At 42.8% G+C, this 144,179-nt stretch overlaps 1 protein-coding gene across 1 annotated transcript; it reads right to left on the reverse strand.

Moving 5' to 3' along the window:
- Positions 1–19,348: 19,348 nt before the first annotated feature.
- On the reverse strand, positions 19,349–112,698 carry RNF180 (ring finger protein 180). Its single transcript, XM_060235923.1, has 7 exons — positions 112,594–112,698; positions 108,170–108,298; positions 99,785–99,880; positions 98,275–99,201; positions 53,154–53,379; positions 44,604–44,729; positions 19,349–19,576 (listed from the first exon to the last, which is right to left on the reverse strand). The coding sequence occupies exons 2-7, from the start codon at positions 108,296–108,298 to the stop codon at positions 19,377–19,379; spliced, it is 1,704 nt and encodes a 567-aa protein (XP_060091906.1). The 5' UTR covers positions 112,594–112,698; the 3' UTR covers positions 19,349–19,376.
- Positions 112,699–144,179: the final 31,481 nt, after the last annotated feature.

Below are 144,179 nucleotides of genomic sequence, written 5' to 3' on the forward strand. Positions count from 1 at the left end.
CGGCCAGACAGAATACCTGGCTATGTAATTGGGATGCAGATCCCTCAGCTAGAGCAAAAGTGGCTGCAGTTCCTTTTAAAGGGGCCTCGCTCTTTGGGGAAGGCCTAGACAGATATCTTATAGAGGACAGAAATAAGAAAAAAGTCCTGCCCTCCAAGAGACGTGATAACAGAACGAGGCAGAGGTTCCAGTCCTTTTGTGGAAATAGGAGAGACTCAAGACAAACCTCCTTCAAACAAAGTGGCAACCAAAGGCCAGAGACGGCAGAGCTTCCTTCGGTGGGAAACAAAGTCAACCAATCAAAGGACAGAAGAAGTCTACCTCAGCATGACTGGGCGGGTTCATTGGACCTCAGTTGGGTAGGGGGACGGTTTCAAAGATTTTCCCACGTGTGGCATCAAACAGTTTCAGACAGATGGGTTTTGGACACAGTTACCAATGGTTACTCCCTAGAATTTTATTCGCCTCCACGACACCGTTTCCTGGAAGTACAGAGATCTCAATCCCTCGAGAAACATCGTACATTGCTGATGGCCATCGACCATCTGGTTCAGATAGGAGCCATCGAATCGGTCCCGGTGACAGAAAAATTTCAAGGCACATATTCAGTCTTCTTTGTAGTCCCCAAAAAGAACGGAGACGTTCAGACTATACTGGATTTGAAGTGGATGAACAAGTCGGTAGTTACAAAGAAGTTTCGAATGCAGACTCTGAGGTCCATACTACTGGCTGTTCAAAGGGGAGACTTCATGGCCTCCATAGATCTGTCGGAGGCCTACCTATATATCCCTATCACCAAGGGACACCGCAGGTTTCTTTGCTTCTCCTACGACGGGCATCATTACCAGTACAGAGCTCTGCCTTTTGGCTTAAAGTCTTCACCAAGAGTGTTCACGGAAGTCTTGGTCACACTCGTGGCGGTCCTCCAGTTACAAGGGGTTTCTCTGTTTCCGTATCTGGACAACATTCTGTTCAAGGCCCCGTTGGCGGAGCTGACAAAACAAGACCTAGATTTGACCATAAAAACCCTCAGATTGCACAGGTTCGTGATAAAAGTTCAGAAGAGCTGGCTTCAACCTTCTCAGTCTCTGACATACCTAGGGGTTCAGATCAACTCCAGCTTGGACAGGGTTTTTCTGACCCCAGAAAGACAGTCAAAGATCTTGCAGCTGATTTTGGAAGTCCAGCAACGGAAGCGAGTCAAGCTGATGCTACTGGCAAAGTTGTTGGGAATGAAGGTTTCGTGCCAGGACATAGTTCAGTGGGCACAGTTCCACACAAGGCCACTCCAGAAATTCCTTTTACCCTTCCAGAAGTAGATAAGTACCAGAAGCCCGATTTCATTGACATTACCAGCCAATCTGTTGAAAAATCTCGAGTGGTGGCAGACTCCCAATCGTTTTTCCTTGGGACAGGAATTGCAGGAACCCAAAAGGGTGGTGTTGACCACGGATGCAAGCCTTTTTGGCTGTAGAGCGCACATGGCCGGAGCGGTAACACAGGGTCAGTGGAACATCCAAGAGGCTGAAGAAAGTATAAATCTTCTGGAATTGAGAGCCATACGACTGGCCATGCTTCAGATGGAAAAAAGACTTGACAGGGACCCATGTCCTGATCCAAACAGACAACATGACGGCAAAGGCCTATGTGAATCGTCAAGGAGGCACCAGGTACCAGAAGCTTCAGGTCGAAGCTCAGGTCCTGTTCAGATGGGCGGAAGTCCATCTTTGATCCATCAGAGCCATCCATGTGGCAGGAAAGGACAATGTGGTAGTGGACTGGCTGAGTCGGCAATCACTGGACCAGTCGGAATGGTCTCTTCATCGCGAGACGTTTCGAGAGATCTGCCAAAGATTCGGGACACCAGGAGTGGATCTCTTTGCTTAGGATGACAATCACCAAGTGCCTCAGTATTTCTCAAGAACAAGAAGCAGAGGGGCGATGGCGGTTGACGCTCTGAACTCAGACTGGCCGAGAACTCTATTATACGCTTTTCCTCCATTCCAGATCATCCAGAGATTTCTGCAGAGGGTCCGGGAGCAGAAAGCGGCAGTGATTGTGGTGGCCCCCTTTTGGCCCAGGAGAGCCTGGTTCCAGGAACTTCAAAGTCTGTCGATATTGGAACCATGGCGAATTCTGTTGAGGGGGAATCTACTAGTGCAAGGCAAACTGCATCATCCACGACCAGAAATGCTGCAGCTCACTGCTTGGAGATTGAGCGGCAGCAGTTGATTAGTCTGGGTTATTCTACTAAGGTGGTAGACACCATGTTGTCTTCGAGGAAGAGCTCCACTAACAGGAGCTATAATGTTACCTGGCAGGTTTTTCATACCTGGTGTGCAAATAAGGGGCAAGACCCTTTACATGCCTCAGTTGCTGTCATACTGTCTTTTCTGCAGGAGGGGCTAGAAAAAGGCCTTAGCACTAGCACGCTGCATAGACAAGTGGCAGCCATAGCAGCGGTTAGAGGGTCTAGGAAGGGCAAGTCTATTTCCACACACCGGCATATCAGGAGGTTCCTAAAGGGGGTGACCTAGGTTAATCCACCGCAGGTGCATAGGTTCCCATCTTGGAATCTAAACATGGTGCTGAAGGCACTATGTGGCAAGCCTTCTGAGCCTATGGCATCGTGTAGCCTTAAGTTGCTGACCTTTAAGGTGGCGTTCTTAGTGGGCATCACCTCGGCGCGCAGAGTGTCGGAGCTTCAGGCTCTTTCGATTCATAAGGATCTCTGCGTTTTCCATCAGGACAAAGTAGTGCTTTGCACCGATCCTGCATTCATTCTGAAGGTAAATTCACGCTTTCATAGGGCAGAGGACATTGTGCTTCCTTCTTTCTGCCCTAATCCAGTCCATGAGACAGAGAAGTTGTGGCACTGTTTGGATGTCCGTAGAGCCCTTAGTTTCTATTTGGACAGGACTAAGGGGTTCCGTCAATCTGACTCTTTGTTTGACTCCTTTAGGGTTTCAAACAATGGATGCAAGGTGTCAGCCTCCACCATTAGTAGGTGGATTAGGGGGTGCATCTGTGAGGCCTACAAGGCAAAAGGTTTGGAGCCCCCAGTGGGAGTGACGGCTCATTCCCTCAGGGGAACAGCCACTTCAGTGGCCTATAGGGCTTTTCCTTCTCTGGAGGTAGTGTGTAAGGCGGCAACTTGGAAGTCGGTTCACTCCTTCACTAAGCACTATAGGATTGATAAGGCGGCCTCGGCTGAGGCTGTGTTTGGTAGGAAGGTGCTCCAACACGTGGTCTTGGGACAAAGCTGAAGTGCCCACCCAGGGACTCGGCTTTTTTATGTCCCAAGCGTGAGGACTGGCCCACTCCTGGGACCACTGGAGAACGGAAGATTCTATTCACTTACCGTGAAGTCTTCCTTCTCTGTGGTCCCGGAGTGGTCCAGTCCTACCCACCCAGTTGTGTTGGGCGGGGGGGATCAGCTTTGTCCTGGGACTGCGGAGTTGGAGGTGGGCACTGTGTTGGTTACTGGGTCCCTCACTAGAGCCCCTTGAGTAAGGGTTCAGGATAAACTCTGGAGGGAGGGGACTGTTTTTGTTTTCCCGAGAGATGTTCTCTCCTATTGTTCTGGGAGTTATTATTAGGGAGGTTTGATAGCTGACAGAAGAACTGACTTCTGAGGATCAAGCACCTCCCCTTCAGGTCAAGTTTGTTAAGCCCTGCAATAGAAGAGGAGGAGCTGTGATCCCCAAGAGTGAGGACTGGACCACTCCGGGACCACAGAGAAGGAAGACTTCACGGTAAGTGAATAGAATCTTCCGTTCTTCCTCAGCCTCCGGGAGCCGCACAATGTGTGAAAGAGCTGCATGTGGCTCCTGAGCCACAGTTTGGCCACTCCTGGTCTGTACACTTGCTGCCTTTAGAATGCCTGGTAACTGTGGGGAAGGTTTATAGTCCAAGATAAACCTGACTCCCCCAAAATCGCAGGAGGCTGTGTGGGTCCCCTCAGTTGACAGAAGCCACTTTCACAGCCTGTTCCCCAGAATGTAAGTGACAGTACAGAAGACAAAGGCCACATGGGCTGCCTTAAATGGGAAAACTGCTGGTACATGACAGCATGAGTAGGCACATGGATATATGGGAGGAGACATTCCTTTGTGCTAAGAAAATGAGAAAGCCACACATGCATTAGTCAATGCTGTCAATGCAAAGTACTGTTAGGGTGGCTTTGTGTTGGTTATCTTTGTGACAGCAGGAATTTGCCAGGATGGAATATTTATTCTCCAGTGGTGACCCAGGTAATTATATCTCCCTTGCAGAGGCAGCTCACACGCTCTCTTGTTCAATTTGTCATTTGTCCAGCCCCATTGACTTTTGATGATAGGTATATTAAAATAGTTTTTCAGCTTCTTCAGCCCCAGAGTCCAATTTAGAATTCAGTTCCTAAAGAAAGTACTTTTGAATTCAACAATCAATTGACTCAGTTCTCAATCAGAGGCTTCAAAGCATGAAATTTAAACTGAGCTGTAATCTGTGAAAACAATATTTATTACTGAGGTCACTGTTTAAAAAGGGTATACCTATACCTCTTCGATCAGACAATGTGTTTCATCTTTATCAACCAGCTGCACTGACTAGATTACATTTTATTGGCAACTGCCATTTCCATTTACTTCCTACTTAAGTTCATCTCTCAAACATAATACAGTCTCCACTGGGAAGAAAAATGACAGTCGCATAAGAGTTCCACATGTAATTGCAATGCAGTGAAAATTGCACTATGCATGTGTGTGCATGTGTGTACTACTTCACATTATCACTTTTATGGATTTCACATTAATTTGGAAACTCACACAAGAGAAAGTACAAAGATCAGCAAAAAGTTTAGCTTTAAAATCCTGGAAGTCCTGAAATAACAGCCTGCATGTTTGTTTGTTTTTTAAAAAACGTTAAAATCTTTTAAAAACTTGCTGAAGGTGGCCTATATTCAGCTTGCTTGGAGGAACTAAAATAAGAATCTTCAAAAATGCAGATGGCATCTTAAATTTTATTCATGTTGGGCCAGCTTCACGGTTAACATTTGGAAAACAACTACATGTTGGAAATATGTATGTTTTGTATGTTCTTTGCAATGTTCTAAAGTTCCAGTCATTATAAGGTTAACACTGTGCTTGATCCCCTGTTGTCTGCATGACCTGAGAAGAAGATACTGACTGCTGTCAATCAAGGTCTAGAAGTGAGAAAACCTGTTTTGTCTGTTTGGTCAGTTAGTCAGGTGACTTCTTTTGTTCAGGCAGAGAGGTCAAGGAGGAAGTAGTCTCCATTAAGCACATGATCTTCTAGTGTGAGGATGTAGTTCTATAGTGTTTTTTCCTTTCCCTATAGAAATAAATATGTTTTTGCTTTTTCATGTTAAATGTCTCAGTGATCCATCGTACTGTTTGAGATAAAGAAATAGATTTTCAAACAGAATTCCCTAACACTACGGGGTTGAAGATCAGAATTCTGGGGATGTACAGAAATCCCTTCTAACTAAATTCCTGACTTCGTCTCCATCCCTCCATGCCATCTCCTGACTCAACCAAGGGACAAACAAACATTATTAGTTGTTGCCAACTGGATGTTCAGGACATCTTTTTCATAACCTTCCAATGTAAGAATCAATAGAACCTGATATAATCTGAGGAGTCAGCCTGCACTTGAATATAAGCTAGATAAAGGTGGGCCGAGAGTATTTTGAAAACCTTAGGCACAAAATTGTAACAGTATGTCATAATGGATTTATTATAAAATGATAACAGAATGTACATGGCATTGAAAGGCTGCAAACAAAAGTTTCTAAAAATGGCAAAACTTATACATTCTCTCAAAACAAAAGCAAACCAGAATTCAAGACATTTTTGTTATATCAGTGAACTCCAATAAGCTGAGTTTTTTTTTTAAACTACAAATAAAAGATACCCAATTCCATTTAAAGCTTCTAAGGGATTGAGTAAGGATTGGCTGTCAAGCTTGTCCTTTAAACAGTTAGATAAAATGTGGAAGACTGACAATCACAATAGACATTCAAATCACATTTTGAAACAACATAAATGTGAGCAAGAATTAATGCATTGACTCAAGCCACTTCATACATCCTTTGGGTGAGAATGGACGAAATTCCTCCTAAAATATTTCACAACTGTCAAGCAATTAGCTCAGCATGTAAATAAGGAAAGAATTTGAAGTTTCCATTACTGGGTATGGCTGGGTTGGTGTACTCTACCCATGTATCTTTGTCCTTTTTTCAGTTCCCCAAATTCACGCTAGGATAGTCTGAGTGTAATGATGAAAATACTCCTTCCATTTTCTTTCAGTTCTTGGAGGTACTGACTTAGGTTTACAATGGGCTTAAAGGAATACATCCACTCATTTCAATAACCCACAGAAATTATTTACAAGGCAACAAAGCTCCTTTCACAAGTTAGAAAGAAATACTGTGGACTTTGAATACAGAGAAATCAAGTTTAATGAGGGGAATAACTTGCAAAAATTGAGCAGTCATGATATTAAGTAATGTCACTACTCAGCACTAGAATGCCCACATTAAAAACTACTGTTTCTGAGAACCAAGTACACAGAGAAAATGTTGAGGCATACAAAATGTTATCACTCACAAAGACAGTGGTAGTCCAGAACAGGTCAAAGGAAATTTGTAATCAGATCCTAGTCTTAATTATAAGTTAAAAAGTTTGAGTTAGAAACAAAAGATTGTTTTCTCTTCTGGCTTGGGACCAGAGAGGATCTGTTAAGCTAACAGAGAGATTTCGCAGCTGGGTCAAGATGAAGAGGAATGAGGTCTGAGGTTCTGGGAACATATTCAAATAACAAAAGAGATGAAAGATCTCTTGACAGGAGGTGCATTGGAGGCTGAGGAGTGAATCTGACACATTTTGCATGCCAAGCAGTTGCTCTACTGCTAAGCCATGGCCCCTCCCCTTGTTGCTTTCTGGATCTAAAGAAGTGCACATATCTTCAATTTAATAATGCAGCATTAGTTGCCACAAAACTGTTGGTAATTCTATAGGCCTGGAATGCTGTACTTGATACTAATGATAGCTAATACAGTTGTCATCCAGAAGCATGGGGGGAGGCGCAGAGACTGAGGCAAATTATGACATGGTATCTGCAACATTCTAGGAATTTCCACAATCTCTATGGTAAAACCCACAGAAATTAGGGAAAATCCTAGAGGGTCACAGACAATACTCCCTCTAAGCTGTAGAGTCTTGTGAGCAAAAATTCTACTTTGTGAGCTACTGGCATTAAAGTTGTGAGCTACTGCATAAATTAGTTTGGGGCCATTTTTCCTGAGTTAAGACAAAAATGTGTGAATCGGTGGCTAAAAAAACTGTGAGCTAGCTCACATTCAGCTTACAGAGAATACTGGTCACAGACATTGTAACATCCCCCCTCCCTCTGTTTTTACTCCTGCTGCTTCATTGAATTAGGGTGGTGGACTGGAGTGCAATAGCAGGGGGTAAAGCTAGTGGCAGAAATCCTAGAATTGGAGCACGTAACATTTAGATGAAGGGATACTTTACAAAAGTGTAGTGTCATACAGGATTTTTTGGGAAAGTTTTGGTGCCCTCTCTTCCTTTCATTGTTTTTCACTCTCCCTCTCTTCTCATGTTGTTGCTTCTTACTTACTGAACAGAGTCAGAAGAATACTGAATTCACAGATATCAGTAGCTAACATCATAGACATAATTTAATTTTAGGAGCTTAAAAAATTATATTGAGTTTCCCATATCATATGTTTGCTTTTCTTATCAAAGCCTTTGTAATTCCGTCCTGGCTTTTAATTACGGTAACTTAGTTTAAATAATTTAATTTAGATATTTATGCTCTACTCCTTCCCCCTAAGAACAGTCAAAGCAACATATGTAGCCCTATGAGGTAGGTTAATCTGAGAGAGTGACTGGCCCAAGGTTACACCTAGGGAGCTTCTGTTCTAGAGTGGTGTTTTAACCCTGGGTGTCCCAGATCCCAGTTTGTAATTCTAAGCACTACTTATCACTAAGTTTCAGTAAACTACTGACAATGAAAATAATTCTGTCAAGTTAATTGCTGAGAAATATAATAACGTTCCTAAAACACAAATAATTTGTTCTACAGATGGATACTGAATCAGGTTGCCTGGAATGCAGTGTATTGTGGATTGAACAAAGAAAATGATTGATTTTTAAATCCCTTTTCATATAAAGGCTGTGAATCAATCAAACATTGTTTAAATGTAGGTCAAGCATATATGAACTGGGATTTCCACCAAGTTATTATTATAGGTTGACCGAGATTATAAAAAGTTTTTAAAGGTCTGCCATTTTCAGTACTTCATTGAATGCATATGGCAATGTAATACTATTATATCAGAAAGCACTAAATCTAATTTATTATTAGAATTAATTAGTGACAAATATAGCTGTATTTGAGTAATTTCCATTAGTTGTGATTCACATTTTAACATGAAATTCAATTCATAATTTTATTTTTACTACACAAAAATTAGGACTTTACAATACAGTACATTCAAACAGCAGTCTACCCATTGGTCACAGTGGCATTCCAACGTGGAAACTTCCTGTTCTGTCCATTGTGATCACCCTTGTATTCTCCACTACACCAGAAACCATATCCATCAAAGAACTTACGGGATAGGAGTGGGCAAAATATAGGTTTCTTTGCAAAGTATCATTGTTTTGTAAGGGGCTCCCATTAATTCCTTCAGTACAATTCATTGTGCGCAATTTACTTCTATAGAAGAAAGTAAACAAAGCAGAGGAAGTTGTGATAGTAGTAAAATTGGCCTTCTCAGGTAGACATGGATGTTGACAGAGTTTTATAAACACAATAAAATACATCTAGCTTTTAAAGTACATTCAAATTGCAACTCAAATTGCAACCCCACACTAGACGTTTAATCTTGATTCAGCCCTGTCGCCAAACTGAATTTCTACACTAGAATCACAGAACCGATTCTATGATTCTAGTGTAGAAATTCAGTTTGGGGATAGGGTTGAACCAGGATTAAAGGTCTAGTCCGGAATTGGTCTTAGACCCAAACTAGACATTACTTTTTACATGAATTTGCCATGGGGATTTGCAGTCATGCTGCAAGTTGCAGTGGTGACTTCTGTGTGAAAAGTGGTGACTTGTGGCGGCCACAAGTATAGCCACCTTCAAGAGGGGTTTAGATAAAAATATGGAGCACAGGTCCATCAGTGGCTATTAGCCACAGTGTATGTGTGTATATAAAAATTTTTGCCACTGTGTGACACAGAGTGTTGGACTTGATGGGCCGTTGGCCTGATTCAACATGGCTTCTCTTATGTTCTTAAAGCACTGACAGGTCTACTTCTGATTGGGGCAATTGTGGGTGGGGAGGAGGGGCTCCTTCCTCCCTTACACTCTGTTTTTAGCAACTGAAATGCTCTAAAGGCTCTGGGGGTAAGCATTATTCACCCTACAAGGATTAAGTGCAAACACAACCTGATGGAGTGAATTACACCTTCCCCCATAGCCCCTAGGCCATTTCTGTTGCTGAAAATGGTGTAGGGGGGGAGGTAGGAGCCTCTCCTCCCCCTATGTCACAGTTCATTCAGAGTCAGTCTCTTCTGTGCATTTTACATAGGAGTTGCCACTGCAGTATGGCAGCACGTCCCTGTGGCAACCTCATGTAAAAGTGTAACATCTTAGTGGTCACAGATTCTGTGTGTGTCATTCTGCTGCTGCAGAAATCACAATTAAGTTTTCTCTGATTTTAACGTAGCAGGGACACTCATTTATTTTTGAATGCATCTTAAAAAAACCCCTTAAAATACAAAGCAATAAATATATTGAATATTTATTGAGTTGTTACAATTTTATTATATGTTACAATTTTATTATACAACTATCATTCCAACATAATGGTGAATTCTACCATTATAAAATTATTAATATGCTCACAATATTATAATCTTCCTGATTAATTTAAGCAGAGGCATAAATAGAATTGCTTCACATAATATCAGATTATCTGGGCTAGCACAGACGTCAGTAAATTGTTCCATCAAAATGACCTGAGTGGCCCCAGGAATGCAGATGAATGGATGAGGTGATTCTGGCCCAGTTCATCCACAGGGTAAAATTATTTACTTCGGCTCACCACTTGCATGAATGTTGCAGCTTACGAATGTTCTGCCATGAGAAGCCTCATGCCATTAGAGGAAAACTTTCTCCATCACAGCAATGCTATGCTCAGTGGAAGGAAGCTATAGGAACCAACTCTACAAAATTAATGAAGAAATGCTCCCATTTGGAGAAAGCTTCAAGGTTGGTCTTTCAATTAATACAGAAAGATTGTTTTTTTTTTAAAAAAAAACTTCTAAGACCAAAGATGAGCAAATAACAGTGCCATGGTAAGGAGAGCTAACCTTTTAAACTCAATGGTCATAGAGCTCACTAGATTATTTCTCCTTTCTCTAGAGGCTCAAGTTTCTGCACACACTGCTGGGTGAAAATGGAGAAACTCTGACAGAGAGAAAGAAGAAAGCCTTAATGCCTATTTTGTCTGTTATTTCCTGAAAGAAGAGTACAGGCTCCTCTAGAAATGGTAGTAGGGAAGGCATGGCATATGGGCAGCTGGTTGACATGGACAGAGAGGTTATTGAGAAGTACCTGGCTGCACTGAATGAATACAAATCCCCTGGGCTAGATGGTATGCACTCAATAGTGCTCAAAGAACGTCCTAGAGAGCTTGCAGAGCCTTTGTCCATCATCTTTCAGACATCTTGGAGGATTAGAGATATGCCACAAGACAGGGTAGATGTTATTCTAATTCATCTGAATGGAGGGAGGTGTCCCATGGGGTGCCACAGGGCTCAGTTCTGGGCCCGATACTTTTCAATAATTTTATCAATGATCTGGATGTGGAGGGGCTACTCATTAAATTCACAGATGACACAAAATTGGGAAAAGTAAACACACCAGAAGATAAAGATAGGATTCAATGAGATTTGAACATGTTGGAAAAGTGGGCAGAAGTAAACAAGATGCATATTGGATGGGGGGAGGCATACGCTTCTGGGTAGCAGTATGTGTGAACAAGAACAAGTAAGGGTGGACCATAAGGTAAGCCAGTATGATGCAGTGACAAAAAAGGCTAATCTGATCTTTGAATGTATCAACAGAAGCATGCCATCCAAACTGCAAGAGGTCAAAGTCCCAATGTACACTGAGTCAGGCCACACCTGGAGTATTCTGTGCAGTTCTGGAGGCCTCACTTCAAGAAGGATGAGGACAGAATGGAGTTGGTGCAGAGGAGAGAGACAAGGATGATCAGGGGCCTGGAACCAAGCCCTACAAGGAAAGGCTGAGGGACTTGGGAATGTTCAATCTGGGGAAGAGGAGGTTGAGGGGGCACACAGGACCAGTACGTGGGAGTCGGCAAAGTATGCGGATGCCTGGGGTGCCACTTTGCCTCAGGGGGGCAGGGATGGGCACCCCCTCTCTGGCCTTGCTCACGCCATCCCCACTCACGCTGTATCTTGCCCGACCCTCTCCGGCTTCAGAGGGAGCCAGGAAGAGGCAAGAAAGAAGGAGGTGGCCTCTTCCCAGCTTCCTTTGAAGCAGGGGAGGGCCAGACAAGGAGTGGGCACAGGCTGCACATTCTTTCTTTGAGAACCCGCGGCTCAGCATGCTCCTGCCTGCCCCTCTGCTGCTTCAAAGGAAGCCGAGAAGAGGCAACGTCCTTCTTTCTTGTGAAGAAAGAGGGAGACAGCCTTGTTTCTGGGTTCCTCTGAAGTGGCAGAGGGCCAGGCAAGGGGTGGGGGTGTGCCGAGCCACGCGTTCTCAAAGAAAGAATGTACGGCCTGTGCTGTCCCTTTGCCTGGCCCTCTGCCGCTTCAGAGGGACCCAGAAATGAGGCCACCTCCCTCTTTCTTCACAAGAAAGAAGAACATGGCCTCTTCCCGCCTCCCTTTAAAGTGGGAGAAAGGCAGGTTGAGCGATTGTGTGAAGCACACGTGACAGTAACACTGCAAAGGGGCGGAGGCACGCTGTTTGGCCTGGGACACTGGAACCCCTAGTGCTGTGCCTGGAGGCACACAATTACTCTCTTTAAGTATTTGTAGAGCTGTCACTTAGAGGAGGGCAGGGAGCTGTTCCCGTGGGCAGCAGAGGATAGGACCCACAACAATGGGTCTAAATTAAGGTTGGAAGATACCAGCAGGATATTAAGAAAAACTTTTTCACAGTAAGAGTTGTTCAACAGTGGATTCAGCTACTGTGGGAGGCTCTCCTTCACTGGCAGTCTTTAAGTAGAGGCTGGATGAACACTTGTCTGGGATGCTCTAGGCTGATTCTGCATTGAGCAGGGGGTTGGACTAGATGGCCTGTATGGCCCCTTTCATCTCTATGATTCTATGATAAAGCCCCTTGCAGGGATCACCACAAATCGGCTGTGACTTGACAGCACTTTATACACAAAAAATGTATACAAAAGTAATCGTGCATTTAGTAAAATTTGTTTACTTGGAATAAATAGTATTTACCCATTCTAAAAAAACACAGACCCACTCAAGAAATTTGTTTGAAAAGAAATCAGATTTTTATAACTCATAGCTTAAAGTGCAATACTTAAACAATGTTATCTCAGAATTTAGCATTTTTTGTATGCTCCAGACATAAGAACATATAAAATACATACACAAGTTAGGAAAGGCACAAACAGGCATAAGAAAAGGCCTGCATGGTTAACAAACAAAGTAATGGAAGCTGTAAAAGGTAAGAAGGACTCCTTTAAGTGGTGGAAAACCAGTCCAAGTGAGATTAGTAAAAGGGAACACAGGCTGTGGCAAATCAAATGCAAGACTGTGATCAGGCAGGCAAAAAGGGACTATGAGGAGCATATTACAAAAAACATAAAGACCAACAATAAAAATTTCTTCAAATATATTAGAAGTAGGAAACCAGGCAGGGAGGCAGTGGGGCCCTTGGATGACCATGGGGTAAAAGGATTACTGAAGGAGGATAGGGAAATGGCTGAGAAGCTGAATGCATTTTTTGCCTCCGTCTTCACTGTGGAAGATGAGAACTTTTTGCCCACCCCAGAACCACTAATTTTGGAAGGGGTGTTGAAAGACCTGAGTCAGATTGAGGTGACAAAAGAGGAGGTCCTACAACTGATAGACAAATTAAAAACTAATAAGTCACCGGGTCCGGATGGCATACATCCGAGAGTTCTGAAAGAACTCAAAGTTGAACTTGTGGATCTTTTGACAAAAATCTGTAATCTTTCATTGAAATCTGCCTCCGTTCCTGAGGACTGGAAGGTAGCAAATGTCACCCTCATCTTTAAAAAGGGTTCCAGAGGAGATCCGGGAAATTACAGGCCAGTCAGTCTGACTTCAATACCGGGAAAGTTGGTAGAAACCATTATCAAGGACAGAATGAGTAGGCACATTGATGAACACGGGTTATTGAGGAAGACTCAGCATGGGTTCTGTAAGGGAAGATCTTGCCTCACTAAACTGTTACATTTCTTTGAGGGGGTGAACAAACATGTGGACAAAGGAGACCAGATAGATGTTGTTTACCTTAACTTCCAGAAAGCATTTGATAAAGTTCCTCATCAAAGGCTCCTTAGAAAGCTTGAGAGTCATGGAGTAAAAGGACAGGTCCTCTTGTGGATCAAAAACTGGCTGAGTAATAGGAAGCAGAGAGTGAGTATAAATGGGCAGTCTTCGCAATGGAGGACGGTAAGCAGTGGGGTGCCGCAGGGCTCGGTACTGGGTCCCATGCTCTTTAACTTGTTCATAAATGACTTAGAGTTGGGAGTGAGCAGTGAAGTGGCCAAGTTTGCGGATGACACTAAATTGTTCAGGGTGGTGAGAACCAGAGAGGATTGTGAGGAACTCCAAAGGGACCTGTTGAGGCTGGGTGAGTGGGCGTCAACGTGGCAGATGCAGTTCAGTGTGGCCAAGTGCAAAGTAATGCACATTGGGGCCAAGAATCCCAGCTACGAATACAAGTTGATGGGGTGTGAACTGGCAGAGACTGACCAAGAGAAAGATCTTGGGGTCGTGGTAGATAACTCACTGAAAATGTCAAGACAGTGTGCGTTTGCAATAAAAAATGCCAATGCCATGCTGGGAATTATTAGGAAGGGAATTGAAAACAAATCAGCCAGTATCATAATGCCCCTGTATAAATCGATGGTGCGGTCTCATTTGGAGTACTGTGTGCAGTTCTGGTCGCCGCACCTCAAAAAGGATATTATAGCATTGGAGAAAGTCCAGAAAAGGGCAACTAGAATGATTAAAGGGCTGGAACACTTTCCCTATGAAGAAAGGTTGAAACGCTTGGGATTCTTTAGCTTGGAGAAACGTCGACTGCGGGGTGACATGATAGAGGTTTACAAGATAATGCATGGGATGGAGAAAGTAGAGAAAGAGGTACTTTTCTCCCTTTCTCACAATACAAGAACTCGTGGGCATTTGATGAAATTGCTAAGCAGACAGGTTAAAACGGATAAAAGGAAGTACTTCTTCACCCAAAGGGTGATTAACATGTGGAATTCACTGCCACAGGAGGTGGTGGTGGCCACAAGCATGGCCACCTTCAAGTGGGGTTTAGATAAAAATATGGAGCACAGGTCCATCAGTGGCTATTAGCCACAGTGTGTGTGTGTGTGTATGTATATATATATATATATAAAAAATTTTTGGCCACTGTGTGACACAGAGTGTTGGACTGGATGGGCCATTGGCCTGATCCAACATGGCTTCTCTTACGTTCTTATGTTAACATAAGAGAAGCTATGTTGGAACAGGTGAATGACCTCAACATTGTGTCACAAAATGGCCCAAACCCAGGCAAAATTGGCAAAATTTGGAGCAAATAAAGCAGCTGTAGCAATATCTTTGATCTGTAATTTGTGTTCTTTACCAAATCTGTAGTAGCACCTTGTAAAATCACACCTACCATACCAAGGACAAAATGAGCTGGTGAGTGTTCATTTAATTTTATGCGAAGTGTATCTTTTAAGACTAGGATTGCCAATCCCCAGGTGGGGGCAGGGGATCCCCCGGTTTGGAGACCCTCCCCCCGCTTCAGGGTCGTCAGAAAGCGGGGGGAGGGGAGGGAAATGTCTGCTGGGAACTCTGTTATTCCCTATGGCGATTTAAGCATAGCCACCTTCAAGAGGGTTTTAGATAAAAATATGGAGCAGAGGTCCATCAGTGGCTATTAGCCACAGTGTGTGTGTGTGTGTGTGTGTGCGTGTGTGTGTGTGTGTATATATATATATATATATATATATATAAAAATTTGCCACTGTGTAACACAGAGTGTTGGACTGGATGGGCCACTGGCCTGATCTAACATCTTCGTTCGCGAAGTCAAGCCGAGAGAGCGAGAGAGAGGTGGATCTGTAACTGGTTGACAGATCACACCCAAAGAGTGCTTGTGAATGGATCCTCATCCTCTTGGAGATGAGTGACAAGTGGAGTGCCTCAAGGATCTGTCCTGCGACCTGTTTTGTTCAACATCTTTATAAATGATTTGGATGAAGGAATAGAGGGAATGCTTATTAAATTTGCCGATGATACTAAATTGGGAGGGGTTGCAAATATAGTGGAAGACAGAAACAGGATACAGGATGACCTTGACAGGCTGGAAAACTGGACTAAAGCCAATAGAATGAATTTTAACACGGATAAATGTAAAGTTCTGCATTTAGGCAGGAAAAATCCAATGCATGGTTATAGGATGGGGGAGACTTGTCTTAGCAGTAGTATGTGCGAAAAGGATCTAGAGGTCTTAGTGGATCATATGCTGAGAATATGAGTCAACAGTGTGATGCGATGGCTAAAAAGGCAAATGCAATTTTGGGCTGTATCAGCAGAAGTATAGTGTCCAGATCACTTGATGTGATGGTATCGCTTTACTCTGCTCTGGTAAGACCTCACCTGGAGTATTGTGTTCAGTTTTGGGCACCACATTTTAAGAAGGATATAGACAAGCTGGAACAGGTCCAGAGGAGGGCGACGAAGATAGTGAGGGGTCTGGAGACTATGTCCTATGAGGAAAGGTTGAGGGAGCTGGGGATGTTTAGCCTGGAGAGGAGGCAGCTGAGAGGCAATATGATCATCATCTTCAAGTACTTGAAGAGCTGTCACGGTGTGGAATTGTTTTCTGTGGCCCCAGAAGGTAGGACCAGAACCAATAGGTTGAAATTAAATTAAATTAAAAGAGTTTCCAGCTCAACATTAGGAAGAACTTCCTGACAGTTCGAACGATTGCTCAGTGGAACAGGCTTCCTCGGGAGGTGGTGGGCTCTCCTTCCTTGTTGGTTTTTGAACAGAGGCTAGATGTCCATCTGACATCAATGAAGATCCTGTGAATTTAGCGGGAAGTGTTTGTGAGTTTCCTGCATTGTGCAGGGGGTTGGACTAGATGACCCTGGAGATCCCTTCTGTGATTCAAGTTAACAAATGAATTCATTACATCTATAATAATTACAGACCTAGTCCTATAGATTGCTGCACAAGTAAAACAGTCAAATTGATTGAAGCCAAGATTCCATTCTATCCTGGAAGCTTGGGAAGGACAGAAAAAAAGAATTAATGAAACATGAATGGACAAAATATGTGGTCCAGAATGTTGACCTGTATAGTGGTGGATCTTTGATGGCTAGCCCACATGTGGATTGAGGAAATGCTGTAGTGGCCTCTATAAAGAGAAGTGAACAGAAACCTTTTTTCAGTTAGTCATAATCACCGGTGTCCTGCAGAGTGAGAATTTAAAACACAGTTTGGCCCCCTCCTGTCATGTTGGAGCAAGAGTCCAAACCCACTGAATTTTAGACTGCTATGAATTTTAAGCTCTCCATGTTGTCCATTCAAATGTAAAAAAGAATGCTTTAATATCTACATGGCTGTCAACTTTGTGAGCTACAAAAGAGAGTACTGGCTGGTCCAATACCCCTCCTTTAAAGGGAATGTCCGGCTGTATGATGTCCTTATATAGTTCTCATCTACTCTGTTTACACTTCCTGATGTCAGCCCACTAGATTGTGGAGCAGTTTATTGTCCACTGCATAAACTGAGATGAATCCCTATTAGTACACATCTCACTATGCTGCTCTCAGAGCTTTCAACTGCAAGGGGAAAACTGGGTGAACATGGTCTTGGTAGTTCTCCTCACTCCAGCATGATGTCAATAACTTCTGTTACCCATGGAACCATCCTCCCTGCCTTGGCAACTCAGATGTGGTCCACCTCCTGGCTAATTCTGGTGGCTGGGGTCCTTCCCTTACAGTTGCCCTGGCAACCAAAGCTGCGTTATCTCTTTGCTTGGCTCCTAGCGCCCAACAAGGTCCTTTTTATATCATTTTATACTAACATGATGAAAAATATATTTTGGGTATTCATAGGTTGTGGGATTCCACAAGTGGATATACTTTGAAATTTCATTACAAACAAACAGTAATTATACCCTTATAATAGATTTAAATTATAAAATTTTGCTTGTTTGTTTGGAACAATGATTAAAAATAGCTGGACAAGTAAAGTATTACTTGCTATAATTTCTTTATAGTTTTTCCATTTTTTAAAAAAAGCTCCCATGTGCAAGTACAATTTGGATGAAAATGTATTTTATTTTCCTCTTAATGCTGAGCCAGGAACAGCTGAATAATCAATTTGAAATGGAGGGAAAAAATAATCTAAGCCCTAGGTGAGAAAAACTGATTTTAAGTATGCTAAAAATGTTGAAGATCATACTAATTAAAAATTGTTAGCTTTGGTTCAGGGCAGAGGTTTCTGCAAAAATGGCAAAGTTCTGGACTTGGGAGCCTATCTATACCTATCATATGACTTACACATATGAATATAATTAAAATACTTGGATTGACGATGATTAGGAAGCCTAATAATGATCTACTCATCTTACAACATTTTTCATTGGTATATATTGTGGTGGTGTGTATTGGAAGGAGCTCGGCCATGTATCTCTGCTATATTTTCAGTTTATTTTTGTATGTCAGTACTTCTAAGGTTAATTCATCCATGCATGTAGATTACTTGATTTATCAACACTTGATGACTCAGCTGACTGTGAACAGACTCCACTGAAAAGTTTTGTAGCTGAGGCAATGCAAGAAATAAGGACTGGGTACCTGCTCTGAGATTGCTCATTCACACATGCAATTTGTCAGAATTCTGCATTTATGAATCTGAGCTAAATGGACTTTACAATAAAAGGCAAGTAGCTTTACTCTGTAGTGCTGGCAAAGGACCCATCATTGGGCAGATTCACACATGCAAATAAATCACTTAATATCTAATGTCACCATTTGATGACTCATTGCTAGGGATGGGCACAAACTGGGGAAATGATGGTCCATGTCAGTTCATACGGTTGCCCAAACCACTTGATAGTTCATTTGGTTCAGGAGGTATAAAATTCACTGGTAGTCTCCAGTAGGCTCCCCTCCACCTGGCCTCCAAGTTTGGCAAAGACTGGACTTGGAATGTCTGAATTATAGCCCCCCAAAGCAGGTGCCCCCAGGAAAGCTCAGCTTCAGCTCTCATGACAAGTAATTCTTCTCTCTTCATGCTGCGAAATGAAAGCAGTTAAGTCAAGGTTTCTGCTCCCATAGAGCAGAATGGGAGCTCCATGATTGGCTCCTAGAGCTGCCAATCAAGATATGGACAACTGCTATGGGTATTTCTAGGGCTCCCAGAAACCCATCCTCAGTTTTGCACAGGAATTGGTTGTATCAGTGCCAGGCTGCCTGGAAAAACGAACCACAAAAACAAAACAAATGAATCACCAAGGGCCAAACTGATTTGGAACAAACCATGAATCAGCCCAATTTGTACATGAATAATGATTTGTGGATCAGTTTATGACCATCTCTACTCATTGAACATATATGTGAATTGCCTCCACTGAAAAACACTGTGCTTGAGGTGATATGAAAGAGTTGTGTGTGGTCTTTGATTCGTAATGGCTGATTCATGCATTTGAGGGTGAAGCCATTTACTGATGAATATGACTCTGTTTTATGTGCAGTTTACCAATAACAAAAAGAAAGTGTGGATCAGCAAACTATTTGCCACCTTATCATAAAACAGCTATCATAAAAAAGTAATCTGACAATTCTTTTCTACATACAAGTGATTCTTCACATAACAGTTTGAACAAAGTTCCAATACACAGCCTACTTACAACAGAAAAGTCAAGTGATTAGAAAAGTGGACTCTGAGTTATACTTGCTATATAGTCCAGTCAATTTTACACAGCAAGCCTCAAATCTCATGAATTCTTTCTGTCTGGGTACATTTGTTGTCTTGCAAGAAGAGTGAGATTTTAAAAAAGAAAAAAAATGCAAGACCTTAAAAGGGAAAGAAAAAATAGCAGAGAAAACAAAAGACAATGAATCCAATGACCCAGTTGACAGAATAAATGTAGATTATCACCATGTCCATGTCAAACCGCCATCCTCGGATATCATCCTCAAAGTCCATATAATCCATCCTGTGTGCAGCATGAGGGAAATGCCTTCGTGTAAAGGAATCTGTGCTCCTCTGAAAGCCTGCAGAAGCAATTTCACAGCGTGGTCAGAATTCTGTTTAAAAGACAGCAGTTTTGTTCATATCTTTATTAATCTCATTGTTTTAGCTGCCTGGAAAAAGGAACAAAAGAGGAAAGCAGTATGCACGTAATAAGATGGTGTGCAGGTAGTCAGCTACATAATGAGTGCCATATGCCTGTATGAAAGCCATTACAGTTTATCTAGTGACATGTATGAGGATTACAAACTGTGCTACAGCACTGATATTTGAGAAGCACAAAGTCCACGTCCTTCTGATGGGAATTGTGCTGAGTCTCAGAAAGCACAAAACCATGGATTCAGCGAAGCTTTTAGTCTATGTGGGCAGATGGAGGCAGAGTGCTGTCAGGCCAGAAGAGAGAAGAGAGAAAACGAACAACTATCCAGTCCCCATTCTCTACTACAGGGCTTAGTTTCCCTCTCTGCTTTATCTCATGCAGGGCAGAATTAATTTTGTGTCACTCTCAGCTCACCTCTTTCCCAGGTTTGGAGAGTGTGACTGCATCTAGCTGAGTGAGGGATCCCTGGAGGAGTCCCATCCGTGAGTATGCCTTCTCAGTTATCCTAGTTTAAGATCACCTACCCCATCATAAAAACTCTTTCCAGTAGCCAGGTCTTTTATTGTTCATGCTACTGTTCATTAAATTGGTGTGGCGGTGGAAAGTGCCGTCAAGTCACAGCTGATTTACGGCAATCCTATGGGGTTTTCAAGGCAAGAGACATTCAGTGGTAGTTTGCCATTGCTTGCCTCTGCATCATGACCCTGGTACAAGTACAGTAAATTATGGGATGATAATTCCCTGTCTTTACCTTCCTTCTGATTTAAAATGTGACCTTTCTTGTAATACACGGTAAAAAAAAAGAATTCCAAGGTAAAATGTTTTGCACTGCAGATATAATCAACTTATATTTGGATCATACTTTACTCTGAAGGGTGGGGATGGGATAAAACATACTCCAAACAAACATAAAGCAAGCTGTAACACCTAAAATGCAAAATAAAAAGTCCCTGTGCAGTTCAATTAAAATACCAGTTAACGTTATACCCAAACACTCTTTTCTACTTTGAGAATGAAAAATTGTCAGTTATCTGCAGATGCTAAATGCTAACTCTAAAATTTATGCAAAATAGATTTATGTTTGTCTGTCTCAATTTGACTGTCAAACCAGTTTCACAATAAACATTCACCCAAAATAGAGAGAGAATTCTGCATTATCAGTATCTCTTCTACTGTTGGATTTATCTATAAAAATTTAATTGAAAAAGAAAGCCCACAGCCCAAATTTACATCAATTTTCAAAAGTTTTAAAGCAATCTTTGAAAAAGAAAGCCCACAGCCCAAGAAAAACTGAAAAAGAAAACCCACAGTCCAAATTTACATCAACTTTCAAAAGTTTTTAAAGCATTCTTTTAGTCTCTTTTAGCCTTCAAAACATTGCTCCAGAATGAACACCTGGTTTTTATTTTATCTGATTCTCATGTTAGAAATAAATGTGTAACTGCCAAAGCTCTGCCACTGGGGTGAAAACTATTTGCTTTCCACACCTAAATCTTCAGTATGCAGCATGCTCTCCAGAGGACCCTAATCAAGTTGGCTACATGCGATTCACTTGTATTTATTTCCACTCTTATAGCAAATATAACACAATATGCCACAGGGCCACTTTTGCATCAACAACTTTGAATCATCTTGTAATCACTAATCATAGCATAATTATGCAAACATTTAGTGACATTAGTTGTGACTAGCTAAGTCACTTCAGTTGAGAAGATTTAGATGAATAGATGTAATGCCTGATTTTATCTCTATGTGATTTACTTTAAGCAAATCTGCATTAGATTTACCATGGATTAGACTTTGTAATGTAATCATTTTACATTCAAGAATAGATGTTTTATTACTGTAATTGTTCTTGCTGCGGAAATTCATAGAAATATATCTCATGCTGCATTATCAAAACATTTGACCCAGTTTTGCCCACCTGAGCCCCACGGATGGCCCCCACTGAGTAAATCCAATGATAAATCAAAAGACTGAGATGTATCCCATGAGCAAAACTTCTACAAATTCATTTACGCATCAAAAGCACGGGGGTCTTACTTTAACCTAAGATACCATATAAGCAGTAAAGAAGTTGTATAGACTTCCATACTGATTTTGCTGCATGCTTACTTTTCCTGTTGTTTATTCAGTCCAAGTGCAGGTTGGAGACATCAAGGAAGCTGGGGTTAGTGTTTAACAAGATTAAATTCATTCTAGTAACCAACTTCTTGCAAAGCTGGATCCTAAACTGTGGAGCAAAATGAATGTTTAACCAAAAGTAAAACAAGCAAAGTAATTATTTAGGGAATATTAGAATGTCATGCATGTATTGAAAAATCTTTATAAATGATTTGGATGAAGGAATGCTTATTAAATTTGCAGATGATACTAAATAGGGAGTGTAGCAAATACAGAAGAAGACAAAGTCAAGATACACGATGGTCTTGACAGGCTGGAAAACTGGGCTAAAACAAATAACAGGGATAAATGTAAAGTTCTGCATTTAGATAGGAAAAATTATTAGCGTAATTATAGGATGAGGGAGACTTGTCTGGGCAAAAGTTAGTTTGGGCAAAAAGGATTTAGTGGACCATACACTGAATATGTCAGCAGTGTGATGCGGTAGCTAAAAAGGCAAATGCAATTTGGGGCAGCAGAAGTATAGTGTCCAGAACACGCAAAGTGATAGTATTGCTTTAAAAAGGTAAAGGTAAGCACCAGTTGTTTCCAACTCTGAGGTGATGTTGCATCATGACATTTTCATGGCAGACTTTTTACGGGATGGTTTGACATTGCCTTCCCCAGTCATCTACACCTTACCCCCAACAAGTTGGGTACTCATTTTACTGACCTTGAAAGGATGGAAGGCTGAGTCTACCTTGAGCCGGCTACCTGAACCCAGCTTGCACTGGAATCGAACTCAGGTCATGAGCAAATCTTGGACTGCAGTACTGCAGCTTACCACTCTCTGCCATGGGGATCCTTGAAGAGTATTGCTTACGCTGCTCACCTAGAGTACTGTGTTCAGTTTTGGGCATCACCATTTAAGAAGGGTATAGAAAAGCTGGAACATGTCCAGAGGAGAGCAACAAAGATGGTGAGGAGACTGGAGACCAAGTCCTGTGAGGAAAGGTTGAAGGAACTGGATATGTTTATTCTGGAGAAGAGATGACTGAGAGGTGATATGATCATCATCTTCCAGTACTTGGGAAAGGAAAGATCCCCTGTGCAAGCATCAGTCGTTTCCAACTCTGGGGTGACTCTGCTTTCACAATGATTTTACAGCAGAATTTTTTACAGGGTGGTTTGGCATTGCCTTCTCCAGTCATCTACACTTTCCCCCCAGCAAGCTGGGTACTCATTTTATCGACCTCAGAAGGATGGAAGGCGGAGTCAACCTCGAGCTGGCTACATGAAAACTCAGCTTCCACTGGGGATCGAACTCTGTCATGAGCAGAGCTTAGGACTGCAGTACTGCAGCTTTAACACTCTGTGCTATGGGGCAGTACTTGTGGGGCTATCATATGATGCAGAGTTGGTTGGTGTTGCCCTAGAAAATTGGACCAGAGGCAACAGGTTGAAATTAAATCAAAAGAGTTTTCAGCTAAACATTAGTAAGAACTCCCTGACAGAATGGTTCCTCAGTGGAACAGGTGAGGTGGTGGGCTCTCCTTCTTTGGATGATTTTAAGACAGAGGCTAGTTAGCCATCTGACAGTAATGCTGATTCTGTGAACTTAGGCAGATAATGAGAGGTACATGTGATTTTCCTCCAAGTGGAGGTACTTGTGATTATGATGATGATGATGATGATGATGATGATATTGGATTTATATCTCGCCCTCCACTCTGAAGAGTCTCAGAGCGGCTCACAATCTCCTTTACCTTCCTCCCCCACAACAGTCACCCTGTGAGGTGGGTGGGGCTGGAGAGGGCTCTCACAGCAGCTGCCCTTTCAAGGACAACCTCTGCCAGAGCTATGGCTGACCCAAGGCCATTCCAGCAGCTGTAAATGGAGGAGTGAGGAATCAAACCCAGTTCTCCCAGATAAGAGTCCTCACACTTAACCACTACACCAAACTGGCTCTCTTTGTGGTTTTCTTGCTTTGTGCAGGGGGTTGGACTAGATGACCCTGGAGGTCACTTCCAACTCTATGATTCTATGAAAATTCTAACATTTGGAAGAGAAAGGGGCAGGAGATTTTGGGGATGGAGCTTGGGGAGGGATCTCAGCAGGATATAATGCCATACAGTTTACCCTCCAAAGCAGCCATTTTCTTCAAGGGAACTGATCCTAGCTGTCTGCAGATCAATTGTAATAGTAAGAGATTTCCAGGTGCCACCTGGAGATTGGCAGCCCTAACAACAATCTAAAACTAATCATCTAAAACAAATCTTCAGTTTTGTTAGTATTAGGGATTGGTATGAATCAGCTCATGAACCTAAATTCACAATGAAAACTGAAAACTGTTGAGTGGGTTGTGAGCCAAAGTCTGTGCAATCTCATCTTCCATGGCCCTCCACATGGTTTTTGGAGGCGCGGACAGTTTGTGGTGGTGTCCATGACAGACACACTGGTGCAGATCAGTTACAGTTGTCAAAGCAACAGGAGGTGGTGGACTTCTACAGACATGGAAACACCAATAAGTGCCCCTACACAGCTTGACAGGCAATGGTGCCTGCCAGTAAGAGAGATCCCATTCAGCTCTATGGGAGCAGAATTATATATAAACCCCTAGTTCACATGCAGCCATTTCTTCCATCAGCAGCAGGTATGCCATGCAGCAGTTAAAGAAAGAGAGTGAAGGGAACTGGAAATCATTCCTCAGGGTGAACAGCAGGGTTGGGGGTATTTGGTGTGTTACTGAGGGTTCTGAGGCACCTGTCCTTCTGCTCATGCTTCATTGATTCCTTGGCTGAAGATCCTCCCACTGGGCTTTGTAACTAGCACTTTCCTAGAGCCACCTGCTTGAGGAGGCTGTAACTCAGCTCCTAAATCCAATCCTCACTACACTTGGAGGACAGGTAGAGGAGAGTCAAGCTGGTGACTTGTTGTGAGTTTGGCATCTATAGCCTGCAAGGGAGCTGTTCTACTATATCAGAAACCTCACAAAATGAACCAGTTTGGTAAACAGGAAGATTCAAGAAGGTTTGTGCTTCGTTCGGCCCCTCAAACTGAAACAAACCTCAATTGTGCCTGTTTGTCCCTATCTCTAGTTAGTATAATGCCTACCATATATCCTTTGCTTTTGATCTTTCAAGGGATGCATGTATCTTTTGGCGTTAGAAAGACATATGATCAATTACTTTTTAAACATATTTTACAAAATGGAGGTTGCCATGTTTTTCATCCCAGAAAGCTAAGGTGCAATTTGACACCAGCTTCACCTTATCTAATCAAGTCTAGCTGCATATCCCATACAAGATGCAGCCAAGAGGTCACAACATCATGACCTGAAACATCTTCTCCCCCTCCCCCCATTCTAGCCTGATGTAAAGCTCTGAAAGACTTGAAAGTTTACACACTATTTCATGATATCTGGGTTGGCCATATAAAATATATTACATGGCTTGTTTTGAATTTTTCTTTGGACTAACATGGCTACCTGGAACCATTGCAAGTATGACAGAGCCAGAAACAATTTTATTGTTTATTTATATTTCTATTCCACCCTTTCTGCAATTAATTTCAGTTACTGAATGATGTCCTCCAGCTTGAATTGAGCTTAAGTGGACTGATACTCTGCTAGACAAAGAGAAGAGAGAGGTCTGCGGATCACAATTTGTGACAAGCATTTTGCTCTACGAGTAGGATTGCCAGGCCCCTCCTGGTCACTGATGGAAAACATGGTTTTCTCCTAGTCTCCCTCCTGGTCACTGGCAGGGGGTGGGGGTAGGGTTGCTAGCTCTAGGTTGGGGAATGCCTAGAGATCTGGCGATGGAGCCTGGGGAGGGCAGAGACATCAGTGGGGTACAATGTCATAAGAGTCTATCCTCCAAAGCATCCATTTTCTCCAGGGGAATTGATGTCTATAGTCTGGAGATGCACTGCAATTCTGGGGTATCCCCAGGTCCCTCCTGGAGGCTGGCATTCTTAGCACTGAATTCCTTAGTTTACAGATATGTTTTTGTTTAAACTAACAATCTATATTCTTTTAGTTTGCAACTTCTTAGTTATTGTTTTGTTTTAGCCTTTGAAGATATGGCAGTGTCTGTCTGTCTATCTATCTGTCTATCTATCATCTACACACAAATTTCCAATAAACAGATTAAACAAATATAAGGGGGGAAATCTAAATATGGGATTCTCCTTATCTGGTGTGAGCAGGCCAGGCCTCAAACTGATCATTCATCTTCTTCGCTTGCCCAAAGGAAACTTCTGATAAACTACAAAGCTTTACATTTCAACAGTGATAGAGGCTAACACTTTTTTGTCTTTTCAGGAAAAGGAGAAGCACAGGAGGAAAGAGTAGCATGACCCATTATTATCACACTTGTAAGGTATATTTTCTAGCATAAGCTTAATAGGTGCAAAATGATTGCTGGACATCTAGCTTTCAGAACAGAACGTTTTGACCCGTTGATGAGAGTTCATTTTAAAAAAATCTATAAAAACAGAAAAAGGTATGTTTTTCTTAAATGGCTTTTAAGAGCTCCTTGTCACTTGAATACAGAGAGAAGCCTCTCTTCATGTTTCCTCAACTATTTCTTCCTAAAGAGGTCCCCCAAGGTCTCTACAAATCACACCATCTTCACAGGCATGATGAGTGCCTCTTTTGATGTTTCAGGAAAACTGAAAATGTGTTCTATTTATATGACTGGTAAAGTAAGTTCTGGTTGTCTGTGTGCATGTGAAACAAGCATCAAGAATGGCAATGTATAGCTACCAAGGATTCATTCTGTTTGAGAGTCATAAAATAGAGAAGACATTTTATCTTTTACTGCACTAACTGGTTGCTAAAATTCTAGTTTGTGAGCTACTGGCATTAAAGTTATGAGCTACTACATAAATTAGTTTGCTTTGGGGCCATTTTCCCTGAGTTAAGACAAACATGTTTGAGCTATAAGTTAAAACTTGTGAGCTAGCTCACACTAACTCAGCTTAGAGGGAACATTCCCTTGAACTGTTTCATTGCCTTCCACTGGTTTTTCTAAAATTTAGGAAAGGAACTCCCTTTCCTAAAGGATAACTATCCATTAGACAGCACCACTTCCAAAGTGAGGCAATGAGGGGTGCCAACAACTGGGTCACAGAAGGCAGATGTTGTCTGATTGTGCTCTTTAAATCTGTAAAGGTAATGCAAATGTATCAATGTGAACTGCTCTAGTGACTGCAGCCTTAAGGTCTCTAAAGGCAGTTTCTAACCACACCATACCAGGTGCACTCTTCAGAGCTAACTCCCCATTTGACTGGTAGAAAAATTCTTCTCTGACTAAATGATCTAGCCCCTTCTTTGGCATGAATGGGAGTCTTTGTTTAACTACCCACTTGTCCTTGCCAACTTTCCTAAGTTCTTCTGTCTGTGTTAAACTGCTCTGTTAGGGCTGAATTCTGAATGAATTCTCTTCCTCAGCATTCAGCTCTAAAGTCTCTCTTTGCTCAGCTGATGCTAACCAATCAGATCTCTTGGAACAAACTGTCACTCAAGGCTCCCTGACTCTGTGAAGAATGAACCCTTCACAGTCCATTACCTATTTGTACAGCACTCCTAAGCTTTTAAAAAGTGCAGTCTATCACACATGTATGTATCTGAAGAAGTGTGCACGCACACAAAAGCTTATACACAGAATTAAACTTTATTGGTCTTAAAGGTGCCACTGGACTCAAACTTTGTTCTAATTTAAAAGTCAGAGGTGGACAGGGAAAGAGAGATTTTGAAACTCTTATATGTGGTCGTATAGAGAAAATGACCAGAAGAAAAGGGATGCCCCTGCCAGTGGCTGGCGAGTCTAGCAATTTTAGAAGACAGAAAAGCCACAGTGTCCCTATATTCCCTCCATCCCCTAAGTGAATCAATGTGCTCCTTTCAGCTGCTCTGTGAGTTCTAATGTTCTTCGGTATGTTCTACCTTCCCCAAATACTGCTTGCTTAGATTAGGCAGTGTAGTCAATAAAAACAATGGCCTTCACTCAGGAATTCCACAGATGTATAGTAAGCAGGGCTTACTATAGTAAGCAGATGTATAGTAAGCAGGAACTCCTTTGCACATTAGGCCACACACCCCTGATGTAGCCAATCCTCCAAGAGCTTACAGGACTCATAGTACAAGGCCTATTGTAAGCTCCAGGAGGATTGGCTACATCAGGGGTATGTGGCCTAAAATGCAAAGGAGTTCCTGCTACAAAAAAGCCCTGATAGTAAGAAACTGATGAACATACTTTCTCTGATACGTAATCACTCTCTGCAGTCAGGTTCTGCATAAGGACTTGAACATGTCTAATGTAATTCCAGTGAAGTTTGAAAGATGTTGCTAGAAATCAGAGGCTCATAAATATTTATTAATCTTATATCAGGCAAGTTACTGGCATTGGGGAAATGTGTATTTTAACAAAGATATTAGGATATATCACATTGTGACTTATTTTCTATTTGCTCTTTGAATAGTATTAAAGCATATCCTGTGATGAAATTAAACAAAATAGTTTGCTCCAGATATTGGTGACACTTTGTCTTTCCAAAATAATACTAAGATAATAAGAAAAATGTTTACAGTAGGATTTGATTTCCTGGCAATTGAACACCAACCAATTTACTGTGATGCTAAATGAGAAGCAAGTCTTGTATGGGCATGTACACAGACACATATATGCAACCCATTAACTTTAAGTATATTTAGTGCTGATGAATTTGTAGAACCACTTTTCATACTGTAATAAGCTAACTGACAGCTATATATAGCAATCCCAAGCATTGGTGTACTGATGTGACCTATGTAACACAAAGACAGATTATCTTCTCTGAAATATGTGCCTCCCCTTTGTAGATAATGTAAGCTAAAATGCCCTCAAAACGAGGTTGGGGAATTGTCAGGTGGGCACCTGGCTTAATCAGGATCTTTTACCTGTGTATACAGGATTCCACGTCCAGAAATTAATGCTTAAAAATATTAGGGACTCTAATTAAGTAAAACAATTAAAATTTATTCAAGAAAAATATAGGCTTTCATACAAGATAAAATACTCATAAAGTCATACATACAGTCCTAAGAAAAACAGATAGAGAGATAGGGGAACACGTGGGTAGACGAACAGGGTGATATTTACCGATCGTAATCTTCAAGGAAGGCTCCAATGGCGACGAGCGAGGAAGTGGGAGAGGGGACCCGAAACTTGGCCTTAGAATCAGGGATGGATCTAGACAGCGGAATTAGGATACTGCTAGATGCACACCTGTGGGTAGCTAGTCCACAGGTTATAAGAACTACCTTGAGCCCTTAGGGGATGGGAGGTACGAGGGAGGAGGAAGGTGGTCAGTTGGTGCATGACCTCCCCAAAAGGGGAGGCTTCGCAGTGACCATAAGGGCTGGACTACTACGATAGCAAATAGGAGGTTCATTGGTGTCACCTAACTGGGTGCCCATTCTTGACCAATGGACTTGCTTGGATCCTGGATACCTGAGTGAACTTTCAGGTTGAAATGGACCAGGGTGAGGCTCCAAAATAACAGTTGGGAGAAGAATTACTGGGTGGGGAGATTACTGGGTGGGGAGATGCTTAAGACTAATAAACTTATCTAGAAGGGTGACAATAGAGAGTCAAATCATTGCCTAGGTAACACCCGGTTTACACAAGGGAACTTGGCTCTGGCTGAAGATGGTCTTCCTCTTCTTCTGTTTTCTCCTTGGCACCAGAGTTTGTCTTGAGTTCCATTAGACAAAGGCGGTTGGACGATTAGCCACTCCTGGGGTGTGTAGATTGCTTGCAGGCACAGGTGACATCTGGTGAGTACGTGAGCTGTCTGCTTCGCTGGAATGGAGTCAGGCCTGGTAGGAAGATGGCTGAATGTGGTGTTAGTTCTCCACAGTGGATTCTATGGTCAGTGCTTCAAAACCGTTCGCCTGGATAGCTCCTGGCGGCGCAGTCTCCTCCGCTTCATGGCCGGGGTGGACGTCCTACAGAACTATGGGAAGCCATCAGTTCTCTTGTTGGGCACTCTTGTACCGGCCTTGAGCGCCTTCGTAGCGTAATGGCTGCTAGTACTGCATAAGTCCCTTTCGCCCCTGGATAGGTTTACCCACACTCTCTGGCCTGACGTGTGTGAGTCACTTCCCCAGGTGCTCTGGCAATCCAGTTGGTGATTATGATGTTCTGTAAGGGGTTTTTCCTCACAATAATCCCAGGGACTTCTGGTAGATTTATTTTTTGCTCTTCAACATTTTTACATGTGTTAACAGAATTTATATGGTTCCACTTGTCACTATATACAGGACTACAGTTACTCCTGGTTGAATAAAGCCCTGAGTGAAAGGCAAGTCTAGTACATTCCAGGTATTAGTGTTAGTAAGGCTTGCCAGCTCTGGACAGGGGAATTCCTGGATATTTGGGGGAGGGGTTTAGGAAGTGCAGGACTTGGGAAAGAGAGGGACTTCCGTGGGATAATACTGCAGAGTCAACTCTCCAAAAGAAAATGGCCTCTGTCATCTAAAGAGCAGCTGGAATTCCAAGAGACAGATTTAAACAGTCTCCCCTTTACAATATCCTGTTGCCCTATTTTCAAACGCAAAGTATTTATATGTACTTATCAAGGAAGTGTACATGTGCTTTTGTTCAGTGTGCATAGATATCTTCTTAACTACAGGTTTAAGAGAATAACAACAACAACACAACAACAATTTTTATTTATATCCCGCCCTCCCCGCCGGAGCAGGCTCAGGGCGGCTAACAACATGATTCATACATTGATTATACAAAATTGAATAAAACTACATTAACAGTTTAATTAAAATTCTGATTAAATTTCTAAAATTAATAAAATGTACTAGTGCTATGTTTACTTTTATGATGGCGGTTTTCTTGACAATTTCCTTCTTCGTCAGCGAAGGCCAATCGGAAGAGGATGGTCTTGCAGGCCCTGCGGAACTGTTCAAGTTCCCGCAGGGCCCGCATTTCCTCTGGAAGTTGGTTCCATAGGCTTGGAGCCATAGAAGAGAAAGCCCGGTTACGGGTGCTTTGCAGCTTCACTCTTTCGGTCCGGGAATGGTCAACAGGTTTTTCCCGGCTGACCTCAGTGCTCTCTGGGGTTCATATGGGGAGAGACGGTCCCTAAGGTAGGCAGGTCCTCGACCATATAGGGCTTTAAAGGTAATAACCAGCACTTTGTAACGAACTTGGTATACAACTGGCAGCCAGTGCAGTTCGCGTAGCCCAGGCTGTATGTGCTCCCACTTAGGGAGCCCCAACAGCAGTCTAGCCACCGCGTTCTGCACCAGCTGCAGTTTCCGGGTTCGGTACAGAGGCAGCCCCATGTAGAGGGCATTACAGTAATCCAGTCTCAAGGTGACCATTGCATGAATCACCGTTGCCAGATCTTGACGCTCTAAGAAGGGAGCCAGCTGTTTTGCCCACCTTAGATGGAAGAAGGCTGACTTGGCAGTGGCTGCGATCTGGGCCTCCATTGATAGTGAAGGCTCCAGTAAAACTCCCCGGCTCCTGACCCGGCATGCCTCTTTCAGCGGTGCCCTGTCGAAGACTGGGAGAGGTATTTCCCCTCCCCGAGCGCCCCAACCTAGGCAAAGGACTTCTGTCTTCGCTGGATTCATGATCATAGTTCTCTGTCCATGTTTTGAATCTCCTGGCCTTTGAGCCCCGTATAGGACTTCGTTGGCGAGAGAGCTTCTCAGCTGCTAGCCCTGCCGTGGGTGGGAGGGCGGGGGGAGGGTAAGAGAGCGAGGGGGGAGGGGGCAAGAGGGGAGCAAGAAGGAAGAACCAGAGAGAAGGGGGGGGTGTGGAAACGGAGACCGAGATGCTCACCGGGACCTACGCCCCGGGGCCAATCCACTCCTCCGCTCACTCACACCCCCATAACCGTCTCCCTCCGCAGCAACCCCACTCACTCCACTCACCCCTCTCCCTCCTTGTTGTGCCAGTCCACGCCCCAGTCCTTTCGAGTGTTGGGTCGATTTATCTTGGCCGCTCGCCTATGGCCGCATATAGAGTTCATTTTCTATGTGTATAACATCCTGGCCCTGAAGAAAATGGGTGGTTTTCTGGTTGTTAAAAACTTTTTCATAAATTAGAATGTACCAGAAAGAGAAGAATTTTAATTAGTCTTCTACACTAGTAATTTATTTTTCTATAAGCCTGTGAGATGCTATTTTGTACCATGGGATTAAAAAAAAATATTAATTGTTTTAATATTCATGGTTTATTGCATGTTGTACTTTTTTACAGTGGAAAAAATTAGTAGGTATGTTTGCAAACTCTCTGAAGAAAGGTATCCTATTGCCTACTCAGAATGTTCTAAAAGTCTGGAAAGGTGAGAAAAGAAACATAATGCATCATGTTTAAAACATGGCCCACAGAACTCTTGGGGAGAGTAACCTAAAAGGCTTTAGAGATGTTATAAATATTTTATCAGTCCTAAGAGACACAATTTAGAAAGAAAACCTCGCAAGTAGTTTACAGACATTGAAACAAAATTAGGGTGGTAACACAAGTGAGGTTTTTGCAAGAGAGAGAGGGGGGGTGAGAGAGAGAGAGCACAATCTTATACATGTTCTTTTCTTTTTAAAAATCTCTCTGTGATGTTATTGTCCTGGAAACCATTTTCTGTTGTTCAAATAACTCTTGGAACACAAACAACTTGTATGATGCTTTGAGTTTGTTGACTCAAATTAAGAGAGTGGGAAAGGGAGAATGCGGTTGTTGCAAATTATGGTTAGTAAGAATATAGTCAATACAGAAATTACATTTGAAATGGATGATTATCCACAGAAAATAAGAAAAATAATCTATACATATGAACTATTATAAATTTGATACTCTTAAAGGTAAAAGGGCAGACAATACCAAAAGCCACTGAAAGCACTTTGGTGGGGAGGATCAAAATTTAAAACACACTGGAAAAATGGGTAGAAATACAACACACGAATACAACTTTTATATTAATTGCTTTATGCTTTTGTAATGAGTTGTTGTCCATGCTGAAAGTAGTTTTGCAAGCACAAGAAATAGTGTTATGAGGAAAAGAAGCAGACTTAATTTAAAAGGTTAAGTGCAACATATAAAACTGCAGAGACAATTAACATTTGGGAAATTTTCTATGGATAAACATGATGCTTTACCATTTTAAGAGGAAGAAGAAACTGGATGTATATCCCCTCCTTCACTACCCAAGAGGTCTCAGAGTTGCTTACATCTCCTTTCCCTTCCTCTCCCCACAAAAGACACCCTGTGAGGTAGGTGGAGCTGAGAGAGCTCTGACAGAAACTGCTCTTGAGAGGAACAGATCTGTGAGAACTTGTGTCTGACTCAAGGTCACAGCAGCAGGTGCATGTGGAACAGTGGAGAAATCAAACCCAGTTCTCCCAGATAAGAGTCCATGCACTTAACCACTACACCAACATTTGATTAGCTAAGTTAAGAGGATTCAATCCATGAAACAGAAGGGTTAATTACTCTTTAAGGTTATTTCCAGAAGTATAGCCAAATGTGAAACTCTTCAATTTTCAGGGGATTGGAGCTGATCACTCATAGGGTCCTCTCAAAACAATGATATTGTTATGTTATTTTTTTTCAATATTAAAATAGTAGATTTGCAGCACAATCGGGGGGGGGGCGGAAAGTCTTTTGGGAGCAGACGAGCCGCTACGTGGGAGCAGGAAGGGTTTGCACTGACATATGACTGGCGCCGCCACAGTAGAGGGGACTTACGTGGGCGGGGGGCCACCCGAGCGCCGCTCCACCCAAGGGCAGCAGCGCCTGCGGGCTGCGCCTGAGCATGGGCAGAAGTGAGGTGGAGCATGGCATTCAGGCAGAGGAGGGGTGGAGTTGGGGGCGTGGCCAGGCTTAGGCGGCTTCCTGAGCAGTTTGGCCAATGACACGCCCCCGAGAGGTGCAACGTTACGCCTGCAAAAACAGCGGCGTGTCCCATAGGCACTCATAGAAACCAAAAACAAAGGTCACGTCCACTGCTGTGGAAGCTCGCAAACTCCTTAGGGACCAGCGTGATTGCCTTGCCAATCCCCCTGCGCCTCGGACTGATGAGCCCCCTCCCCAGCATCCAATCGCAGTCTCCCCCCTCCTAGAAATACTCCCGCTCTGGCCTTGCTCAACTCAATTGTTAGGAAGAGGAGCGCATGGCGGGAAGCTCTTCAGGCGAGCTCCTGGCCATACAGACTTAGAGTGAGGGACAGGCAGGCACATTGGTGGCAGGTTTTGCACTGCGTGGCTGCTTTGACAGTATCTTTGACTTGCGAGGGGGAGAGAGAAGTTTCTCCCCTGGGGCTAACTGCTCTTGTTGCCAGGTCTCCACAAGTTCCGGGCTCCCAGAGCCTCTGCATGTGTGCGAGGACTGACGCCCATGGCTGGGTAAGTTCCACTGTCTCCCCCCGGCCTCCCCCTCCCCTTGCTCTCGATTGCTCGGTGTACAAGCGTCTCTGGCACTTGAACCAGGCAGTGGCCTCCGGCAGGGGGCATTTGCTGACCCCGCTCCCTTGTGTTGCCGCCTGCTCCCTTCCCTTGGTCTGCCCTCTGCCATGTTCCTAACCCCTGGCAGGGCACAGGGTGTGTGTGTGTGGCAGCTGCCCCGTTGCGGGGAGGCGGGTCAGAGATTGTCCCTTTAAGAGAGCACCCGGCTGAAATGCAGCCTGCTCTTTCAGCTGCCGCCCCTGCAGGCGCTCTTGATCTCTGTCTTCATTTTGCAGGTGGGACTCCAACACAGAGGCTTCCGCATGTGTTGCTCCACTGCCCCCCATTCCCTCAGCTGTTTCTGCCCACCGCTCTGGCTGGAGCCCCGCCCACGCTGAGACTGTCCAGCGCGCGCCAGGGAGACTGTTGCACTCTGTTCTGGAAAAATAAAGTCTGAGCTGTGCCCTCTGTTGTCTCTCCTGCTTGGCATCTGCTGCACGTTCCCTGGGCAACCCCCCCGTCAGTGGCCTCTCCAAGGGAATGCCTGGGAGGGTGGGCAGACTTGGTGGGGGGGATGGTCTATGAGCTGCCATGCTGCCCCACGTGTGGCTGGACAGGGGAGGGGGAGTGCCACTCCTCAGCCTGCCCAGGCTGACAGCCTACCCGACACCACATGGCTGTTGTGCACAGGGCACTAAGGAAGGGGGGGTGATGAAGTGGACTCAGAGTTCTGCGGCTGATGCACTCGCACTCTGAGTTCTGCGGCCCGCGGGGGAGGTGTTCCGTGCACATGACAGGAGGCGTCAGGGCAACACAGGGGGTCTATGGGTGGGGGGATGTCTGTTGCTGGGCTGCTCACTCCCAGACACACATTCCAGCTGCTATCTATTGATGGCTTCACCGTGGTCCTGTGCGGGCCTGTCTCGCCTCCCCCCACCCCGCCTCACCACCAAGCCAGGCTTCTCATGTGCGCATGCCCAGCCTCACTCCTATTCCCTTCCTGTGTTGGTGGGACGTCTCTCCTTTGCCTTTGATGGTCTGCTCATCATTGGCTCTGTTCTCTGCTTGGGGGCGAGTTGGGGATGGCTATCAGCCTCTCTGGGGCCGCCTCTCCCCATCCCTGACTGTCATGAGCTGCAGTGCATGTGCCAGGACTGGCCAATGGGGGTGGGTGGGCTGGCCCTCCCCATCGGCTGCCTCTGCCTCCCTTGCATGGCCTATGCCACCCCCCCCCCCCCCATTGGCCAGTCCTGGCACATGCGCTGCAGCTCATGTCAGTCAGGGATGGGGAGAGGCGGTGTTGCCATGGCGACCGTCTCTCTCACGGGAAGCTACGACTCTCCTCTCCCATGCTCCAGTGTGCCGAAATCCTCAGGAAGTCTACTAGCGCTGTGGCAGCTACACCATGGCCGGCCGCCACATGTCTGGATTGGACTGCCCATACCTGAGTAAGGGCCACTTGCAGATACAATTAAGAGCTTTGGTTTGAGACTGGATCCAGCTTTATTGCTGGTGAAACAAGTGAATACAGCTGCATAAAGGACACTCTTTCAGTTTCACTCAGCTCAGAAGATGGCCCCTACCTTGATTTAACTGATCTGGCCACATGGATCCATGCTATAATTAAAGGCATGATACTGTAATTTATTTATTTATTTTATTCCACTTATATCCCGCCCTCCCCACCGAGGCGGGCCCAGGGTGGCTCACACAGACATGCATATGTATGATTCAACATGGTAGTACAGCATTAAAACCATAAAATATAGAGTAAAAATAAACATAAAATACATGAAAATGTTTCTGTGCCATGATCTTACATTTCCAATTTTATAGTTCTCTGTATAGCAGATCTTGTTATCCTCTCTGCAGCTGCTATACAGCAGATTGTTGTTGGTGGTTCATATGTTGCTTTAAACTGTAGTAGCCAGCAGCCTAGTTCACAAACGCCTGGTGCCGTCTTAAAGGCCCTGCGGAACTGTATGAGCTCTCACAGGGCCCTGACCTCTTCCGGCAACTCATTTCACTAGTGTGGGGCCACTACAGAGAAGGTTCTGAGCCTGGCCTCCTTATGACCGGGGACTGTAAGTAGATTTTGTGATCCTGACTGAAGTGCTCTCTGTGGAACATGTGGGGAAAGGCAGTCCCTCAGGTATGCAGGCCCCGGGCCATATAGGGCCTTAAAGGTAAGAACCAACACCTTGAAATGAACAATAGGCAACCAGCGCAGCGCTTTCAGCACAGGTTGAATGTGTTCCCGCACAGGAAGGCCCATTAACAACCTGGCTGCTGTGTTCTGCACCAACTGAAGCTTTTGGGTTCAAGACAAGGGCAGCCCCATGTAGAGGGCATTGCAGTAATCCAATCTTGAGGTGACCGTGGCATGGATCACTGTTGCCAAGTCGCTGAGTTTGAGGTAGGGGACCAACTGCCTTATCAGTCGTAGATGATAGAAGGCTGATCTGGCAGTTGCCACCTGGGCCTCCATATTTAAAGAGGAATCCAGGAGCACCCCTAAGCTTTTGACCTTGGGCACCGGTGTAAGTGGTGCCCCGTCCAAGGTTGGTAGTGAGACCTCAGTTCCCAGACCGCCATGACTTAGGTACAGGACCTCTGCCTTCATCAGATTCAACTTCAGTTGACTCAGCCTGAGCCCCCCTGCCACAACTTGAAGTGCCATGGTCAGATCTTCCATGGAGGAGTTGGACTGGCTGACCATCAGTAGATAAAGCTGGGTGTCATCTGCATATTGATGACATCCCAGTCCAAACCTCTGGGTGATCAGGGCAAGGGGGCACATGTAGATGTTGAACAACATCGGGGATAGAGCTGCCGCTTGTGGCACACCACAGACAAGTGGGTGCTGACGGAACAGTTCCTCCCCTATCGCCACCTTTTGTCCTCGACCCTGAAGTAAAGAGGAGAGTCACTGTAAGGCTAGTGTCAGCAAGGCGGCAGGTCAGCAACTGATGATTGACTATGTCAAATGCGGCCGATAGATCTAGAAGCATCAGTACTGCTGAGCCAACTCTATCCAGTTGCCTCTGGAGGTCATCCATGAGAGCGACCAGAACCATACCCGAAAAGGGTTCAGTATGGAAGCGTCATTCAGAAAGCTCTGTAACTGCACCGCGACCGCCCTCTCGATAATCTTGCCCAAAAAAGGCAAGTTTGACACCAGCCGTTAATTTGCCAATATGGCCGGGTCCAGAGATGGTTTCTTTAAGAGGGGGCAGGCAATTGCCTCTTTAAGAGGCTGAGGGAAGGTCCCTTCAGATAGGGACCGATTTACAATTTCCCTCTGGGGGACCCGAAGTTCATCCTGGCTAGCCTTTAGAAGAAGAAGAAGAAGAAGAAGAAGAAGAAGAAGAAGAAGAAGAAGAAGAAGAAGAAGAAGAAGATATTGGATTTATATCCTGCCCTCCACTCCAAAGAGTCTCAGAGCGGCTCACAATCTCCTTTACCTTCCTCCCCCACAACAGATACCCTGTGAGGTGGGTGGGGCTGGAGAGGGCTCTCACAGCAGCTGCCCTTTCAAGGACAACCTCTGCCAGAGCTATGGCTGACCCAAGGCCATGCTAGCAGGTACAAGTGGAGGAGTGGGGAAGCCAGGATGGACATGGGTCCAGACTACAAGTAGTCAGATGTACAGTAGAGAGCGTACTGTCAACTTCCTCCAGGCTGAGTGAAGTAATAAAAAAACTGACTAGAAGACATACATGGAGCCTCAAGTTCCTTTACTGTCTCAAGAGTGGCCGGGAGGTCGCGGTGGAGTGACAAGATCTTATTTGCAAAAAAACCTCACAAAAGCCTCACAGCCTATGTCCAATTTCTTAACATTTTCATTACCCTGTGGAAGGGTAGTTAGTGACCAAATTGTTCTGAACAACTGTGCTGGGCGTGAGTTCGCAGATGCAATTATGGCCGTAAGATGGACTCTCTTAGCAGCCTTGACTGCCATCTCATAGGTTCTCATAAACAACCTATAGGATGTTCTTGTCACTTTGTCATGGGCATGCCACCATTGTCTCTCTAGCCGTCTCAGCCCCTGTTTCATCAGCCGTAGCTCTGGGGTATACCACGAAGCCAGCTTTGAGCAGGGGCGGAGCGGGAGCCTGGGAGCAATCTCATCAATGGCCATAGAAAGCCGGTTATGCCAGGTCTCCACCAGCTCATTGAGAGAATCGCCAGGGGGCCAAGAGTCTTGCAAAGCCATCTGAAGCGGCATGGGGTTGGAGTGGAACATTCACACGGGCCTTCAGGGCATAATGGTCTGACCATGGCATTGCATCAGTAGTGATACGGTCCACTGACACTCATGCCGCAAAGACCAAATCCAGCATGTGCTCAGCCTGGTGCATGGGAGTTACATATTGAGAGAGTCCCAGTGCCACCATGGATGACAGTAGGTCTGTTGCCTGAGTGGAGCATGTGTCATCGGCATGGACGTTGAAATTACCCAAGACCAACAGCCTTGGGTGTTCCAACGCCCAGCCTGCCACTGCCTCCACCAGGGACGGTATGACACTGGACAGTGCATTGGGTGGTCGGTACACCAACCAGATAGCCAAACTCTCTCCTGCCTCACACACTATGCCGGCACATTCAATGCCAGTGATCTGTGTAGACGGGAGCGCCCAGAAGGAGTAAACCTCCTGGATGAATACTGCCACCCCTCCCCCCCGCCCGCTAGTCCGTGATTGGTGGAAGATCGAAAACCCAGGCAGAGCCAGCTGTGAGAGAGTAACCATCTCCCCATCTTGCACCCAGGTCTCGGTCATGCAAGCCAGGTCTATATTATGTTCTAACAGAAAGTCCCAAAGGACTGAGGTCTTATTATTAATGGACCTGACATTGCACAGAACCAATGTTGGAGGCGGGTACTTCAGCTTGACCCCACTGTCTGCAACCATTGGGATGGGATGCAGGGTGGAAGGAGGCCAAGCCTTCTGATATCTCAGGCTCCTTCCCTTAAGTCTATGCCTGTTCCAACCGCTGTACTTTCCCCTCCCCGGGAGCACCGGAATCCTCAGCTCGCTCATCACCTCCTATTGTTGGTCTCCGCAATCGCCTCAGACCAACTGAGGTGTGATGTTAATAGCAGTGCAGAAAGGTACAGAGAAACCCTAAACTATACCTGAATATGCCTCCAATTTTCTAATAACAATACCTCACCAACCAGTTTAGTCTAGCCCAGTATTCCAGTTTATCTTACATACCAAATTTATAAACCTTTAATGTTATAACTGATCAATTTCCAATTAGTACTATCAATTTACTCCCAATTTAATCAGCAACTTCTAACTTCTAACATTTAATTTAGTAGCCAATGTTTCTCTGGGCGGGGGGGAAGGAGGGGGGAGGGGAGAGGAGGACAAGGAAAGGTGGAAATGAGGTCTATTTACTATCTACTAAATTAATTAAAAATTAAGTTCATTAAACAATCACCATTGCTAATTAATTAAACTTAATCAGATCAATAATACTACAGATAAACCTGGATCAAATTCCTACAGTTAAATTTAGCAGCCAGTACAATCTCCTTACATATTAATTCTGGGTGGACTTCATTTAGTAAACTTCATTATCCTATGCAATTTAATTTAACATTTCATTATCTTATACATTTAATTTAATACACTAAAATTAGATTGCAGTAACAATTCATCCTGTTAGCAGCAATTTGTTAAAGAAAGGAGGCTGATTTTACAACCCCAGCCTCGTGGTGAATGATTGAATAAAAAGCTGGGTTAAAACGTCCAGAGTATTCCAAGGTGCAAGTTGTAAAGTGCAAAAGATGCAAAAGTATAAAGTGCAAGGTGCAGTCTGGGTGCAAAATGCAGTTTTTGTGAAGGTTGGAACAGTTTAAAAAGTCCAGCTACAGTTCTTCCAACACGGAGCAGGTCCCACCATTCTCATTCGCCTCCACACAGCCCAGTATAGTCCTACTACCAGCTGGACAATTTGTTGGCTTCGTGCAGCCCTCAGGGAGCTCTGGGGGAGCAGAAACTCTCCCTGAGCCCCCCTCGCTGCTCCACTGGGTCTGCAACAGCAACTACCGCTGCCACCAGCTGCAGAAGGAGCCCAGCTCATGAAATGGCCACAGCAGGGCCGGGCTGTGTCGTCATTGTGGGGAACCTACCAAGGCTGGCAGTTCTATACAGCCGCAGCACCTCTTCTGCAGCTCGGATATATCCGTAATCTATGCCGGATATATCTGTAATCTAATGCAGCCTACATGGGTCTACCCTCAAAGACAACTAAAAAACTCTTACTGGTACAGAATGCCACAGCTCAGCTACTATTGCACAGAAGCAGGACATGCATATTATGCCCAATCTGCAGACACTCCCTTGGTTACTGAGCAGCTACCAGGATCAGCTACCCAAACTTGTGGTTGGGTATGTGTTTTTGTGAGTCACCAATCACTTGTTGAGGCTTATTTGTATTTATTCTCTGCATCCTCCTGGACTGAATCCTCCTGTACCAAATTGAGACCTAGGCTTCCTGTCTCATTACCAACGTGGGTATCTCCATCCCTACTATCACTCTGTATATCACACCTAATCCAATCACACCTACTACTGCCATTTGGCGTCTGAAATCATTTTTATAAAGTTTGTTTCTCCAGTGCTTCATGTTACATTTTACGGCACACAAGGCCCAGCCCAACAAAGTGACACTTATGTCAAATCCAGCCCTTTTCAGAATTCGGCATCTCTGGGTTAGAGTTTCAGACTAGGACATGGGGAACTCAGGTTCAAACTTCCACTCTGCCATGGGAACTTGCTGGATGACCTTGGGCTGGTTACAGACTTGGAGCTAACCTACCTCAAAGAGGATTACCAGGATAAAATTGAGGAGAGGAGAATGATGGAAGTCACTCTGGAAGTCATTGCAGAGAAAGGTGAGGTATAAATTAAGTAACTAAAAATAGCTACACCTCTTAACTTGTGTTGCTGCTCCAAATGTGACCAGGTAAAAAAACAATTTTTTGATGAGATGGTTAGACACTGTTATTGATGCAACGGACATGAATTTGAGCAAGCTTAGGAGGATGGTGGAAGATAGAAGGACCTGGCATGATGTGATCCATGGAATCACGAAGAGTTGGACTCAACTGTGCAGCTGAACAACAACAAAAACCAATTAGGAGATCCACTCAAATTTCCCAGCATCTCTTCTGTTTTGGCCCTCAGCTTTCTAGGGAGGTTATAGAGAATTCTTCTTTATGAGTTTTCAAGTAAGGTTAAACAGACATCTTGTCAGAATGGTTTAGGTATGAAATACATAGGTAGAGAACAAGGAACTGAACAATAATCCTTTGGGTTCCTTGAACTGCACTTTTCAAAGTGAAATTTAGCAAACAATAATACAATTTATGGTCTGTGTTGTATTTTATGCCAATTATATGACAGAAATATCAGATCAGCACAACAGAATAGCATATACTGAAATAGGAGAAAAATAATCTTTCCTCATAGTAAATTTTGCCTTGAGCAGTATTACAAAATGTCACAGGCCAAGGAACATTTCTTATTGCTTTCAGTGTTAAAAGAATGGCCTCAACTGACTCTGTTTTAAAGCAGCTCTTTGAGGGACACTTTCGTGTCAGTGTGCTTTTCAGCTTTGAATACAGAGCCCTCAAAAAGATCTTCAGTGTGAGACAGCAGTTGACCACTGCAGAATAATTCTGAATATTCCCAAATCAACAGCAGACTTTGCTACATAGGATGTATCCTAAGTCAAGGCAAGATGTTGCCTTCCAGAGAGCTGGGATGTTCACAGATGTTCGCTGAAGTCCTTGTTGCGTTTCTGCCCTAAATTTCATTCACTGTATATTGTTCCAAGAGTGAGGGTCCCCTTAAGGGTCTAGAAAGAGAGGGTGCATAGCTCTTCCACCTCTGCGAAAGATACATTAGCTGTACTGCTAGGTTGCTGATGGCTGTCGGAGGAGTTTGCACAAACCGGCTGGTAACAGACGGCCGGTTTGGGGCAGCTTGCAGCCACCTCAAACAAAGCCGGCCTGAAGAAGAGTGCCCCAGAGCTTCCAGATGGCGCTGCAGGAAGGGGTGGGCCTTGGGTGGCCGGGGAGCATCTGGAACGCTCCTGGGTCCCGCTCACATCTCCCTGGGTGCTCTCCAGGTGCCGCCTGGCTTTCCAGATGGCTGGGAGGCACCTCAGAGGCGCTGCAGCGAAAAGGTACCACTTTGAAAGTGGTACCTTTTCAAGCCGGCTCCCGGCCAGCCTGGGATGGGACCAGGGTGGGATGGGGACGGCAGGCAGATGTGCGCGTGTGGATGTGCTTTTTTGGTCCGCCTGCCTCCCGTCCCCTGGGTGACTTTAAACGCCCATCTGTTCTCACCCACAGTGTCCCACTTGATCCAGCCTTCCCCCACTAGAATGCCCAGCAGGCAGGCAGGCCAGGATAAGTGTTAAGCTATGGTCCATGATAAAGATGAATGTTAAAAATATGGACAGTGTTTGCAGCTATGAAGACATCTTGTAGACATATAACTCTGATAGAAGCAACTAATATGACCATGGCAAGGCAGAGGTCATCCTACTAATGGATAGTGCAGAGAAATGGTGGAGGTGATCTACGTGGATGGTTTTCGAATGGACACTTTGGAACCCTTTCTAGGTTCTCTGTAGCATCAGAAATTATTGCCATCTTTTCTGAAACTCTTCTTGTAAAAGAACAGAGATCATTGCACATCTAAATTATGAAATATTCATTGTCTAGCATCTAGGGACGATGGAAGAATACTGACAGCACAATATACTGTGAGGGCTGGAATGCAGAAATCACTTTTGGCAGAAAAGTGATGTCAGATTGAAGTATTGACTCAAAGGTCACTAGCTTATTTTGCAGTGTTGAACAAGAGACATCTGAGTGCAAAGATTTTCAAAGTAATTTTGAGAGAAGTGGGGAAAACCTCTATGCAGTGAATGGGGATGGGATTCAACCTGGAGGTTCAATTTAAAAACATTTTGACTTAGGGAAAAGACATGGAGTTAGCTGTGTTGTAGGTAGAGTGTGTAGGTAGAGAATATATACCAGTTCCTCTGATACAGGGCTGGAGCTTCAGACTTGAGATTGCCTTGTGAATTTGGCACAATGGCTTTCTCTCATACACAACAGGCAGATAATGTGGGTGTCAAGGAGTCACAGCTTTCTTGCACAACCACTTAAAATTTAAAACTGGCCTGCTTTTCTATAAGCTTAGCAAGGGTAGAGAAGGGGTGAGGAGTTGCATTTTGCTTGTGTGAAGAACTCATCCGTGCGACTGCACAAAGACAGCAAAGAATAACTGATTTTTGTTGAAGGGAAGATAGTTGTCCTTTTAAAATTAACATGGTTGTTTATTATCACAGATATTTTTGGTAAGCTCATTTGAACTGTTTATTCGTAAACTGTATTTTCCAAATACAGGATCCAAGGCTACAGAACTTAAAAATCTGAAGCGACACAAGAAATCAGAGACACAGTAGCAACACAGTAGCAACAGATGGAAGGGGAGGAGGAGGAAGAATTGGTTTTATACCCTACTCTTCACTACTTGAAGGAGTTTTGGAGTGGCTCACAATCACCTTCCCTTCCTCTCCTTACAGCAGATCCTCTGTGCGGTAGGTGGGCTGAGAGAGCTCTAAGAGAACTGTGACTGACCCAAGGTCACCCAGCTGGCTACATGTAGAGTGGTGGGGAATCAAACCTGGTTCTCCAGATTAGTGCCCACCGTTCTTAACTACTACACCAAATTGGCTCTCCAATGAGATGTATAGATAATAGGGCTGCCTGGTGCAACTGGAAAACCTAATTTATGTTTAATGTAAGTGATGCTGTGGAAGAGCATGCAGCTGATACACCCCCAGTCCATTTCTTCCCTGGATTCCCTCCACTTGCTAGAGTAAGTGGGACATTGTCCTATAATAGATGAAGGAGAAGAGGATGGACAAACTAAAGAAGAAATTAGCAGGAGTCACAGCATCTGCAGAGCATTCTCCTGAATTAATGTTAAATTTAAGTTCTCTGGATTGCAAGCTTTGGGGGTGTTCTGCAAGCTGTTGCAGAAAGTGCATCAAAGAAGGATCTGCAAGAATTGAAATGAAAGAAACTATGGGTTAAAATTGTAAGTTCCTGTCTTTTCAGTCTTCACATTCTTTCATCCATTGAATTGACATTGGGAAGACTAAATCTTCAATAAAGTATTTCTTCCTTTTCTTGAACCCATCATCAGGTGGGTTACAAAATTACTTTAGAAAACACACAAATACTTCAAAGAAAATGTGTCCTCAATATGAGTAGTAGCTAATCAGGCCAGCGCAAATTTGAAAACACTGGACTCTAAGTTCTCTGAAATGCAAGGGCAAACAAATCAGCTATACTTTTCTTACCTTCGATAACTCTCAGAGCTTTCTTGCAGCTGGGGAGGGGCCAGTTTGCTAAACTTGATTCTTGAAAATTTTCCTTTAATTTCATATATTCCATAGGAAAATGAGCTTTTGTGGAATTGTTCAGTTCTGTGATGCAAGGGAAGAAAAAAATTGCAATTGTTAAAAATATTCAGATTTCTTTAAGTTATGAAGACTTGAAGAGAAAGATTTCCTAGGAAACATTTTAATACATGAAATTAAGACTGAAGAAATGAATTTTACTTTTGGAGGGTTGGTGTGACAGACAGGAGGCTGTCTTGCCACTGAAGGGGGAAAGAACCACTTAACTGTTTCATTGCTGAGCCTATGGGAGTGCTGTTCCAGCATACAATCACCTTTCAGAAGGGACAGAATGCTGAAGGGAAACACAGAGACAGTGTAGATCAGTTCTGCCTCAAGTAGAGTGCAGGTGATAGTGTGGGGTCTGCCTCAGCCAAACGGCAGATGGTTTGAAGGGTAGCTCTGACTGGTAATGTGGCAAAGTGGTTTAGCATTCCCACTGGTAGAGGATAGAGTACCCAGTTGTTAGGTCTGTCTCTGGTAATGAGCTGACCTCATACTATTTAGTCTGGGAAAAGGCAGGGTGGTGTGGGTGGAATGCTGTGTGTGTGTGTGAAAGGATCCAACCTAGTGGCTAGTCAGTGAAAGCCAATTCAAACTTGAAAACATTTAAGAGAATTAAAGCTACACTCTGAAGACATAACTATCTTAAATTTATGTGTTTCAGCCAGGTTTATCCTTTGACTATTTGTATACCTGCACTGTTGCTCTATTCTTTAAAATCAACCTGTAAATAAATCTTTGTTATTTACATACATTTCCTGCCACAGTGATCTCCATGTTCATCTTGCTCACCCCAAAATGCATATCATGGCAGCAGACCCCCAAGCCTTTAAACCCCTTGTAGGTGAGGGTAAAGTTCACAGTTCCAGACAAATCTAGTTCATCAGGCTGTGTGCATCCCTCTGGTTCCAAGAAAGGGCCTGTCACATTGGGACTGTGCAAAACCGTCACTTTTAGTTTTACAAAATTTTTAGCAGAGTATAGGTAGGAGTGGGGAAGGCAAGTCTCGCCCAGGCAGGCATTAGAAATGCTAATTGCTCCCTGGATGGAGACAATGAAATGGTCAGCTCATCCCTCTAGATCTGAGAGATTTAAAATGCTAGAACTTCCCTTCCTGGAGACTTTACAGAGGTTTCTTTGACACCCTCCCCTCCCCCAGGGGTGGACATACAGAAATAATAAAACTCCTTGGCACACAGGAGAGGGTCTCTTTTTGCTTATTCCATCTAGGCAGAAGGAGCTTTCACAACATAGGTTCCTGCAAGTGGCAGCTATTACCGTTTGGGGGTCTACAAGCCTGGACAAAGACTCCGAGGTAATGGAAATTTTAAAATCACTGTAATATCTAAATTAAAGAATAAACTCAGCTGGGGCATGTACAAAGTGTTGTAAGGCTTTTCTTTTAAATAAATGTTTTATAATTTTTAATTGTTCTCTGCTCCATCAACCCAACATGCTATTTAAATGGGTAGGAAAAGGGGAGGCAATAAGTTGGCATCTCCCAGTGGTGAGCAAGTGCAGTAAGCTGTCACTGTGGTGACCAGACACAAGGTAGTAGGAGACACAAGAATGAGATGAGGTCTCAAAATGGCACCACAGGGAAGGGGAACTGGGAGCCCTGGCCCCTACAAAGACCAAGTGGTAGCAGTGGGTGAACTGAAAGAGGGAGAGAAAAGCCCCTTCAAGGGCTGGGAAAGCTGGGTGTGTGGCACATGGCTTGTGGAGACTTAGATGATTACTGGTGCCCAGTTGCCTCAGAAGAGAAGATGGAACAGAGCCTGTAAATCAGTGGGGCTGGTCTGCCACAAAGACCAATAACAAAGAATCACAAATCCAGCCCATATAATAATATACCTAGGTTTTTGATTTGTGGTTTTTGAACGGTTTTCTATGTTGCATGGAAACTCACACTTAAAATGTAAGAGTTTCAAACCCATTTTGTGATACAGTATGGATGCTTACAATTTCAAGACTTCTGGTGCAATTCTGTGCAAGCTTACCTAGGAGTAAATCTCATGGAATTTACAGTAAGTGTGCATAAGAGGAACTACATAATACCATTTACTTGCATGCAACTCTTTGGTCATGCCTCAGTTATCCATTTGCCCTGTTGCCCATGATAGCAATCCAGTGCATTTTATTTATTTATGGCTTTATGTTAACTGGAGGTACAGAGCAATGTTTTGACAACAATGGGATTTAAGCAGCTGTATAATGGACTGAAATCCAGGGGGGAAAGCCTATGGAAAATTATAGTCTGTGCAATTCAAGGTACACAGTGAAGGAGCCCTCATCACAAACATTATGTGGTTGCATCCCATGGTTGTTTTCAGTTTATTACCTTCTGGAGTTTGCTGCTCTTCTACAATACATGGCCAAATCTTTTCTCTCTCTGCCAAAATAGGCTTTAGGGGGACTGGAAAAGCTGGGCCTTCTCCACAAATAATGGACTCACTACACTGTGGTTCTTGTCATAGGGCAGGCAGTGATAAGTTGAGCTGTCTGTTAAGAGATCTATGATTTTTGTTTCTGACTTACCCCTGGTCTATTATTCACCAAATCTGACTATGAAGAAGCTCCTGTGAAGTTTGTATTCATATTTCTCTACTGCATCATGTTCTTTCAAGTAGGAAGCTGGAGGTGGTGGACATGTGTAATTTCAAATTTTTAGCATCTAATAAGCAAAACAGCTGCATGCACTGGATGTCTTTGATGTTACGCAACAACATAATTAGGAGTATATGTATTTTTTAAAAGTACTATTAAGAATCACCAAAGAAATAGCCTTCAACAAGATCCTGATGGTTGCTGGATTAAGAAAAATAAACTGTAGCATGAGAACTGCAATTCCTGAACTCAAAATCCTAACTGCTACAATCCTGTGCAAGTTTACCTGGAAGTAAGTTCCACCGGGAATAAGTCCCACTGAACACAATGGGAGTTACTTCTAAGTCAACATGCATAGGATAACTGAGAAGCAGAGGAACTTACAGTATAATTCTATACAGAGTTACTCCAGTTTAAGCCCACTGGTTTCAGCTGACTTAAACTGGAGTACCTCTACATACCATGGCACTGTTAATATACCAGGTGAAATCATTAATGTAGAAAGCTGTCAAAACTATGCTTGAATAGTATCCAGATCAATCTCTGAAATAATTTTCTTAACATCTTTCAAAGGACTGTAGAACTCTGCTGAGAGAAAGTAATTATGCACCTTTTAGATTAACCCGATGCAATCCTTTTATTCCTAATTTATTGATTTTACAACCTATTACATTATAAATACTCTTCTTGGATGATTTGGCATGTGCAAGACAAACAGATAATTTTCTTTTTTGTATAATGCATGTAACAAGAGAATCAGTTTTCAGAGGATGAATAAGATACATTTCCCTGGCTGCTTATAGGTAGGATACTCTACATACACAATTACAGTTTAAAGCACTGTATTTACTTCTGGAAGCTGGAAGCAATCATTTATGTTCCCTGGAACATAAGAAAATACCAATTTTCTATCCTTTTTTTTAAAAAAAAATCATATGATAAAATATTGCCACTTATAAACAAATAAAAGAAGGTGAATTTAGTCTGAATTTATTTGTACTACTAGTTTAAGCATAAATTAATATCAAGCATATCTGGATTTACTTGGGGGAAAGTGTAATGCTGCAGAGTATGATTCTGTCTTCTTTTTAATTTCCCATCCTTGCTGCCACAAAGTTATTTCAACAGCTGCCTTCTAATTAAGAACATGAGAACATAAGAAGAGCCTTGCTGAATCAGCCCAGTGGTCCATCTAGTCCAGTTTCATGTTTCACAGTAGCCAACCAGTTAGTCTGAGAGGCCAGCAATAGGGCATAGAAGCTGAGGCATTCCCCTGATATTGCTTCCTGGCACTGGTACTCAGAGACTTACTGTCTCTGAATTTGAGGTTCCCTTTAGACACAACGGCTAGTAGCCACTGACAGACCTATCCTCCATGATTTGTCTAATCCTCTTTTAAAGCTATCTAAGCTGTGGCCATCACTGCATTCTCTGGCAGCAAATTCCACAGTTTAACCACTCATTCAATAAAGGAGCATTTCCTTTTATTCATTCCAAATCTACTGCCCATCAACTTCACTGGATGACCCCAAGTTCTAGTACTTTGGGAGAGGAATATGTGCATATTATTATAAGCGGAAACTTGACTCTCATCTTCTTTAACTTTTTTTGTCTCCGCTGCTTTTTTTCCTCTCTTAACTTAAATATGCTGTGGTTTCTTTTCAAGATCTACGTAGCATCCCATTTGTGTGCTTTCATTTGCTTCTACAACCTGGTTCTTATCTGCAGCCTTAAAATTATTGCTGCTAATTTATTTATCCTCATCACTCTAGTGAAAATACCATCACTATTTTTAATGGGTCTTCTCTTGGCATATACATCTCTAGAGCAGGGGTGGCCAACCGTAGCTCTCCAGAAGTTTTTGCCTACAACTCCCATCAGCCCCAGCCATTGGCCATGCTGGCTGGGGCTGATGGGAGTTGTAGGCAAAAAACATCTGGCGAACTACTGTTGGCCACCCCTGCTCTAGAGCATTCTGCTATATATTTGGTACTATTGATCTTTGTCTTAATTTTCTCTGTAATCTTAATTTTCAGGGATCTGTTCCTGACTGACAACAAGGTGAAAACTGAACGAATATAGTAGTGTCTCTGTTGTTGGATCACTCTCTCTTTTTCTATCTGTGAGAGTTTTTCAGGGCTCTGCCCTTTACGGCTGCTACTACTATGTGGAATGCTGCACAGCAGCCACACCTGAATGACAAGCCTGAGCTGCAGCAGCCACAGAGTCGAGACCTGTGGTTGAGGCTCTGCTCACATCATGTTTTATACAAGAGAGTAGATCTCAGAGCAAACAAAGAAGGGCCTATTTTTTGGGGACGCCACAGCTGTGGAATTTTTCCTCAAGGGGGACCTGTCAGGCCAACTACACTTGTGGTTTTAAGAAAACTGTTTTCAGATCAAGATTTTTACAATGCCGTTTTCGGATAGATGGTTAGCTATTGATGAGTGTTGTATAGCTTTTAAAATGTTGCTGTTTAGTTTTTAACTTCCACGGTTGTTGGGCAAATGCAATTTAATATTTTTATGAATGGATTTCTGCTGTAAATGGCATTGATTTAACACTTTCTGAAACCTGGAAAGAGAGCCTAGGAATTTTAAAAAATGAATTGAGACTGGTCATGCAACTGGGCTGTGTCTATAGGTTACTATAACTATCTGGGGCTGTGATGACACATGCTAAATAATGCAGTTTCAATCCACTTTCAGTGCACTTTCAAACTGGATTTTGCCAGTACACACAATAAAATCCAATTGGCATGTGCACTGAAAGTTGACTGAAACAGCATTATTTAGCATGTGTAATCTCCGTAGGGTTGCCAAGTCCAATTCAAGAAACATCTGGGGACTTTGGGGGTGGAGCCAGGATACTTTGGGGGTGGGGCCAGAAGACATTGGGGGCAGAGCCAAGAGCAAGGATGTGAGAAGCATAATTGAACTCTGGCCATCACATTTAAAGGGACAGCACACCTTTTTAAATACCTTCCTTCCATAGGAAATAATGAAGGATAGGGGCACCTTCTTTTGGGGCTCATAGAACTGGACCCCCTGGTCCAATCTTTTTGAAACTTGGGAGGTACTTTGGGGAGAGGCACTAGATGCTATACTGAAAATTTGGTGCCTCTACCTCAAAAAAACAGCCCCCCCCAGAGCCCCTGATACCCGTGGATCTATTCCCCATCATTCCCTATGGGAATCGTTCACGGAGGTGCATGGTGGCTGTGGGGGCGGGGCTTCCCCGCCAGCCAGCTGGCTGGGAGAGGGGGGAAGCCTGTAAAACTGGGGGATCCCCCGCTGGGACCTGGGGATTGGGAAGCCTAGATCTCAGTCTGGGTATATTTTGCTATTGGCAAAGTTTGCTTTTGGTCTGCTTTTGTTTGTTTCACTTGTTATATATTAATCTTTTCAGCATTCAACATCATTTTTATGTGGATGAATTATCTCCCCTCATTTTAATCCCTTAGTTCAGCACCAACTAGAATTCAACCATTGTAAGACAGAATAGTCTAAACACTTAAATGATTCTTTTTTTGTGTGGTTATTTTTTCTGGTCATGCTTTTGTATTACACTCTTGATTTTGCATGTAGCCTAGGTTTCATCTTTGACTCTTTCCCCCAGCAGACTGCTTCTGTCAATACATATTCTCACTTTTATTTTTTCAGTATGGCTGAACTCATATACAAAAATAATTTGCTGCATGGCCCATGGATGATAGCAGTATAATAAAATGTCAAAAAGCACATATTGAATATTATCCTAAAAAACTTTTAAAAATTATCCTAAGCAGAAGTTGACCCAGTTCAGATAACACTCTCCCTTGATTCCTTTCCAATGCATGATGGGACAGTGAGAGGCTGCTTTCCCTTCCTGCCTATCACAAAGCCCCTGTCCTATCCCTGAGCTACTGCACAGTCATGTGTAGAGATAATGTTTGAACAGTCTGTGTACAAAATCCAGTAAAGATAAACAAATATTATACAGTCAACCCCTTGTTTTTCTCTAAGACATCTGTTGTGCTTTTCAGGCCTATGTATGTTGGATTTTATGCATGCATGTTTTGTTCAAATGTTATTCCCATGTGTGGATTCTAGCATGATCTTGTTCCCACCCCATGTGTAGGGAGAGAAAACTGAAGGACAGCACTGTATAAATCAGTCTAATATAGAGAAAAGCTATCTCAGACCTGAAAGCAGATACATAACATCATTACTGAACCTCATCACCTCATTACTGAACCCCAGTACAATTATACAAGTTTCTGCCGCCATTTTGGTAAAACTAGCTATTTAATTAGTTACAAACATATCTTTCTCATGCACATGCCAGTTATTAATCCTATTTAGGAAAGTGTTCAAGTGAATATCTCTAAAAATGTGATATATTTGACTGCACAATAATGAGCAAAATCTTCCATTTCCATTGACTCACAAATGAACATTCTCTGATTCTTTCCAGTACTCATTCATCTACTGTAGCAGATTTTATAGTCTGAGAACATAAAACAGGAAAGGCTTTTCAATAACAGGATCACTAAATTCAGTCAGCTTATGTTGTACTTGCAATTTAATTTTAAACATTTTGGAATCGGATCCAGAGAAAATGTTGATGGTTTGCGTCTACTATATTGGCTTGTATGGCTAATTTTCCAAGGGGTGGATGCTTAGTTATGCGTGAAGGCTCATCAGTTTGGCTCACATTCCACTTGCTGGTTGTGAGCAGGGATCCATTTGGTAAGCAGTTCAAAATGTGTTTGAGAAAATATAGATGTATCCAGTTTCTACAATTATCCTGTTTGCTTACATGATCAAATGGCTTTCTTACAACAACTTCTTCCCATGTGCAAGTAACCACTTGCCTCCCTGCAGACCCTCTCCCCGAATATTTTTCTCTTAATAAAATTCACTTCTGGTTAGGGTTGCCAGGCCACTGGTCCAGCCAGTGGATCCTTGGGTCTGTGGGGCTCCAAACCGCTGCCATGAAGCTATCCAGCAGGAGAAACCCAGCCCACAACAGGGACGTCATCACACAACATCCTTGATGCAATGATGTCACTGGGAAGTGATGTCATCGCACTGGGGATGTTGTGCAATGATGCTCTGGTTTTTGGGCAAAATCTATGGTTTTGTAGCTAAAAAATAAGATAGGAAGGAGTGATGGTATAGCAAGACAATCAGAGAACATAAAGAACTGTTGCTAGTGTTATAAATAAAGAACCAGATTGCTAACCCAGCCTAAATACAGAATTAATCCTGATGTGTAACAGTCTTCTTACTTAATTAATTATGGCGTCTTCTTAATTAATTAATTCTGTATTTCAGCTGAGTTATAAAGTGAAGGGAGGACTGGATACATAGATAGCAGATTACAGACTGCAATACTGTTCCTCTTGGCATCCCATTGAATGTTTTCAGATTATCTGTAGAGGATTTTTAATTGAAACAGAGAATATAATATCCCAGGGTCTTTATCATGGACTTAATGGACCACTAGAACACTGGCATGGACTCTGAGTATCTTAGCCTACAATCAATTGTTTTTTGTTGTTCCATGCCACTTTGGAAATTATGTAGTCAGTAGCAGTCTGGTTCTTTATTTGTAGTTTAAAAACCATAGAGTTTCACTGAAAACCTAGAGCATTGACTGCAGCATCAGCAACGTGATGAGAATAAACATTTATCACTATATTAACTCTTTAATGTCTTAATACATAAAATGCTTATATACTAACTTTTAATTGAGCCTGGCCATTTACTTAAAAAGGAAATACAAATGTTTTCAAATATTTATCTTGAAAGGCCAATGAGAATCAATAAAATATTTTTTAAAGTTTCTATTGTATACCTGGTTGAAAATAGACTTGGGCAATTATAGTGCGACACAGGGGACATGGAGTGCTGGTTGGGTTATCTTTGGCAAGTATGCGCAGGCAAGGTTCACAGAAGATATGGTGGCAGGGGTAGCACATGTGAGGATTATAATAAACATCCAGGCATACTGCACAGAGGTAGCTTTCTTTGTCTCTTCTGCGTTCATGCTCTTCTTCTGTTTTCAGGTTATCATTCATAGTCTACAAGGAAACAAACACCGAAGATGCATTAAAATAATTTCCATACATTATGCAGGAGATACAATAAATTTGTATAATATCATCCAAGTGAATTATGAAAGTATGCTCTGAGGTTAACATATAATTCTCATAAGAATTTTAAAAAAATGCTTTTTTTTATCCCTTAAGGATAATACAGCTTGTGTACTTTATGTGAAAAATTCAAATAATCCCACTCTAGAGGAAGGTGTAAATCAAAGTGGGTAACAGCATTCACAATCTTTGCCTGCTGTCCATTATTATTAAATAGTGGGGAGTGTATTTCACTGGTGAATAAACCTTCCAGTTCATCTTACATCCCCTCCAACAGTTCAACTCACCAAATAAACTGCAGTTATAGCTCTTCTCATATTAAAAGTCTGATTTAGTTGCATAGGCATTCTGGCAGTAGCCAATGAGGGGGTGGCATGGCTTGTGTAAGATACGTAGAAAAACACAGCACTGAGGGGGAAAGTATGAAATTAAATTGGACCAGAGGAAGGAAGCTCCAGCAAAACTGTTTGAAAGCCAAAGAAGTGAACCTTCCAATAAGACCAGAGATACCTTTGAGGCTTTTGTGCTGAGGTTTGTTATTCAGTATAGTATCATATTATTTTAGGCTTCTAGAAAATGTATGCTTAAAATTAATGCCAGACAAAGGGGTCAAGGGCTTTATAGTAATAATTATTAAGTCAATAATTCACTTGCACTTCCACCCACATTTGGCTCCTTCCAAAAATACGAATCAGAACTACGAATTGCAAAAAGCGATATCTTCCTCTCAGGCTTTTCTGCTTCAGCTCAGGAAAGATAAATTTTTCCTGGGGAAAACAAGAAAATAGGTACGGTATCTTCTTTACTGAAATTTAAAGCGAACACTGTCTATTTATGTTACCAAAAATGATCGATAGGCACTGGGAACATAAAGGGTTAGAATACTGAGGTAATTTTCAATATAAATGAAAGGGCCTAGTCCAGGAGTGGCCAACGGTAGCTCTCCAGATGTTTTTGCCTACAACTCCCATCAGCCCCAGCCATTGGCCATACTGGCTGGGGCTGATGGGAGCTGTAGGCAAAAAACATCTGGAGAGCTACCGTTGGCCACCCCTGGCCTACTCCAACATAGCATCTAAGAGACTGAGCTGTGAACCAGAAGTCCTCCATTTAAATCTTGGCTCTGCAATAAAGGGGGCTTACAGCAAGCTATCCATCTCAGCCTTACCTCCCTTGCCGTATGTGTGTAAAGTGCTGTCAAGTCAAAACCAACTTAGGATAACCCCCCAGGGTTTTCAAGATAAGTGATTAAGCAGAGGTGGTTTGTCATTGCCTTCCTCTGCAAAGTCTTCCTTGGTGGTCACCACCTTAAGTACTGAACTACTTAGCTTCTGAGATCTGAAGAGATCAGGTTATACTATGTCATTCAACATCCCACTTGCCATATAGGCGTGATAATGCTAGTGGCTTAATTTGCTGCTGTTTTAAGAATTATTGAGATAAGCTGTGTGAAACATTCTGGTCTAAAGTGCTGTATAAATACTAGCTTGCTATATAAACTGGTCAGATGTTTGCCAGAAAACCATGTGTCATTAATATTAATTTCTCAATAACACATAATAGGATTTGGCTGTGTCCAGCTATGCAGTTCTGAAGACCTTAGGGTACTTAGGTATTTCTGTGATGGACTGGTGGTTTCTGCCAATTCTCCCTTTCTGATATTTTGTTCTGGGGTTTCAGTGGAATCTCAGAAACAAGATATAAGGTAAACTGGGAGTCTTTAGAGGAATGGAGAAAAATCTTTTAATGTGCTTATAGGCATAAATCAAACAAAGCATCTGTCAGGGTCTTCTGCATATATCACAAGGGAAAAGCATGAAGTAATGCTGAAAAGATAACTGAAGAAAAGATTTTAAGCCATTAAATATGTCTTTGAACCAATGATGAATTTAGTAAGCTAAGTAAAATTAATATATTTCCAAATCAAGAATATAGTAAAACTTGATAAAGATATAATGTACATGAACATGCTGCAGAAATCTTTTCAAATGTATCAAAAGTGGGGAGGGGGGGAAGGAACACAGAAAAATGAAGGTATGGAATAAATTTTGGGTAGTTAAGACAACTCAACTATCAAAACTACCCATATTTTTACATCCACTGACCACTAAATTTTAATTGATCTGATAATAAAATCCAGTTAACACTTCCTTTTGCACTGTTTCTGCACTATCCTAACATTCTTTCCCTTCTTTGAGGAGACGCCTAATCTTGGCTTTCTTCAGATTTACTGTTTGTTTGTACACACCAGTCACTTCAATAATGAATCTGAATAATCATAATATAAATTGCCACTCAATATAATAAATTGAGTGGCAATTTATAATAATTAAATTATTATTTAATTAATTATTACATTAATTAAAATATAATTTTATATAAATTAATTATGAGATCTTTTGTTGAACTTTCCTTTGAGGAAACACAAGAATTAGGTCACAATTCACACAAACATAATTACTTTTATCTTAAATATGTGATAGGCCTTGATTTTGGTTATTATTGGTGAAAGACAACAGAAATCAGCCTCCCATAGCATGGGTGGATTATGTAGACAAGTTTTAGGGCTGACTGCCTCGACTTGGCAACATTCAGAGCCTCCAGATTTTGCCCCAACCGCAGAAAGCTTCTGAGAAGTGGCAAACCCCGCAGTGGATGGGAAAAGGTGCCCCCTGACTTTTTAAAAAGCGCCCCCCCCACTTTTAAATCCTGGCTACGGCCCTGGTCTATTGCCACCATCTACTAGCCCCTTGATTACATTTTTTTTAAAAATAAGTCTCTAGCCCTGTTGTTATGGAAACAAAAAAAGCTAAAGACTTTTTATAAAGTGAACGCTAGGAATTCAGTGGAGCTAGGAGATAAAGGCAATTGTTATTGTGTTACACCATCTTAACCCCTGCTGATTTTAAAAAAGGTCTCCAATGGGAGGACATGGTGGCCACAGGGGGTTGAGGCAAGGGAAATGGAGCCAATGTGCCCATGATCTTCCTGTCCTCACAGTTCTTCTATAAGTCAAGAAGCAGAACCACCTCCTTTCACCCTTACTACTGATACCTGCATGTTTGTGATTCAGTTATATACTCCTGTGTCCCGCCCAGCCCGGGCGAGGACTGCGCGAGGGGGACCCCCTGATGCCTGCCAGCCACTCCCGCCCCCCATCACCGCCCCGAGAGCCTCCCGCACCTTCCCAAGCCCCCGTGGCGGCCCTACCGCTCACCTGGGCTGACGGAGCGCCGACAGCCGCCCAAGCAACACCCCACAGCCAACGTGCTCGTCTCCGGGTCCGAGGAGCCCAGCTGGAGCGAGACGTCAGGGAGCAGAAGGGAGAAGCCAAGCCCAGCGCCAGGCAAAGAGGAGGAGAGCTGCCTGACCTGTGGCGGCGAGAGACACCACACCCCAGCACGCTGCAGAGGTCTAGGACACCCGAGGCACGCCCAGGTGGCCCAGCCCCAGCACGCCTCTCCCAGGCATCTGGGGCTTTGAAGGGGGGAGGAGCCGGGGAGGACTGGGATGGGAGGATAAAAAGGGAGGGGGCAGGAGGTCAGGGAGGAATCTGGTCGGTGCTTATTGAGGCTGCCTTGTGAGAGAGAGTGACAGGAGCCGCTACACAGCCAGGAGGGGAACAGGGGCCTGTGGTGAAGTAACCTGGCTCCCACCCCTGTTTCTGAGACCTCCGGGGAACGCCCACAGAGTGCCCGAAGGGGGTCGCCCGGGATAGAGGGGCGACGGCAGCACCAGGAGACCGAGAGGGGCGCCCGGGGTGCGACATCCTGCTAAGAAATATATTGAGTGGCAACTCTATTTTTCAGTTTGATCACTCCTTTGCATGCAGATGCTAGAACATGTAATGTAGTTACTTATTTTCTCTTTTCCTATGTTCTGGACCAAGATAAGCATTATCTGTCTTACATGTAGAGCATATCCTTTACCAAGTGGGGCTTACTCAGGCAAAATCTAAGAATCCCTTTGCTAAATATTCTAAAACCCACATGCAAAAGCATTGGCATAACCTCAAAAAACTTTTCTGAAGAACTCTGTACTTTTCACAGTGCTGTGCAGTGAGAAGTCTCATAGCAGTGAATGGGAATGGCACCTGTCACAGCCATGTGATGACAGGAATATGAGTATTTAGCAAAATTTCTGACAATACTCTATATCAGAGGTGTCAAACTTATTTGTTACGAGAGCTGGATCTGACATAAATGTCACTTTGTTCGGCCGGGCCATGCATGCTATTAAATGTAACAAAAGGTATCAGAGATATAAATTTTATAAAGTTGATTTTAGATGTTGAATGGCAATAGCAGGTGAATGATAATACCAGGCTTGATTGGATTAGGTGTGATATGCAGAGAGGTAGTAGGTGTGTAGATACAAGCACTGGTAATGAGACAGGAAACCTAGGTCTCAATTTCATGCAGGAGGATCCAAAGAATAAATGGACATAAGTCTGACATTAGAAACTACAACATTCAGATGCTGACCTAAGAGTAGCAGTACTCTTACAAAGGAATTTCAAAGGAAGATTAAAAAGTGAGACTGCTGAATTGCAATTGATAATTAAGCTCAAGACAATGCATGCTCCTGGACTGAACTGAGAGCTAGTTTTGCTGTCTCATTACCAATGTGTGTGATTATCATTTTGCATCTGAAAGCACTCCAAGATATAAGGAACAATTCCTAATCAAAGTCCTTTTGAAAGAAAATAAATGTAGGTAGGAACAGAAAAATCATTTTTTTTTTTTTAAAAATACATCTTTTTAGAATAAGCCAAAATAATTTCCTCAATATAAATTTTGCTACAGAAGAATCCATCCATCCATCCTCCCTCCCTCCCCCCGAATAAGTGTGCTTGGAATAAAAGGTTATTGGTCTTGAAACTGCTGTTTTCTCTTTGTTTTCTCTGTCTCTCTTCCCCCCCTCCCTTTTTTTCCAAAAGAAGAGGACAAGGTGTGGTTGCAGCAGCATCCCTGGGGAAAAAAAATGTAGAAGGAAATTGCTTGGAGTGGCAGATCTGAGCCCATGGGCCACAGGCTTGACACCCCCACTCTATATCATCAAAACTGTTATATGTACTGTTACCAGGGCTATCAAGTTCCCACTGGGGGCAGGGGATCCCCCACTTTGATCGGCCCCAACCCGCCAGCAGGGAGGAAGCTGCTGGGGGGTTCCCCACCCCTGAAAGAGTTACGGTGCCACGTGACATGTGCGGCGCTTGGAAGTGATGTACCATGTCGGACATACTGTGCACTCTCTAGGAATTTGCAGAAAACCATGGTTGTGTGGGCATGTGCTAGCAATTTGGGGGAAAACTCAATGGTACCACAGAGTTCCCCCAAAATTGCTAGAGCATCCCCATGCGAAACCATAGAGTTTCCTGCAAATTCCTAGAGCGTTGCCTGTGCAATGTGCCTGGCATGGTACATCACTTCTGGGCAACATCAGTCCCCTGATGCCAGCCGCAGGGGACTTGACAACGCTAAATGTTATGAAGTTTCCAGGGCTTTTTTTGTAGAAAAAAGCCAGCAGGAACTCATTTGCATATTAGGCACACTCCCTGATGCCAAGCCAGCTGGAACTATATTCCTGCTCAAAAAAGCCCTGGTCAACAGTATCAAAACCATACAGAAACAACACTTAGCTTAGAGTATCATCTGCATTCTAACTACTGTAGTATAGCAAAATGGAAGCAAATAATATCCAGCAGAAAAACTTTATACTAGAGATAAAACACAAAATAAAACTGAGACAGCCTATGCTACAAGGAAGTAAAACAATTATCAGAGATAAATGCAGCATGCATTCCCTCTCAGTCTGGGGAGAAGGCATCCACTGCGCATGCCTGGAGCGAAGGGAAGGCGCTCCTCCCACCCAGTTTCTTCTAGCCGCTGTATAGAGAAAAATGTTAATGGAGTACAGCATAAACCAGCAGCGGGGAAGGCTGAGCGGGTGTGTGTGACTGAACAGATGACCACTCAAAGATCATCAGTTACAGGTAAACAACCTGTTCATCTTTATCGTGCACGGAGGCGGGTGCTGGTTCTGTAATAGAAGAACACATGTTAACCATGCATATATCTCTCTCTCGGCTTGACTTCGCGAACGAAGATTTAAGAAGGGTGCAGTAGTCCACGTCTGCTGCAGGCTCGCTGGTGGCTGACAAGACCAATGCGGGACAGGCAGATCCAGCCACAGTGGCTGCAAGGAAAAGTCTGATTTGGGGTTGGTGCTGTAGCAGTACGATTCTTCCTCAATCTCCTTTTGTCCTCAAGACCAGCTATGCGTGCGTTCTCAAAGGAAGAGACAGCCTGGTGGATGGTGTGCCTCCATGCTTTGCGATCTGAGGCTAGGTCAGACCACTGGTGAACATATGAACATATATGAACATATATATGAACATATATATGAACATATGAAGCTGCCTTATACTGAATCAGACCCTTGGTCCATCAAAGTCAGTATTGCCTTCTCAGACTGGCAGCAGCTCTCCAGGGTCTCAAGCTGAGGATTTTCACACCTATTTGCCTGGACCCTTTTTGGAGATGCCAGGGATTGAACCTGGGACCTTCTGCTTACCAAGCAGATGCTCTACCACTGAGCTACTGTCCATCCCTCCTGGTGATGGTTGATGTGACAGGTGCCAAGGGATTTCTTCAAGGAGTCCTTGTACCTCTTCTTTGGTGCCCCTCTATTTCGATGGCCGGTGGAAAGTTCGCCATACAGAGCAATCTTGGGAAGGCGGTGGTTTTCCATCCTAGAAATATGCCCTGCCCAGCGCAGCTGCGTCTTCAACAGCAGTGCCTCGATGCTTGTAACCTCCGCCCTCTTGAGGACTTCAGTGTTGGTCACAAAGTCACTCCAGTGGATGTTGAGGATGGTGTGAAGGCAGCGCTGATGAAAGCGCTCAAATAAGTATTGTACTTACAGGGCAAGAGACTGGAGGCGTCAGTCAAAAATGGAACGAAGTACAGCCTGCCCGAAAGATACATCATGCCGAGCACAAACGTCTAAGGTGTAGTGCGTGGCAAATGTAGATGGGGAAGGCCAGACCGCAGCGGCACAGATGTCTTCCATTGGTACGCCTCTACAATAGGCTAATGACGTGGAGATGGCTCGAGTGGAATGAGCTTGCAAGTGTTCAGGTACGGGCTGTTTAGCCAATTGGTAGCATAAGGAAATGGCAGCTACAACCCACTTTGAAAATCTCTGGGTTGAGATTTTGTGTTTCTGCTTATGAGTTCCGTATGCCACAAAAAGTCTAGGGTCCTTACGGAAGGGACGTGTCCTTTCAATGTAGAAGGCAAGGGCCCTACGTATATCAAGATTGTATACGGTCCATTGACTGGTGTCACTAGGTTTTTGAAAGAAGGAAGGCAGAGTGGTTGACTTCCCCAGGTGATATGGTGAGACAACTTTTGGCAGAAAAGCAGGGTCAGGGCGTAAAATCACTCTGTCATGGTGGAAGACAGTGCATGGAGGATCTGTCTGAAAAGCACAAATGTCACTGACTCTCCTACCAGATGTGAGTGCCACCAGCAACGCTGTCTTCCATGACAAGAGATGCAGTGGAATGGATGCCATCGGCTCGAAGGGCGGTTTCATTAGTTGGCTCAGCACAAGAGATAAGCTCCATGTGGGATGCAGTTGGTGAATTGGAGGTTGAAGATGTAAAATGCCCTTAGGAAGGCTTTTGTTGCGGAGTGGGAGAAGACAGTGCACCCTTCAACGTGGATGAAAGGCTGAGATAGCAGCCAAGTGAACCTTTAGAGAAGAGTAGGTCAGACCTGAGTTAGATAGAGACAAGGTGTAGGTCAGAATCTGAGCTATAAAGGAGAATTCAGGAAGAAAGTTGTGTAGAGCAGCGTACACTTAGAAGCGCTTCCACATTTGAGAGTAGGATTTTCTAGTGGAAAGTTTTCTGGCATTAAGCAGAACATGTCTGACCTCTGAGGGAAAATTCAGAAACTGATTCTCCAGACAGTCAGTCGCAGAAGCCCTGGGTCATGATGCAGGACTTTGCTGTCCTGTTGAGAGATCAGATCTCGAACTTGGGGAGAGCGATGAAACACACTATTTGAGAGAAGGAGGAGGGTGGTGAACCATGGTTGACGGGGCCACCAAGGAGTGATAAGGATACAGTTGGTCCGATCCAGTCGGATTTTCTGCAGTGTTCTCGTTATCAGTGGGATAGAAGGGAACAAGTAGTGTAGTGGTCCTGACCACGAGTGGAGGAAGGCATCTCCCACGGATTGCGTGGATGGAGGGCCCCGAGAGTAAAAACATGGGCATTGAGTGTTGTCTGGAGAGGCAAAGACATCTATGGCTGGAACCCCGAATGTCCTGAAGACTGCCCGAAGATAATGATGGTTGAGGGTCCATTCATGGTCGTTCACAAGGTGACGACTTAAGTGTGTCTACTTGAACATTTTGGATTCCCGGCAAATGTACGGCTGTTAGGAATATGTTGTGAGCAATGCTCCAATGCCATAGGAATAAGGCTTGCCTGCAGAAGCAGACAGAAGCAGTGCCCCCCTGTCGGTTGATATAAAATATGGTTGCCACATTGTCCGAGGTGACCTGGATGTGCTGACCGTGAAGGGATGGTAGGAATAACTTGATTGCTCTTTGGAATGCCAAGAGTTCCAGACAGTTGATGTGCAGAGATTTCTCGTAGGCTGTCCACTGTCCTTGTACCATTAGTGTCCCGAAGTGAGCTCCCCAACCCCACCTCGAGGCATCGGTCATGACAACGGCTGACTGGGGCGACCGTATGAACGGCATTCCAGTCAGAAAATGACATTCCATCTTCCACCATTCCAGAGTTGGAAGAATGTGGTGTGGAACGGTGAGTAGGGTCATTTGGTGTTGTCGATACGGACGGAATGTCTGGACGAACCATAATTGCAGAGGATGCATGTGGAGTCTCGCAAAGCACAGGACAGAGGTTGTGTCCGCCATAAGAACCGGCATATGTTGGAAAATGAAGGGCAGGGTGCAGTATGATGGCAGCAGCCAGAGATTGAATGTGGTGGACCCTGTCTGCAGGGAGGTAGGCCTTGTGAGATAGTGTTGATAGGCGTGCACCTATGAACTGAATGTCCTGTATAGGGATCAGATTGGACTTTGTCAGGTTGACCTGAAGACCCAGTGAAGACAGGAGAGATAGAGTGGTAGAGATGTCTTTTTGGAGTTGCTCTTTGGATTGGGCCACAACGAGCCAGTCATCTATGTAAGGGAAATTTTCTGTTGACGGAGCGTCGCTGCCACCACTGCCATGCATTTTGTGAAGACTCTTGGTGCAGTCGGCAGACTGAAGGGGAGGGAACGGAACTGGTAGTGTTGGTCCCCAACAGCAAACCTCAAGAATCTTCTGTTGTGATGGTTGATGGTAAGGTGGAAGTAGGCGTCTTGAAGGTCTATCAACGCCATCCAAGCATCTTTTGGGATCAGTGGTAGGATAGACTGCAGGGTTATCATGGGGAATTTCTTGTGCAGGATATGGCGATTGAGCTTGCGAAGATCCAGTATTGGGCGTTGTCCCCCATCTCTCTTTGGAATCAGGAAGTATCAAGAATAGAACCCTATGCGATGGAACTGTGGTGAAACTGGTTCTATGGCTGCCTTGTCCAGCAAGGTGGAGATGTCTTCCTGAAGAGGGGGGAGTATGTATGAATCGATGGAGCCTCGGGGGCGAATCGAACTCTATGGTGTAGCCCCTGTGGATGATCACCAGGACCCAGGAATCCGATGTTATGGATTCCCACATGGAGTAAAATGGACACAGTCTTGTGCTGTCAGTGGGGTGTTGTTGTTGAAGAGGAGATGGTATTAGGGAGTCAAAGAGGCTGTTTTGAAGCCATAGCTGCCTTCTTTGTGGTCGGTGCACGAGGCCTTTGATGGAAGGGTTGTTTAGCTGGTGGTGCTTTACAGTCAGCCTGTCTAGGTGAGCGAGGGCGTTTATAATAGGATGGTTTCTACACTCTCTATCTATTAGGTTGAGATTGTTGTTGATTGACTCCCAATCTCCTAGCCCTTTTCCTACTGTCGTCAACAGTGGTCAGGATGTCATCAGTCGTAGCATTGAAGAGGCCCTGACTGTCGAAGGGTAAGTTTTCAATTTTAAATTTGATGTCTGGTTGCAGTGAGGAGGAATGGAGCCAGCCATGACGGCGCAAGGCGATGGACGTGGCCATGGTTCTGGATGTACAAACAACAGTGTGATGAACCGAATTGATTTGCTGTTTGCTGACTCGGGAAAGCTCTTGTAGGATTTGTGATGCTTGTTTTTGTGCAGTCAGGCAGAGACGGGACCATTGTAGTAAGTTGGGACGTCAAATTAAAGGTGTACGCCAAAAAGTATGCCAAATAATTATGAATTTTGGAAGTTGCAGTAGAAAGGGAATAATTTTTTCCCCTAAGGTGTCTAGTTTCTTTCCTTCTTTCTCAGGTGGGACTGGATGACGTGTTTGCTTGGACTTAGGCGAGGAATGTACGATCATGGAGTTGGGTGCAGGGTGATTAAATAGAAATTTAGAATCTGGAGCATGGATCTTATATAAGGATTCGATTCTTTTTGATATAGGTGGGCTTATTCCAAGCTTCCTTTAAGCCTTCTAGGTGAACAGGGAGCATTGGTGTTTGGAGGATGATTCCAATCAATGTTTTTTCTTGGAATCGTCGGACTTCTTGGAGTGCTTTCCGGACTTATGCTTACTGGGAGCCGATGCCATGGAAGCTGTGGGTCAAGCCACATCCCTTTGCAGAGTTAGGGAAGGTGGTGAAGTCTGGGATCCAGAAGCGTGGGACATTACAGGCCACAACGATGACTCTAAAAGGTGGCTTTTAAGTCTGGCTGCACGATTTTTTCTGGCCTGTTTCCCAAACTGGCTACAATGAGCACAGGTAAAGGTTCTGTGAGTCTCCCCCAGACAAAATAGGCACAAAGAGTGTCCGTCAGTCATGGGAATTTTGGTCCCACACCGGGTACACTTTTTGAAAGTTGTTTTGGAGTCCTTCCCTTCCATCGCCCGGGAGGGGGGGGGGAAGGAAATAGTAAAGAGGATAAAGTCTTTTTTTTTTAACAATATCAGTCGGCGAAGAAGAAGAAGAGTCGAAAAATGAAGAAAATCGCAATGAAGTTGAGGAGATGCAACGAGGTAGGTGTATCCCAAACGGCAGTTAAGAAGAAACTGGGTAGGTGGAGCGCCTTCCCCTTGCTCAAGGCATGCGCAATGGATGCCTGCTCCCCAGACCGAGAGGGAATGCGTGCCAAAATAAACGCCTAGGCTAGCTTTGAATTCTCCAAGGTCGGGTTCGTTTGCAGGCGGAAAACCCATGTGCAGGACTGCACAGAGACCACGATGAAGATCAAGCAGAGATTTACTTTCTCACAGCTTTACTATCTATTTTACTAAGCAAAGGACATTGTTTTACTAAACAATGGACACTTTTTCAGAGACTCTGCAAGAAGATCCAAATGGCTCTGCTAGCTCACCCTAGCCAGGATCCTACCGAAATTTAAAGGCACACACACCTTCCAAAAAGCAAGCCATTCCCAAGCTTCTTCTAGCCTTTCCAAGGTGGAAAGGCATATGGTGGCTGGGGCTTCTCCTTACTGGCCAGCTGGCTGGTGGAGGGGAGGAGCATGCAAAACTGGAACCTGGGGACTGGCAAGCCTAGGAGGCAGGCGCTTAGCAGGCTTTCTAAGTCACTTCTTTCTCCAAGCCATATGATTGGAGAAAGCAGTCTTGAAGAGGGCAGGCACTTCAAGAGACAGTCCCCTAAATGCCTGCCTTCTCTCCAAGCCAGCTAAAACTCTGTTCTGTATGTTCTGGCTCAAAAACAAAAGCCCTGGTGGTTTCACTAATAAGGTAAGGTAGTCCCCTGTGCAAGCACCAGTCGTTTGCGATTCTGGGGTGACGTTGCTTTCACAACGTTTTCATGGCAGACTTTTTACAGGGTGGTTTGCTATTGTCTTCCCCAGTCATCTACACTCCTCCAGGTTATTTTATGTCCTATTTGGATTATCACTCATCAGAAAATGCATCCAAAGAGACAACAGATTTACTAGTTTCCTGATAATTAGTACTGGAAAGATTACATTTTTCAGATTAACAACTTTTGGGGATGCAGTCCCAGTGTAGCTTCCAGCAATCACCCAGAGAAGTAGCAATTTTTCTACTGAAGCAACTAAACAAGGAATGGACCACGTAAATAACTTTGCCAAGGTGTTCAGATACTCATGCACACCCAGTTACTCCTAACAGTAGGGATGAGCCATCAGGATTTGGTGGATAGTTTATAGGTAGTTATCAAGTTTCTTACAGGGATTATTAATAGGCAATACATAAGAAGGGAGACAGAAGCCCTGTGTAGATAAATGTCCTTCACCTGAGAATTCACCTCAATATTTCAATTGCTGTCACTGTGTCCATGTACCAGCCCAGTGGGAAGAAAGGAGGCCACTGATGAAAGGAGCCATGAAGCTCCAAGCACAGATGACTCAAACTCTTTGTTATGCCAATGAGTCTTTCCAAAGCAGGAAAATGACTTATTACCTGGCACTTTCCTGTGAAGTCACACCCAAAAAGTACAGAGACTACTAAGAGTCAAATGGATAAAAGGTAAACTTTTCCTTTTGGGGTAGGAAGATTCAAATGACCTCCAGATGGGATGTGCTCCCCATCTTAGATTGTAAATTCTCAGGCCATGAGGAAGAAGCTCTCTTTACCCTTGCATCCTGCTCTTGGGAACACAGGCCATGATGGGACTAAGCTTTGCCTTGTGGACTCCATCCTACCCACTTAACCATGAAAACTAAGGTAATTATTAACTTTCAACTATTTCAAGTAAACTTTATTTCAAGTAAAACTAGAAGTACCTGGTGGAAGGAAAGAGGACAGCATGTTTTCTCATTTTCTTTGTTCTCTTGCTCAGCCTGAAAACTTGAACAGGATATGTATGTTCATTTATTTAACTTCCTTATATTTTAAATGTTTTTAGTCTCTGGAAAGGCACCAATCCTTTTCAGTATTAGTATCTGAACTGTGATAACAGAGAGGGCAGTGGGTCAACCTGCCCTCTCTGCATCACAATAGCCTGAATGCAAGGAACTGCAGTGAATTGCCTCTATGCTTGCTTGTAGGAGTGTAGTAGGAGGTGCAATAATGGACATAGCCTTTAAATGGCAACCCAGCTATAGAGTGCTAGAGAAATGCCTCAGTGTGGCAATGGGTGGATACCATTTTGTTTATGGCACCCTTGGCCAACCAGAAGGTACTGAAGGGGACTGTAGTATAAGGTTTTGTAAGCTACAGTCTATTTTTGCATATATGGAGTTCCAGATTCAATAGCTGACATCCATTTATTTATTTAGTTTAAATAATTTCTATTCTATACTTTCCTGTATGCTTGCAGACAACTTAAATAACATGTAGTAACCTTAGATTGGCAATTACATATGCCAACCAATATAATGAAAGACCAGCTACATCAAATACATAATGGAAGATTAAATGGCAAGTAACAGCAGACACTGTAACACTGCAAGGCAACTGTCATATAAAACAGAAGCTTTCCTCTACTAATAAAAGTAGATGCACATGTTGAAAAATATAAAAGCTTGTGGCTGTTCATTTTTGGTCATATAAAGAAACATATGCTTAGAGTTGTTCCAACATTATCTATATAAAAACACTAACATTCTGTCAAGGCAGAGTTATGCAGGCATGGGTTGCCTTGATTCTTAAGGGCTCCCATTGAGTACTGTGGGATAAAGTTAACAAACTGCACTCTAGGCCAGTTAAAAAGAAAAAAAACTACTTCTCACTACAGGCATTAGGATCATCAAGAGAAAGGGAAATAGTGTCTCCCAAGCTGCAGAAGTAAATTGGCATAAGTTCAATCTAGCAAAAAAAAAAAAATCTGCTGGCAAAGAAAGGTGGTGGGTTTTACTGATTCATATCTTTCATAGCAGACTGATTCTCCTCTCATGTGTTCCAAGGAATCTGCTGACATCCCCTCCTTCAAAGAAGCATTTGGGTGGGGGGCATTTTCGCCAGCAGTGATAGGGGAAGAACCCTACTTTGCTGATGGAAACTATTCTGTCATCAGAGATTTAGCACAGGAGCCCATCCATTCATTTTTAAGCACGGGATTTGTGGTGGTACCAAATCCGACCCACCATGACCCTGAATGGCTTGGCATTCTGTAGTGATTCCATGGAAAGGTGGGGGGGGGGGAGATGTTACCCATTGAGAATGCTTTTTCTGATGGATTTCCTTCAAAATACTGTTAAAAACAGAGGTGTCAAACATGCAGCCTAGGGGCCAAATCAGGCCCACAGAAGGCTCCTATCAGGCCCCCAGGCAACTGGCTGTCATCTGCTTCCTTCTCCTTCTCTCTTACTTCCTTCTGCATCACAGCTTGCTTTGCCAGGTTTGCCCAATTGCACAGCAGAGCTACTGAACCAAGCCTCTCTTCCTTCTATTGGCTGAGGATCCTTCCACTCCTGGTCCCCTGGAGAAGGAAGGAAAGAACCTTAGCTTCCTTTGCCCAGTTCCCTAGATCACATGGGAGAAATACAAAGAAAAGCACCATTAAGACCATTAAATGCTAATGTTTTAAGTTTTTAAAAAAATCTTTAATTTTTTTGTGTCCTTTATAAAGTTTATATCTTTGCTACCTGGTATTTCATTTTATGACACACATGGCCCGGCTTGACAAGGTCTCATTTATGAATGAATGAAAAGCCTAGAGTTCCACAGAGAATGACTCAACCAACAACAAAAAACTGTGGAAAAATAACGAAAAAATAGTGAAAAATACTTCAAAAGTGTAACATAATTAAACACTTCAACTTCACACATTTTCACATATCATTACATACAGTAAGACGTTGCTTTAAACTTCATTTCTTTAAAGATGTTTATTATATAGTGGATGGTCATAAGCCTCTAACAGTAAAGCTTGTAATACTGTTTCAAATGTCTTCATCTGAGAGACGTATTCCACTTATCAGTTTCCAGCATACCACATTCCCATGACACTAGCTCTGGAGAGAAGTTTAAAGCAACGTCTTAACATAATAAATTCTTTCCTGAAGAACAAGAACAAGCGTTTTAACCTTGCTTTATAGGGAAAGTGCTCCAAACCTTTAATCATTCTAGTTGTCCTTTTCTGGACGTTTTCCAATGCTATAATATCCTTTTTGAGGTATGGTGAGCAGAATTGCACACAGTATTCCAAATGAGATTGCACCATCGATTTATAAAGGGGCATTATGATACTGGCTGATTTGTTTTCAATTCCCTTCCTAAAAATTCCCAGCATGGCGTTGGCCTTTTTTATTGCAATCGCACACTGTCTTGACATTTTCAGTGAGTTATCTACCACGACCCCAAGATCTCTCTCTTGCTCAGTCTCTGTCAGTTCACAACCCATCAACTTGTATTTGTAGCTGGGATTCTTGGCCCCAATGTGCATTACTTTGCACTTGGCCACACTGAACCTCATCTGCCACGTTGATGCCCACTCACCCAGCCTCAACAGATCCCTTTGGAGTGTCTATTATTAGCCTATTATACGGTCATCATAAATTACAAGAGGAGAACATCTAGAATATAGCACTTGAAAATGTTAGAATTTAATTAATTGATGGTTTTAATTATAATGTTTTAATGTAATAGCAAATATTGTGAATTGTATATTGTATGATATAATGTTTTATTATTGTAACCTTGTATTTATGCCATATTTTGTGAGCTGCCCTGAGCCGGTTGCGGCGGGGAGGGCGGGATATAAATAAAATATTATTATTATTTATACTCACTCTCTGCTTCCTATTAATTAGCCAGTTTTTGATCCACAAGAGGACCTGTCCTTTTACTCCATGACTCTCGAGCTTACTAAGGAGCCTTTGATGAGGAACTTTATCAAAAGTATTCTGGAAGTCAAGGTAAACAACATCTATTGGGTCCCCTTTGTCCACATGTTTGTTCACCCCCTCAAAGAACTGTAACAGGTTAGTGAGGCAAGATCTTCCCTTACAGAACCCATGCTGAGTCTTCCTCAATAACTTGTGTTCATCAATGTGCCTACTCATTCTGTCCTTGATAATGGTTTCTACCAACTTTCCTGGTATTGAAGTCAGACTGACTGGCCTGTAATTTCCTGGATCTCCTCTGGAACCATTTTTAAAGATGGGGGTGACATTTGCTACGTTCCAGTCCTCAGGAACGGAGGCAGATTTCAATGAAAGATTACATATTTTTGTCAGGAGATCCACAAGTTCAACTTTGAGTTCTTTAAGAACTCTTGGATGTATGCCATCCGATCCTGGTGACATATTAGTTTTTAATTCGTCTATCAGTTGTAGGACCTCCTCTCTTGTCACCTCAATCTAACTCAGGTCTTTCAACACCTCTTCCAAAATTAGCGGTTCTGGAGCGGGCAAACCCTTCTCATCTTCCACAGTAAAAACGGAGGCAAAAAATGCATTCAGCTTCTCAGCTATTTCCCTATCCTCCTTCAGTAATCCTTTTACCCCTTGGTCATCCAAGGTCCCCACTGCCTCCCTGACTGGTTTCCTGCTTCTAATATAATTGAAGACATTTTTATTGTTGGTCTTTATGTTTTTTGCAATATGCTCCTCATAGACCCTTTTTGCCTGCCTGATCACAGTCTTGCATTTGATTTGCCACAGCCTGTGCTCCCTTTTATTATCTCACTTGGACTAGCTTTCCACTGCTTAAAGGAGTCCTGCGGCTTTTGCGGTGCAAATGGAAACCGCCAAAAACCAGTTTCCATTTGTGCCGCAAAAGCCGTGGGATTTCGCGGCTCTTCCGGGTGCTCCGCAGCAATTGGTAGGTAGGTAGGTAATTTTATTTATATCCCGCCCTCCCCGCCGAAGCAGGCTCAGGGCGGCTGACAACATCATTCAATTATACAAAAACAACAAAACAACAAAGTTACATTTAACGTTAAAATTCTAATAAGTTTAAAATTGATTAATTAATTAGTAATAAAAGTGCTAGTGCTGTTTGTTCTTTATATGATGGCGGTAATCCTTAGCAGTCACTTCCTTCATCAGCAATCACTTCCTTCATCAGCGAAAGCCAGTCGAAAGAGGAAAGTTTTGCAGGCCCTGCGGAATTGTTCAAGGTTCCGCAGGGCCCGCATTTCCTCTGGAAGTTGGTTCCATAGGTTCGGGGCTACAGAGGAGAAGGCCCGATTACGGGTGCATTGCAGCTTCACCTCTCTTGGTCCGGGGGTGGTCAGCAAGTTTTTTCCAGCTGACCTCAGTGCTCTCTGGGGTTCGTATGGGGAAAGACGGTCCCTAAGGTAGACAGGTCCTCGACCATATAGGGCTTTAAAGGTGATGACCAGCACTTTGTAACGAACCCGGTATGTAACTGGCAGCCAGTGCAGCTCGCGCAGCCCAGGCTGTATATGCTCCCATTTAGGGAGCCCCAGTAACAGTCTGGCCGCTGCGTTCTGCACCAGCTGCAGCTTCCGGGTTCGGTACAGAGGCAGCCCCATGTAGAGGGCATTACAGTAATCCAGTCTCGAGGTGACCGTTGCGTGAAGTACCGTTGCCAGATCTCGGCGCTCTAGGAAGGGAGCCAACTGCCTTGCCCGCCTCAAGTGGAAAAAGGCTGACTTGGCAGTGGCTAAGGCATCATTGATAATGAAGGCTCCAGTAAGACTCCCAGACTCCTAACCCGGTGCGCCGCTTTCAGCGGCGCCCCGTCGAAGACCGGAAGAGGTATTTCCCCTTCCCGGGCGCCCCGACCCAGACAAAGGACTTCTGTCTTCGCTGGATTCAGTTTCAGCCCACTCTCCCTCAACCATGTTGCCATATCCTGCAGGGCCCGGTCTAAATTCTCAGGGACGCAGTCAGGCCGGCCGTCCATCAGCAGATAGAGTTGGGTGTCATCTGCATATTGATGGCACCCAAGTCCATATCTCCTGGCAATCTGGGCAAGAGGGCGCATATAGATATTGAATAACATTGGTGAGAGAACTGCCCCCTGAGGCACTCCACAATCCAGTGTGCGCCTCCGGGACCGCTCACCACCAATTGCCACCCTTTGTCCCCGATCCTCGAGGAAGGAGGAGAGCCATTGTAAGGCAGACCCCCTCACCCCTATATCGGCGAGGCGGCGGGTCAGTAGCCGATGGTCGACCGTGTCGAACGCGGCCGACAGATCTAACAACATCAGCACCGCCACACCGCCCCGATCCAGATGCCGTTGGAGATCATCTACCAGGGCGACCAGTACTGTCTCCGTCCCATAACCCGGGCGAAAGCCGGACTGGCAAGGGTCTAGGATGGAAGCTTCATCCAGAAAGCTCTGCAACTGCGACGCCACTGCCCTCTCTATTATTTTATATAATTGGTGCGAAATCCGCGCAGATCCTGCGCAGTGAAGAGGGACATCGTTGCCGATTAAGATCAGTGCGAAAACGCCCTTAGTTTAAAAACTGCTCTGCCACCTTTTTGATTTTAAGCGCCATCTGGGGACAAGTGGAGACCATCTCTTTTGTACAGCTCCCGCTTGTTCCAGAAAATGGCTTCCTTTGTAGAATCAATCCATATCATGTTGGGTCTTCCTTTTTTCCTGCTGCTTTCAAATTTTCATAGCACTATTGTCCTTTCCAGTGATTAACATCTTTTCATAATGTGACCAAAGTACAATAGCCTCAGTTTAATCATTTCTTCTAGGGAGAGATCAGGCTTGATTACATCCAGAACCTACTTCTTTGTCTTTTTGGTGGTCCATGATATCTGTAAAACTTTCCTCCAACACCACATTTCAAAGTGATATAAAAAGAACCTTAAATAGAAGTTAATATTTCTGCTTGATGACTGGGGTTTTTTGGGGGGGGTGGGTGGGCTGGAGAGGCAGGATAAAAAATTCTGGGCTGTTTGGTTTTTGATAAATGTTTAACTGGTTTGTAACTGTTTTAAGATGTACCTTTTTTGAAAATCATTTTTGTAAGTTGCTTTGAGATGCTACAAATGGAGAGAAAATGTGAGATGTATTTGAGCAGGAACGCAGCTCTGGCTGGCTTGGCATCAGGGGGTGTGGCCTAATATGCAAATGAGTTCCTGCTGGGCTTTTTCTACAAAAAGAGCCCTGGTGAGATGCATATTTAAAGAAACGAAGTGATATTTATTTTGGAGTTCCTTGTGGAGATGAGTTCAGATTATCAGGTCAGTGTGGGCGGGTTTTAATTTTTTTTCCCCTGGTTGATGTGCATTTTCTACAATTAAGGAGAATGAGTCATTCCTTGGTCCTGTATATTTTAAATGTCTGCAAAGTCACAAGCATAAGGGCTGAGTGAGATTAGTTTCAATGTTTAAAATAGCTCTTCCAAAGAGGGTAGAGCAAAGCCTTCACAGCTTGTATAAATTATTCTTGCTCTGTACCAAACTGATGGCACTACCCATTTCTGAACTCCTATCATAAAGTAACTCAGCTACTGGATTCTATTCCACAAAAGCCTTCTGAAACCAATTCATAAGGTAAAAATAAGGAAAGTGTATCTAAATTTTAGAAGCGGTGTTGGATTTTCCAGAAAACTAGAACTTCATTACTTTGTGTCAATCAGCTTTAAAATTCAGACACATTTTTTATTATGCAGTTCCTTAAAAGTATCAGCCATAAGAAATATTTTTTGTTATTTTATGTCTAATTAAACACACACCTTGTAGAATAAAATTGTTAAAGCTGCACAGTTTTTCAGGACTGCCCTCCCCATTTGTCATGGTTAAGATTAAGCACGTTGTGTAAATTCACAACTATTTATCTTGCAGAAAGGCAAGAGATAACAATTGAAATATATGCACCCCAATCTACACATGTAAATCCCACTGTATCCAATTAACCTTGTAAATACAAGAATATAAGAAGAGCCGAACTGGATCAGATCAGAGATTTCTGGTCAATTACTGTAATAATAAACTGAACTGACCTGAACTGACCAGTGGTCCATCTAGTCCAGCATCCTGTCTCACACAGCGACCAACCAGTTCCTCTGGAGGTGCAGTCATAGGGCATAGAGGCTTTCCCCTGATGTTGACTCCTGACCAATGTTCCCTCTAACTGCAGAGTCTTGTGAGCAAAAATTGTACTTTGTGAGCTACTAGCATCAAAGTTGTGGGCTACTGCATAAATTAGTATGCTCTGGGGTCATCCTTCCTGAGCTAAGACAAAAATGTGTGAGCTGAAAGCTAAAAATCTGTGAGCTAGCTCATGCTAGCTCAGCTTAGAGGGAACACTGCTCCTGACAGTGGTATTCAGAGGTTTACTGTCTCTGAACATGTAAGTTCCCTTTATATTTAGTAAGACAGCAAGCCTTTTTTGTGTTCAGGTAAGTGTGTATAAGATTACAGCCTTAATAATACTAAAACTCTTCTTTTATTGACTAACTAACCTTCAGACAAAGGACTTCAACCATTCCAAAACCAAGCCAAACATAGTCCAAGCCACTATACCTAGCTAGCCATATCCGAATTCTCTGATTACTATTTACCTAGTCCCATTTTAGCATAACACTTTAAGAAACATATACAAAATATGTCCTCTAGAAAGAACCTTTACATTTTAATCTGCACTTTTTACAGAAGGAAATGTACTAGTTCATGTTTAAACTATGTACTAGTTTATGTTCAAACTTTAAGTATTGGAAGCAAGCACTAGGTACCTGAAACTTATAAATATGGCTTTGTTGTTCTGAAAATGTGTTGAATTGAAGACCATAAACACAAATTGCATTTTCCTTGCATACTCTCTACGTCCAGGTGGATCAGATGTGAACTGTGAGTTCTTTGCTTAGAACTCAATTCCCGGGTATGGAGGAGCCAATTTTGATTGGTACACAGGGGAAAGAGAAGTCTCTGCCATAATGTTTTCCTGTCTTGGAGAAACTTATGCAGCCTGTTGTACATGTGGTTTCTCAGTGGGACAAATAGCACCATTTGGGGCATTTCAGATCAGAAAAACTACTGGGAGGAGGGGAGAGAGTCCCTCTCTCATTATGTTCTGTGGTCCCAATTTGGATCAGCTCCCTCATGCTTGGGATCAAATTCTCAGCAGGGAATTCAGAGCATGTCTGATCACTCAGGGAGGATGTGAGGAAAATGTAATATATAGTTAGGTCATGAATGGTAGCATTGCTAACTAAACAACGGCTGAATTTTAGCTTGCTAAATAAGCAGCTAAAAAGGCCTAAGAACCACAGAAGTGAATGAGGCAGGCTTATTTTATATAATTGCCGTATTTATATACGGTTCCCAGGTCCAACTCAGAAAATATTTGTGGACTTTGGGGGCGGAGCCAGACTTTACCATTCCTTAAAATAAATAAATAAATAATACAGCAGTGCAGTTCCCCTGAATACAGTCTTCATTTTCTTGTCCCCCAGGAGCTAAACTTCCACTAAATGAAAGTGTACACACACACTTTCACAAAGCAGCTAAAATAAACACAGAAAGCAAGAATACTCTTTTGTGAGCTCACTGGGGCAATTTACTGATGCTGCTGATTATAACCATCTGCTGCTATATTTCAACCAACTTTTTCAGACTAATAAGAAAATGAAAGAATAGCCTAGGGGGTGGAGTATTCCTCCAAACAAACAGAAACACTGAGAGTAATGTGGCTCTTTCTGCTTGCCTCGCCCCTGCAGCTTTCCTCTTTAAAGACACACACAAACATTCAGAAACACAAACAGTTGCAAGCCTCTTCTAAACCTGCTGAGGTTTGAAGGCACATGGTGGCTGTTGGGGCAAGAGCTTCCCCCCACCAGCCAGGTGGCAGGGAGAAGCCTGAAAACTGGGGGATCCAGTTTGAAAAGTTAAATTGAAGGTCATGATATCACATGGTCACCAATTGACACATAAAACAAAACAGATTCCAATTAAAAAACAAACAAAAAGACTTAGCCTCTGATGTACTCTGCTATAAAACAGACACTATTTTAAGACTCCGGTTAATGCTGAGTGACATCACTGGAAAACTTTTTGCAAAAGATAAGCAGCAGGTTTTGCATGGAGGAATTTATTTATTTATACAATTTTTTTTAGCAATGGAAAGAGTCTTATTTAAATCAGAAATATGCATGCAGAACAATGTGGTAGAGCAGGGGGTTTGACTAGATCAGCGGTCCCCAACCTTTTTGGCACCAGGGACAGGTTTCATGGAAGACAATTTTTCCATGGACGAGTGGGGGGGGGCAGCACTGGGGTTTCTGCCACCTCCCTGCTAGGTGGCCAGGTGACAGAAGGCCAATCTGCCTTGCCCTCCCATTTAAAGACCCGCGCCAGTCAGCTTATTGGGTCCCGGGTAGGTGGAAGGGGTGGTGGGGCTGCTCTGCCTTGCTCTGAGGCTGCCTCTCTGACTCGGAGTAAGGCCACACTGCCTCTTTCATCCACCCAGGTCCTGGGCGGGTGGAGGCAGTGCAGTGCTTCTGTCTCACTCTGCGGCCCAGTTACTAGCAGGCCAAGGACCGGTACAGGTCCACGGCCTGGTGGTTGGGGACCCTAGGACTAGATGGTCTGTATGGCCCCTTCCAACTCTATTAATCTATGAAAGTGACATGGAATCATATTTTTAATACTATTGGACATAAGAACACCCTGCAAATAGAAAGCCAGTACATGTATGCTAAATTTCTGTTTTACTGGATTCTGTGAACTGAAGTAATTCACTTCATTTAACTACCTCTCTATGCTGCAGGTACACAATCAGCACCATCCTGAATGCTTCAGAAAAGTAAGGGGTAGCAAACAACTTATCTGTTATCGTTCAAGTTATCGACTCAAGTGGGAGATTTTTGGTGCACTCTCATGAGAGGTGGGCTTTCTATGCTGCTGTTCTTTCACAAGTAAGCAGTTTTACTTTGAGATTACATTCTGCTTTGCATCGATATTCATTTATGCAGATATTATATTAAATATTCATTAATGCTCTTATATCTTTAAAATGAAGATAATAGCTCTATGATAGAATGTGCATAGTCTTTCAAGAGATCAATCGAAAACGCATGCCTGCCAAATAAAGCTCAATTAATAATTCACCAGATGGCTCCCAACCACTGCAATCGATACAGGCTTTTAACTCAGCCCAAGGAGGGGCAGGGAAAAAAGAATCCTTATAACTCTTAAAAACAACAAGATTTTAAAATGTGAAACAGATTCTTCTTTTGAACAAGAGCATATAAAGAAATATCAAGGGTTTTTTTTTTTCTTTCAGAAGCACCCCACAAACACATAGCATTGCTAAGAAACAGAAGTACAAAATCAGGATATTTAAAAATCTCTGGTAAATTTCTCGTGTGCAGAACTTCTGCGAGCACTGCTCTTTCACACTTTAGCCCATGGTCACATAAAGAGCTAAGAACAGTTAAACAGATATTTAACAAGCTTCTTCTCTCGTTCTCAATAAAAGATCAATTAAATTGAAAAAGTATAGACTCCTATTACCCATCTGCATCCATATACATTAGCTGAGCAGAGGCTGTTCCATTGCTTCCCAAAGCACCACTGTCCACCAAGGAGAGAAAAACAGGTTGCATACCTGTAACTGTGGTTCTTTGAGTAGCAATCTGTGCATCCACAGTGATGAGCTATGTGCCTGCAAAGAGCCACAATTTGGCAACTTCTAGAATTAGGTGCAGAAAAACCTTCCCACTCAGAACACAGCTCTGAGCTGCATATGCTGTCAGGGGAGGAGCTGTACCTTTACTGCTTAGTTCTTCAATTTCTGCCCCTGAGGAGACATCAATGGAATGTGGGGAATGGGCCTGGGAAAATGCCTTCTTTGATGCTTTCTTTGGAAGCCCAAATTTATCTACAGGAACTAAATTGAACTCTTTAAAACAGATTAGGCTGAGAGAGAGTGACTGGTCCATGGTACCCTGCTGAGCTTATTTGCGATATTGTCCTTGTGATATTGTTCCCCCCTAGTTGAACTCTGGCAGGAGATGGCCATATTGCTAAGCTTATTGTTCTTTTAATCTGTTAAAACATCTTCATTATTCTGTATGCTAATTTTACTATCCATGCACTATATGTAAGTTATATAAAATACGTAAGATTCTATTTCCATTTCATATTGTCTGAGGAAGTGTGTGCGCACGCAAAACCTCACACCCTGAATAAAAATGTTGTTGAACTTAAAGGTACTAAAGTTAAAGATAGTCCCCTGTGCAAGCACCAGTTGTTTCCGACTCTGGGGTGATGTCGCATCACGATGTTTTCACAGCAGACTTTTTATGGGGTGGTTTGCCATTGCCTTCCCTAGTCATCTACACTTTACCCCCAGCAAGTTGGGTACTCATTTTACCAACCTCAGAAGGAAGGAAGGCTGAGTCAACCTTGAGCTGGCTACCTGAACCCAGCTTCTGCTGGGATCAAACTCAGATTGTGAGCAGAGCTTGGACTGCAGTATTGCAGCTTACCACTCTGCACCATGGGGCTCTTTGTGCCACGGGGCTTTACTGGAATCTAATTTTGCCGTAGTAGGAGTGACATCTTCCTTCTACCTGCAGATTAATAATATTTTAATTTTTTTTAATTTTCACAAATATATACTGCAGAACAGCTTATACTTTGGCATATCACATCAAGGCAACCTGTATTCCTTAACTTAATTTTAATGTCTATATTTGTAAATGAAACGAATAGTATGAGAAAGCCAGAAGAATCCAGGGCGCTCTTCTCCAAATCCATGTGACATCGCATATTTGTCCTCCAAAGGGTCGCAAAGACAAAATATTTTAAGACAAGTAATAATTCACTAACAGCTTGGGAGAAAGAAAGTTAAGGAACTGGTCATCTTGGAAGAATGAGATAAGAACAACAGCAGATGGCAGGGTAAATCACATAATGAAAAGCGGATCAAATAAAAACTGTTACTCTGTTTTATGAAAAGCAGATGTCTTGTTCACGCACACATGCATATTGTAAAAGTGGACATATAAACAAACATTAAAAATCTGTAAAATAACTGTCAAAACAGATGTAAAAGAAACCAGCAAAATTGGGAACTTTGTCAGAGAAACAAAGCAGAAAGAAAATTAACATTCCAACTATCCCCACCTCCCAAGTACTGAACATTGCTATACTAAAACACACCTAGATGTATTAATGGCCTGTTTCAGTCATTGCCATCTGACACACCAGGAGTCTTAGAACAACACATGGATCTTCTTGACATACATGATCACTCAGTTGTCTGAAAAAGGCAACATGTGGGTTTTCTGCTTTTGTATGTGCAAATCAGAACCCTGAAAAATCAGGGTTTCATTTAGAATGTAGGACGTTCTAAAGGTAAAGGTAATCCCCTGTGCAAGCACCAGTCTTTTCTGACTCTGGGGTGACATTGCTTTCACGTTTTCACGGCAGACTTTTTATGGGGTGGTTTGCCATTGCCTTCCCCAGTCATCTACACTTTCCCCCCAGCAAGCTGGGTACTCATTTTACCAACCTTGGAAGGATGGAAGGCTGAGTCAACCTGGAGCTCGCTACCTGAACCCAGCTTCTGCTGGGATTGGTCCTGAGCAGAGCTTAGGACTGCAGTACTGCAGCTTTACCACTCTGCACCACAGGCATATGTGTAGAAAGTGGCCGAGCAGTGCCTGCACAGACCTGGGGAACATGAAACAGTCTGACCCATGGAATGAGAAAGCATCTGGGCAGCATCTGCGCTCCATGGAACCTGCTTTCTATTGGGGAAGACAGGCTTCAAAGAGCACACATGCTGCGCATGAGGAGAGGGGGCGCCTAATGGTGCCCCTAGGCAGCCGTCTACTTGGCCTACTTCCATGCGCTGGCCATGGCCTTATCTGTTCTTCTTCAGTTTCACTTTTTCTATCCCACCCCATTTTATACACTTTTTCTATCCCATCCCATCTTGTTCTTCTCATTTTTTAGGCTTGTTGCCCACTGAAGGGCAAGAAGTTGCTTGCATGCAGCCCTCAACAGCATCAGGCTTTTGTGCTCGCTGGACTGAATATTTTCCCTTTGAGAACAGATTACGTGGGTGTTGCTTGTTGGAACCTGATTTGGTTGCTCATATTTCACTCCATTACCCCGTGTTTTGTGGAATTCATCAGCAACTTCTTGATCCTGTTGTCTCTGACCTTTCCAGCTCTCCAGTGGGAATTGCTCAGTGTTTGCTTGCTGGTGGATCCCCCAGATTGATGGGGCAGCTGTCTGTCTGTTGTATTCCATAGGGGTTATCATATTTTTGGGCAAGGACAATGAATATTTGATTGGTTTTGCTCCTGTGCATTGTTTTTTGTGGTGTCGTCTTGGTTGACTTTCTGGACAGGGCAATGTTTACTCTGTTTCACCCATTTTGGATTCTGTCTGTGTTTTTGCTTCATGCTTTTATGCCATTAAAGGTTTAGAATCTGAATAGATTTCTCAATATTCATGGGTGGTAGGTTGTTGGTATGCATGACCATAACATGTGAAAACATGTGAATACAACCTGCATGTTATATTATAAATGTGGCTGTATCCAACTTTTAAGTAATACCAGCCATTTTATTTTCAGTTCCTAATAAACAAAACAAACAAGTTTGAGCAAGGAATTAACATTTTACTATGAAAAACCAAAGCTAGATAAGCTTATGGAAAATGCAACTTTAAATAGTACGAAAGGAATCATGACAGCTTTCTTCCTTACTCTTTTACTTCCAGTTGCATTAATTCTTGCAACTGGAATTATTGGACTGCTGTACTTATCTGTACAGAAGAACCCAGGAATGCACTAATTGTGCAGCCTTGTCATTTTAATAACAGACAGTGCCAAGTGCCGCATGGTTCTGTAAGCCACCATTTCTAGGGAAACAAACAAAATCTCATTTGCATTGGAAAATAATACTGAGTAAACATGAAATCTAATATGTAATGCTACTGCTGTAAATGAAGGGTTATGATTATAGTTGGTATTAGTAATTTCAATTTTTTGGGGTGAGATCTAATATCTTATTATGGAATAACATTGTTTTTTCCTGATTCAAATACTAAAACTGTTCAAAAGGCAACAGGTGTAATGACAGATCATGATTCAGACGTAACAGCTTGACCCAGAAGTAATGACAAACCATGATGTAGCATTATCAGAATGATCCTGGAAGGAATTTTTGGTTTGTTCACATTATCTCTCTGTCCTACTCCCTACTCCTTTTGTATGCCTAGAGCTAATTAGTTTATACCGTAGAAGGGAAGGATGGATAGGAATTTGTATAAACTTTTAATACTCATCATTGTAACAAATCGTGGTTTGGAGATAGGTTTTTTTTTTGGGGGGGGGGGGTTATACGCAATTTCTCTAGAGAGCATGGTGTTACATCTGAACCAAGCCAATGAAGACTGCTTATGATACTAACAGCAACAGGATTACAATTGTCAACATGTTCAGAAATTCAAGCTATTTCAAACAATAATTGATATATTTCATTATATCCTCAACACAAAACACCATAATAAACAGCTGTGCTTTTCCAGTTCTGGAAATTTTCTATATGATGAAGCTTAACATTGATCAGTTTTAGTTTTCAGTACAGAGTTTTGTTCTCTCTCAGACATAAAACAAACCTTTTGCTGAATTGTTTGTAATATCATAATTGGTGTTCAATCTTTTAATCATTTATGTTATTGCTTGTTTATTTATATCTCTTCATTTATAGTCCTTTTAAAAGGGATTCACATTCAAGAATGTTCAACCCAGGATAAAAGATGTGTTCCACATTTGTGTGGGTGGGCACATTAAACTTCAAAAGCTGCATTTACTGAAATATGCTATCTATATGGGCTGCAATCCCAAGAAGTAAGTAAGCTTCACTGAATGAGACTCACTTCTGAACAGACCTGCTTAAGAATGCTCTCTAAACCCACCAGCAGAATTAGTAGACATTGTAATCTCAAATAATGACCAAATGCTTTCTCCCTCCCTAATAGTCTGATGTGGACTGCTGCTGCAACATTTGTTCTTTGCATAAATGCCCTGAAAGGACACTAAGCCCCTTCTAGTTTCTGGTTTCATGGGCTTAAATCTGGAAGAGAAAAAAAGATCTGTAAGTACATGTGACAACTATCTGCTTTTATTCCGCAATACCAGGATCCCTTAAAATGTCACAGTGGATGCTGAAGAACATCTTAGAGTTAATGACCTTCAGCTGAGGCCACTGTTGGCTACACCTTACCATCCACCTCATGTTGAAAAGAACCTGAGGTAAGGCTCTGGGCTTATGTGCTGCAGCCAATTCCCTTAATCATCTCCTTACCCTCTAAAATCTCTCTCCTATTCTAGGGCCAAGAGCACATTGCTCTTCAGGGGAAGACAGTGCCCAGTATCTAATTCTTGCATAATAAATGCCACTTACTCTGCCTCCACTCACTCCCTTGCAATAGATTAACTGAGCTACTATGCCAAGCCCATTGTCTATTGATGATTATTGCTTTTTTAAATTGTATCCTTGGGGAGATGGGGGGTTATAATTAGTTTGAAAACTTTTTGGAACTATCCACTTTTTGGGGCGTAGTATAGAGGCTGAGGCACTTCAGTAAATAAAAGGGAATGTTTTCTTATGTCCTTATGTCATCACTGATGAATACTAGGAGAAGATATAACAAGAAGAAATGTCAAAAAGGGGTGCAGAAAGAACTCCACTTGGATGGAGAATCTGTGTGCATAGCATTTATGTATCTGTCCAAGGCCTTTTTTTGTAGAAAAAGCCCTACAGGAACTCATTTTCATATTAGGCCACACACCCTGACATCACCATTGTTTAGCTAATTTGCATATTAGGCCACACCCTCTGATGCCAAGCCAGCCGGAACTGTGTTCCTGTGCGTTCCTGCTCAAAAAAAGCCCTGCTTCTATCCAAAATGACCATGAAATTTGCTTTTGGGACTCACATTCATGATCCCCAGATCCAGAAAAATACAAATTTGTTTTTTAAAACGTTACTAATCAGCACAGTTGCAAGGACACATGAAAGAATGTAAACTGTCTACGAAGCTCCTGCAAATCGGAAAGGAATCTGAGTTAGGTTTGAAGTCCTTTCTTTTGGCAGTACTCCTAATACTTTATAAAGGGCCTCAGCTAATAACTATACCTCAACAGTGCCAGATATATCTCTGTGCCACTCCCCTGATTCTGAGAGAGGGGTGGACTGTATCCACATAACCCAAAGGTGGCCAAACTGCGGCTCAGGAGCCACATGTGGCTCTTTAACAGATATTGTGTGGCTCTTGAAGCCCCCCACCCCACCCCATTGGCCAACTTGGAAAAGGCATTTCTGTCTTTAAATCACTTCTCCAAGCCAAGCCAGCTGGCAGCTTTGAGAATGCATTTAAAGTTAAATATGCTTTCTTTCCACCTCTCCCTTCCTCACCCCTCGTCCATCTGTTTGCTTTCCTCCTTCCTTCCCTGTCTTGCGGCTCTCAAACATCTGGTGTTTATTCTATGTGGCTCTCACATTAAGCATGTGGCTCTCACATTAATGCCCCTGACACATAAAATCACTCCATTTGCAAGTTGTGAAATATTTCTTGGTTTATGTATTCTAACAGCGCAGTCCTTCCTGGGAGTAAGCCCATCTTATAGATCTGTTTAGGTTTGCTAAATCTTGAATCTGCATGTTTTTCAAAGGGTAGACTTTATTTTCCACAGTGCAGAATTCATCATCCTATAACAACCAAATGATTTCCACCAGCCCTGTCCCTTGTCCCTTTTAATAAAGTAAATGTTTTTTCTATCTCTGATGATGGGCAAAGCAAGTGGTGGAGGAAGAGATGAGGAGGAGGAAGGGATCAAAAGAAGGAAATGAGTAGCAAGTACTACAGTGTTCGGATTTCCTTTAATAGCATCAAACCATTAAGCCACTTGACTGGCACCCATTATCCATTGTCAGGTAGAGCATCTGCTTTGCATGCAGAAAGTTCCCGGGTCATCTCTGGTTAAAAGGATCAAGTGGCTGATGATGTGAAAAATCTCGGCATGAGACCCTCTGCCAGTATGAGTAGACAACAGATGAACACTATGACCCACTGTCAGGCAACTTCATGCATTATCAGTCTACTGCAATCTTTTGGAAAGATGACGCAATTGTGGTTCCTAGACCTAGACAGAATTCTGTATACATATTGGTATGTTATGAATGCCTTTAATTTTCCAGTTATTCTGAAATACATGAATGATATTTCAGATAATATTCAGGTCCAAGTTAAACCAACTCTAAATTATCTATGAACACAATACAAATAACAAAGACACTTCCACATTTCTTCTATAACAAACCATCACCAACCTAACCTCTAATCACGAGTTTTTTCCCCTCAGAAAAAAAATATTGTATCTACTGAAGAAGTCTGCAAAACTTGAAAGTTTACACTATCTTCAAGTACTCATTTGTCCAATAAAACATACGTTTTGTTTTACCTATTTTGTCTTCCTTGTTTTTGTTGGATGAACAAGAATAAAATTACCCTTTATGTGCTTTTAATTTACCTTATAAATAAATAAATGTATTTTAAATTACTATAAACAATTGTAGTCATCAATTCAGATTATAATGCAAACAAACTCATGCCTCTAATAAGTCGTACTGCTAGCAAGCAATAAGTAAGATTTTGGGCACAAAATAATTTTTCCTTGTCACACCATATTGTGCCATGTGTCTGGGGAAGAGAAACATAATAAAAATACTAGCTGAAGGATGAATGGCAACTGAGCTGCAGAGATGGGCACCAACTGGAATGGACCAATAATGTGTCCCCAGGCAGTGGACCTTCTTGGAAGTACTAACCTGCTTAGTTAGTCTACTCATTAAAAGGTTAAAAAAGACAAGAAGTGGGTTAAAACTGCTTAGTTTTTGACAGACTCAGGCTGGGTCCAGACTGGCAGCTTGGGGAAACAGCCTCCTGTCCTGAAGTAAGTCAGCGTAAAGAGAAGTACCGGGGGGAGGGGCGGTCAGACCGCGCACAGCTTACTGCTGGGACAGGGAGTGGCCACATGCACCCCGGAGGAGCGGTCAGACCTCTTAAGCACTTCAGCGGCGCTTCCCAGGTGCTCCCGGGCTGTTCAGATGGCTTGGAAAGGTGGCAGGGAAGCACCCTGGTGATTTGCTACCACTTAGGAAGTGGTAGCTTTTTCGAGCACTTCTATAATGCTGGAAGACAGGTGAGTACAGGAGCGGGATGGTCTCCAAATGTTCATGTCTGGACTTGATTTTTTAATCCATATGGGGACCATCCTTGTGTCACCTCAAACTGCCGGTCTGGACCCAGCCTATGAGAAAACGATTCGTTTGGTGGCATAAGACCTGGAAGATGGTTAGCAGGCAAACCATGGGGGTATTATACCCTCATTGGGTCAGACCATTCTAGTGACAAGAAGGAAGGTGTTCCTAAAGCCACAAGGGAGAGACATTCACAGGATGTTTTACCAGGGACAGTGGAGGGGAGCTGCTTCAGGGTCTAACCCTGAAGTAAGGTACACTGGCTACAGGTGACAGCAAAAGAAATCTGGAAGGGCACTTCCTCCAGAAGCAGAGTTGGAGACAGGCCTTGAGACAAACAAACAAGATAGCAGGTACTGTTTATTAGTAAGCACTTCTGCTCTGGTCTTCAGATTAAAAAACGCTGTTAAAGGGAGCTGTTAAAGGGAATTTATCCTATCATCTGGTTCCTCTGGTACCTGGTTTCTTGCTGTTGTGGCTGGACAAGGATATAGGGAGTCTGACTCAGGGAGCTTCACACTCTGACAAAAATTAGTTATTGTTAATTTACATAGAAAGAAATGCTTTCAATTTATTGGCTACAGAGGGTGATTTCCCACTAGACCTTTAATCCTGGTTCAGCCTTGTCCCTACACTGAACTCAGGTTTACCCCTGGTTTTATCTCAGGTCATTTTTCATTTCTACATTCAATTGCGGTCACCCTGGGGTCAACCCACCGTTGCCACAACGTTGTTTGCTCCTGGGTTATCACAATGCTGTTTGCTCCAGGGTTTTCTTGCATGTTCAGGGGCAATCCCGGAGCAGATTAGCTCAGTTTGGAACCTTTCAGCCCCTTTACCTCTACACCTGCAATTTCACTGATCTGCCATCTGTTGGCACATGTAAGCTCTTATTTCAGTAGGATGGTTCTATTACATATTTTCCCCTTATTTTTGTTGTTCATTTTGGGTTGCATGTTATGCAGTTGCTACCAAGAACCCATCTTCTTCCCCCACCCATATTGGATGGATTTGAGGGACTCAAATGTGGTATGGATGCCCTCCCTCCTGAATGGGCAGTGTATGTCTAACTGCCAGGATATTATTTTTCTTCCATTGGGAGGAGAGCCAGTTTGGTGTAGTGGTTAACTGTGCGGACTCTTATCTGGAAGAACCGGTTTTGATTCCCCACTCCTCCACTTGCACCTGCTAGCATGGCCTTGGGTCAGCCACAGCTCTGGCAGAGGTTGTCCTTGAAAGGGCAGCTGCTGTGAGAGCCCTCTCCAGCCCCAACCACCTCACAGGGTGTCTGTTGTGGGAGAGGAAGGTAAAGGAGATTGTGAGCCACTCTGAGACTCTTTGGAGTGGAGGGCCGGATATAAATCCAATATCTTCTTCTTCATTATCTTCTTCTTCTTCTTCTTCTTCTTCTTCTTCTTCTTCTTCTTCTTCTTCTTCTTCTTCTTCTTCTTCTTCTTCTTCTTCTTCTTCTTCTTCTTCTTCTTCTTCTTCTTCTTCTTCTTCTTCTTCTTCCATGAAGCTCTCCTGCCTCACTTTCTCCTGAGTTGATCCCAAGGGTTTTTGGGTGCTGAGTCCCAAGTCTGGCAGCCCCTTGGAACTCTGGACAGCCTTCTACCAAACTGAGAAAGTCCCCCCTTTGCTCAATCTCCGGATCCCCTAAAAGGAGAGTTGTTTCTCTCCCCCCTTTCCACTTTCTGCTCTGTTGATGACTAGGAGCTTGAATGTAGAATTAATAACCCAGGACAGGCAGGCAATTTGAACTGGGACAAATGGTGGTGTATAAAAATAATAAGGGATAAATAATCAGGGATAAATGGAAAGTAAATGGCCCTGAGTTGAACTCTGAAAGAACCTAGGTTTAGGTTCTAGTGGGGAATCACCCAGAGTGATGATCTACATTTCTGTGGCAAACCATTATCTCTCAGCCACATAGGGTAGGAAGCACTCAAACCCTAGACTTGCTCTGATAAGTCATGGTTCGGTGTTGTTCGGCATGACCCACATCTCAGAATTAAACCGCTCTTTGGACTGCAATAGCATATTACAATATTAGATTGTGCGTTCAGTCGTCTGTATTTTTATGAAACACAGTTGATAGAATAAACTATATAAATTAGGTTATGAACTGATGGCAAAGTCAGCTAATAAAAATCTCATGAGAGTTATTTTGCCAGCTTTATGTTAGTCATTGATTATTTTCCAGTAATGATTTCTGGGCCTAGAAGGAAGACATTCTTCCTCTTATTTAAAATATTTTAAATCTAATTGATGTAAACATTTAAAAGGCAAGGAAACAGTTCCTTGGCTGAGAAATTACAGCTGTATCGTGAAATTTTTTATGGATACATAAAAAAGCAGTGGCAAGAGACAGTTTATTAGGAAATGCTGGCTGATCTTGAGCTACAGCAATGACAATATAGTACCCTTATTATGTTTAAAAGCTAAAATCACCAGACGTTAGAACTGTTACTATTTTAATTCAGAAAACACTCTCCAAACATAATGAAATGTTAGTTCACGAAAAGTTTAGTTTTCCATTGTTTTGTGGCTAGAGGAAATTTGGTGCCCCCTGCTGTTTAAAAAATGTACTTCTATTATAAACCTTGTGGGGAGTCCTTTTATATAGTCAGATTAGAAGCAAATTCAGATGAAATAACTTTGATGTGACTGTATATTGTGGTGTGTGGGATTTATATTAAAACTGTAGGCAGAAATAATCATCATTTAAGTTTGTTAAGAGTCTAGAACATTCATTTGTAGTAGGAACTTTTTCATACCACACAAAACACATAGATGCATTTTCTCTTAATCTGCACTATTTCCTATTATTTGGAAGAACAGTATTAAAGTATTAAATTAATTTCCATTTTCTTGCATTTAAGAAGAATTAGAAAACAAACTATAACTAAAATCTTATGACACAGGAAAGGTTAAAATGAAAAAGTGCAAATGTTTACTAGAAATACACTATGCGCAGGGATGGCCAATGGTAGCTCTCCAGATGTTTTTTTGCCTACAACTCCCATCAGCCCCAGCCAGCATGGCCAATGGCTGGGGCTGATGGGAGTTGTAGGCAAAAAAAATCTGGAGAGCTACCGTTGGCCACACCTGGACTATGGGAAGGCCCTCTATTTCAGCCAATTTATGGCGACCTCATAGGGTTTTCAAGGCAAGAGACATTCAGAGGTGGTTTGCCATAGCCTGCTTCTGCATAGCAACCCTGGACTTTTTGGGTGGTCTTTCCATCAAAGTACTAACCAAGGCTGACATTGTTTAGCTTCCGAGATTTGACAAAACTGACCTAGCCTTGAGGGCCATAAATATAGGAATATTCCCAAAATTTCCTCTCTCAAAAATTCCCATTAGATTTAACGATTCCAGTTTATCTTTCCTAGTCACAGAGTGTCACTGATGCATTTGGGTTTTTTTTGCCATTAACCTGGTTTGAATTTCCAGAATTTTAATAGCTGCTATGTATGTACATTTGCCATAGTGTTCGATTTCTTCCATTTTTGTAGACTCAACATTTGTTCCATTCTTTGTTTGATTCTCTTCAGACCAACCATGTGCAAGTACAATCTTATATGCTAAAACATGCTTAAATATTATCATTCAGTTTTTGGATAACATGTAATTTCATGCATGATCATATAAACAGTCCTTGGTAGTTTGTGTTTTATCCAGTTTAAAAATGACTGACTTGCACACTCCAACTTGCTATGGCTCAAAGATTAAACTGAGAACAAGGGATAGCAGGGTCTGTCTACAATTCTTAACACAATTTTGATATTCTTAATAAGATACTCTCATCTGGATGACTGATCTTGTGAGGTCTCAGGGTGAGCCCTGGTTAGTATTTGAACAGGAAACCACCAAGGAATTCCAGGGCTGCTATGTGGTGGAAGGCAATGGCAAACCATGTCTGTTAATCTCTTGCCTTGAACATCCTATGGGATTGTTATAAATCAGCTGTAAATTTATAGCACTTTACACACACACAAATAAAATGTTCTTAAACATTTTAAAGATAATATACAGATCACATTGAGTTCTATTCTGTTGACTTATAAAACTTGCCATTTTCTTCCTCCCCAAATGTTTTCATTAAATATTTTTAAGTTAGCAAAACATCACAAATGTAAATTAAATTTACAAGTGTACTATAATGTCTTAACTACTGCAAGTGTAAGATCATTTCTTTAAAAGACAGTGCCTTAAACTGTTACATTATAGTTTTAAACTTGAACTAAAATAAGACCTTTGTTTAATTCTTCTACACATTTTATTCAGGGACAAGAAAGTAAGTGCTATTTTGTTTCTGGTAAATACTTACTGCCAATCAATGCTATCAGCAGAGCTGGTTTTTTTTTTTTTTAATGTACCTAGGGGCACATTCTTCTTTTTGCAAAGAGGAAACTGAAGACTGTACTGGATATTGAAGGCTACTTAGTTGTACATAATTCCACATGTAAAGCTCTGTTCAGCTGGCTAATGCGTGATAATGGTGATGGAAGCTATGATGAGCTCTAGAACGTTGAAGAGGGCTTAGAATGGAGAAGCAGATAAATATTGGTAAGCCAAAGTAGGATCAAAATGGGAAACTAAATTGGCCCAGCAGGGTTGAGTAAAGTGTTTATGTATAAAAAGTGGAGAGTATATCATCATCTGTGAACATGGCTTAACTGTTCTCTATCAACAGTCGGGAAGATGAACATTGCTAATACATAGGATAGTTACAAACTGAACTGAGAAACCAAGATTTTGTTGTATAACTTGTAAATGTCTGTTTTAGTCAAGATCATGACATCATGAAATGACTGGGAGATCCTCTTTCTCTGGGACAAGCAGAAAACAAGGGACAGCTTCCACACGAGGGAGGTACTTTTTCTGCTACCTAGTCCATAGCAAACTGGAGAAGACACAGTCAGTGCTTCAACAATACACAAGTTTATTTTATAAACCAACAGAGGGAGAAGGAAAACACTTTGCTGTATAATGAATTTAAGAAATTAATTAAAGCATGGCTGTTTATATGAATGGGTAAACTTAACTTTATTTGATTTATATTCACCCTCCCTGCCGAAGCAGGCTCAGGGCGGCTGTTTTATTGTATAAACTGCCTATACAAGGTGACTGTGCAAGAGTTAGGAATGACTGTACAGGAATTCACCTAACATCAAAATTGCTGTTGTTGTTCAGTCGCACAGTTCAGTCCGACTCTTCATGACCCCATGGATCACATCACATGAGGCCCTTCTATTTTCCACTGCCCTCCTAAGTTTGCTCAAATTCATGTTTGTTGCACTGATAACACTGTCTAACCATTCATCCTTCTTCTTTTACCTTCAGTCCTTCCCAACATCAGGGTCTTCTCCAGTGAGTGCTCCCTTCTCATTTGGTGGCCAAAGTATTTGAGCTTCAGTTGGAGTATATGACCTTCCAGGGAACAGTCAGGTTGATTTCCACTAGGATTAACTGATTTGATCTCCTTGCCATCCAAAGGACTCTCAAGAGTCTTCTCCAGCACCAGACCTAGATCATCAAAGCAATCTAGCCCAAAGGCATACAGAGGAATGAGTAAGGGTGTTATCCTGTTCATAATGAGAAAAGTGACTTACACATAAGTGATAAAAATTTGTTTCTTAGGCTGGATCAGGATGCCAAATTGAAATGAAAGGGACATATAAAGATGAGTATTCCACAATGGACTCCTCGGTAGCATACACTGAATCACAGATTAGCCTAGTATCTACCTTTTGCTAGTAAAACCATGGTTAATTGACCAATGGTATTATAGATATGGCCACTAATGGTTGCTGGGATGGTAGCTCCCCAAACAAAATGAGCACTAATAATCTCAGGCACTTGTTTTTCCAGTGACCTGTAACTTTCAGTTATAAACACAAGAAACTACACTAATATAGGGTCATTAGACTCTTTCATCTCCATCCAAGGAAGGAGATAAAAAGATAGTTAATACTATGAAATCTATTTATTTATTTATTTTATTCAATTTATATCCTGCCCTCCCCCGCGAAGGCGGGCTTATTGCCTTTTAGCAATTAATATAATATTAAGGTCATTCTTGAATTTGAGAGAAATCTTTTCCTGAACAAAAAGAAGGCAAAGGGATCTCTTACGATCCATGAATGGGCTTTATTTTAGGGCAGAACAACAGTTCAGGATGAAGGAAAACCTTGTCCTTATGAAAGAAAAAGAGTTCCTTGGCCATGGGGAGATCATTCCAAAACCAGCTGTCTTAAAATCCTGGGACTCAGGGCAGGGGCGTAGCTAGGACTTTGGGGGCCTGGGGCCCAAGATTTATGTGGGGCCCCCAGACCCCCCACAGGACACTTTGGGGCTTTCGGCCCCCCACAGCTACCTGGAAGAACCAGCGTGGGCTTCGCTTCCGAGCCAGGCGCCCCCTCGGGTCAGCCCTTCCCGCGGCGCGCACCTGCCTTCGCCGTCCCTCACCTGTTCCGAGGTGCCGCCTGCGCCAGCGGAGGGCTCTTCGAGTGCTGCGCGCCCGGGCCGCCTACAGCTGCTGCGCCGAAGGCGCCATGGGGCACTCCCAAGTCAGCGGCCGCCTTCGCTCCGGCGCCCGAGACGCCTCGGCTTTGGTCGAACGCGAGGAGAGGGGAAGGCGAGGCGCTTCAAGCGGGACGAGGGGCAAAAAGCACCAGCCGCTGCCTCCCGCCGCCTCAGAGACCCGCTCCTCCGCTGCCAGTCAGCGCCTGCTCAGCCGGGCCAATGGGGAGTGGAGGGGCCGGCTGCAGCCAACTTCAGAGTTCGCGAGCAGAAAGGCGGGCCCGCCGAGAAGCAAGGAATGCCGCCTGGGGCTCCCGCTTGCTTGGGAAACAGGTGCCCACCGCCCAAGGTCACAGAGCCAAGGGGAAATTTCCTGCCCCGCACCAGACACGCTCAGCTTGTCACACGCGCTCTCGCACACCCAGGAAGGGGGGACTTGGGGACTCCCCGCTGCAACACGCCCTCAGCCTGCGCACGAAGAAACTCTGTGAGAGTTAGCAGCTTTCTGCAGGGAGAGAAGGGGAGGCAGGTGCTGGTTTTGTACATCCCAGGCAGCCGGCTTCTGAGGGGCCCCTTGGCATTGCCAAGGGGCCCCCCAGACCCCCCAGACCTGGGGCGACCCGCCCCCCCCCGCCCCACACCACTGACTCAGGGTCTGTTCTCCTGGACCCAGATGCTTTCTGCTTATCCAACCAGCTGCCACATTCATGATACCCACACCCAAAGCAGCAAGCTCATAGCCTGCCTGTGTAAACAGGAAGACCTTCCCCCTTTTGCTTTTTTATATAATAAGCCTTGATGGTGGTGATGAATGGATACATGCCAATTCTGTATACACTCCCAGGTTAATAGATTCAGATATAAAGCTGAGAGCTCTTGGACAATCTGGTTTTGTTCCAGGAGTCCTCGTTTAGCAGTCCCTTGCATTGCGCAGCTCATTCCAGGACTAATGTTCATGGTGATCAATTGCTGCTTTTTCCACTGGACTGCCCTGAGAGAAAAACTTAGGATTCAGCCACAGGTGTCTGCAGAATAGGGAATAAGCAGATTCTCCTTGGTGCCCAACAGTAGCCAGACCATGGCATTCTGTACCAACTGTAGTTTCCAATGTTGTTTAATAATTTAAGAGATGGCTCATCCACTCAGACTAAAGAATTATTTATTGATTCCTGGCCATCACCCAACAAGTAAAGTAAGAATGTTCAGTGTTTGTATAATTAACTTTTTATTTTAACAAAGCACTAGAAATTAGATGGGATAGTTTTCATGAGCTAGCATAACCAGAATAACCATGCAAGGAAGCACTAATGATAAGTATTTTGGCAGGCTAGTTCCCACGTATCTTTGGAAAGTAAGCCAAAGGAACTTGAAAAGTAACACTCTCAAATGATGAGGAATACATTTCTAGTACCTCTATAAAGTAGCTAGAGATGAAGTAATTCTCACTCCACAATCACTTGATCAGAAAAACATACACAGAGAGAAAAGACCAGGTCCAGACTGGGTGGGCTGTTAGTTCTTCCACCCATTCATTCTTTCCCCTTTTAGTGCTTCCCTTGTGAGTTCAGCCCCTTTCCCTGAAAGTTGTCCAAAAGATGGCCATCAGCCAACATCACTGGATCAGCAAAGTATGTCCTCCTCTTTCTCTGTTTTTTTTAATCCTTTCCTTAATATCACAATTCAGTGTCCCTTAGGAGACTTTTTTTACAACTTGCCCTTCTCAATCCCTTCCTTCTATCAGCCCTCAGCTGTTACAAATATAGCTCTTTTCTTTCATTATTTCCCTCAAGACCCAAATCTCTCTTCCTCAGGGGCAGTACAATCCATACACAGGTGGCTTCTACTGAAACCAATGATGAGTGGGTAAAAATTCAGTTAGAACATGAGATAATTCCGTTAGAACATGGCGGCCACAAGCATAGCCACCTTCAAGTGGGGTTTAGATAAAAATATGGAGCAGAGGTCCATCAGTGGCTATTAGCCACAGTGTGTGTGTATATATAAATTTTTTTGCCGCTGTGTGACACAGACTGTTGGACTGGATGGGCCATTGGCCTGATCCAACATGGCTTCTCTTATGTTCTAATAAGATATACTTATCTTTTGATAATATATAGCACTCTTTGAGACATGGAAAATGCTTTTAAGGACTGCTTCTGAGAAATAATTTAACTGCTAATAAGATTACTAGAGTGGCCAGCACACGGCATCACCGGCACAATGACATCACTTACGAGTGGGTAAATAAATAACAGGAAACCCATGCCTCCTGTCAGATGAATACAGGTGACGCAGTGTTCAAAATAATATCAGAAGCAGTATGGCACTGGAGAAGGAGCCAAGAACAGGGGAGGCCAGAATAGTCAACGTCCACCACCTCAGCCAAAGGCCTGGTGGAACAGGCCTTTGGACATTTAATGTTCTGGCCTCCCCTATTCTTGGCCCCTTCCCCAGTGCCCTGCATCCATTGCAAAAACTACACCCTCCCCGGGATCAGCTGGAAGTGCAAGACAGAGCTGGGAGTAACCCAGCCCAAGTTTCTGGAAGACCTCTCTCAGCAGTTTCACGTAGAACTTAATGAGCATAGGGGATAAGGTGAAATCTTTTGGGATCCCACAGGCCAAAGGCCAAGGGGCTAAGCAGCAGCATCACCTTTTGAAACCTACCCTCGCAGTAGGACCACAAAATGGCAACCCGCCCCCCCAATCCCACCCTGGACACAGTCCAGAAGAATATAGTGATTGATAGTACTGAAAGCTGCTACGAGGTCAAGAAAAACCAACAGAGTCATGCTCCCTCTGTCCATCTCCCAGCTCAACTTATCCACCAGGGCAACCAAGGCTATTTCAGTCCTATAACCAAGCCTAAAACCAGACTGAACATATATATATGAACATATGAAGCTGCCTTATACTGAATCAGACCCTTGGTCCATCATAGTCAGTATTGTCTTCTCAGACTGGCAGCGGCTCTCCAGGGTCTCAAGCTGAGGTTTTTCACACCTATTTGCCTGGACCCTTTTTTTGGAGATGCCGGGGATTGAACCTGGGACCTTCTGCTTCCCAAGCAGATGCTCTACCACTGAGCCACAGTCCCTCCCCTGGAAAGGATGTAAACAATTTGATTTATTTTGGAAAGCTTGACATTCCAGGAAGCTCTTCACAATATGGTTTTTAACATCTTGAGTAACTGGGTACCATCTGCAAAGTTGGCCATTACACAGCTCACCCCAATTCCAGATCTTTTGTGAGCAAATTAAAAATAACCAGTCTCAATAACAATCCTTGTGTGACCCCTACTGTTTATTTTCCCCTGTTGCAAGAACTGGCCATTTATTTCTACTTTCTGCTGTTTGTTATTTAATCCATAGAAAGGTACACACTGTTATCTTATAACTGTAAAGTTTATTCGAGAGTCTTTTGGAGAGGTACCTTGTCAAAAGCCTTTTGGAAATACCAAGGAATGTCTACTGGCACACTCTTACTGAAATGAATGTCAGCATTCTAAAAGAACTCCAAAAGGCTGGTGAGGCAGGTCTTTTCGTAATACATAACACAACCACACCACAACTGTGGTTCAGATTCACACGCTCCCTCTTACATAATACTGTTTTGTCCCTAACTTCCATGCTTTGTACTTCTGATCTGAAGATCAAGCAAAACCCAAATGTTACAGAGGCCTATTTTTCAGCAACTTTGATCTGGGGAATAACTTCTGGGTAGCTGGGTAAGAATCTATGAATGTCCTGGGTCATACATTTCCCCAGGGGAAAGCATCTTAAGAAACAATTAGTCTATTGCATATAGAAGTTTGCTTCTTTTTTTTTAAAAAAAACATATAGTAGTATCTAATGGTGCATCTGTATGTACATGTTTCGCAAAGCCTGTCCTAGCAGCCAATTGCCATGGTGCTAACTTACCTGGCAGCCTCTTTTTGTGGCCCAAGACTGGCAAATGGAGAAAGATCTGCTGGCAAAAGCCATCTGCTTGGTTGCTGAGGGAGAGCTTGTCCCAGTCACACCCAGGATGGAGCCAATCATGCCTGCTCTGGATGAGTCAATGGGGAGGCAGAGCCCTGAGGCTCAGAGTCAGAAGTCTTGCTCCAGCCTGCCCTCTCCCTACTAAGATGGTTGCTGCTAGACCAAGTCCTTAGTTTGCTGTGGCATTTTCCCTCCTGCCCTCCTTATGTAGTGGCTGTCACTGGTGGCAATTTAATTTTTGATGTTTTAACTTTAATTGTCACAGCTTAATAGGCAGTTTGGGCATTGGGACAGATCCTTTTGGGGGAGAGACTGTGCTTGCATGCCCATCTCTCTTGGTTTGGGGACTCCCTTAAGGGTTCTTGGGAGTGAAGCCCTCCATGTCATGCCCAGCTCTGGGCCTCAACAGCAGGTAGTGAAGGAACCACATAGCAGCTGACACTCACATGGATCTTTGGGCTCACCACTCTGCAGTGTTACCCCCTAGCAGATGGGCCAGGGGGAGATCTGGGATACTGGGTGGCAGGTGGGTCACCTGATGCAGGATCCGTCTCCGTGCTGCACCAGTATTCCTGAGTAGCATTCAGTAAAGCTGTGGTCTGTTTCTCCCAAAGCAAGCGGTGTTCTGGTGTTCCTTTCTCACCTTGCCCCTCACTTGATTGCCCCTGGGTCTGCAACAGTGCAACATCTCAAGCTGTGGCACAGAACTAAATCTGTAAGGACACAGTGCCAACATGGTAGGCAAACAGGTTAGCACAAAAGTTTAAGACAGAATAAGCAGTCTCTCCATTTCTTATAGCAGAAAAAAAAGACTATATCTTTTCAGGGGTAAATAAGTACACCACAAAAACCTAATCAATATTTTAAATTAGAAAAAACGTACAATTATTATCAGAAAAAACGTACAATTATTATCCATTCAAATTCTCAGAGAGAGCTCAGGACTTAGGATTTTTATGATAAAATTAATTTATGAGATGGAAAGTCATGTTAATGACAGTTGCCATAATTTTAAAGGTATGCAGAACCAGCTTTCAGTTATAAAGGTGATATCCTATCTTAGGTATCTGTCATGTCTTGCATGAATGTATGACATTATTCTTAGACTGCCCAAAGCAAACAGAAGAATAATTTCCTTGGCCTGGTAATCTACTACAATTAGCTTTATTTGTTAGGGAAAAAAGAGGAAAATACTCCTGCCAAAAAGACTTAAGGGCTTTCACTCATGCTTTACATTGATTCAAGTTTTTTGTTTAAGATAAGTTTAAAATATAAGCATGGTCATTTTTATATTCTAGTAAGGCCTACCAGTGTGTCACATGACAGTGGAAAGGGTACTCCAGCCAATGATTCTTCAGATACTATATCAAATCATGGTAACAGAAGCTTAATTATGATTTTGAATCACATGTATGATTTTGAATCACAAACAACAAGAAACCGTAATCAGAAGTGGATCTGCAAAACATGTAAACCTAAGCCTCTCACACCACAGGATTCTCCCTTGTTTTTTCCCTTCCTTTTTGGTTGAGCAGCCCTTTATTTTCTTCTTTTCTGAAGATCTATGGTTGTCCCACCCTTTGACTTAATTGAATTTTGCTGCTGGCTCAGCACAGGCACTTGAGGCAAGAGACAATATCACCTCTTTAATTTAAACTTCTGAAAATAGCACATGACAGACTTTAGACGGTTCAAAAATAAACAAGATATTTTATTCAATATAGAAGGGAAAAGCTTAGGTGAAATCAGGGGTAAAAAATCTGAGGTAAATCAAATATATCTCTGAGGTAACTTAGTAATTTCACATTCATATGTTTCCAGCAATTGAGAATTTAAAGCTTTTCATAAAGTCTTAGAATCTTAGAGATGAGAGGCTTTTGTTTCAGTGTTTCTTAAACACTTCAGTTCACTTTCTTGAGTTTAACTGGCTCGTCAGGTTTCAGGACACAGAGGTACATCACCAAGTACCCAAATTCCTTCTCTAAACACACCAGGGATCACTCCACTCTTTGAGCTTTCTCCCTTTCCAACTGGGTAGAGAATCACTTCTCTAACACTTTTTTTGGCCCAAATGGGGGATCTTCACCAATCATCCCACTCCTCCTTGCCAATCTTCTCAGTTTTCAGACAATGTTAAACTTTTCTCAGTACTGCTAAACGCTACTCAGTCAGGGCTAAACTGTTCTAGTTCTCAGTCACAGCTAAAACTGAGTCCACTTCAGCAGTCAATTCCCAAGTCTTTTTGCTCAGCTGATGTTAATCAATCAATCCCTTTGAGCATTCTATCACTCAAGGGTCTCCGGCTCTGTGAGGTGTTAACCCTTCACAGTCCTTCACATATTTACATAGCACTTACAAGCTTTTACAGCACAGTCCATCACACATGAACTGAAATACCACAGTTACAGTTGTAACTCTACTTCAGTAATCCATTGAACCATAGAAACCGGAGCATCAGGGTACACTTCCAACAAAACCACACTCCTAAACTATGTACATTTTCAAGGCAAAACTACAACTACGTTTCTGATCTACAGTTAGCACAGCTTCCAACACTGTTCTGTCATCCCCCATTTTATCTTCACAACAACCACCACCTTGTGAGGCAGGGTAGGGCTGAAAGAGAGTGAGGCTCAAGGTCAATCAGTAATATGGCTGAGTCTCCCAGATCCTAGTATGACACTCTAGCCACTACACCATGCTGATTCTAAGGCAGTATCTATTTAGAAGGATTACATTCCGGCTGTGTCTACTGCAACTGAGTTTTGTGCAATTCATTTTCCGCATCCCATTTATTCTAATATCTTCCACAAATATTACTCAACAAGAGGGCAAGTATGTTTAGATTGTTAGCTGTCAGTAACTCCTACACAACAACATAACAGAGAGTGAAAAATATGGGGCACAATGTCACTATCTCCATAGTACAATCAGTTTTTCACAGTAGTCACAGAACCTTGAGACGTGTTCACTGATTTCATGTAACATTAAAACTCCCCTTCATAATCACACAGTTCTTCACACAAGACAATCTCTTTTTCCCCTTCAACACATACCTGTTTTTGCCGCCGCCTCTCCTTCCAACTTTGTTTTCTCCTCAAACTGTTTAATCTGATTCTTTTTCTTCTGTTCATCTTTTGCTCCACAGTTGCCAGGGGGTGAAAAAGGCTAAGAGATGTAATGTGCTGCTGCCCAACATAATCTTTTGCAGTGTTCTCCGATGAAGACACGAATGAACACTGGTCACTAGTAGCATTCTCAAGACAGTGTCTGGAAGCTTCTAAACTGTTCTTAAACTTAGTCTCCTCTTGGGCCAATACATTGTAGGAAGTAACTGAAAAATCTGTTGGAAGCTCACCAACATCCAATTTAGGCAAGCAGTGAAAATAATTATGTTTCCTGTTGGACTTTAATTGTATGCAACCCTTTGTGTAAAAGGGCTGTGTTTCATGTTGCCTGGAGAAAAATGGTCTCTGGGTAGTGGAAGTTCCAAATAAAGAAGGCAAGAAGACAAGCTTCTCTCTGAAGTTCAGATCCAAACTCCGTGATTTTCTGTGAAAAGCTCTTACAGTGCATCTGTCATTCACAGACAGTGAAAGGCTTGTTTTTGGATAAGACACTTTGAAATGTAATTTTTTACTATTCATCTCAAAGCTGGTTGATCTCACCTCTAGGCAAAGTGCCTCCATTAATCTTCCAATGCTGGAGTTATTTTTGGCTATGGATGAAAGTCCTTGATTTCTGCCTCTCAAAGTTTCACCTGTCACATTCTGCCACATTTCCTTGTTAAACCCAGGCTGAGCTTTACAAAGTGACAAGTGTTTTAGGGCAACTGGACTAGCTGTCTGGCCATCAGTTTGCCTCTTCCAGAGATGGATATTTGTAAACCAGCCACAGGAGCATTTTGTATTATGGACAAAGTTAAAGCCCCCCAGATGGGCCCCACAGAATGGGCAGTTCAGTTTTCCAGTTGTCCACTCTGCCTATGGGGAATGAGAAAAAAGACAAACAATGAAATCTTTGTAACACTAAAGATAAAAAAACTATTATGTAGACCCAACCCTTCACAAAATAGCACAAGTGTGTAACATATCATTTTGTTAATAAAACAAAATGTATTTTCAAAGTTGCCTAAGCTAAGTAATTTGACATCTATAATGGTATTTTCCTTATGTAACTAACTTAAATTGTTCCTTGATATTCCTAAGTAATTCTACTTCAGATTTATCCTAAATACTGCATGCTCTATTAAAGCAGTACTAAAAACTACAGTAGTAGCCTCCAAATAATATTTCAAATTACAGTATCAGCCCAACTTTACAGGATTGCAGTATGGGGTAGTACAGTTTTACAGAAATTCTTTATGACTAATGAGGCAAGAAGAGATTTCTGATGTGTTTATTACAAAAATTCAAAAAGGAACTTTTCAACTTTAAGCTACTATAAAACATGAAACAATACTGATATACATTATCAAGACCTAAAATTTTCCTATTATGCACAGTACATAAATGTTTGGATGCTGTCATTATTACAAATAATAAAAAGGAGTCCTGAATATAGTACCTTTGTAATTGCATGGGTCACCCAATCTGGAAGAGCTTCCAAGTTCATGTGCCATACATTACAGATATCCCAAGAGGCAGCTGAAGTGTGAGGTTTCTATTAAATTAAGATCAATTACATTAATAGCATTCAAACATATTTTCTCTTCTGTTTTATTTGTATACTTTCTAGCTCCAATTATCCTCCCTTGCTTCTAGACTTTCTCATTTCTGTTTTCAACCTTCCCCATTCCTCTCCCTTATTCTTTTTTCTACCCTCTGAATCCACCATTGCAGTAAATCAGCACATTTGCCATTTTAGAAGTCTTTCCTTGACATCAGCTCTCCTTTCAGTTACTGCCCCTTTCCCCTTCTTCTCCTCACTTTCACCCATCTAGAGAGGTGTTTTGTATCCAGCATCTTTCCTTTTCTTCCTCCAGCTCTCTTAATTTTTACAATCTTTTGATCCAAATCACTCGAATGAAATCACTCTAATCAAGGTATCACCCAAAGCACACAATGTTAGTCACTGCTGTCCTGGATGACTTTGGTAAGCCATGATTCAGGTATAGGTGTGCACTTAAGAAATTATAGGTGTCTAGTTAGCTTTCCTGTAAGATCTTTTTTATGCTAGCTAGAGGTACACCTCAGTAATGCTACAGATTCGTTCTTAGATTAGTTCCTTCATTTTCTTTGCTGGCCTCATGGAGCTTTGGGATGTTCCTGTTGGTTTTTAAATATCTGTCTCAGCAGGTTGAGAAGAAAATTTTTGGTTATATTTTAATAACAATAAACTGTAGATGCGGATTTAGATTTTTTTTTTTAAAAAAAACACAAGATTGGTTTGGTTTGAAGTCTCTGGTTTGACATTGCTTCTATTGGGCTTGTTCTGTTTGCACTGGAGACTTTTGGCCAGTAGTTGCTCTTGTATGTTTGGCTATTGGTTTCTTGAATTTTCTGCCCTGAGGAAATAATGGAGACAAATAGGATGGCTGGGGGCAACTTGTTCAGGGGTCTGAAGAATTGAATCCCTTAGTCCAGTTAGCTTGAAACTTGGTGGCGGGGAGGGGTTAGTGGACAGGCAACATTATACCCCCAGTGACTTTGGTGCCATTTGGTTGAAAAACTGCCCCCCTCCAAGGAATATTGAATAATTCTGGGTTCCTGGAAAAACACTAAACCCAAATCCTGAAGTAGTATTGGGAGACTCAAATAGCCCTAAATGCCAGTATTTATGCCTTCTGAATCTGACTGACTAACTAATGAATCTGATCGACCCCTATTAGTGATATATGTTACAGGGAGGTTTTGAATTCAGCAGGAGCTCACAGGAGCACAGGGAGTTCCCCCTCTTCCTCCCCATCTACCTTGTCCATTGAACAGTAGGTGCAGCTGCATAACAATCCTTGGATTAGGAGAGTGGGCAGCCAGCCAGCCACCAGGAGCTTTGCCATTCCCCCAGCAGCCATCATTAACCCCTGGAAAAGCTCACGCCCAATGTTCCCTCTAAGCTGTGGAGTCTTGTGAGCAGAAATTCTATTTTGTGAGCTACTGGCATCAAAGTTGTGAGCTACTGCATAAATTAGTTTGCTCTAGGGCCATTTTTTTGCGAGCTAACACAAAAATGTGTGAGTCAGAGGCTAAAAAACTGTGAGCTAGCTCACACTTATTCAGCTTAGAGGGAACTATGCTCACGGCACACTTTCTCCATTTCTTATGTGATTTTGGGTGGCAGGTGGCTTGCTGACCTTTTGATGTGGAGGGGGGGAGGTGGCCCAGCAGAGACCCAGGTGAGCAAGGCCTGCTTGGGCTGGCTGGCTCTCTAGCCAGCCGAAGCAGGCCTCTCTCCTTTCTTGTGTCAGGTTGCTTTTGGTTCTCGACCGCTCGGTGTGCGAGTGTATCTGGCACTTGAACCAGGCAGTGGGCTCTGGCAGGGGGCATCTGCTGACCTCATTCCCCTGTGCTGCCGCCTGCTCCCTTCCCTTGGTCTGCCCTCTGCCACATTCTCAACCCCTGGCAGGGCACAGGGTGTGTGTGTTTGGCAGCTGCCCAGTTGTGGGGAGGTGGGTCAGAGACTGTCCCTTTAAGAGAGCGCCCAGCTGAAACGCAGCCTGCTCTTCCAGCCGCTGTGCCTGCAGGTGCTCTTGATCTCTGTCTCTGTTTTGCAGGTGGGACTCCGACACAGAGGCTTCCGCATGTGCTGCTCCACCGTCCCCCCACTCCCTCAGCTGTTTCTGCCCGCCGCTCGGAATGAAGCCCTGCCCACGGTGAGACTACCCAGCGCGTGCCAGGGAGACTGTCGCACTCTGTTCTGGACTGTCGCACTCTGTTCTGTGGCCTCTGTTGTCTCTCCTGCTTGGCATCTGCTGCATGTTCCCTGGGCAACCCCCCCCCATCAGTGGTCTCTCCGAGGAAATGCCTGGGAGGGTAGGGAGGCTTGGTTTTGGAGGGGGGTGGTCTATGAGCCGCCACGCTGCCCCCCGCATGGCTGGACAGGGGAGGGGAGTGCCACGCATGCCCAGCCTCACTCCTGTTTCCTCCCTGTATTGGTGGGACGTCTCTCCTTTGCCTGTGATGGTCTGCCTATCATTGGCACCGTTCTCTGTTTGGGGGCAGGTTGGGGATGGCTATCAGCCTCTCTGGAGCCGCCTCTCCCCATCCCTGACATGAACCGCGGTGCATGTGCCAGGACTGGCCAATGGGGTGGGGAGGTGGGCTGGCCCTCCCCACCAGCTGCCTCCATCTCCACCAGCGGCGTTGCCATGGCAACCGTCTCCCTCATGGCAAGTTATGCCTCTCCTCTGCCCATGCTCCAGCGTGCCAAAGTCTTCAGGAAGTCTACTAGCGGCGCGGCAGCTACACTGTGGCCGGCTGCCCCTTATCTTTGGATTGGGCTGCCCATGTTTTTTAATTATGTTTTAACTGTGTATGTATGATATAGCTATGGTAAATAAATAAATATGGCAATGAAAAAGGAAGCACAAACAAGAAAACTAATCAAAGTACATTAAATATGGCTATACTGCAGTAAAACACTGAAATGTTATTAAATGCTACACCAAGAGCACTTTAACTAATAACAATTTAGTGCCAATAACTGCATTTTCAAGTTATTGTATAAACACTGGATTCATGGCAGCATAGGAAAATGGCATTTCAGGATGCTTAAAAGTCACTGACAAACATCTGAGATATAGAAAATCTCCCAGCTCCAAAAACAAACCATAAAACTTTAAGAAGAAGCAGAAAATATTCCCATATTCTGTGTTACCCTCCTTAACTGTCTACAAGTTTACTAATATTATTTTAAAATAGTGTAAAGTTGGCCATTTGATCAGTCAAAGATTTGGTTCATTGATGGATCAAAGATTATCAATATTGTTAAGTACTAATACTTACAAGATTCCCCCCAAAGGGACCCCACACTTGTTAATGTGTACGTTTACTAGACTGGAAGAAGAATAATGTGCCATTGAGTTGCAACCAACTTATGAGGACTCCAACCTTGGAATGTTCTAGGCAAGAGATGAGCAGAGGTGGTTTGCCATTGCCTTAATCTATAAAGTAACCACAGTCTTCTTTGATGGTCTCACATCCAAGTACTCACAGTGGTGGACCCTGCTTAGCTCTCAAGCCATGATGAGCTCAGACCAAACTGGGCTATTCAGGCTTATAGACTGCCAGCCCCTTGGATAAAATATACAGTTTGATATTAAATGGGGGGGGGGATTGAAACTAACAGGAATTCACCTGGACACTCTAAAAAAGTGCTAGAATGCTCTATGGAGTACACAGAAAAAAGGCCTTTTGTCTCAAGTCTCTAGAGTTTCCTCATACTCTGGTTATGCATAACTGACTCAAGTTACGCTATACAATAACTGAGGGTCCTGACTTTGCCAAAACCCCTCAACTTCCCAATTTGATTCAATCAAGCCCCTAGGCAGAATTTCCAGCCCTGCCCCAGCTAGTTTTAGCCTGAGAATATCTCATAGACATCCCAACCTTTTTTTATAACTTAATTGCTAGTACTGTCCAAGATTCTCTCGTGGGATGGGCTTTAGCAGTAATTTCAAATTCCCCAACTGATTTTAAGTTTCAACTCAAAGTCCAATCCTGTCCCAGCAAAGCCACTGCATCCCTGTTGATATAATTAGAAGGTGTATAAAAATCACCCTTCAAACCTTCTTCCTTTGAAGCTAGTGTCTGGATCCTAACCACTACCCCAACCTCAGGGCTGTCCCAGGACTGTCTGGCACCCTAGGCAAGGCTAAGTTCTGGTGCCCCCTCCACTCTGATAATGTCACCAAGTCACATGGGGGGGTGCCCAGTTCAGCACTACCAAAGGCCAGCGCCCTAGGCAATCGCCTAGTTTGCCTAATGGCAGGGACAGCCCTGCCCAACCTCATGGTTGGTCTCCTTCCTTATTCTTGTTGAAATCACTGAATCTCCCTGTCTTGGGTTTTACCCCTTGTACCTGGTTTTCCTAATCTACGCATGTTTCCCTGGTGTTATAGGTGATTCACTTTCTGGACCATCACTTTTTGGATACAACCACTGAGCTTTCTCCTTTTTGAATCCTGAAACACCATCCCTGGACTTGCTTTTTGCTACCCACTACTACACTGGACTCTTACTCATCTTTTCTCTTCAAAATTAGGTTAGGGGATGTGTTTGTTTCCCCCCTTTATTCCCCAAGAGCACTACTGACTTACCTAACCACTAGCCAGTTCCCCCCCCCCCTTTACAGTTTTTCCCCCCAATAAATAAAAGCTCGTAAACAGGTAGGCTTATCAAAGGTTTTGCATTTGTTTATTGTACTGTTTCATTTTGCTATTCTTGCCTTTCCATTCTGTATCTTGCTAAGGGAATAAAGCTGTTTATATTTTCTCCCTTATTCTTTTGGAGAGCTGTCCCAAATTGGATCTGTAGTATATACAGATGGAAGATTTCAAAGTTATTTGCCCAAGTGATATGTATTGAGTCTTAGATACATAAAGGATACTTTGCATAATATAGCCTCAGCGTGGGCACTTATTTGGGTAATGGTACTGATCAAATATTTTAAACAATCCTATCATTTTTTTCATTATTAAACAATTCACTGTTTTTAATATTATAAAGTTCAACTTAATATCCAAATATGTTACCTATTGTGACTGCATATGTTTCTCTGTACATATGATACACCTTCAAGTATACTTGCAATTTTGCCTATAGAAAACCGACATTTATATCTTAAATTCCATAAATATGCCAAACAGTACAATTTTAGAAGCTAGCTAAATTACAGAAAATGCATTTTATGTTGTTAAATCAGTAAAATAAGTTTAAGTTTGATAGAAACTTTAGTACTGTGTGTTTTTCAATTTCCCCCAATTTCCATGTTTTCCATAAGGGAGGAAAAATAAAAATAAGAACAAAAAAAATCTTTCCTCCATGGCTTTGAAATCTTACATTTCCGTATTGGATACAAGCCACTGATTTTGATGCCCAATGCAAAATCTGCACTTATATAGCATTTGCTTTGACTCATGGAATATAGTATCCTGTCTTGGACATAAAACCTTCATCAAGCACACTGACCTGTTGACATAAGTACATGACAGCTTATACCACAAGATTCCTGAGATTCTTTGGAAACAGCCTTGTTAGAATTAAAAAAGACACACAACTACAATGGTGTGAAGTCAGGGCCATTTCCATCCAAAGGGTGGGACATCTACAAAGATCTTACTGGACACATGGAAGTGTCATAAATGTTGTGTAAAATTCACAGATCAAAAGGTACCTACACTGTGTGAGGTACCTACACAAAAGGTACCTACACTAATAAATTTGTATGCACAGCTTTAGGACCTATTTGCATTTTTAGTCAGCGAACCAAGACAACATGCGTACTGACTTCACACTGAACTACTGGTTGTTCACCTAATGCTTACTATACTGAATGATCACATCAGAAGAATGTGAGAATGTTTACCGGTAGAACAATCTCCTGCTAAGTTTACAGGAACTGCCTCAAAAACTGATTTTTTCCATTTCCTACATGGGGCAAAATATTTCAAGAACTGCTATTACAATACAGGAAAGAATGGAATTTCTGATTGTGTAGGCACCATCCAATGATTAAAAATAAAGCTGTTACCAATAGTGTATGTTTATATTAACACAGAAGTCTGAAAATTAGTGTTATTCCCCATCAATTACTTCCTTCTCTGGCAAAAACAGCATTTCATTGTAGATAAAGAATCAGCATGGTGCACTTTCACTTTACCCTTCTCTCTGAACCAGCATCATAAAAGATGTCAGCAGGAGAGCAAGCAGAAACTAGTGCCTGATAATTAACTGATGCTGCAAGACAGCAGGAATTGCACAAAGAACTGGGTTAAAAAAAACACACACACACACAATCTAAACCAAAGACTCAAACTCTTAGTACATTACATTTTAAAATGTCGCTGATTTTCTGAATAGGTGAATTATGCATATGTAGCATATCAAAAAACCACTTTCTGAGATCAAGCTTATGCTACAACCACATTTGCTCCAGTACCTCAGAAGGTGAGCCTCAGTTAAGAATTTACAACATGCATTCTTGGAATTACAATACTTACTAGGATGTGCAACAAAAATGGGTGTATGTGTGTGTACTTTTCAGGTTTGAGTATATTGAACAACAAAAAAAAGATATTTCCTGATATTCCTGAATTCCAATAGCGGTATGATATTGGGATCTGAGAAATAATTGCGAAACCTATAATGGAGAATCAATCCAGGGTATCTGGGGCTCTGTGAGGGCTATTTTTTGAGGCAGAGGCACCAAATTTGCAGCACAGCTGCTGGTGCCTCTCCTCAACCCGCTCCCCAAGTTTTAAAAAGACTGGACCAGGAGGTCCAATTTCTTGGGCCCCTAAAGAAGGAGCCCCCATCCTCCATTGTCTCCAAGAGGAAAAAAGATACAGTCCCTTTAAATGCCTGAGTTCACTCACCAAGTTGTATTGCCATCTCAGGGCAACCCAGCTTTCCCAAACTGTGCCCCCCCAAAGGTGAATAATTTCAGCTTTTATTCAGTACTCCCTATTCAGTATCCAAATCAGATTAGAGAATCTGATTTGGTTTAATAAATAACTGAATAATGCCAATAAGGTACTTATTTGGCTTGGTATATACTGAATGCACACCACTAATGAATGAAATAAAACACAAGCCAGAAAGGTACTCAGAAATAGCTTACTATAAGGCAAACCCAAAGAAGATAACAACAGAATAACCACTGGCTGTCATTTATAGCTTGCAACTCAAACCTGTCCAACATAGCCTACCCTGGTTAGCGATATTTCTCTCCCACAGACCTTGGTGGCAAGTCTTTCCTTGCTTACAGACAGCCTAAAACAGCTTCTCACACAGTAATACTGACCACGTAACTAGACTCAAGCCCAGGAACCAACTGCAACAAACCTAATTGCCAGCTTTGTCTCCATATATACTCAGACAACAGTAATACAAAACCTAATAACTTCAGCTCTTTGGCTCACTCACTTTCTCATCTTCCAATGCGATATATGCCTATATCTGTCAACAATGCCTTCTACATGTTATACTGGACAAAGAAGTCATTCACAAAACCCATATTTGGCATGAAAAAATCACAAGTAAATTAAATTTGCTCAATGAATTGCTCAATGAATCAATAACCATATTCTGATTTATGAAATTTTTATATTCTACCTTTTTTTGAGCAGGAACGCACAGGAATGCGGTTCTGGCTGGCTAGGCATCAGGGGTGTGGCCTAATATACAAATGAGTTCCTGCTGGGCCTTTTCTGCAAAAAAAATCCTTGCGCGAAACATTGGTGACATCAGGAGGTGTGGCCTAACATGCAAATGAGTTCCTTCTGGGCCTTTTCTACCAAAAAAGCTCTGGAGATACAAGAATTATAAGTAGTGAAATTAGGGTTTGTAGAATCTTTTGGCCTCAAGTGCTGTGTTCTACTGGAGAAAGTTTTCCTTCCAGACGTTTCGTTCTCAGCTGCGGAGAACATCCTCAGTGGCGTTGCAGCCGGAGCAGGCGCTCTGACCTTCTTGGCTGCTGTGCATTGAGTGAAGGTTGAGTGCATTGAGTGAAGCAGCCAAGAAGGTCAGAGCGCCTGCTCTGGCTGCAACGCCACTGAGGATGTTCTCCGCAGCTGAGAACAAAACTTCTGGAAGGAAAACTTTCTCCAGTAGAACACGGCACTTGAGCCCGAAAGATTCTACAAACCCTAATGATGTTACCAGCCATGAAAACCTGAAATCTTTGATAGTAGTGAAATTGTTTAATATGGAAAATTCCTATGTTCTATATATAAATATTCCTGCATTTTATATATAAATATTACAACAATTTAAAAGAATTTTTTTAACTTACATCAAATAAATCTGTAGTTTGGTCTTTCATAAGACAATCAGAACTAGCAACATATTTTCTGCATTTCCAGCAATGAAGCATGTCAACTTGCCTTGGCCTGTTCATCTTAACTCTGGTTACTCTGTGCATCTGTAACATGAAAATTGTAAGATTAATAATATTCTGAATTTTCTTTAGTTCTACATTTTTGTTCTATTCACATATCAATATTTTCAATATTAAAAATAAGTGTCTGTGGGTGTTGTTAGGATTCAAACAGCAGGGTGCAGTTTATTCTGAAGTGTACGTTGGACAGAAAAATAAACTAAAATTTTCTGATGACAAACATTTGCAATATGTTCAATATCTAGCATACTTTCAGTTCTTAGTATATAGTAGTACACCAGTATAGCTTGCCCTGTACATAGTGCAGTCATGATAGGGTGCATTCTGACCCATGATTTGGAGGGTAGCTTCACCAGTGGAAAAGGAGAGGATTTTTGCTAATTCACGCATCCCATTGCAGACACCCCACTTTGTCTCCCTATGCTCCAGGGAATCAACTGACAACCATGAGCACAGTCAGCTGTAGTGGGAAGAGAAAAGTGGAAAGTTCCGTATAGGATTCACTTGACTGTTCTGTACTGAAATTGTTATTTAAATACAATAGTTCAAAATTCAGTGTACTGCCTCTACAATGAAATACATGGTTTACAGGACAGTATGAATTTTGTGAGGAATGAAGTAACAGGATGGCCTGGTTAAACAGAAGACAACATAATCAGATAATTATTATTCATGTCTGGCAAAGGTGACCGACCAGTCTGCAACCTAAGTACAGTATAAGAAGGAACAAGTTATTTGTGATAGTAACATGTACTGTAAATAATGGTTGAGTAGTAACAGGACTAGCTGCCATCTTGAATTCAGCTGGGAAACTCACTTTTTAATCTACAGAACAGAAGGAAGTTAGGAACAGGAGAGAAAATGAGTTTACAGTATTATAATGGGACACAAATCAGTCCTACTGTTTAATAAAGTTACTTACTGGAGAGAAAAGCTAACATGTAGAAAGGAAAACAAACAAATCACATTATTTGAAAGCAATAGCTAAAAACCACCTGAAGGATTCATTCCACCATCATTTTCTCCAAGGTAGCTCCTTTAAGATTAAGCCTACTTTGAAAAGGAATGCAGTATATGAGAGAACCTTAAATAGGTCTACTCAGAATCCGGTGCGAAGAGACACTTCGGTGCGAAGGGCGGGGTATAAATCCCAATATAAATAAATAAATAAATAAATCCAACTCGTATATTCAGTGGGGCTCACTCTCAAAAAATGTTCTTAGGATAGTACATTCAATGTCAGATTTTCACATTTACAACAATTAGCATCTTACTTTAAAATTCCTTTACATTATGCTCAAGTGAAACTTTGACTGTTAATTTGTTCATGCAAGCAAGCCCTTTACAACTCTTTGGTTGAAAGAATAAATTCCTGACAGAAAAAAATGTAATGCATTGCTGTGGAACAACTGCCAATTTGCTCTGGAACAGCACATTCCCTGACCATTAAACTGTTGCTTTGGGTTAAAAGCCAGGTATGTCTATGCAGGCCTATATTGAATATTAAAAACATCCAGCCAAGGTCTAGCCATTTACCAGCACAATCCCACACTCTCTTTTTAGAGAAGGCATTTCTTATTTTTTTTTAATTCCCAGTGTTTAGGGGTCCATGGACAGTAAATGCAATGACACAAGTGGAGCATCAGAAACAATGTTACATTTATAAAATGAGATTAGGACTCAAATCTTCCACAATACACATCTTGGCCACAATATGTGGGCTGGTATGGCAAAGGTAGTCCCTGCAAATTTACAGACTATTTTGCCTACAGCTAATGTATAACTGACCAAAATGTAACCCAGGTAATGATTCTAGACCTGAACCCACTAATGTGATCAAGCATGATCATTTAAAAAACAACAACAACTAAAGGCACAATCTGGATCAGCCTGCTCGTAAAGCCACCTCATAGTCACCCCCTTTTTCTCTCCAGGATTCTGACACACAGATGTCAGCATGGTACAGCAACGAAAGCAATAGCTTTCATTCCAAAGCAGGACCTTCCATGACTCCCACAAATATCTCCTCCAACCTTTGTGGTTGCCAATTATGCCCAGAATAAGGTGGAACACAGCTGTATACATGCAGCAGTGAGCTGAATCGTATATGCATGGAACGTAGATATGAAACAGTCTGGCTTGGAATGAATGACGAGGTCAAAATGCCACACAGGTCCAACAGATACGTGCAGAAGTTGCCAATAAGGAAGTGATACGCTCTCTGTGCTATACTTTGAGACATGAAAGATGAGTACTAAGAAACAATGACTGGCATGTGACTGACAGCGGCTACAAAGTATCACTGACCAAATTTCTGATCATTCAATGTCTACTAAAACATAATACTTTTAATTTGAAATTATCCAGATGTTCTGCCGAAAGCAAAATTATTCCTGTTAATTGTGCATGCACTTCCTCAAATGTGGATATGCTCACCATTCAAAGGTTGGGGGGGCTTAGCATGACTAAATTACTATTTACCACTAGCCCCTTCCAGTCCCACTGGTCATTTTTCTTCCAGATGGATTTACTTTTGGCACTGGAGTGCAGCTGAAAGAAAAGCATTGGGGGGGGGGGGCAGGGGAGAGTTCAAGTATCCCTTTAAATCATGCTCCTATCAAACCTCTTTCGTTCAAATTTCATGAAAGTTCATATGAATGTATAACATACTTTACATTCAGTCTGACCACTGGTCCATCTAGCCTAAGGTTGTCAATTATGGTTAACAACACTTCCAGGTTCTAGAGCAGCCCTTCTACCTGAAATCCTTTTTAAACAAACAAACAAAAACCCCAAGATACATGATGGAACTGATCCTGGGATCTTCTGTACGCAAAACATGTGCTCTGTCCTTGAGCTACAGACAATTTAGAAAGAGAAGGGTCTACACTTATTTGTTCTTTCATAAAGATTATGGCCTGTCCAGTCCTCAGTGCTTGACATTAATTATACAACCAGGCAGAAAACTCCAGAAGACTTTCAGAGTAGCTTATAGAAAACAGCAAAGTCCACAACTAAAACACAATGTGCAATTAGTAGTTACCATAAAATAACAAAGGGATTTTAATTAAAGCTCATAAAAGGCATAACAACCATCTTAATTTGGAACACAAGAGCCTTATTAAATCTCACTCAGAAGTACACCCTGTTAAACACAATTAGCCTTCTAGATATAGTCATAGGCTCAGATTGTAAAAGCTATCAGAAGAGGATCCAAAATTTATTTTTATTTATATACATCTCTCTAAGCTCTCTTCTTAGGGTCTCTTCTTCTCCATTTCATCCTTACAACAACCTTGTGAGGCAGGTCAGGTTGAAAGTGTGTGACTGACCCAAGGTCACACTTTGAGCTTCCACAGCAGAGTGGAGATTTGAACCTAGTTCTCCCAGATCCTAGTCCAGCACTCTTACCAGAATGTTCACAAGGATGGTTTTGCACACCAGGATGCAGGACATGTGTAGTGGTAGGGAGAATACCAGGGGCCCCTGTCATGCCAGTCCAGTGCCTGGGCCTCCTTGGAGGTGGATTATCATGTGATTTATTTTCATATATTGGACTGAGATGGTGGGCAGGGGGATCTTGGGGGGGGGGAGGTAATGTTGGGCTTGGGCAGCCCTGCCAGTGTGTCCTGTAAAGACCCTATCCCCAGTTATCATCTTCCTCACCACTCAGGTGCACCTACCTCTGAAAATTCACGTTCATATAGGAAAAAGCTGTCCTTCACCAATCACCCATATTGCCATGAGATCCCTGCAGAAACGGAGTGGCCAGGTCCCCACTGCCCACCGGTGGGGGATGAAGGGGTCATGGCATAAAAATGTGATAGGTGGGTGACTAAACAGCGAGAATATAGTCTGGATCTGAACACCGCCCCCCCCCCCCCCTTTCCTTCCCCGCATTGAACCAAGCCAGTAGGACTCGCTTCTGAACATGCATGCACAAGACCACGCTGTAAGAATTCTCCCACACCATTCCCATGGGAGACGAGGAAGAGCCCTGCCAGACGTACTCAAGGCTCTTACGCAGGAGAACTTCCCGGCGAGGTTGTGCCCCCCTCAGGCGAAGAAAACGAGGCCAGGCTCTTCTTTTCCCGCTCCCAAAGCCACGCCTTTCCTTCTAAAGGGACAGAGCGTCGCGCCCCCGTCTCTCGGGCGCCCTGGGAGCTGCACAGCTCCTGTGAGGTGGGAGGACGCGGTGCCCGCTCGTCTCTTCGATCGCAGCAGCAACTAGGCCGCCGCCGCCGCTGCCGCCTCCTCAGCCAAAAGGGCAACCGGTAGTGGCCGAGGCGAGCAGAGAAAACCCCGCCGCGCCCATTTACCTGCCTCTGCCTGGCCTCGCGGGCGTGCCCGGCCGGTGGCGCTCCGTAGGAAGTGGGTGGCGGGGCTGTGCCGGCTTCGCCCGCTCCTGGGGCCAGACACCGAGATGTTGCAGTAGCAGCAAACGGGAAGAGATGGGAGACAAACGGTTGCGAAAAGCGCTCATTTCCCGGTCCAAGAAGGGGGCTACAAAGAGAAGAAGGCTGAATTTCTATACACCTCACGCTTTCCTTCCCCTTCATCACCCTTTCCTTCCAGGGGTCCGTCGGTCGGGGTGGTGGTGGTGGTGGTGTGGGAAGTACATCTGGCTAACCGGGAGGGACCCGTGGATTGTAGCAAGGCTGCTGCTTTTATTTCTTTATTAAGAACACCAGAAAATGGAAAGGATTTTCAGTGCATCCCTTGTACTATTTAAGGAAGGTCCTTTGCGATGGCAAGGTAGTGTTAATATTTACGCCAATTAACAACCCCTCCCCCCACATACTCTCCTGTCCCGAAGCTTCCCAGAGGCATCTGGTTGGTCACTTTTGGGACATGATGTGCTTGACTATCTTTTGGTATAGTTCAACTTAAGAATGCTCCAGGTGGAAGATGGGGATCCCCTGGAATAATCTCCAAACTACAGAGATTAGTCCCTCTAGAAAGAAACAGCTTTTTTGAAGGATGAACTCTATGGCATTGTACTCCAGTGAGACCTCTGTCCTCTCCAGGTTCTACCCCCAAATATCTAGGAGTTTCCTAACCTGGATCTGACAAACCTGCCCCCTCATCCCCTGCTGGTGGCCAGAAGGGACTTGACAACTCTAGAAGATGTTTGTAGTTATTCACTGCTGAAAGGAATGTGCTTATTACATTCCCAGATGTTCTGCATTTTATTTTGGTTTTTTTTTTTTGCCATACTGTATAGATAAGCTTTGGTACTGAAAAAAAAGACTCTGATGTCTGCTCAAATAAATCCTGACTGCATTGACCTGTTTGGGATCCTGCATCTCTGCAAAGTATTCAGATTACACGACATAAACTCTCAGATGGCCTTTCTGCATGATTAGTTCACTTGTTAAAGCTGCAGTACTGCCGTCCTAAGCTCTGCTCATGACCTGAGTTTGATCCCCGGCGGTAGCTGGGTTTTCAGGTAACCGGCTCGAGGTTGACTCAACCTTCCATCCTTCCGAGGTCGGTGAAATGAGTACCCAGCTTGCTGGAGGGAAAGTGTAGGTGACTGGGGAAGGCAATGGCAAACCACCCCGTAAGAAGTCTGCTGTGAAAACGTTGTGAAAGCAACGTCACCTCAGAGTCGGAAACAACTGGTGCTTGCACAGGGGACCTTTCTTTTCCTTGTTCTTGTAGTACAGTCTGCTAGTTTCCCCTACAACTTTTCTTCAGAGAGTTCTCAGAATACAAACATGAAAAATGGCGGGCTTTGAAAACTTATACAAGCAAATGTCTTTGAAAGCCAAATACCTCTGCTGTGATAGCTCTAACTAAATATTAAAAGGGCAGGACACTATCGTTTCCTCTGCAGTACAAATTAATGTGGCATGCATTATAGTATTATGCATAACCCATTTTTCTCTGCTGTTTGAACAGTTTGGCAGTACCAGAGAAACTGCTAATAGGTGTTAACATCCAGTTGGAGCCAGGGTGATCGTTCATTGCTGGTGTCCTACTAGGAAAACTATGTAGAACATCTGGGTTCTCTAGTTTGTGGAGCTCTCACCTCTGCAATTACAGGGCAAATAACTGTTGGGAGAGTGTTTTTGCTGGAGGGAACGGGAGAAAGCAAGCTCCCTAGAGCTGTTCAGTTGTTTGGCCTTTTATAGGGGGAGCTGGCCTCATCTTCCCTAACCATGGTGTTTTTCCTGGGGGAGAGAGGTACAACTTCTCAGAGGCCCTTGACCTTTGGCACATAGAGGCTAAATTTCCCTTCTTTGCAGTCACAGAGCAATTCATATTGTTGTCACAGAGGAAGTTATTGAGTGATCATCACACAACAGCTGAACTGTGCTTTCGGCATGTTTTCAGCAATTGTGTGGAAAAGCCCAGGGCTGAAATTGGCTGTGTGGTGTATGTCTGTTTGAATGAGACATTTGGTTTCACTGCTGGGCTCTGTTGACAGATTATCTGCATGCAACTTGTTCTAAAGCTTTTCATAGAATCTATTATGTCGGCTTATATCATTTGCAAGTCATTCATTGCATCCAAATATGTCATGACAATGCAGATGTTAACATCTGCAAGACCTGCAGCTTGGACCTATAGAGTTCCATCTTAGTGGGCTTAAAATAAAAGGTTTAATGTACAACAAACAGAAGACTAATTGTAATTGATTAATTAAGTGATAAAAGATTATCATTATGCCTCTGTTGGCTGATGTTTGCTTCATAAGAAAATTATAGCAATTATAGCAGGTATATGTCCATTTTTCCCACATGATTTTCTCCAGTATTCAGAACAGCAACACTGATAGAGTGGAAATAGCTAACTAGTAACTGCACTGCACCTTGAAGAAAATATTACCAACAAATGTATGTGTGTATACACAAATAGTGGGCAAGCTCTTTGTTTCAGAATATCTGTTTTTTACAGTGTATAGAAAGCCAGTTTGATGTAGTGGTTAAATGTGTGGACTCTTATCTGGGAGAACCGAGTTTGATTCCCCACTCCTCCATTTGCACCTGCTGGAATGGCTTTGGGTTAGCCATAGCTATCGCAGAGGTTGTCCTTGAAAGGGCAACTGCTGTGAGAACCCTCTCAGCCCCACCCATCTCACAGGGTGTCTGTTGTGGGGGGAGAAGATAAAGGAGATTGTAAGCCGCTCTGAGTATTTGATTCAGCGAGAAGGGCGGGGTATAAATCTGCAATTCACATATGTGAATTGCTTTGCACTGGCAGACCAAGATCTGTTTTATTAATCATACTGCCTCTGTCCCAAACACATTGAGTGGTTAAACTACCCTCCCCCACCAAAAAAATAAATAAATAATGGAAGCAGTGTCTATAGCTTTAAGAAATGAATGCCTTCTCAGCAGTACTTGTGGGAGCTGCTAGGCAACTACATCAATATTGTCAGTCTTCGTGCCTTGGTTTTGGTCAGTAAAAGGGAGGGGAAGGGGCACAACCCCTTTCAAGGCTGTTTTGGCCTCTGATGGACAGCTTCCCAGGGCCAGGACAGTAGCAGTCACCAGGTGACCTCATAGCATGCAATCTGCATCACTCACCCAAGCCTGGCGGTTTGCTGCTGTTCAACAGTATCAGTCCCATGAAAGCCTATGATGTATAGTGCTTTGAGTTTCAGTTCTGGGAAACCCAGGTTCCACTCCTCACTTTGCCATGGAAGCTCACTGAATAACCTTGGGGGAGTCACACAGTCTCAACCTAACCTACCTGACAGGGTTGTTGTGAGGATAAAATGGAGGATAGGAGAATGATGTAAATTACTTTGGGTGCACATTGTACAGAAAGGTGAGGTATAAATGAAATAAATATAGCTGGAGATGTTGACATAAATAAAAGGTAGGCTAGCTAGTGGGTAGGAAGGAGAGAAAAAAGCTCTGAGGGATTGTCAGGGTCAGCTTGGTGAAAGTGACCATTGTGAATTTTTCAGTCACCTTCACCCAGTACCTCAGGCACACAATAAAATCCTGTCAGAAAATAACTAAGCACCAGACACTTTTAAATTCAAAACAAAAAAGTATATTAATTTACAGAAGGCAAATGAAATACAGAAAGGGAGTGAAATAATAGTTATTGGTTGGTATTAACAAATCAGTTGGCAGGCAGGAGTTCAACTAAACAAATGATCTCTAATCACCAGAGATGTTAGCAGGCTGAAGTATTAATATGAAATCAACCAGCAGGTTGAAGTTATATAAAACTCACAAGCAGGCAGTGCTTCCTCAGCACTAGGAAGCACTCTATTCAGAGAAAGATTATAAAACCTATGCTCAGACTTAAACAAAAAAAAGGACCACACGCACTTTGTCTTTCACACAGAGGGCTATATGACTTGTGCCAGAAATATCCCCACACAGACACTCTCACTAGCATCCAGGCATTAGAGTAATATCTCAGTACTCACATCCTTGAGTGCTATTACACAAACCCCTCAATCTCATGTGTTCTCAGTCCCACACAGCTAGTGTCCCTGTCTGTCTCCTGGCATTTCTTCACGACCACAAGAGCCTAGTCTCTCTTCCAGTGTGTTTGTGTGTTCTTATTTGAACCAGGAGTCTGCCCTGAAGCACTGACAGATCTCCTCAGCAAAGCTTTCCGTCTTCCTTTGATTTAGTGACACAGGGTACCACCACTCAAAGAGTTTGTCCACAGAAAGCCTGGTTTTGCCCTTCTCCCAAATTAAAACTTGCTCTCAGACAGAAACTCAAAATCAGTTCTGTCATAAGGAACTCAGTTGATAGGCTGTTCTCAGCTTCTTCTCAGTTGATCGCCACAACTGAACTCCTTCAGAACTCCTTCCGAACTAAACTGTGAGGCAATTTCTCCCACTGCTAGCCTCCTTCCAATCGATACATTCCATATTCATAGATGTGGCTCAGCCAATCAATGAGCTTTGCCACTCACCCAGACTAACTGCTTTAATCCAGCACAGAAGCATTGAAAGGTGAGGATATAGAGGCTGCCAGGAGGAGGGAAAGAGGAAACAGTGTGGAAATGAGATACAAGCAATACCCCTTCTAAGCCGTGGAAGCTTGTGAGCAAAAATTCTACTTTGTGAACTACTTTCATTAAAGTTGTGAGCTACTGAATAAATTAGTTTGCTTTGGGGCCATTTTTCCTGTGCTAAGACAAAATATGTGGGTTGGAGGCTAAAAACCTTGCACTAACTCACACCAACTCAGCTTGGAGGAAACACTGGATACAAGGGAAAGTGAGGAGCTCCTTCTACAAACTCTTGTAGCTTCTCCATGAGACAAGTGGGCCTAGTAGTTGGCAATGCATAATTGGGCCTGGCCCAATAGCCAGTACTCTGCAAGTTGGCCATAGTTTTCCCAGATAGGGGTTGCCAGGAAAAAAGAAGAAGGGAAACCAGAAGATTGGGGAGTAGATTAAGGAAGGCCTGCTGGTAGGTGGGAAGGAGAGATGAAAGCAAGAAAAGGGGATTGGTTGTAGGATCTTTTAGGGAAGAGAAAGAAGAAATAGTGAGGAAAGGGAAACTGAGATGCTCCTCAGCAAGTCCTTGCTGATCCCCACTTGTATGGTTCTTCTAATTAAAAAGCAAAAAAAGGTGCCACTTGACTCCTGCTTTGTTAAAAAACAAACAAACACTCAAGTGCTTAACATGCAGTTGAGAGTGTTTGAGCACTTAGGTTTGTGTGACCCAGCCCTACTTGTGATGATCTTAATTAGGATGTCACAAACAAACTTTCAGTTTGTAATGAGGACAAACTTGAATAATAGTTGGGTGTGCACACTTTCTGCTCATTCCTTATTCTATGCAAATAGAACTCTTCAGGTGAATCATGATGTTCAAATCATGATGTTCTTCAGGTGAATCATGATGTTCAGGTGAATCATGATGTTCAAATGCAAACACCTGAACAAATTAAGGTTGATTTCATCCTAGTAACTGTGATCCTTAACTAGGATTCAGCTGTGTTTTAAGAATTCTGTTTTCTGGGAAACCACTTTTATCTTCAGTCCAGGTTTGTGCCTATTACAATCAACCTGAGGTTTTTCATGTTTGAATAAAATATTGAAAGTTTGGAATACACGTAAGGATACAATAAATTCATGGTGAATGAAATCATTATTTTGTCTGGCCAAATTTCTGTTCATTCATAAAAAGCTTTGCTATAATATCTCTAAGAAGGATTGAATCCCTAGTTTAAAACAGCACAGAAATACATGCTAACTCTCTGGAAGATAAACTTGCATCATTTTCCTTCTCAATGCATATAATTTACTGAGTTATTACTCTCCCTTCACAAAAGCTGTCACTTTTGTTTAAAAAATGAGGGATCATCAAGGGTCCTTTGTGAATCTGGAGTGATTATTGCTGTTTGAAGGATGTAGCACTAATTGCTATTTCTTGTTGCTTTATGAAGCCCCCAATAAAGCGCACTGCAGGTGCCGACAAAAATAATGGAAGGACTTTAGGTTCTAGCCTATTTGATGAGACTAACATAAGCTAGAGCTGAGGGAGATTGTTTTGATGAGAAATGTATTAAAATTGCAGCTAAAAAAAGATGTTTGAGTTCATCATTAATCCCAGGACTACTAAGTGGAATAACAAAATGAATAGCAAAAAAATCCAAATTGCAAGACTGTTCCTCTAAGACTGGATCCTGTAAAATATAGCTTAGATTCAGGGCAGACTGGATAAGGTGTTGGAAATCCATTGCTGAATTCTATAATTCTTTGTTTTGCTAACTAGCAGGTGGATGGGGGTGGATCAAGAGCATAGTCTGAATGAAGACAGTATGAGCATTCTCTTTCATGTCCTTTCCTGATGTAAATTGGTCTCCTGGATAACACTACTCCCCTGGTAGGGATAATTTTTGCATATGGATGAACAGGCAGGTTTGTATGGGTATAACAGGCAACTGGTTTCCAGGTCATTTGGGAACATTTTGAATTGCTTAGAAACATATTGGAAGCCAGTGTAGTTTTTTTTAATACTGGTATTCATTGAATTCATCTCACTTAATAGTATCATCACAGTATTTTAAACCAGCTGATGTATATAAATGTGTTCAAAGACAACCTGATGTATAGGACAGGATTGGGGCTCAAGCCTTCAAACTAAACCATCTGACACATTGTTAGGGCATGGACCATTAGGACCCTTGCCTTGAGAAAGAGCCTCAGTAGGCTAATACTATGTGGAAAACTATGATTACTTAGTGATGAAGACGATATTGGTGTGCACAGTCAGAGGTTCTCTCCTTTGTTATTGCTTGATACTAACTGCTACAGAATACAGATTTTGAATCTCAGCCTATAGGATATGGCATTGGCCCCATTCTTAAATTAAGTCTTGGCTACAAGAGATCAAATATTTGGATCCCATTTGTGATTGTGCTGCACTTAAATCTAGAAAATTAACTGGTGGAGCACATGGCTTTGGGAAAGAAATATTAACTAACTGGCATTGCTGTATTTTGGAAAGAGTGCAAAAGGCTCAAACTTTTCTATCTATATAATTCTCAACAGTCCCCTCTGCCTGCGGATACTTATTTCCACAAACAGGGGGCACACTTTTCCCCAACATGTTTTTCTACAGACTCAGGGGTCTCCATGGGTCTGCAGAAAAATTCAAAAAGTTAAAAAAAACCTTGAGGATTGCATCTCTTCCCAATACCATTTGAAATGGCTGCTGCATGAATCTACTCCAGGCCTCATCTGATTGACAGTGAGAGACAGACTGGTTGATGATAGCCAGAGATAATGAGTTGGGGGAAGATGGGAAGAAGTAAAAGCAGAACTGGAGCTGGGATTGGGGATGATTCTTCCCACAGTATGAATGGGTAAATAGCAGGGTGCCATTTTAAATGGGCATCTGAGCATCTCACCCTTACAGGGCCAGATCTAGGAAGGAGCAGAGGGGGCGCCTCCCCCAGGCACTGCAGGAGGGGGGGATGCCAAATTGGGTATGGAGTCTATTTATTCTATGGGCTCATAAAATAGAATGGGCCTACAAGAGGGTGTCATTTTTTAATTTTGTCCCCCCTCAAAAACATGTAGATCTGGTCCTGCACCCCTACTTCTTTTGCTGTGGGATCCAGTGTCCTCTTAAAACTTTCCGTGGGGGGACTTCTAACTACTTCCCCCCCTCCACCAGCTTGAGAAAGATTGGCTGAGAGTGGGAAACAGACAGAGAGAGAGACAGAGAGAGCTAATAGGTGGGGGAAGAGGTGAGGAAGCAAAAGCAGAACTGGGGAGGATTCCTCACTGCCACTCGCCTATCTCCAGCACTGTTTTTGCTGCAACATGAATGGCTAAATAGCAGGGGGGGGGAGTTTTAAATGGGCATTTGAGCCTGCAACCCCAATCTCTGTAGCTTTGGGCTCCACCGCTCTTTAAAAAACATACTCTCCAGCTTCTAACTGCTTCTCCCCGAAGCAACATGTCCACTGCTTCTCTCTTCCGATTGACTAGAAGCCAGAGGGAAGTTATACAAGGACAGGTCATGGGTGGGCACAGTGACTGAGAGGTAGGGGGCAAGTGGGGAAGAGGAGGAATTTCCTCCAACCTGTGTCAGTTTTGTACACACCACTTTTAAAAATGTCCCTTAGCAACCCTGAGAGACAAATAAACTTCCAGAGACAGCTGTGGTGCTATGAGTGAATGTGGACTCATCACAGGCTGAAGAAGACCGGAGCCCTGCAACCACACAATTCTCCATGGCAAGGTGAGAAACTGAATAAACAAAGGTGCCTCTGGCTGAGCCATTGATTAATTAATGACCATTTAAACAGCTGCTTTTGGCAAGGGCACTTAGAAGGAGAATGGTAAGGACACCCACAGCATTTCAAGACTTGCAGTGTACCCAGTATGACAGTCTTTGGAATCTTACCTCACATAAACAAAGTGATTGTAATTCCCTGGCAAACTCTTCTTTGAAGCCAACTTCAGTCGACTGGTTGACTATGCACAAAGAAACTGAGCAAGGCTAGATGGCTCTCTTTTCCAGTGTGGAATAAAGAAAAAGAGAAAGGGGGAAACAAAGGCGGGGGAAAGGGAAAGTGGACTCCAACTGTCGCTCCCTTCTCTTCAGAAGGCTGCCACAGAATGCCTCCTCCCATAAGAAGGCACCACTCAGAACAATCGGAAGAATCTCTGTCTTTCTTGTCAGAAACTACAAATCCTACACTGCAGGGTTTGTTTGTTTTTTAAAAAGTGCAATAACAACTTAAAACAAACTACAACACATGATGCAGCATTTTGTTGCGAGTCTCTGCTTGTTTTAAATTATTGCACTGAAACTATCTAGGATAGAATATTTTGTGCCTTTTACAGCTTATTAACTCCCCCTCCCATTTCATTCAGTAAACACGAAACATATTAATTTCTTGCTAATACTGTTTATTCAAATAATTACAAGTTCCTGAATGCATTAACTTGGAGACTGTCACTTCAAGGTAGTAATTGTTGTGTGTGACAGAGTGCTTGTGAACTCAGAGAGCAAGCTAAGAGAAGGATAAGCCCTGGTTTAAACATTACACTGACCACTAACCATGATTACACTAACATTACATAGTATGAGTATTTATCACAGATCGTTACAGATTATAAATATGCATTATATAGTGTAAAGGCTCCCCTCCCCCCAACTTTTCAATTGTGAACTTTTTGTTCTGTTCTGTCGTGGAGTTCCAGAGGATTCATAGCTCATTAATCACTGCTGGCTTTATAAAGGAAGTTGTGGATGTATTTTCTGAAGCTTTTGTCCTTATGTAAGATGAATGTTTAAAAAGCAATGCATTCTGGCCTTAGCATTCTGTACCAACTGTAACTTCTGGACAGTCTTTATTTATTCAAGGGCAGCCCTATGTAGAATTTATTGAAGTAATATAATATATATGTTAAAAAGGTATAGGTAGTCCCCTGTGCAAGCACCGAGTCATTACCAACCCATAGGGTGATGTCACATCATGACGTTTTCTTGGCAGACTTTTATGGGGTAGTTTGCCATTGCCTTCCTCAGTCATCTACACTTTATCCCCAGCAAACTGGGTACTCATTTTACTGACCTCAGAAGGATGGAAGGCTGAGTCAACCTTGAGCTAGCTGCCTGAACCCAGCTTCCACCAGGATCAAACTCAGAGCTTGGACTGCAGTACTGTAGCTTACCACTCTGTGCCATGGGGCATAAACCACAGAGGCAAGATCTTTTCTGCCCAGAAAAGCCTGCAGCTGGCTTACCAGCCATAGCTGCTGAAAGGAACCCCTGGCCGCTATGTCTCCTGTTTGTCCAACAAGGGGCTTGGATCCAGGAGCATCCTGAAGCTATGAAACTGCTCCTTTAGGGGGAGTACAACCCCATTCATAAACTTTCCCAGGTCAGACCTTCCCCCCACCAGTAGCACCTCTATTTTGTCAGGATTAAGTTTCAGCTTGTTAGCCCTCATCCATTCCAAAACTGCCTCTAAGTATCTGTTCACACTTTCCTCAGCCTCCCTGGGATCTGCTGGTAGTGTGAGATAGAGCTGAATGTCATCTGCATATTGATGGCAGCTCAGCCCAGAACTCCAGAGGATCTCTCCCAGCAACTTTACATAGATGTAGAAAAGCATGGGTGACAAAATGGAGCCGTAGGGAATTCTGAAGGCCAAAGGTCAGAGCATCATTCCTCCAGCACCACACTCTGAAATATGAACACTGCAGAGCCGTGCCTCCACGTCCCAGTCCTGAAACTGAATCCAGAAAGATACCATGAGGTCCAGGAGAATTAACAGGGTTGTGCTTCCCAATCCATCTTCCAGCACATGTCATCCACCAGTATGACAATGGTTGTTTCAGTCTCATAACCGGGCATGAAACCAGATTGGAATGCCTCTAAACAATTTATTTCATTCAGGAGTCCCTGAAGTTGGCCAGCTCCCACTCATTTCATCACCATGCACAAGAATGACATCTGAGACTGGATGGTAGTTATTCAACTCTTGTGGATCCAGAATAGGTGTCTTTAAGAGTGGATCTATCACTGCCCACTTCAAGGCAGGAGTGACCATCCTGTCTCTCAGGGAGGCAGTTACTGTGTCCTGGACACAGTTCTCCAGACCCTCCCCTTCCTTCGCAGATTTAAGCAGTCAGAAAGAGCATGGGTTGTATAAACAGGTCTCAAACTTCCCAGAATCCTGCTGACATCATCTGACTACACACACTCAAAGATATTCCATAAAACTGGGCAAATCTGTACCCTGGGACTATCTGATCCTGTTGCTGCTAATGTAGAGTCCAGGCTGGAACAGATGCAAGATACTTTATTTGCATGGTGCTCTGCAAAATTATTACAATGGGCTGCAGAGCAGTCCTCCTCATCCTGCTGGCTGGAAACCAAAAAAGCCCCTGGCCATCCAGAAGAGTTCTAAAGGTCTATATCATGGGGATACAATGGCAGGAGGAAAATATTGTTTCTTTGCCACCATCACCACCATGGAAAAGGCTTTGAAATGAACTCTAACCCATGGCTTGTCAGATTTGTCCCAAGTCTTTCTCCACCATCACTCTAGCCATCTCCCCAGTCTTTTCATTGCCAGCAGCCCCTCAATAAACCAAGGGGCTGTTTGGACTCTTTGACCTGAGCAAGGGTGCCTAGATGCAAATGTGTCAATTGCCTGGGTCATTTCCCCATTCCAGAGACCAATGAGGGTTTTGACAGGAGCACCAACCATATCAGCAAGAAAATCCCCTAATACCATCTGAAAACTTATTGGATCCATCAGGCTATGAAAGCAGATAATCTTAATCAATTCCTCACCTCTTTGGAGTCTTGGTACCCCTGTAAGTCTAAACCAAAGCAAGGGGATTGTCTTCACCCACTCCACTTTCTGATCACCTTCTTCCTGCCCAGAACAAAGCACTAGATCATGTGTGACCTGCATAGTGTGTAGGGCCTGTTATTACCTGAGTCAGGCCAGTGGGTGTCATGAAATCCTGAGCTGCTCCTAACAAGGTAGCCTTAGCATGGATGTTAAAGTCCCTTGAGACTAGGAATCCTCAACACCATATCTGAGACCACCACCACAAGCTCAGGCAAGGAGAGAATTGGACAGTGGGCTAAGTGGTACACCAACGGAAACTCAGTCCTGTCTCACACTCCCACCACTAGACATGCACTCTCAAATTCAGCAGAGTCCCAGATGGGGATAGAATCTCAACAGATTGTAGCGACACCGCTTCCCTGCTTGCAAGGCCTATGCTGATGCATCTCTGGGTACCCTGAAGGAGCATCATTGGGAAAGGTTAACACTTCCCCCTCCCTAACCAGGCCTCTGTGATACACAGCAGGTCAGCCCCCTCATCCAGAATTAAATCATGATTGACTGCCCCTTTATGAGTAATTGACCTAGCATTTAAAATCAAGATATTAAAGCCCAGTGGGACTTGACAGCACTTACGTGCATACATATGTAATAATATGGATCATATTCCAAGCAAATTTGAATAGTAACTCCAGTGCAAAGAAACATGGGAAAAAAGAGGAATTGCAGATGGTTTTTAAAAAATTTTTTTAAAAAGAATTGCAGATGCTTATTGATTGTATTGCTGTGATAATGTTAGTATCCATTTTTTGAAGTACCAGATTTTTCAGGATTTGCTTTCCAGGAAACAATCTTCTGCATGCATTCTGGGATGGTACAGCCAAATGGAACGCTGTACTCCACATATACGTGATGTTTGGATTAGCTCTTACTTCATAGCAGTTAGGGCTTGGAAGATGATTTCTCAAATTCAGACCCTGACTCATACAGGATGTATTTCTGGCTACAGTGTAATCTACCAGAAAATGTCATTTGTCTCCTTTTCTTTGGAAGATAATGACTCTAAATCATCGATTTAAGACCAAATCTGATTTGTAAGGTGAGGAATATTATTATGGCAATCATTCTTCTTTTCCTGTGCAGAAAAGGGATAGTCTTTAACCCAGTTAGAGAAAATAACATTTTTCCATTTCTCTTCCATGAGCAATCAAGTCAGTGCTCTGTTCCATTTTCTCTAAAGGAAGTACTTATTCTGGTTGGAGTGAGTCACATGTTGAGACGTGTACTGTGAAGAGAAATGAAATCCTCAAATTGCAATGTGCTATGATATGTTTTTAACTGTATTGGATTTTTGTGAACAACTAAAGTAATAAGTATTGGGAAAATTACAGGTTTAACAAATAGGTTGCATTTAATGAATAGCGCTTGACTTTTAAAACTGTGTTTTTACAGTTAAATCTTAGTTCATTTTGCATTTTAAAAGAAATATTGAGTTGACTGTAGTTACTTTTTATTGTACATTTAGGCTGCAATCCTAAATCACTTTTCCTGAGAGCAAGCCACAGCAAATAACATGAGCGCTACCTTTGAAAAGATCTGCTCCCATGGATTCTAGCAACACCCGAGCAGGAGCACAGTGTTTGTTTGGTAAACAGGCAGGACAAATGTCACCAGAGAGGAGATCAGAGAAAAATGCAGCTTGTTGGCTGCCCAGTAGCAGAACAAAGATATCTGGAATTTCACAAGTGTGACTGGAATTTGCAGGATAGAGATTAATGGGAAAGATCTATATGGAATCTGCCTGTGTTGGTAAAATGCACTATAGTGTGGGAATGCACATTTCCGTCTTCTAATCAAACAGGGGTGCTTCCATCTTACCTGAATTTTCTGGAAATGCAAAGTGAAACCTTCAACAGTAGCAGCAGTAAATGCAGAGCTGAACTGGGATTTCTGTCTTTCTGTGACACATTTTTGTTCACTGTTAGATTTTATCAGGGGTCGTTTTGTAGAAAAAAAGATGGTGAAGCTCATCCAGGGATTGTTATGCAGCTGCACCTACTATTCACTGGACAAAGTGGGAAGGAGGAGGTGGAACTGTCAGAAAGGTTCAGGAGCTGTGCTCTGTGAGCTCCTGCTGAATCCAAGGCCTGGATTTTATTGAGCACATATGTTCCTCCTCTAAGTAGCTTAATATGAACTTCTGGTGTAGCTTCTGGTGATGCATATCTGAAAATAAAAGATAAGAAGAAGAAGATATTGGATTTATATCCCACCCTCCACTCCGAACCTCAGAGCGGCTTACAATCTCCTTTATCTTTGTCCACCACAACAAACACCCTGTGAGGTGGGTGGGGCTGAGAGGACTCTCACAGCAGCTGCCCTTTCAAGGAGAACCTCTGCCAGAGCTCTGGCTGACCCAAGGCCATTCCAGCAGGTGCAAGTGGAGGAGTGGGGAATCAAACCCGGTTCTCCGAGATAAGAGTCTGCATACTTAACCACTACACCAAACTGGCTCAAACTAAGGAAAGGACATATTGCCCATTCTTCACTGAGCAGAGCTGGTGTTGTCCCATCTAAATTCATTTTTAATTGCAATGCTGTTTTTGGTGGACTAGTTAGAACTGAATAGAGCTATCAGCAATTGGAAGTAATTCTTAAATTATTGGTAAGAACTAACCAGCAGTAGACAGAGACAGCTTTGTGGGCTCACCTCTCAAGCTAATAGAGGCAATGCTTCTGTAGGTATAAATGCCTGTGGGGATTAGTATATGATTATTATTTATAATTTCCACAGTACCTTTTAATGTAGGAAGTATTTTACAACGCTTGTTTCACTTTATTATCTTTGTGATAGCAGAGAACATTCTTGCAATGCTAAGAAATACTTCTGTATTCTGTAGGAGTTGCTAATAGCCAGGCCTCAGATTCAGTGGGAACTCACAGGAGCACAGCTCCTGAACCTTTCTGAGAGTTCCACCTCCTCCTTCTGAGAGTTCCACCTCCTTGTCCATTGAATAGTATGTGCAGCTGCATAACAATCCCTGGATGAGCTCCACCACCTATTTTTCTACAAAACGACTCCTGCTAATAGCTATATCTTGCCAAGAAGAACCTGGAATGTAGAACACATTTAGAAAAACGTTGACAGCTTGCCCTCCGCAAAGTCTGACAGTGGACTTATCAGTGCAAATTGAACTTGTCAGTTCAGACTGACCACTGGTAGGAGTATTAACTCAACTCTGCTTATGCTTATTCTGGCACTCAGTCATCCATCTGAGATGCATTACAGTGCTGAGACAGAATGGTATTTGTATGTTTTATGAATGTTTATGAACATTTCCATCCTTAACAAAATGAGGTTCCACTTTGTGTGTGTGTGTGCTGCTTTGCAAGAGGATGCAAGACTTTTAAAATGATGCCTGAAAGAAGAAGGAAACCACCCTGTTACTGAGGCAATTGAGGACAATGCTTTCTCCACTGGTCCAATGTGCATAGTTGACCACCTAAAAGAATCTGGATTGGTTGGCATTTGGCTGCACATCTAAATGAACATCCCGGCACAGTACACAAAATATCTGGAAACACATCCTTCCTTCCCGCAAACTAGTAATAAAAATTCAATTAAAAAAGCACATCCAAATTTATTGCATTATTTTAATTGAAATGTGCATTTCAACAAAACCTTGAGCAACGAAAACTGCAATGGGGGCAAAATTCTTACTGCTCAAGTGCTGAGAGTCAATAAAACCACAATCAGAGCTTACCATGGCAAGGTCAAGGCAACAAGGACTATTTCCTGTTTCCCACTCATATCCAAAGCATGTTATTTGCCCTACAGAGTGTCACGTTGTAGGTAAAATCTGATTCGTGATCCGATTCATTGCCAGTAATCACTCTTCACAAAATGAGTTTCCATTTTCTGGTGATTTTCATGCTTCCTTTCAAAAAGGATGCACATTGTTCTCAAGGTGTATGCACTAGGGAGGAAAAGGAAGACTTCATGCATCATATCCTTGGCTGCCAGACATCACAAAGATGTAGAAATGGCATTGAAGCAGCAGCTCATTCGGATTGTTAAGAAGGGACGCTGACGTCAAAGGGGTTGGGTGGAGTCAGAGGGGCTTTTGAACCCCTTTAGAGGTCAATTTTCATGTCAGAAATCAAATCTCATGAAGGCTGGGTATAGCACTAGAAAAGTACTTATGTGGCTTTCCCCATAACAGATTCCTTTGTACCACTAGAGGGAGTGGCTAGAAAATAGGAGCAGGTTATTTTTTGGTATCATTTTGGCTTTGTTGAACAGTTAAATTACTACATCAGCTGATTATTCTGATTCCAAAAATGAACATTGCGTGTAATCTTAGTAATGTTAGTATACAAAACCCTGATGTGGCCCATGGATGGTAGGGTTGCCAGCCTCCAGGTGGGACCTGGAGATCTCCCACTTTTATAACTGATCTCCAGCTGGCAGAGATCAGCTCCCCCGGAGAAAATGGCTGCCTTGAAGGGTGGTCTCTATGGCACTGTACTATGTTGAGGCCCCTCCCCTCCCCTAACCCCACCCTCTCCTGGATCCACCCCCAAAGTCTCCAGGTATTTTCCAACACAAACCTGGCAATCCTATCAGATGGTCCCACAAGGCCTGGGTAGTGTTGGGTGATCCTCATAACCCAGATGGACAACAACATGGCTGTGCTGGAAGGGATGCCGGGATGCCAGTGGGAGGGAGGGCTTGCTCCAACTGGCCACACACTCAAAAGGCATCCAGGAGCAGGGAAAGAGGTGAGGCAAGGTGGAGGAAGGTGTGCCAGAGCTGAGGATGGAGTGCAGCAGCAATGCCTCTCTAAGGGAAAAGGTGGCTTGCCTGAGTTGGTGAGGCACAGCCAACAAGGCAATATGGGAGCCAAGGAGTCCATAAGGGGTAAGGGGGAAGGACTAATGGCTGCAGGTAGAAAGCCACAGGAGAAACTCACAGCGCTAGAACCTGTGAAGAGGCATGCCTGCCAAGGCAGTGGGGACCAGGGATCACAATCTCCAAGGTCAGGAAACAACGTGGCTGGAAGAAAGAAGGTGTGAGGAAACAGGACTGAAAGTCTGTACAGAGACAAAGTCATTGATGCCAGTGGTTGGTAACCTGCTTTGAGGCCATGGACAACAGTCAAACTGTGTTGATCTCAGTTTCTCCTGTAGCACATCCCTGATTTGAACTGAGGCTCTGCATGACTGCTATTGCCCTGTTTAAAAAAGTACATGTACTATGAAAGTTATTTAGATCCCTGAACTCCTTGGAAGAAGGGTGTGAGAAAAGCAGAATAAAAATTTTGATAGAGGATGCCATGGGGTTTAGCCTGCTGCATTTAAGTAAGCTGTTCATGCTATTTATGTTCTGCTTTGGAGTACCTTAAAGTTACAGACCACATACAACAGCTCCTTAATTTTTCTATAGTACATTTTAATCAGAAAAGTTTTTTAATTCCATCTTAATAATCTTTACTTATGGGCCTAGACCACAGTTGTCTCTCCGACTGCAATGTATCTACATAATAACCAAACTTAAATAAGCATATGTTTAAGATCCCCTGAATCTTTACTTAATTATATCCTTAGGGTTTAGAGCAACCTTTCATTAGCAGTAAATTATCCAGGGCTATAGGGTTATCTTTGTTGTCAATGAGGACTCTCATTTCCTAAAGTTTCTCAGATGGCCAATTAAGGTTTTCCATTTTAACTGTTCATATCATCTTGCTGTGTTCATTATAAAGTCATTGAACACAATCCACTGGGAGTTTCTTCTGCTGTAGCTTCATCAACATGAATGGGGTATAAGCACAAAAGTAGAGCTCCTGAGATTTGAATGGAAAGATTTCTGGAGGAGTGTACCCTACATCTTTATAATGAGTACTGCATTGCACAATGTCTGTGATTCTCTTCTATCAGTCATCTGGGAACTCTGTTGGGGCCTATTCTTTTTTATTTCTTTGAGTTCTGTAAACTGAATGAATAGCCTGTGTCATCTTAATAACAACTTATTTAGAATAAAATGAATATTTGAAAGGGAATATAGAGTGGTCAATAAATTTAATGCAAACCAAATGCATAAAAAAGAAAACTGATATTAAACTATCATTTACTAGATGAGCCCAAGCTCTCCAAAGGAAATCCAAATAAAGTTCTCCCAAATACAGCTGTTGTGTTTTAGAATATGTGCTGTTTCTTTGGTTTTTTCCAAAATTCATTTGTTTGTTAGATCTTGTACACACTACCTTGGAAGTAAGCCATACAGTGGTTAAACTTGCAAAAAAAAAAGTTTTTCTGTGCTATGCTGTCTGTTCAAATAAAGCATTTTACAAGTGAAAACTTTTCTTTATCATAGGCAGGGGAGAAAAGGTTCTCTGTGGTTAAACACTGAAACAAGAGCCAGCATAGTGCAGTGGTTAGAGCAGGGGTGCCAAATGTCCAGCCCATGGGTCAGAAGCAGCCCACCCGGGGCTTTAATTGGACCCATAGGCTCTTTTCTCCTTCTTCCCCACCCCCTGTCCTCACCCTTGGAAGCTCAGTTGCTGGTGAAACGTCAGGTCTCACAATGCAAAGACCACGGCCATACAGCCTAGAAAATCTACAAAAACTAATGAAACTCGTCCTTTCTAAAATAGTTGCTCCTCAGACACCTTCTCCCAACATTGCTGAGACAATATGGATGGAGGTAGCTGGACAAAATGGATGCAGGTAGTCCTTCAGGTATCCTGGTCCCAAACTGTATAAGGCTTTAAAGGTAAGGACAAGCAGGTTAAATTGTACCTGGAAACAAATAGGCAGCTGGTACAGATTCTTCAGCACCAGAATTATACAATCCTTATATCCTGCCCCTGACAGTAGCCTGGTTGCCACAATCTGCACTAGCTGAAGGTTTCAAATGCAGCCCTACATAGAACACATTACAAAAATCTAATCTGGATGTAATCAGAGCATCGATCACTATGGCTTGATTACACACAGATGCAAAGATTGTGCTTCATAGGTGCACAGAAGGGGAAAGAGTACACAAAATTTATAATCACACACTGTTGTGAAAGAAGACAAAGGCATTAAGTAGTCTTTCTCCCAGAACTAGAGAAAGGGTTGGAGAAGATGCGGCAAAAGAGAAAGTTACAACATAGAAGATTTAAGAATGGGCAAGGGAAATCAGTATGAACATAAGAGAAGCCATGTTGGATCAGGCCAATGGCCCATCCAGTCCAACACCCTGTGTCACACAGTGGCCAAAAACCCCCCAAGTGCCATCAGGAGGTCCACCAGTGGGGCCAGGACATTAGAAGCCCTCCCACTGTGCCCTCCAAGCACCAAGAATACAGGGCATCACTGCCCCAGACAGAGAGTTCCAACACTCTACAAGGTCCATAGGTGCCTGGCTTGACCACAAACCTGTTAGTATGATGTGTGATCTACACATACTCTCAAAGGTAAAACTGTAGACAATGAGAAACTACATGTTGGATGAAGCCCTGTGTCATAAATCCAGCTTGGGCCCTGCTGCCCTGACAATATATTTCCAAACAGTGAAGACTAGAGGAGCTGAGTGGATCAAAGGGAAAGAGGGCAGGTGGCCAAATGCAGGGAGGTAGGAAAGCAGCTGGTAGCAAAGGGTCTGGTATAAGTCTGAGAAGGCTCCTGGCAAGACAATTTATTGTAAGCCAAGTAAAGAATTAATTTTCTGCTAATGGACAGTTGCTCTGAGGTGGAAGCCCTGGCCAGATTCCATGTGTTCTTGAGTGTCTTGCTCGCCCGTGTATATAAATCTAGTTATGAAATTTTCAATATGGGTAGCCATGTTAGTCTGTCTGTAGCATCAGAAAAAAGTAAGAGTCCAGTAGCATCTTAGAGACCAACAAAATTTATGACAGGGTATGAGCTTTTGTGAGTCACTGACCATTTCCTCAGATATGGAGTTTTCAGTTCAATATTCTAGGGAGCCCTATCTTTCAAAAGTATTTAGGGATATGTATCACATCACTCTTTCTGTTACCCCCCCCTTTTTTTTAAAAGGCTAGTGAAAGAACCTGAGCAGAACTGTTGAAATATTTAGAAAATATTGACAATTAGGATTTTACAACTTCTACTGTACATTTTCTCCAGAAAAAAGGAATAAATTGTTGCTTATAGTGTTCACAGGCACCTGTTCAGTCTTTATATGACAGAATCAAATGTTTGTTTTTTTAAATTAGTTTACTTGGTGCTCTAAATTAGATTAGTTTTATTGATGATATAGTTACACAAGACAGAATATGACTGATACACATTATTGGGCTTAATAGGATGATGTTTATAAGGTTATGTCAATGAATTTTGAAGATCTTTAAAGCACAATGCTATTTTTTTGCTCTAGGTTAGGCATAAGCTCAGTGATCTGTGTTGAACTGTAGGTCAGGCATAAGCTCAGTGATCTGAGTTGAAAACCCAGCTCAGTTATTGATTCATGGTGTAATGCTGTGCAGTCATTCCACTCAAAACCCATTGATTTCAATGGGTTTATACTGGAGTAACTGTACATAGGATTGTACTGCTAATGAAGCTTCTTATGTTGAGTAATTTTTTTTCATTCTAATATCCCCATTATTATATTACTAACGAATTATCCCACACAAACATTGGACCTTTACAGGTGCTGGAAGAAGACAACATGAGGGTTCACTTGTTCTTAGCCCATAGCTAAGTTTATTGCTGCAACAGAACAAAGCAGGAGTCAAGTTGCACCTTTAAGATCAACTTAGTTTTATTCAGAATGTAAGCTTTCATATGCATGAATACTTCATCAGCCAATGGAATGGAGTACAGTGAGCAGAGCTATGTATACCTGGTGGGCAGTGGTTAAGAATACAAAGTTAGAATCCAATGGCAAAATAGTGAAATTAACAAATTGAAAGAACATTTGGTCTGGATAGTATTTGCATAGGAAACAAAAAAAACAGTAACATGTCAGAATGGGAGACAGGAACACCTCTGGGAAATACATGTTCTCAGTTTAACCCAGACTTGCAAGCAATAGAGCAATTAACAGACAGCATTTATTGCCTTATGACATTCTCACCATCATTCTCCCATTCTGAAATGTTACTGTTATTGGTTTCCCACACAAATGCTATCCAGAGGAAATGTTCTTTCAATTTGTTAATTTCACTATTTTGCCATTGGATTCTAACTTTGTACCACTTTGCATTCTTAACCACTGCCCTATATATGTACCTCTGCTCACTGTACCCCATTCCATTGTCTGATGAAGTATGCATGCATACGCAAGCTTTCATTCTGAATCAAACTTTGTTGGTCTTAAAGGTGCTACTGGACTCCTACTTTGTTCTATTGCTTCAGACCAACATGGCTGCCCACCTGGATCTATCTTTATTGCTGCAAAACACAGTGCAAACCAATTTCCACTCCAAGTAAACCTAGATAAACGCACAACACCCTCAGATGTAACACAATACGAGGCTGAAGCTAGGAGCCTTAAATATATTGCAATGTAAACAGGTTCAAGGGTATAAGTATAGAAATAATATTTTAATTTAAATAATATATCATTGTGGAAACCACTTTAAAATCACTAGACTAAGGGGCCATTTATTTTCCATGATTGGTACAAATAAAATACTAATTATATAAACTTAAGTGATTAATAGAGTGATTTATTTAATCACTGAACAAGTAATTCTCCACATCTGTTCATTAGAGTATATCCTGTAATCCCTATAAGATAAAAGATTTATCCTGTACAAAAGTTTTCTTTGACAGTGACGATGATGAAATTATTGGGGGAGGGGGAAGACACTCCGGCAAACTATCCATACAATCAGGTTGACGTATGCAATGACCAGTTAGTTAGCTGGAAAGGCTAGAACAATGTATATGCTCTGATTACAGAGTGAAGAGGAACATCAAATTTAACAATTATCCTCAATGTATTTGATAAGCAATGATTGTTAAAGAAAGAGTTCATAATTCTCTCTTCTCTCCCTCATAGCTGCCACAGCTATCAATAAAAAAATCCCAGAGAAAAACCCTGTTACATTTTTAAGGAAAGCTGGGACCATGTCCAATTCTTTGCACTTACTGTACTGAAACGACTTTGGAAGTATCATCACAATTTCAATTTTTATCTTTTTCATGTTAGAATCATAAAGTTAGAAGGGACCTGCAGGCTCATCTAGTTCAACCCCCTGCACAATGCAGGCAATTCACAAATATCTCCCCCCACACATCCAAGCCCAGAAGATGGAGGACCCTCCCGCAACTTACCAGTAATGTAACCCTTCCTACCCACCCTCTCATGATCTGCCAAAGTTCACAGAGTCAGCATTGCTGTCAGATCAGATAGCCATCTAGCCTCTGTTTGAAACCTCCAAAGAAGGAGAGGCCACCAACTCCCAAAGAAGCCTGTTCCACTGAGGTACAACTCTGTCATGAAGTTCTTCCTAATATTTAACCAAACTCTTAATTTCAACCTGTTGGTTCTGGTGCAACCTTCCAGGGCAACAGAAAACAACTCCGCACCATCCACTATATGACAGCCCTTTAAGTACTTCAGCTTAATGCTGAAAGCTATCCAGGGGTCTATGATTCCTCCCCTCCCCCACACAACTGCCCAATGTGAATGCTCTTACACTTTGCAGAAAGTAGTTCTTTAATCGTTATTATAATCAACCTGCAAGTTGTTTTACAATTCAATGCTGAACTGAGTTATACCCTTTGAGCTCAGAGACCAATAGAGTTAAAAAGGTAAAGGTAGTTCCCTGTGCAAGCACCAGTCGTTTCTGACTCTGAGGTGACATCGCATCACGACGTTTTCATGGCAGACTTACAGGGTGGTTTGCCATTGCCTTCCCCAGTCATCTACACTTTCTCCCCCAGCTATCTGGGTACTCATTTTACCGACCTCGGAAGGATGGAAGGCTGAGTCTACCTTGAGCTGGCTACCTGAACTCTGCTTCCACCATTAGAAGGGTGTAATTAGAAGAGTTATCTCCCCTCCTTTTTGTGTTGTTTGTTTATGCATTTTAATTGAAGTATATATTTTAATTGCTTTAACTTTTTCTATGTTTACTACCTTGTAGATCCTGATTGGGTGGAAAGGCAGCATAAAAATGTTCTAAATAGATAAATAACTCTGCTTAGGACTCCACTGTTATTATTTGAAACCAAAATTGTAATTTTGAGCCCCTGCTCACAGACACTACCAGTCACCATAGGCCGGTTTAGGGGAACCAAAGATCAGGCAGTCAAAGTTTGCCACCTATCTTGTCTCTTTTAAATATATATAAAGTCCTGACCCTTTCACACAACAGGTCCCCTCTTTCTCATCCCCAAGGAATCTACCAGACAGGAGAGCCCAATCCTTTTCATCAACCACCCCGCACTCAAACATTTCACAATACTTTTGGGGTTGGGACTCAAATGCTGCTTCAGTCACTGCCACCACTTATTCATATCCTAACACACATACATGTGTGCATGCGCACACACGCACACACACATTATATATACACCAAGACCTTATACGTGTGTGTGTGGGTTTCTACCCCTCAGACTGGACACATTCAGACAGTTAAATTGAGGAGTTTAACTTTTCTGGAAGGTTATCAACAACATTGGTGTGATTAATGAAAACACATACACAATTTTTTTTTAAAATACAAACTTTTGAACTATAACACTATTCATGTTTCCAAGCCTATTTGCCAAAAGTTACCAATCTCTCAGTCAGTGTTAGGCTATTGTTTTGTCCCTTATTTTTACAGTACTCTAGATCTTATTCCAACTGTCTTCTAACTGAACTAACAGTTGTAACTACCAGCCCTACTCCTAACATTCCATCAGATCTCACTGGCTGCAAGAAGAGAGATGCTGAACTGGACCTAACTGTCACAGTAGTGTATCACAATATATAGCTGATTCCACTGAAATCATAGTGCTGAATTAGCATCTCCAGCATGTACGCTCAGTTACTGATTCCTGTGTGCATATAACAGTAGTGGGGAACCTTTTTTCTGCCAAGGGCCATTTGGTTATTTATAACATCATTTACAGGCCATACAAAATTATCAACTTAAAAAACAGTGCTCCACCAAGGAAGAACGATTCAGGCCAGTAAAATTAATGCAAATAATTGTTTTTCTATTTGAAGTGTTGGGAAGAACCTAATTTGGCACATACACACACACCTGGCCCACTGCCCTAGGCAAATGCCTAGGTCAGGGCCTCTTTTTATAGAAAAAGCCCAGCAGGAACTCATCATATTAGGCCACATCCCCTAATATTAGCATATTAGGTTATACACTCATTAGCATATTAAACCACACCATCTGGGAAAATCAAGAGCAAATTGAACTGGTGGTAGCTGGCTCCTAACACCCTCCCCTTTTACCCCTCCCTCCCTCCATGTGGAAACTGCAGCTGCTCCCAGCAGCCCTTTAAACGCACCCACATACCCCCGCAGCAGTCCTTCACAATGCCCACTACTCAGGCTCCACAGAGAGAAAAAGAGAGAGAAAGAGGAAGGAAGGAAGGGAGAAAGAGAAATAAAGACATGGGGGGAAGAAAGGGAAATGAAATAAAAGGAAGAAAGGGTAAGAAAAGAAAATAAAGAAATGGGGGAGGAAAGAGAAATAAACATAAATAAAGGAATGGGGGAAGAAAAGGGAAGAAAGAGAAATTAAGAAATGTGGGAAGAAAGGGGGAAGAAAGAGAAATAAAGAAATGGGGGGAGTAAGTAAGTAAGTAAAATTTTATTTGTATCCCACCCTCCCCCACCGAAGCAGGCTCAGGGTGGCTAACAGTATCCATAAATAAACAATACAATAAATAAAACATTAAGATTAACATTTTAAAAACAAAAAAGGAAGGAGAAGAAAGGGAAATAAAGAAATGAAATGGGGGAAGAAAGGGGGAATAAGGGAAATAAAGAAATGGGGGGAAGAAAGGGAATAAAGGGAAATAAAGAAAGATGGTGAAGAAATGGAAAGAAAGGGAAATTAAGGGAAATAAAGAAATGGGGGGAAGAAATGGAAATAGAGGTAAATAAAGAAATGAGGGGGAAACTTACCTGAACTGTGACAGTGACTTTTCCAGGTCCCACAGTGATCCTGGCTGGCCAGCCAAGCTCCAGGGAGGCTGCTGCACAGTGCAGCTGGGCCCCATGATCCTCACTGGCCAGCCAGGCCCCAGAGAAACTGCTTCGTGGCTCGGCTTGGCCAAGCAATCTCAGACCAAGTGATCTTGAGGGCCATAAATGGCCCTTGGGCCAGACGTTCCCCAACCCTGTCATATAACATCACACAGTAGAAAATGTATTGCTAATGTTGCAAGAACATTACTGCAAATGCAGGTACACCTATTGTAAATGCTTATGATCAAAGTCCCAGTGAGTCAGACAAATAGTACATATAGCTCAGAATTTTGCCGATAAGATCTGGTGGTAGTTAGTTATAATTAAGTCACTGAAATCTTTAACCTCTGAGTCAATGTTGGCAGTTTCTGTATAAAATAATCAACAGCCAGATGGTAGAAGAACAGTTGCTATGCTCAAGAAATATATACAGTGAGACTGTGAAAATAAAAATTTTATACTTCGTGGTGGAATCTCACTGGTGCTTGCTTTATGGAAGAGGTTAATGCATGAAAAACAGCAGCATATTTTGTAGAATTGTCACATATATTTGCATTGAAATTCTTATTGACTCTATTAGGGCTTCAGAGCAAGGTCCGCTAGACTCAGGTTCTTGCTGCAGAAACTGATCAAGTGATTTCGGACTAGTCATAGACTTTCAGCCTAACCTGCCTCACAGGGTTGTTGTTCAGATCAAAGGGGGGAGAGGAGAACGATGTAAGCTTCTTTGGACCTCACCACTGTGGAGAGAGACTGTCCTTTCTCTAGGTGGAGCTTGCGGGGACAGGGGAGGTGATGGAAAGCTGAAGTCAGAGGAGCAAATAAAAGGAAGGCGATAGGTTGCCAGTTCTAGGTTAGGAAATTCCTGGAGATTTAAGGGGTGGAACCTGGAGATGGTGGGGTTTGAGAAGGGGTGGGACCTCAAACAGATACAATGCCATATACTGCACCCTCCAAGCCACCAGTTCCTCCTCAAGAACCACTGTTGCTAATCTTCAGGTGACAGCTGGAGATCACTCAGAATTACAACTGCTTTCTAGATGGCAGAGATCAGCTCCCCCTGGGGGAGGAATGCCTTCACTTGGGTGGGTGAGAAGACAACTTGGGGGGGCACTTGCCCAGAGCCTTTATAGAGCCTGTTGTATTTTTCTCTTCAAATAGCGTCCCCTCACCATATCTGCTCCTAGGTATGGGTTCATATGAATGAGTCTCACTTTCCAGTCTGTTCCATATTTACCTTGGGGAAGCCTGAACTTTAAGAAGAAAACCTTTCCTCCAATATCTCCCACTCTCCCACTAAAAGGGCTTAGATTTTACATCTGATTTGAAGGGATGTTGCTAAATAACTACCTTATTTTTCGAACCATAAGACGCACTCCCCCCCCCCAAAAAAGTGGTGGGGAAAGTGTGTGCGTCTTATGGAGCGAAGGTACCTTCCTCGGGGGGGGGGGATCTGTTGCCTCTGCCTCCGATCCCGGCGCTTCCCCCACGCCTGCCTGCCTGGTTGCAGCTTCTTCCAGCAAGCGCTGGGATCGCTCCACGCTCCCCCCCCCCGCAAACCCAGTGCTTCGCGAGCGCTGGCTGCGGAGAGGGCAGCATGCGTCCTCCGTGCCTGTCTGCCTGGCTCCAGCTCTGACGCTTACAGCAAGCGCCAGGATTGCTCCCTCTGTTCTCCAATCCCAGCGCTTGCTTTAAGCATCAGAGCTGGAGCCAGGCAGACAGGCACGGAGGAAGCACCCGCCCCCTCCGCAAACCCAGCGCTTCGCGAGCGCCGGCTGTGGAGGGGGCAGTGTGCTTCCTCTGTGCCTGTCTGCCTGGCTCCAGCTCTGATGCTTACAGCAAGCGCCAGGATCACTCCCTCCGCCCTCCGATCCCAGTGCTTGCTTTAAGCATCAGAGCTGGAGCCAGGCAGACAGGCATGGAGGAAGCACGCTGCCCTCTCTGCAGCCGGCGCTCGCGAAGCACTGGGTTTGCGGTGGGGGCAGCGTGGAGCGATCCCAGCGCTTGCTGGAAGAAGCTGGAGCCAGGCAGGCAGGCACGGGGGAAGCGCCGGGATCGGAGGCAGAGGCAACAGATCCCCCCCCCTGCCCCGAGGAAAGTGCCTGTGTCCTATGGTCCAGAGCGCCTTATGGTCCGAAAAATACGGTAATTTATTAACTAGATCCAAGTGGGCAGCCGTGTTGGTCTGAAGCAGTAGAACAAAGCAGGAATTAAGTTGCACCTTTAAGACCAACCAATTTTTATTCAGAACATAAGCATTCGTGCGCTCTCTTAAGCACACTTCATCAGACAAGGGATTCAGGTATTGTGAGCTGAAATACAAGCAGTCTGGCAAACTAACTGGTCACTTGGTCACAAAAAACTGTGTGGCTAGGCCATTTGGTCTGGATAGCCGTAGAGGTAATAAAATTCTCTACCAAATGGTGTTTCGGCAAATCTAGGTGAATCACAATTTATCAATTTATCACAATATATCAATTTATCAACATCAATGTACATATTAAACATCTAATGCCAGACTAGAATGATGTTTATTATGTATAGATTGATGTTGATAAGTTGATTGGGTGGACTACAAGTTGGATATACATGTCCTTTTGTGATTCACCTAGATTTGCAGAAACACCATTTGGCAGAGAATTTTATTACCTTTTATGGCTATCCAGACCAAATGGCCTAGCCACATTGTTTTATGTGGCCATGTGACCCGTTAGTTTGCCAGACTGCTTGTATTTCAGCTCACAATACCTGATCCCCTCGTTTGATGAAGTGTGCTTAAGAGAGCGCACGAAAGCTTACGTTCTGAATAAAAATTGGTTGGTCTTAAAGGTGCAACTTGATTCCTAATTTATTAACTGGAATTTTAATGTAATAGGATTCTTCTGTGCTTAAGTGCACCTTGATGAATTTTTGAGAGGTCCTGATTAATGGGCTGGAGGTAGAGCAAAGATACCCTTCAGCGGCTAGATGATAGACACCTGCTGCTAAGAACTGGGAGGTGTTTTAGAAGAAGAAGAAGATATTGGATTTATATCCCGCCCTCCACTCCGAAGAGTCTCAGAGCGGCTCACAATCTCCTTTACCTTCCTCCCCCACAACAGACACCCTGTGAGGTGGGTGGGGCTGGAGAGGGCTCTCACAGCAGCTGCCCTTTCAAGGACAACCTCTGCCAGAGCTATGACTGACCCAAGGCCATGCTAGCAGGTGCAAGTGGAGGAGTGGGGAATCAAACCCGGTTCTCCCAGATAAGAGTCCGCACACTTAACCACTACACCAAACTGGCTCTCTTAGATGCTCTTTTCTGCCTGAGCTATTACCTTTTAAGTTTGCATCTGCAGTGTTCATAAAAGAACACAGTGCAACATTGGATAATATATTGCCAGACAGCCACAGCCAGAGGGTTTCATTCTTTTGCTGCCGTTTTGGTGCAGTGATTAAATGTGTGGACTCTTATCTAGGAGAACTGGGTGTGATTTCCCATTCCTGCACATGCACTTGGTGGAGTGACCTTGGGTCAGTCATAACTCTCTCAGCGCTGTTCTGTTCAACACCAGTTCTGGGAGAGCTCTCTCAGCCCCACCTACCTCACAGTGTGTCTGTTGTGGGGAAGGGAAGGGAAAGGAGATTATAAACCAGATTGTGAAGGATGGGGTATAAATCCAATCCCTCCTCCTCCTCCTCTTCTTTTGGCAGGTCTCTTTGGCACATGCCAAAGCCATGGTTTGCCTGAAGGTTACCATTATTTGAACCTTCAGTGAGATAAGATTCATAGTAACACAGAATCCCTTCTTCTTTCCTAATAAACAAGCCCCACTTTATTGGAGAGAAGAACTTTTTAAGAAATGGCTCAGGTACTGTTCAGTTTTAAAGGAATTTGTTAAAGGTTGAATTGGTACAAAGCAGAATCAAGCAACAAAATCCATCTATTTTAAACTTTATCAACCAACTTTAACAAATGGAATCAAGTCATTTTTGATCTGATTAAACTTATTTAAATGTCAAGGGCTGTTGTTTAAAGTATTCCCTTTAACTTAATTTGGAAACTTGTTTAGTAATGAAGACATCTGGAAATGGGTTATCCTACAATGAATTAACCTAATCAACATTGAAAAGAAACTTTCAATTAACTATTGAGTTCTTGATGTATATAATGAATGGTTCTAAATACTGCTGCATCTTGAATGAATCACCTTCTGATATGGAAAACAAAGAATTTAAGAAATTGTTTTATATTGATTTCGTCACCCCAGAGTCGGAAACGACTGGTGCTTGCACAAGGGACTATCTTTTTTATATTGATTAAAATAACAATTGGTTTATCTTAATTAGTTTATTTCTAGACACTGGATCAATTAATTACTTGAGTTACTTTACATTTGATTCATTCTTTATAATGTGAAATAGATTGACACAAAATATTGTTCTTTTCTCTGTATTAGTCTTTGTATGTCACATAATTTTCTGTTAAGCACCTTGTGAAAATGCAGAACCTCTGCTAGGTAGATTAGAGAGGTAACAATCCTGCAGTGATTGCAGGGTTGCTGATGTCTTGGTCTGCTCTGTATTGGGAATGGGGAACATCCTTTCTTCTGTACCTATTGGAAGACTATCTGAAAAGAGCAAAGACAGACACAGAAGTTGATAATAGTATCTGAAACAGATTGCATGTAGGCTCAAGAATGCAGTAGGTGGTGGTGAATGACAGTCATGGTACTAAAGTGCTCTTCTGGTTCCCATGCCTTATACCCTTTTTTTCCTAGCTGTATGCCACTCTTTGAGATTTATCCTTTGGGGCTGAGGGCAGGGTTTTTTTTGAGCAGGAATGCACAGGAACACAGTTCTGACTGGCTTGCTATCCGGGAGTGTGGCCTAATATGCAAATGAGTTCCTGTTGGGCTTTTTCTACAAAAAGTCCTCTGTGAAACAATGGTGATATCAGGGGGTGTGGTCTAATATTCAAATTAATTCCTGCTGGGCTTTTTCTAAAAAAAAAAAGCCCTGGCTGAGGATATGAGGTCACTGAGCTGGAAAGCACTGACATTTCTTTCTGATCAGAGTTCTCATTTAAATGGACTGTTCTGATCTACCTTGTTCCAGTCACAGAATGAACTAGCATGCTTTAATTAAATTAATTTAATGTGTTAAGTAATTTGTAGTCTGAATATACATTGAACTCTTAGCCTCAGCAATCTATTGCCTGTGTTTTTTGTTTGCAACAGAATTGTTACTGCAGTGCAAATCACCCTCTCCGTCTTCTATAGCTTCCAGTTACAGTGTGGGTTTAGTGTTGCTTTTGTCACCTGAAATCTCCTATTCATTCTTCTCTTGGCTCTTCCATGTTAATAAGTCTCATATATCAGTTGCACGCAAGGCTTTTTTTGATCAGGAACGCATGGGAATGCAGTTCCAACTGGCTTGGTGTGAGGGGGTGTGGCGTAATATGCAAATTAGTTCCTGCTGGGCTTTTTTCTACCAAAAAAGCCCTGGTTTCACCATCCCAGATTTAATTGGAAAGGGTGAAACAGAGTCTAGGTGGGAGAGGACATAACTAATTGCTGTTGCCTCCCATATCTACAGGCAATATAATAAGCACTGTACATGCTATATTTTCAAATACCTTAATTAGTAATATTTGAAAATGCTCTGATTTTGGTGAAATGTTTACGAAAACTTTGCTAGATGTAATAATAGTTTGTACTTTCATAGAATTTATTATTTAGACCCTACTCATAACTTTGGTGGTATAATTACTGTTACAGAGACACCATCTCCTAAGATAGGTTGGTTATATACGTATATTTTGACCCCTTGGTAGCCTACATCAAGAGGTTCTTGCTAAGAACCTCAACAATTCTGATAGGAGGTATGAATATAGTGAAAACTAAATATTTGCAAGACGTATTTACATACAGGATTACCTTGCATCATGACAAGGACATGGCCTATGTGATTTATGGGGCATTTCAATTATATAAGTGTATAGCTAGGAGAAGAAATACCGATATGTCTCAGTCTTAGGATGGGAATGTACAGAATTATTTCTAGTGTGACATCTTCCTCAACTCACATCTTTGAACCCTACATGGGATAAAATCTATAAAAATATTAGTATAGCCATCAATGCCTCAGTTGTTCAGTAAGTTACAGACTATTCATTCCATTATAAAAAGTGCCCTGTATTATCTGGGGAGCAATATTGTTGGCACAAAGCAACATACAGCAAAAGAATGTTATGAAAAATTCTTGCCACAAGTATAATTAAAAAGATAAAATATGAATTAATATTCTGAAAAATATACATTGAAATTTTACATGCAAATCTAAATTCCAAAAGATATTCAAGCAAGAAATGACAAGATCAAAAGCATTCTGCTTCACTGTCTGATGGGCCAGAAAACATCCCTCAAAACAAATTTAGATTTGATGCTCTTTTCCCAATGCCAAGCCATTTCAAAATGGCATTGCCCATAGGTTTTCTTTGATTAAAAAAATGAAAAATAGATAGTCAAGCTACCTTTGTTCAGATTCTTCTAAAATCATGCCCTTTTTAATGTCTGAAGACCTCTGAAAAGCTCAAAGATCCATCATTTATATAAGCTTTCACAGACAAAATTGAAAACTACAATCAGGATTGGTTGGGAAGGTTGGCCAATAGTTGGACTGTTCATCACAATGACTATTCAAATTGGGTTTTGAAACTTTATGTAAATGTAATAGTTTTTAAAATCTAGTACCTCAGAAATGGTGAACCAGTAGCATAAGCCACTTCACTTAATTTTAGGACCAACCAGGTCAAAAGACCTCCCTCCAAGTATTGTATAACTCCTGGATAGCACAATGTTTAAATTTATAAGTAATCCGAGACTTCTATTGCTGGAGTGGTCAACAAAAGAAGTTCCATATTTATACAGCTATTTAAAATAAGTAATTTAAGACTAGTTAAAGGGAAGGCTTTGGGCCTTCACAGGAGATCGAGCTGGTCCAATTA

The sequence above is a fragment of the Heteronotia binoei genome, chromosome 4 (genome assembly GCF_032191835.1).
Source record: "Heteronotia binoei isolate CCM8104 ecotype False Entrance Well chromosome 4, APGP_CSIRO_Hbin_v1, whole genome shotgun sequence".
Classification (NCBI taxonomy): domain Eukaryota; kingdom Metazoa; phylum Chordata; class Lepidosauria; order Squamata; family Gekkonidae; genus Heteronotia; species Heteronotia binoei.

What these genes read in the sequence shown, in the direction of transcription:
- RNF180 (XM_060235923.1), bottom strand. Translation starts at nt 108,298, where the DNA reads ATGCACAGAGTAACCAGAGTTAAGATGAACAGGCCAAGGCAAGTTGAC. An exon ending in TGACCCATGCAATTACAAAG is followed by an intron (nt 99,202 to 99,784) that starts GTACTATATTCA and finishes CATTCCCCATAG; the next exon opens with GCAGAGTGGACAACTGGAAA. An exon ending in AGCTCTGAGAGTTATCGAAG is followed by an intron (nt 19,577 to 44,603) that starts GTAAGAAAAGTA and finishes TTGCTTCTGCAG; the next exon opens with GCTTTCAGAGGAGCACAGAT.